The 132,905-nt window shown below is 41.2% G+C and overlaps 1 long non-coding RNA gene across 3 annotated transcripts; it reads right to left on the minus strand.

The window, feature by feature from the left end:
• Positions 1-4,807: 4,807 nt before the first annotated feature.
• On the minus strand, positions 4,808-73,922 carry LOC107204123. 3 transcript variants are annotated; one of them, XR_004497595.1, is made up of 8 exons: positions 73,817-73,922; positions 72,063-72,245; positions 71,741-71,802; positions 69,415-69,489; positions 69,241-69,322; positions 65,473-65,577; positions 63,813-64,959; positions 4,808-7,320 (listed from the first exon to the last, which is right to left on the minus strand). It is a non-coding gene; the product is annotated as an uncharacterized LOC107204123 (long non-coding RNA). The 3 variants fall into 3 exon arrangements; XR_004497594.1 differs by lacking the exon at positions 4,808-7,320 and having other exon boundaries at positions 61,714-64,959; XR_001521482.2 differs by lacking the exons at positions 4,808-7,320; positions 69,241-69,322; positions 69,415-69,489 and having other exon boundaries at positions 61,714-64,959.
• Positions 73,923-132,905: the final 58,983 nt, after the last annotated feature.

Raw genomic sequence — 132,905 nt, forward strand, 5'->3', positions numbered from 1 at the left:
GTCCCAAGCAATTAAAATAGAGGTTCAAGGAAAAAATTATTATCATATTAATCTTGGACCTGAAGAAAGATGACTGAGGGGGATATTTGCTTTGAACCCCTGAAGTATCTGCATTGTCACATGCTCAGAAGGTCTTTCTTGTAGGGACAGCTGTTTTCAAATTCACTCTTCTGACACAAGCATGCACAGGCAGGATGCATCCATTTTCTGAGGCAGGCAATGTAGCAATCTGTCAGCTGAGAAACATCTGAAGAAGGGTGGTTTTCCTCAAAAGGAAAATGGCTAAAGAAAGCATGTGGCTTTCAGAGGAGAAATACTTTGTTATTATTATTATTAAAGAATCCTGTCCCCAAAACATTTTTAGTCTGACATTTAGCATTTGAACTGTACCCTGTGGTCCAGCATTGTAGCTATTAAAATCACTTGTTTGCACCTACCAGCCAGCAATTCTGTGGCCAAGGTGCTGTGTTCGTATCTTCCTTTTCCACCCAAGCTGTCCTTAGCTGTCTGGTCTTGGCTTCCATAAACCACTCATTGCATTCACCAGGACTGAAAACAAGATTTGGTAGGAGCCATCACAAATTAACAGATCCTGTTTGCCCAGATGGATACCATGACCACAGGAGCTAAAGAGAGTCATGTCTTCCATGCTCACATTGCTTTTGGGTACAGTTTGTCCTGAAGAATGCCATGCTGGCAAAGATCTGCAAACTAGGATGAAACTCTCCCCTATGTAGGCAGCCAGAATGGGGTACGTGCTTTACCACAGTCTTCTTTGAGCTTTATTTTGACAATGCAGTAATGTACAGCCATTCTGTTGGTCCTCTGAAAAGGAGTAAATTCCAGTCTCAGAACTTAACTGGTGTCATATTGTTATGAATCACCACTTAAATATTTTCAGTGCTCCTTGGAAGAAATAGAAAACTCAAGCAAAAGCAGAAAAGCTAAATAGGAATTTAGTCTTTACATTGGGTGCCATAAAAATTACTCTAGTTAGAGCCCTGTAAGTCTTGATATAGAATATTCTGACTAGAATTGCCTCTTTGTTTCTTTCAGGCTACATTTTCTTTAATTTGCAATCAGACTGAATTGGGCTGATTTGTGTTTCTGTGCTGCAGCCCAGCAATCTAACAAAATAACATATCATGCTAGCAAATATAAAGAGAGCTTGTGGACTGCAAGCTCCACTTTGATGTGTGTGCAGGCATCTCTAGGTATGCCTGGTCCAGTAGAAATTGGAAAAGATCCTCCTACCACAAGGATGGGTTGTGCTGCTATTGTGCCCAGGCACTTTCTGTGCAAACCTGTTGACCTTGGTGGAGTTATTCCATCCACATGGCAAGAATCCCTAAAACAGGACTTGGAATACGGGAAGTCAGTGGGAACTGTGCCACATCCATTGGCTTCAGGAGGAGCAGGGATATTATTGGCTTAAAATTGCAGTCAGCTTTCAATTTTTATTTCTGGCTTAGGAGGGAAGGACTTAAGGAGGAAAATGGATAGAGAGAAACATTGATTTTAAAAGCTTAAGAGCAACATCATTATGCTTTCTCAGAGTGACAGGAGCACAACACATCTCCAGAAGAATGTAGGCTGAAGTCGAATTGCAAGATTTGTATATTTTTCCTTAGGAAAAATGCTGTGGTGAAAAATGTTAATGATTTTTAAATAATGCTCAATTTTGCAGAGAACAATTTTCCAAGCAGTCTTTGCCTCCAAAGCAATTGCTGACCATTTAATGACATAGTAAGTATGAAATACTGGAAGAAAGTGCATGTGGTAAGGACCATATAATCACAAAGTCAATTCACCAGTATTTTTGCCTTAAAAACCAGCACACGTGTTAAATGATATTTTTGGGTCTACTGTGTATAATTACCAAGCACTGTACACTTTGGGAATACATAATTATACGTATACTCCTTGCACCAGGAGTATACAATTACTCCCTGAGCATCCTTTGGATGATATGACTGTCCTGCCTGAAGGGCCAAATATTGGACCCTTAGTGACCAGGACTTTGGGGACTGTCACATAAATAGCCAAGTCAACATCTTACCCTGTTATGGTTTCCTTGAGAATACTTTTGGAGAGGCCAAGACCTGAAAGAAACTACAGGGTGGTTTAGTTACTTCAGCTTTCACACAAAGATGCTTCATCTGCCTGTGTCTTCCCTTGCCATTGCATTACTGCACTGAACGATGCTGAGCCCACCATCAAAAGGAGCTAGAAAATTTAAAAATAGTTGCAGGAAGAAGAATGACACTGTGGCTGGAAAACATGCCTGACATGCAGACACTTCAGGCATCAACAGGAAGTTCAGAGGGGTGACTGGAGAAAACACTGAGTACAAAGTCAGCTAAAGGCACAACAAAAAGGGTGCAGGCAGATTGCATTGACCTATCTGCCTGAGGCTTAACTTCTCTACTCTCCACCTGGGCAGACAACCAGGAAGGAGGGTGGTAAAACCACCAGTCATGCAGCTGCTGGAGTCCTAGAGGGAAGAGACAGAGGGCCAGCTCCTGGGAAGAGCAACTGAATTAATCTCTCAGGGATGCTGCTTAGTGCTGTGAATGTGATAACCAGTGTCAGTATTTCACATATATATAGTGTATATATATATATATATATATATATAGTATAAAGAGAGAAAACCAGAGCTATAGCCAGACATGATATCACATCAGATTTCCAGAGAACCCTTGGAATGATTAACTGGAATAAAGTATTTTGCCAGAAAATTGCCAGTTCTATAAAACAATTTTCTATTGACTGCAAATCTCTAAATACCTGTTAAATCCCCTTGGTGAGGAAGAAGAATCCCTTTTATCTGTAAAGAGACGGAACTAGCTGATTTTCATCTGATATCTTTCAGTCTTGGGAATGTTCACCAAACTTTTTTTTCAGCCAAGTTCCCAAAGCACTGAGTGCAAGCATTCTCTTTTTATTTTGGGTTCCCACTTTGAGATGTTTTTCTTCTGGTCTGTAGTTGACAAGAAATCACTTGTCATTTGAGGAAAGGAAGAATATCGCTTGAGCAGGTGAATGTAACTACAGGACTCTAAACCCAAGCCACTAACACTCTGCTATCCTTTCCTGTGACTCAGTGATCCTGGAATATCTGAGGCATGTCCTGGCGCCCTCTTATCATTGTCTCACCAAGGACTCGATGCCTGAGTTTGAGAAACCTTTATTAGTCAGAGCTGTGCTGTATTGTTGGAGGTAGATAAGGGCTCCAGGTCACTGAAATTCAATGTATGCCTGGCTTGCTTAATCTGAGGCCCATTATATGAAGGAACAATAATCCTGATTTTCTCTCTCTTCACATTTGTACTTTGTGGTCTAAGGATCTCAGAGAAAATGCTAATTAGTAAAGCTCTCAATTTAAATCTGAAACATACTGTACGATTTTGAGAGAAAAGTTAAATTTTGCTTCCGCAAGTACAGTCCCACTAGTCCTAACCAAATCCTGCATTTTCGTATTTTTAAAGTGTTCCATATAAATATCACAAACAGAAATTATTTTGCCATCAGTTTCCAATGGAAAGCAAGTGAGAGCTGTTTCAGTGTGAAGCATTTTGCCAAGCATCTAAGTAGGTGATTTAGCAAACCTCAGGCTAATGTCAAAGGTCCAGATGGCTCAAACACTTTCAAGGCTACTGCACTTTGCTCTGCCTGACGTCTGCTGTGCCTCAGCTGCAGAGATTTGTTTGGGATAATGCTTAAAAGTATTTCCTTTGATGTTAGATAGCATTAAGTGAGTAAATGAAAAGAAAAAAGAAAAAAAAAGAATAATAAAAGCCAGCCCTAAACCTAGAATCCAACGTTTCTGAAATATTCAAGATAACAGTCTGTTTTCACAGTCTGTCTACAAAAGATTGTTAATATCACATTAGCTCCTTATGCTGATTAGTAGTCCAGCACCAATATATATTTTATAATAATTTCAAAACCACAGAACCTAGGGTACAGTTTCCAGCCTTGCTGAGGCACGTTTCCTTGTGTCATTTTCCTTGTCAGAGCCTTGAGTCAAGCCTGATGTGAGCAGGAGCAAACTGAAGTCTACAGTCTTTATTTGTGAAGAAATAAAAATAGCAGTGACACAGGAAATATCTGGAGGCAGTGTGACAAATGGCCCTTGTCAATTTACAGCTACTCACTTTTGGTCCTATATCACAGCCACTGCATTTCCTTTGCCTAGATGTAAATGACCCAAGGAGATGCCTGGCAGTGGCAAGTTAAGCCCTACATGAATATTTCAGATCTTGTGGGTAGTGACAGGCAGGCAGTGTTGCCTGAGGTACATGGTGCAATCCCCCTCGGTGCACCTGAACCCTGAGGCATTAGGGAACAAACAGTGCAGGGAAAACTGGATCTGCTGCAACTACACTGTGCATCAATAGCACAGGGAGTGCTGGCAGCTGGATGGGAACCATGGATCAGGAAGAAGAGAGAGAGTTAAGAAAGACTGTGTGTGTTCAGGAGAGCTTCAGAGACACAGAGTTGTTTTGGCAGAGCAGAGGCAGCAGGAGTCTGGACAGCACAGCCAGGTCTGCAAGGTCTGGGGAGCAGGAGGGAGCATCCGCATGCAATGCAGCCCTTTGCAGCTCTTTTTGCCAACTTTCGTTGTTTTTTCTCCCTCTTCTCAAAATAGTTACTTGTTAGAACAAGCTTCTTGCCAGGATGTCGCAATTGAGATGTTTGCTCTTGATCCTGGCTGTGATTCCTGTAGCACAGCTATGCTGGGTAAATCAATGTCCCCTCCCCCCCGCCCCCCTCAACAAGTGGCAGAAAACACAATCCTGGCTGCATTGAAAATAACAAACTTTGACTCACTTCCTCTTCAGAAACTCTTCAGTATGCCCCATTATGCAATTCTCCAGTCTCCTGGTACCAAGAGAGAACTAATATGCCTTTAATCCCTGAAGAGCCAACTTCTAGGGGGGACTTTTCCCTGCATGGATCCTTCAGTTGTGGTCATGTTAAAGTGGTGAAAATCCGTGCTGATGAAGGAATGCTCTGCTACTGTTCCTCTTTTGTGTGTGTGTGTGTGCACATGGGATCCAGGTCTCCCCTTGTTTTTTATTTCACAGCAGATATGAGGCGCTTGGCATTTTAGTTGGAACACCTCAGATCCATAGCTTAGACTCCAGCAGTCCAACCTTTCAGCTTTTCAGGGGTATTGCAGTCTCTAGGAATTATCCCAACACTGTCATCAAACCAGCACCTGACATTAAAAAAAATGTAGGTTCTACCTCAGTGAGTAACATGCATTTCTTTAGTGACTATTGGGAGGTGAGCAGGGAAAAAGAAATGGAAAATTGCTTGTATATGAAATATGCATGAAGAATATTTTCATGAGCCTGGACTACAATCTTGCTGGATTTCACATCTTTCATTAAGCCCTTCAGACTTCTGAGCTGCAGCAATGAATCCTTTTTAATTTATTTTTTTTATTAATGACATCAAAGCACTATGGCAATTATTTAGGCAAAACTGTGCTGCACGCACACATAAAAACACATGCCCTTTTGGTGATTGGTAGTTGGAAGAAAATATTCAATAGATCAAGGATAAATGTGCAAAAGCAAAAATATCTTTTTAGTCATTGATGTGAATGAAGCTTTACTAAATAAATTACATGTGTGAAAAGAATTTCCACAAATTCAGGTGGTGGCTCAGCAGCTCAGTCTTTAACAGAACTGTTCCTCTGCTGAAAACTCAGGCACATGCATATGACCAGTACTGTATCTAGGGAAAACCAGGGGAATCACTTTTTAGCAGAATCACCCCCATTTTACCTGCAATTTCCCACTGAGTACAGCAAAGTGCAGGACCTATCCCAAACATGAGGAAATAGAGCAACACATCAATTATGTATCATGAGGATGAACACTCAATGCTCACCTCTGAATTCAGTGCACTGTATTGTGACATCTTCTGGTGTATCATTGCGGAGTTTTAGCAAAGTAGAAATACTTTTAGTAGGGACGGAGGACAGTCCTTTTGTAAAAAAACCCAATTTTTATTGCCACCCAGAAAGATGCCACAAATCCACCTACTCACAGGGATCTACCAGAAAGTCCTAATAAAATTCCTAACTGCTTTTGAAATCTGGACTTCTTTGTTTTATTAGTGCCCCCACCACAGACAAAGCCCTATCGCCCCAAGCTCTGTTCATACACACCTATAATCCTCCAGGATTTATAATTTAAATAAACATATCAGAGATGTTAATCTAGATCATCTAAGAGTCTCTTTGAGGGTTTTATTTCAGATTCCAGTCAAAGAGATAAAGAGCTGGGGTCTGAAGTCTTTTCTTCTGTAGTCCTGTATTTCTTCTAAAACTGGGATAGGGTTAGGAAGAACACTTCCTATGAAAGCTGACTATGGGCATCTGTATCTCCTCTCAGATCATGTCAGCTCTGCTGCATGATGAATTCTTATTTGGGGGTCACACACAGTCGGGACTGATGAGGCAGCTGGCAGTGAGATGAGCAGCCTCTCCCTTGTGACTTGTCCAGGGTGCTGGTGGTTTGGAAGCAGCCAATCAAGCTGAGTACTCATGTGGAGATGTGTACATGCACGCAGAAAATTAGCAAAACGCCTGCCTTGCTGAAGAGGCCAGCTTGCTCAGTCTGCAGAAGCCTGCTCCTAAATCTGGAGGCAGCTGTGGCCTGGCTGACGCTGTGACAGGCTGCCCACATCTGTGTGTGCTCAGCCTGCAGGGAAGGGCCAAAAAGGCAGGTGAACATGCAACGTGGCCCACCTGCCTAGGCTTGCCTGGAATGACACACCCAGCTTCTGCACAAAAACGCTGCCTTCAATCTCTCAGAAAGGTAAAACAACCACAGTTGGAGGTTGCCTTTGGAGAACTTGCTTTCTGTGCCTGCTCCCATGGAGAAAACATCAGGTCCCTCAAGATTTAGGAGGCTCCCCATGAATGGGAACACAACACAAGGTAGAGTGACTGAGCTACAGTGCTGCCCATCCTCTGCCTCACTCTTTCATAGACCCAGGTGATCCATACAAGTTCCCACCGTGATGCTCTCCAAGGTACAGCCAACATCCATACCTGGGACTGCCACCCTTCAGGGGTGCTGAGGATCTGCACCTTTTCTGGTGCAATCTCTCACTTGCTAGAGAAATGTGGCTTTCAAGGGTCAGTTTGGTGGCACAGTCACTGCCCAGTTGGAAGGATGCTGTGAAGGATGGACAGCTGAGGCTGCTCTGACCCAACATAGCTCAGTGTCTTCAGCGGTGATGTGGAAGGCTGGTAGTAGTCATGTTGAAGGTTGGTAGTGATGGAGTTTGGTAGATCTGAGGAAGACAAAAATATGAAAAATCTGCAGTGCATCAGGCTGAGGAATGGAATTTAAAATTATGTCATCACCTTAGGAAAACTGACTGGAGAAAGTAGGATGAAATTCAGTAGAGACACGTGCAGGATGTTGTACTTAGGCTTGACAATACAATTCCTTAAATCTTTCATCTTGAAAGAGTGAAAATGAGTCCTGTTCTGCTAAGTTCTGGAAGAACTTCAGCTGGATTTTCATGCTCAGTTTCATGATCAGTTGGAAGACCAGATCTCTGTACAGAGTTTTTTTATGACTCAGTATAAAACAGAGACTTTGTAAACCAAAAGACAGTAGCTGTTTAGAGATCTGTCATCATTTCCCTCTGGCACAAATATTTCTGCTATTTTGGTTGACAGCATAAGCTTCTGGTCTGAGAGCAACAGTATTAAACTTTGAATTTCTCCTGGAAGGTGGTGATTAGAAGGTGTGTTGGAGACACCCTTTGAGTGGGAGAAACCATGATGATGTGGTTGTGCTGGGCAATATGTGCAGCATATGCCTTTCTTTCCTCTGGTACTGCTCCAAGTCAATAGTGTTATTACTCCAATAACATCAAGGGACTTAGGCTTGTATGAAACTGGAAATAATGCAGTGCTTAATTAGATGATTTTGATAAGAAGAACCTAGAGTAACGTGTAGCTAGAAAAGATTAATTGCAGCTTCATTTCCCGAGGTAATTCCATGTAGGATTGCCTCGCTTCATTTTCTGAGGTAATTCCATGTAGGATTGCCTCTGGTCACAACACAGTTTCACTCTAGTGGTGCTGCACATTGTTAAAAGTCAGCAGTCATTTGTTTTGTGCTGAGCAGACTACATTATGAAGGAGATAATCCAGTTTGCTGTCATTTTGGCAGCTTGCTAATGACACAGGGCAGCGTAATATTGCATGGGTTCAAAATTCAGCTGCTAAGCTTCAAGATTTATGCTTAGCACATACTGTCATTCTTCAGAAATAGTTTTTCCTTTATCCCAAAACTTTGCTTTAAATTTATTGTCACTTTCCGGCTAATGTCTAAAGGGCAACCAAATGACATTTTTCTTCATGCCTGTTAAATGATCTATAATCAAGTGAGGGCAGGGGGAAAACTGTGGCAATTAACAAGGCCAGAGCCTTTGCAGAAGCAGACAGAAAGGAAAAGAGAACAGATTTGAGCTGACTCATTCAGAAGAGGTTTTAACAGAACATTCACTGCTCTAAATCTATGTCCTTCATCTAGAAGGAAAGAAAGTCTAGTAGTATGGATATTAGCCTAGAACCTGTGTAAGGCTAAGAACTGCTTGGGCCAAGTTCTTCCCTTCCGTCCTTCCCCTACTCCACCCCTTTCTACTATTTCCATACAATAAGAAGTCAGGCCTGTGTCCCAGCCAGGGGCCAGGCACCAGGCACCCTTAGCAGGCAGCACCATTGCCTCAAGTTTAAGGCCAGAGAACAGGGGCAGATGAAGCTTTACAAAGGTGAACTTCCATAGTATCCTATGGATATCCTGGCCCTCTGCTCTTTGGCACTTAGGGGGTGTTGCCCAGCTCTGCCCTTTGAACACAGCCTGGTGTCCTTCCTAGGGCACAGGGAACCACAGGGAGTTTGTGCTGGGGCATCTGCAGCTCTTGCTGGCATGGTGTCTGTGGACACAGTAAAGCTTGTCTCCTGGTTCTGGTTTTCATGAGCTTGTATCTTCTGAATTTTACTTTGATTTTCAGGAAGGAAAAGGGAAAATCTGTTGAAAATGGATAGCTCACTGGCATTTCTGCCATACATCATCAAGATTGCTCTGCACTGTATTGAATTCTCCTAGGCCAATTTTGCCTTAGGTTTTGTTTTTCAGTTATTTCATGCTTAGAAATAGTTTCAGGTTTACAGACTACAACGAACCCTTATGGGAATCCTGCAGTTTGTTTGGTGGCCTGTTGGGTTTGGTTTGGTTGCTTAGCTGGACTTGGTTCATTGTTCATTTGGAGGTCCCCAAGGAGTAGAGGGCAATGGGTTCTTCTGCTTCCTTCTATTCATAAAGGGTGGGAACTCAGGCACCCTCTGACAGTGCAGGCTTTATAAGGGCAGGTAGGCAGAAAGATCAGCCTGTGGAGAGCATTCAAACTGGATACAAAAAGCCTGACCTTCATGTCCTGAAGCCAAGGGAGTCTGAAGAGTGAATCAAAGAAGACAGGAGGAACTGACAGTAGGGGATTGATAGGCAAAGACTATGATCTCAGCAACTGCATTTTGAAGGGAGGCCTTCAGGGAAAAAAAAAAAAAAAAAAAAAGGAAAAAAAAGGGGGAAAAAAAAAGAAGAAAGAAAGAAAGAAAATGAGATCAAGCATTAAAGTTTTACCAAAAAAGTTTGACCTTTACTGATGTTAACTGCTATGAATAATATCAGTTTGTACCAGCAGAGGAATTGAGCCTGAATTTATTTTTCTTATAGACTTCCCTACTAGGTTAATTCACTTGTGAATGAGATAAAAGTAGGAGGAAGCTGAATGCTGATATTTCTAACAGCAAAGTTCACCTCTCAGGCCAGACTTTCATACAAAATAACTGCGATCTCATACTTTTGTGCCTTATGAAAAAATTGAAATAAAATCAAACCTGCTCTGTGCTGCACTGAATGGCATTTATAGCAGTGGGAGACATACCAGGACATTCATTCTGTCACCCTTCTCCCCTCTCCCCACTCAGTAAAACACAGCCAGTGGAAAAGGTGTCACATTGGCTGAGAGCTGGGCTGCCTTCCTGGACATGAGTGGGTTGCCATACTGACTCCACAGCCAGCAGTGATGAGGAGAAGCTGAAGTGTTCAAGGCCAGGTTAGATGGGGCTCTAAGCGACTTGATATGGTGTCCCTGCCCATGGCAGGGGGTTGGAACTAGATGATCTTTAAGGTCCTTTCCAACCTAAACCATTCTATGATTTTCTGCAGTGATTCTATGATTACAAGGAAAATACTTGAGTGACACCATTAAATGGAGCTCAGCAGAGTCAGGTTCTCAGCTCAGGACAGGTAGTCAACAAGTTAAATCCTGTCCTTTCAAATGTTGCAGTCAAAATGAAGAAAGACATCAATAGGTGGTCTTAGAATGAAGAGAGGAAAAGAGAAGAAAAAGGAAGCCTATTTTTAATGGTTGGAAGGTTCTTTAGATACAAAGGGTCACCCTGGATAGGACAATACAGAGTAGGCAGAAACAGCAGCATTTCTGAATGGCTGAGGAATAAGGAAGGAAGGAAAGCTGAGCTGAATATGACTCATTCCAAGACCTGAATGAGAAAGAGGATGGGATATTCAGCAGTTTCCCATGAGGAAGTACCTCTAAAAAGAAATCCTACCTTTCAAAGGAAAAAATATAAGAGAAAAAAAAAAACCCAGAAGTATTTATTGAGATTTAGAATAATTTATAAATGTCTTTTGCATTTTTCTCATCCTTAGAAAATTCCTTAAGAAATTAGTGGACCATTATTGTAGGTGGGAGCTTTCATCACCATCTTGAGCAAGCAAAAATGTTCATGTTAATCTCATGCCTTTGGATCACGTAAAGGACTGTGTGTGTCATCACAATGGCTGCATTTGCACAGTGCCTTAAGACACTGCTGCTGATGCCTGTGGAAAGTACAAAGCAGTACCTGGAAGGCACTGTGCCCCATTGTCCCATATGTCTTTTTTTCCACTCTTTATCAGCTGGTGATAGAGATAAATATTTGTTTTTCTCCTGACAATTTTGGTTCCAGATTTATATAGGGTGTGAGTGAGAAGTATTTCCATCAACACTCTTAGATTTACAACGTTTTGAATTCCTATGCTGAGAGAGCATAAGCATTCTGAACTCAGTCCTATTTTAGAGAACTATTTTGGTTTTTTGTTTGGTTTACTGTTGTTCTTGGTTTTCTTTGGGGTTTTATTTAATTTTTCTCTCTGGAGAAAGTAAATTAACAGTATGACATCATGGTTTGACATACCCATATCTTTTTGAAAAGATATATGCAGAATAAGGAAAGATCATCTTAATGGTTCATCCATTAAGACAAAAAAAATCACCTTTGTTTCATGCAATATGGGATGTATGGACATCCTTTCTTTTTTGCTATCTTCTTAGTCTCCTCTGCCATCTCCATATGGAAATTAAAAATATATATATTCTGTAGGAAATAAGACTCAAAGAATTTACTGTTCTTCTTCACATTCCCCTTTCCCCTGCCTCTGTACACCAGCATGCTCTTAATTCTCTACTGCTGATCAAGAGAAAAATGAGTGCATTTCAGGTGAGTATGCAGGATACAATCCCCCACAGTGTGTGGGGAAAACCCTGCAAGAGAGAAGACAGTGAGTCTCTGAGGTTTCCCGTGCTGTGGTTTTCCTGGGTGGTCTTTCTGATGAGAGGTGATAGGTATATTGGGGAATTTTGAAGATGCAATGGTGGCTCACTCTTGGAGCTCCTCTTCCTCACTAGGATGTGGTAAAATTAGTCCTAATCAAGCCAAGCTCCGTGTTTCAAGAGCAGCTCTTGTTTCTGGTGCCTGTTTTCGCTGAACAACATAGCTATACATTCCACCTTGCAGCACTGCTCTGTATCACATTTACAGGGCCACTTTATCATGCTCATCCTGTTGTTCCTAGATAAGTAATTCCACTCTCCACTGAGTGTTAAGCCCTTGCAAATATTTATGCACACCTCTCCTCATACCATCACTCAGTCAGTGCCTTCAAACTTTCCTCTCAATCCCTTCACATTTCTGGTAATTGGTGCTTTTTTTTTCCTGTGCTCAGTACTTTTCAGTCGACAAGCCAAGGTATATGTTTCTCTTTAAACTTCTTATAAACCTACCCCATAGGCTACCCCTTTTTTCAGGGAGCAGGGAACCGCTGTTGTGACTGTGATGGTGATGTCCCTGCTCCTCTGTGACCAGAAGAGGTGCAGGCATTCCCAAATTGCGCATCTTGGGGTTTTGAGTCCTGTGGTGCTCAACTGCTATTGGTAAACCCACAGTCTCCTTCAATGCTCCTGTGTGTGAAATTATTTCCTCCCTGCATCTCCACCATACATTAAGTTGTAATGAGAGAAAGTAAGTTGCTCACTGTTCTGGTTCATATGTATTTGGAGCCTTAATTAGAACACCACAAAAATCAAAGAAGACAAATGAATCTAACTCTAAGACATTATTTATTCACATAAATGTATTTTCAAATTAAGACAGAACTCTTGATAGCAGAGCCACTTCAAGCAACCCACACCGGTAATATTATTTACTAAGGTGCCATGCACACACCAGCACCTGCATCCATCAAAACTAAGGGTGCTCTAAATCATCCAGTGCCAAAATGAATGCAAACAACCGGGAAAAATATAAAGAACAAAGAAAATAACATGCCAGTCCTGGGGCTTTTCTCTCTAATCTGTGGAAGAGCCTTAGGGTAGACACATCAGATATTTTCTTTGTTCTTCCTTCTGTACACTGTTTGCATTACAATTTGGCATAATTATTTAAGAAGCCCTGAGTTGTGTTGGATGTGGGTGGTGGATTCACGGCCTGGAGACTGTGGTGTTGTTGTTGTATATTACTGTCTAACTCCCAGGAGGCTGAGCTTACTGTACTCCATCTGCAATTAATTTATCACTTTGCATGTGTGTTTTTATATGGTGTACATATTATGTCTAATACAGCTATTAAGCAATCCAATTCTATTTTTCCCTCTTATTGTTGTAGACAGTAAATGTCTGCCCAGCCTTCTCCATTTCTGATCACCTAAAAGACGACAGAGTGGGGTTTGTGCCAGGTGGTTGAGCAAACAGTAATGCAAATTTTCTTCTCATGGTTACTGTTCTCAAGCTACAATGGCATAACTACAAACAGATAGCAAGACATTGCAGGAACACAGCAAGATCTGCAGTTTGTAGGTTTACGTGGGTATTCAGGCAGTTCATACAAGTTTTCCATTGCTAAGGATTTGTTTCAAAAAGCTATCATCTAGAATCTGTGATATTTACTCTTAATGAACATGATAGGAGAGACATTGAACACATTGAGTCAATAAAATTGGGCTGGAATAACTAAAAGAAAGATATGATCCATATTAGCTGCAGGCTGTACCATTGGCACATCATCCAAGAAAGCTGAAATAGTTGCATTCTTCTAAGATTCAAGTATGCTTTGAGGTGAAAATACCATTTAGCAAGCACATATATCAACAATTCGTTTTGTGGCCCTCTTTCTTAGTACCACAGACTGTAGGCCAAATTCAAGACTGATGTCTGCTCCCTGGCTTCAGTGAGATTTTATCTGAGCTAGCATTTGGTGTCTTCCACTTCAATAAGAAAGAAGTTACTGCAGTGAAATGCATGGCAAATATTAAGGGCAGTGCTGGAATATATATAGGTAGAGAAATTGTTACTGGGGAAACTTTACACTCTAAGTGTAACTGGACACTAAACAGGAAGAGAAACTAATCATTGAAAGCATTGGTAATTCTCTCCTTAACTGCCAGGACAATCAATTTGGTAAACGGATCCTTTGGCAGCACGGCATGCAAGCCCCATCACTTTACAGAACAGATATTGACTGGATTTAGTCTCACCTGTTAGGAAATGTTCTGAGCTGCACAGCAAATAGAGCAAAACGTAGTTTTTACAGCATTGTCTGCTTAATAAGGAAACTCTGGGAAAAGCACAGTTTTTGTTTTTTCTATCTTATTCCTAAACTCTTGCACTGGTTTGGTTCATCATCATACTCTACTGAATAGGTGCGTGGAGGACAGCGGAGCTGATTCCTCACTGCTAAACTCCTCAAAACTACAAAACACAGGGTCTGGACACAGAAACTGAGAGTCAAACCAGCCACTCACTTGGGGCCCCCTTTTCCCTTGCAGATGCAGGGACAGGTAATAACCTTGGCCTGGAGCAGGCTGTGTGGAGTGAAAGATCACATAATGCCCAGCTACAGGGAAACCTGCAGCTGGTTTCTGCTATTTGGGGCAGGGAGGGAATGAGTAGACAGCAGATTCCAGGCAAGTTGTGTCATGGCACTAAAAAGACATGAGCGAAAGCTCTGCTGCTTTAGTTTTATCTTCATCCTCCCTGAAAAGCAGGTAGTTCTGAATCATAGTTATTCCAGAAACTAGACAGAAGACCTACTGATAGAGAATCATGTCTTTTATATGAGTTCTTTGATGTAGGAAAGCAAGAAGCCTTCAAGACATAAGCTGTGAATATTTTCTGTGGTAGTGCTATGGTAATAACATGGTTTTTAAATTCAGAGGTGTAGAGTCAAGCCCTCAATGATGCAATAAAAAAAATCATGTGGCAGCACAAAACCTCTAAGGGTAATTGCTTGGCCATTTCTGCAGTGTAAGCAGAGTATACAATTCAGACATGAATGAAATTGTACTAAAGTGTGAAAATCAAATCCTCTTATTTATGAATAACTAGATAAGCCAAACCCTCACTGAAAATTTCTGTGTAATTTGATCATTATGTCCATGGCTGTAATTGAGGCACAAAAGGGTATCAGAGAGGATAAATAGAGTTGTTACATGTCACGGGTCTGATTTTCATTACATTTGTAAGGTGTAGTGGTGTAAGTTTCTGCTTACCTTCTAATTTATGAGGATGTGGGTCAAAGCCATTTGCTACAGCTCAGAGTAAAGCCAGGAGATACATTCTTTACCTATTATGACTAATGTGACATCTGTAAAGAGTTAAATGAAGAGCATCTCTCCTCCATGTGTTTTTAAAGCACCCTTTTCTACTGTGATGTGAAATAAATTCCAAGTTAAAGGGTCATTAAAACACTAAAACTAACAAAGCAAGGACAACCTCACACATGTGTCTGAAACCTAAGGAGCTTCCAGAAGAGCTCTAATGTCTGAGCCAGAGTATGTGGAAGAAGTCAAAGAGAAATGGAAATTGTGTGCCTGACTCTTTACTCGATTGGACTAGTAGGAAAGATGAAATATCTGATTTGATGATTAATGAGTAGACAACGACAATGTGTTCTTTTAAATAAAAATGTTGCTGACCAATTGATGAGCAAAGCTATGATACAACCCTAAAAACTCAGTAAGGAAGAAGATTCATTGTGTGAGAAAGGTATTGCATCATAAGATTATGAAATCTGCTCACCTAGGTTGAGCTTCAGGTTCTGCCACTAGCCTAGCCTGTCATGTCAAATTATCAAGTATAAGAGGGTTCAAATAAGTGATCATTATTTTGCATCTTACTGTCAAAGCCCTAAGCCTGACTTTTTGCCTGTCCTTGAAACTCCAGTTGAACATGAATATTTTTCAGCTGGGCAGAACATTTGAAAATCAGGACCGAAGTAGTTTGATCCTGAAAATTTAGAAGGCACTTACTACTCACTTATGCACATCACAGACCTACTTCAAGGCTTAACCAGAGATGTGTTTTAGATTGTGGGTTGGAAAATAATTCACACAATGAATGGCAGGTTTATTATTCTCCTGGTGCCCAGTCTTTTTTTTCACACATAAAGAATTTTAGTTTAAATTGTGGATTATTAGCCATTTTTGATGTTTTAAGGAGTGGTTAAATTGATCCAAGCAATCATAGGATTATACCAACACATGATGTCCTAGGAACATTTGAAGAAATACAATGAGATTTGAACAAGAACTTGGCCCTGATGCAAAACAAATAGCAAGATAAAAAATCACCTCAAAACTTGAGATACCGGCTGTGACTTGTGTTAAGTAGGGCATTTACTGCCTTGTGACCCAGGTGAAATGTAACCCCCTGGTGCATATGTCCTGAAAAGAAGAGTTTTATGAAGGCTTGGCTTCTGGCATCAATTTACAGCTGATGCTTGCCCAGTGCTCATGAAATAGTAAGGAACGCAACTTTCCTGTGCATTTTGTTCACAGGATCCTCTGTATGTTGATGTTTAGAAGCATGCCTACCTGAGATGTTCATATTAATCAGAAGGAAAAGGATATTCAGAAAGTTAAACATCAGATCCAAGAGCAACCTTGTTATGCCCATTACTGCATGGAGAAACATGAATCACCATGAATGAAGCCACTTGTCCCTGTGTTAACACTGTTCACACCCCAGGGACGCCTGTTTTGCTTAACTCTGACTGCTCAGATGAGGTTTGGGTGAGTTGGGTCACAGTTAGGGGAGGATGAGATTGCTCTGTTCTTGAGCATCTCTCCCACTGCTGAAGCCAGAGTTGTGCTTCCCTTTTGGATCATTGGATCACCATTTGGATCACTGTCCGCACTTGCTTATTCTGTATTTTCCTTTCTGATAAAAATTAACTGTCAAAAATATCTAGTCTATAGATGATAACAGAAGTTTCTCTTGTATTGCAAATGAAGATTTGTATCCATGTCTGCTGGTTTCAGAGGGGGCAAGCTGATTTTCTTCACAGTGGCTGTTGTGGGGCTATATTTTTGAGCAAGTGGCTGTGTGGCACCTGGCTGCTGTCTGGAGTTAAACCACAACACCATGCAACTCCTCTTGGGTGATTGACTTATTTTAAAGAGGCATTACTTTGAAATTCTGTGCTGCCAAAAATGCTCAGCACTTTTGTCATCCATAGCAGCAATGATGCTAAAGTTAGAATAAAATAAATAGTTAGCATAAAATAGCATGTGTAGTAGTATTTGAGAAATCTGACATCAAATTCTAAAGGATTTTTTTCCTTTTTCTTACTTCTCCAGATTTTCCTCTGACATTTCCAGTTCTCTCCTGTTCCTTATTCCTCTGAGATTTTTCCTCAGGGAAAAATGTCACGGTGAAAAATTTCCTCAGGGAACCATGTCACGGTGGTTTCATTGTTAGCTCTGCTTATGATTCTGGATTTATTCAGAAGTTTCTGATTTTAAAGCTTGCAAATTTTTTTCTTCTGGCTTGCAACATCCACTATATGATATCACAGGAATAAAACCTGTAATGGGGGACATCTTCTGCCTTGTCTCCAGTATTTACTACATCAGCTGGAGTTGGGCACAGGCTCAAATCTTTTCTTCAGTACAGCTCCCAGGAGATGTCAGGACCCACATAGTCAATATGTATCAGTTATTGAGATAGGCTGTGAAAATTTGGTATTCCAAAACTGCAGAGCCAGGTGAGGTTAATTTTTGAAAAGTCCTTATTAGCAACCTTTATGTTTTTACAACTTCAACATGGAAGCCCACAGAAAAAGTTCAGTCCTGCAGAGGATCTTAAATCTTTTCATGCTGACAGTGATGAACATGAACAGATTATCCCTAGCCCTAATGCTGAGTGATTTCACCAACCTAGTGGGAAAGATCCTTCTCTTAATTACACAGGAACAAGTAGGGAATTGCTGTAGTGACGTGAATGGAGTTATTTTGGATAGACACCAATACAGGAGAGAACACAATCTGGCGCCTTGAATGCTGCCAACAAAAGCTCAGTTGTGTTATCCCGTGATTTGACTGTGGCAGGCAGTCTCACTGAACTGATGTCTGACCTAGCTCCCACGGAAGTCAATGTGAGCCTTTGCACTGATTAAAATGCTTTTCAGGAGACCCTCTCAGCAGCTGGATCAGATTTCGGATCAAGGGCTCCCTTATTGACTTTGATTGAAGCTCAGATCCTCGATGGCGCTGACCTAAATGTCATCTTATCTCAAGACTGGCCCAGCTTTGGCTGGGGGTGTTGGATCAGGCAACCTTCTGAAGGCTTTTCAGGTATGAAATATTCTCTGTGACTTGGTAGTGAATAGGGCTGTGGAAGACACAGCAGTGCTCTTGTCCATCAGCCCAACCTGTGCTTTCAGTGGAAGAAAGACTCCCACACAAGAGTCCTTGGGAATGTCAGGCATTATTTAACCACTGTATTAGCATACCTCTGCTTATTACCTTACAATGCTCTCATCGTGTTACAACATAGATGAGGACAAGTCACAAACCCCGGAGATTTATCTTCTCTAAAGGAATGTTTCCAAGACTTCAGCCCAGTAAACACTGGAGTTTAGCTGGGATTTAGAAAGAATGTATTTTCCTATTTGATTTGCAAGGTTTTTGTTTCCTGCCTCAGATTTCCAGAATTTTGGGTGATAGGGTTTCGTTAAAATAATTCAAACTCCCAAGAAAAATCAGGCACATTTAATTTTTCATGCAGAAAATATCTCAGATGACACCGTTTTAGAGCTATGTGCCAGTGAGACCAGACTGCTAAAAAAAATAGTTTCCACAGGATCCATCCAATCACTGAGGTTTGTGGCCAGCAAAATTTGCTTTAAATATTCACTTTTAGGGCACCTGGGCTTTGCAGTTTGTTTCCCTATTCCATCCTAATATGAGTTTTTGCACATTGAAAAGAGCTATTTTTTTTCCCTCTGGAACTTTGGATCAAGGATGGGGATATGGTAGAAAGATTAAATAACTGTGTGAAAATGAGTATCTATTAAAAATCAGAAGGGAAACAAAAACAGAGCCTCTCTAGACCTGACCTTTCAGCCAGATTCCTCTGTACATCTTGGATTATGGAAAGACTGATGATCTGTCTGTCTGACCACTGAAACATATTCTTCTTCCTTACTGCTTTTGACCTGAAGAACAGCTTATGAATTGTTGACAATGTTCCCTCCACTAGAGAGATCACACACTCATAAAAGGCAGGCTTGTCCCTGTACCCAGTCCCTCTCCTTTCTCACAAGATTCAATGTCTCTGTCCTAATTTGGATAGGTTTTCTGTAAAATCATGTTGCACTTTGGAGAATACAGTTCTCTAACATTGAAGAGATCACTTTAGGGTAATTAATCTTCTCCCTTTCCTCTTGAATCTCCAATCCCACAAACTACACATCTAGAAAGAAAAAAAATGGTCCAGGCCACTCCTGATTACCTATAGAGTTGACTAAATTAAAAAATAACGGACTTATAGCTGTTGTTATATAAGTGGAGTATGAGATATTCATAATTAATGGTGAACAAGTCCAAAATTTACCATAATTGTCACCTTCTTACTAAAGATGACATGTGGCCAAAACCACAAACATTTTGGAAGCCAGTTTGGTACCACACTAAGACAAACATATAGCATGCAGGTCCCATGAGATTTCATACAATTATGCTTTTAAACTGGCAGTGTTCTGCACCTTAGTTGCAGTCAGAAGATCCAGGGTCTGAGATTACTATAATTTTGTAGAGTAAAATCTTGGGCAAAATTTTATTTAATCTGATAGGGCCCACTACTGAAATCCTTACATGGTGAAATGACTCATTGACGTCACTGGAGTTTTGCCCAAATAAGAACCTCAGACTAAGGCTGGGAGGGATTATCTATGTTCTTCTCTACTTACTTATTAAGTAAATCCCATGTAGACTCTAATGAATGTAAAATGGCCTAAATGGAAATATGGGTCTTATATAAAGTTAAAAAGGATTTACTGGATTTATTGCAGATATCTTAACTTAGGTTACCTTTTACTTTTTTTCCCTCAGAAAAGGACTCTAGAGAAGAACAGGAACAAGAGCAGCTGTAATTGGCATGTTACAGAAAAACTCTCAAGAACTGTGATTTTTAAAACTCTCAAAAACTGTGATTTTTCAACATTTTTTATTGATATGAAGACCAGACTTCCAAGGGAAGTACAGACCTCCTAAGGTACTGTCAAGTTGAAAGATTTTTCTTCATTGTTTTTCACGTGCCTTTTGAAAGTAGCCTACCCACTGACCCTGGATTTAAAATCAGTGCTGTAAGAGGCTGACTTTTTCCAAAGAGGCATCAGCTGCAGCTACTTGGGTTGGTCCCCATAAGCAAAGACAAACATTTGAGGGGGAAGCATTTGGATCCAGTGCAATCACAAGCCAACTCTGGGGCCTTGTGTACAACCTTCTTGCTCTATAATTCTCCAGTAGGAATTGTCCTGCTGGACAATAATCAGGATTCAACCCTGACACTTGTCCTTCCTTCCCAATTGATCTCAAACTAAAGAACATGGACAGCAGGAGAACACATTTCTGGGGAAGAGAACTCTCCTGCAATTTGCTAGCAGCCAAAGGAGAGTAAGATTTCTGATTTCCCAGGCATGATGGTTTTTTTTCATAGACAGTTTCCAGCCATCCTGAAGGAGATGATGAAAGTCAAAAGAATACTTTGTAGTCTGCACCATGGCATATGCCCATGCTAGATTATATCTGGGATGCTTGACTTCATGAGAGAGTCTGGCCCCACTTATCCTGGAAAATGGTCTTTTAGTTCCCTAGGTCACGTTCCTAAGATTCTTCTGGCCTGATAGATGCTTCAGTATTCATCCTGACAGGTGTCAGCACCACTGACATTGGCTATCCCCTGACAGCTGTATGTCATTCTACCTTGACAAGACTTTTCTTCATCTTCAAACAAACAAACAAACAGCACCAAAAAGTCATGGAACTACCAGAAGCACTCAATGGCAACTGTAGCAGCATTAAATTCACTGCCTCTGTTTTCCAGTGCCACAGGACTTCCCATTCCACAGCAAATCAATGCTGAGGGGCTGCTCAATGTTCTCTGGTGCCCTCACAGCTCAGGACACCCTCTGATCCTTCTGACAGGCTGTTTCTGCTGCATCCTTGGTGAGTGAAGGTGCTGAGAACCTTCTCCTGTTGATGGTATCAAGGGGAACATCTGGAGATTGGAGAGAGGTAGAAGGGAAATGGATAACACTCGAACCTTCCCTTTCCAAAATTAACATTTTGATTAATTACATTGACATTCAACTAAAAAAGGGGATTAACAGGTATTAGAGCAGGCCAATAAAGAACTACACTTTTTTGGTGAATACTTTTTTGTATCTCTCATCTTTATGATGTCCCATCTTGTTTGGGAAAACCTTTTCCTCAGCCTCTCAAACAAACCCATAAATGGGAGATTAAGCTGAAGTATTATCCCATTCAAAGGCAAAGTAGTTTTTCATATTCTTCCCTAGTAGTACAGCTCTGTTTTTGAAGGCAGAGAACTTAGCTAACCTTGCTATGTCCCAGCAATTACAGAGATTTTGTTTGTTGTGTCATGAAAATGAACAACACATTTTCGATGTTAAACATTTATCCAAAGGTTCAGCATGACTGCTTAAAACTTAAGTAAATCAATCACTGTAGGTTAACCTTTGCTCATGACACTATTCTTTCTTTCTGAAAGCACTGTAGCTATCAGATCTCACAAGTTACATGGTTTTTCAACATGCCACTGTCAGGAGAAATACTTACTGGAGAAATCTGACACAGCAAATGCTTTTCCACCCAATGCTCTGTGGAGTTCAGTAAGTGTATGGGTTGCTGTGCTGTATTTTAAGGACATTAAAGATACAGTTTCAGCTACAACTCATCTGGAAAAATACCATAAATGTGAAACAATTGAGAGTTTAGAAGACATTAATGTTCCCTGGCACATGCATATCAGTGCAGTTCAATTAAACAGTTACAAGCACACTTTCTGTTTAAATTGGTCCTGTGGAACAAATCCTAACATGTCATACCAAGGTGTTTGCATTACAAAGGCTAATTGTGATGGAGTTTAGCCAAAGGAGATGAGAATGGGAAGACACAAGAAAACATTTTCAAGGAATTAAGGCTGTAGCAAACAGTGGCTGCTCTCTGCCCTGACAGAGCAAATATTTTTGTACTTGCAAAGCTTGGTAAAATGGGTGAGCAGAAAAGTTACCCAGCTTAACTCCAGGCCAAAATGGAAATCTGAGAAGAGCAAGGTGTCCTGCTTACTGCGAGGCAGCATTTTTTGTTTAATTCCCTCTGCTAGTCAGTACAGATGGCTTTTTCACTCTGCCTGTACACCTGACACAGGTGACAGCACTACACAAATTCAAGGCAGGAAAAACACCCAGATTGAGAACAGAAGTGGAGTTCTTTCAGTGATGGAAGGCTATTTTTAGGGTAGGGTAGATGATACAGCAGAGGTGGACAAGGTAGGATCCTTTTCACCACATATGGCTGAGACAGCTAATGCTTGTTCCAGAGGGACTCAAAGTATCTTCTCACTTCCATGGAAATTCCATTTTTTTCCTTCTGTAAAATGTTAGAGCACTTTTAGTTTGGATGAGAACCAACTGTGACAAGAGCTGGTACTGTAGAAAACATACCTTATGTGTCCTGCCTACCTTTTGGAGGTAGTTTTCTTTTGACTAAATGTCTCAGTTTTTCTTTGTTCTACAGAGATTTTCAGTGACAGACAGACAAAATCTCAGCAGTGTTTAAGCCATGTACAACCATGGGATCTGCTTTCTGTATCTCTGCTGAACTGGACTGTAAGCATACTCTGTGGGTTTACAGTGACTTCCTTCCTCAATCACTGAGGATCCCTGAAGCCCCAGTGAAATCTTGCTGCTCTCCCCATATGGCAGTTGTTGTCTTTCCTTACTCTGCCAGATGCAAGAGTCTCTTTCAGGGGTGCTATTCTTTAACACAGCAGGTGGGCCTTGCTTCTGCATGCAGCAGGTATCTGGAGATCCTTTCTCTTGTGTGTGTCAGGGCTGCTGCAATGGTTTACTTCCTCCTTCAGGTTTGCCCTTGCAGGTTTCTAGGGATGATTCAGCCATTTCATTGCAATGTGTAACTAGGCCTGACCAGGCTTAAATGTATGGCCTGAAGATGGAGAGATACCTAAGGAGTTTATAGGCTCACTACTGTGTCTTACTCTGTGTTACCAATTGCATGAGGCCATTCTCTGCAACCTCTGTGTAGAGATCCCATTTCCAGGGCAAGCCACATGTATTAAAGTTATATGGACTCATAAAGGGACTGGCCACTTTGTCACAGCCACTCTAAAACACTCATCAGGCATAAAAAGTGCCATAATCTACTTCCACATTATTTACAAACCCTGCAATTGGTGGGTTTCCATGCCAATGCAGAGCACAGTCCATGTCTCCTTACAGCTTTATCCGGAACTTTATTTCCTTCGTGTCTGGAGGCCCTTCGATTTAGGCAAAACTCAACTTTTTTTACTAACTGAAAACACAGTAAAACCTTTCAAATTCTAAGAAATTCCAGCCTGGTCCTGGAGAACATGCAAGAGGATACATGAAGCATGTACAACCTGAAACTCAGGTGATGTTAGGGATGTAAATGGGAGCCAGAAAACCCTGTGAGATTAGTTTCCTCAAGTTTAATGAACTAAAAAGGCACCCTTTACAGGAAGGTTCAGAGTGAGCACCTAACTTAGCTGCTTTGCATCTCTCCATGATGAAAGCTGTCTCTCTGCTAACTGGAAGAGAAAGCTGGGGTGATTAGACTCACTGAGACAAAGACACCTATTGTGAGTCTCATTTCTCCCTGACCTACAGGCTCCCACAAACTCAAAATCTGCAGTGTGGTGGTGGTCTGCCAGGACTGGTAGGCATCTGCTTATTGCTCAGGAGAGGCTCCCAAGATGGGAACAGGGCAATATGTTTTGCTTTCTACCTGCTGTGTCTCACTGCCATGCAACCCCTCCACCCTCTGTGGGGGTGTCCAGTGCAATGTCCAGAGGACCAAACCTGACTGATCTCATACAAATTGCATCTTGGATGGTAGGAAGTTTGGATGACAGACAAGCTATAAATAAATCTGCTGAAAAAACATGTAGGTGGGTAAGATACTAGTTTCCTTGCAGTTACTACTGGGAAGCCCTGGTTCTGGATGTTGGCATCCCCACAACCCAGCAACAATTTCTGCCCACTCAAGGCCATGATGGAAAATCACCAAGTTCTGCCGCTGGACTCTCTCTTTTCTCTATCTCTAAGTAATATTCACCAAACCCATGCTGATGCTAAACCACTATGGCTGTGGTAATCTTCTGGTTAAAGAGCTAAGTGATTTCCTCCATTTTTTGAGGTAAACCACTAACCCACGTCAATTGTGTACAGTGTTACTGGTTTGTGCCTCACCCTAGAAAAGCTTTATCCAGCAATCAGAGAGGTGTTAATATACATTGTGCCTTCCACTAGTAATGGCAAAATGGGCTGTGGTGGGTGACATGCCTGTCACCTCTCCCTGCTTGCTCTGTGGGCACACAGCTGCCTGCAGCCTGGGACACAGACACAACCCCTTCAGTGAGTGCCCTGCATGGACAAATCCAGCAATTCCTTTGAAAATTGCCACTGCAGGAAAGGGATTGGCTTTGAAGGTACTACTTTACTTCAGTCAGAAAAGGATGTTTTAGACTTATCCCTTCGAAAGGAAAACTGCAAAAAAATGGTTGTTTTTTCCAGCCATGCAGCAAAGTCCTATTTGAAGTAATTTAGCCCTGAGGCAGAACATATAAAAGATACACCCCAGTTAAAACCAGCTGCAGCTTGCTGGGAAAACAAACCACTCCAGCAGCTCTGGATCCCTGCTGCAGAGTGACTCACTAACAATGTTCATCCTTCATTATGATGCAGGTTTGGTTCATTCATTGCCTAACTATTATGTCACTAATTAGAGACCCTTAACTGACTAGGACAGGAGATGTTCACAACAGCTTGGTGGGGTGAGAGGAGTGACAAACAGGTCAGAGACTAGATGTGACCTAGCTTTAGAAAGGCGGGAGAGTTGGGAGAATCAGGAACAAAAACGTCTTGTCTGGGGGTCTCTTCCCCAGCTGCCATGAAAAGAAACATGTTTTTCTTTCTAGGCTGTGGGCTGCAGAGGCAATGCTTTGCCATAGTTGGCTTATTCTGTTCTTATTGCTAATATGGGCAGGGAAACAGAAGTAGGCAAACAACTGCACCCTTTTAGAGACAATTAATTCTCATAAAGAAAGCAACAATCGGAACTAATATCAATACCCTCTATGGGAAGAGTGACAATGGTCTATGTTGGATATGTTGAGCACAGCAAAAGAACAAGTTACCTGGAGGAAAATCTGCTCTTTGACAAGATAACACTTTATTAGTCTATTGTAAATATGTGTGGCCTCTGCCCTCAGCAGACATGAGATCTCCTAGCATTCTTCTAGGCAAAGAAAGCTAAGTGTCCTGTACATTGTATGTTCTCTGCTTCTTGCTCACTTCAAAATGAGTGTGGACCTAACAACCCTAAAAAAATGGCTAAAAAAGCCCACCGTGGATGTCCATAGCATCTAAATTTATGAAAGCTGCTAGGTGGAATAGTCTAAGCTACTCACATGGAAACACCCATGAAAAGAAGGCAGTTCAGCTTGAAAGCAGACTGTCTGAAAGTGTGAATTTGAGGAAGCTGAAAAAGCAGGCATCAGAATGTCAGTCCTTCATGTTTGCAATTAGCAACCAAACATATGGGGGAGGGGGAGGACTCTCTGCCTGCTCAGAGTGAAGCAACTGTTACACAAGAGGCACAGCAGTGCTGAGAACCCCAAGTCCAAGGCACACAAACCTCCCTGTGAAGTAGATGTACAACCACGTGCCCTGCCTGCATGCCCCATTGCATGGAGCTGTGGCACTTACAAGTGGGTGATTGAACACAGCAAGCTGGAAGTGGGGCTTGTCATGGTCAGCATTTGATGAGAATTGTCTCAGATGCCAATGTGTCTCTTCTGTCTTTTTCAGCAGAGGCATTTCATATTGATACTCCTCTCCAAAGCACTTCAAAATTTAAATAATTTTATTTTATCTATCCTAATAATTTTATATGCAGTAACTAGTTGATGTTTAACCTGCTAGTTTTGCTTTTACCTTTTTTTAGTGTACCACTTTGCTTCAGATGTTTTGCCGTGGAACCAGCACTCCTTTCACTAAGCCCTTGGCTCTCAGCATTCACTGGAAACATTTTCCAGCTGTGAGATGAAAGGTAAAAGACTTAAAATTATATAGTGGACAGTAGACCTCTAAAACAGTTTATTCACAGCGAATCTGACATACTCCCTGCTAAATACCACAGGTTATAATAAAACTCCTGAGTGTAACAACCTGACAACTTTGGAAAATATAAAAATGGGACACCTGGGAATCTGAAATTATTTGGCTGTGACATTTGGCAATGGGCAATGTCCACTTTTGTTCAGAGGGTCCAAGAACATTCCAACTCAATGATCCCAGCTACATGCTGCCTAGAACCCAGCAAAGGAAGCACTGGGCAGCAGCTATTGCCCAATCCTCTGGGTAACCTTTCTGACATGATTATTTACTAAGCAATGTGGCAGCTATGTAGAATCATCCTGCTTAGGGGTCCATGCCCTTTCATCCATGTATAGTCTTTCCAAAAGTGCTTCTCTCTTGGAATTGTAAACTCATTAGACTTTCATCAAGGAAACACTCCCTCTTCCCCTCTTCTGCCCCCCTCCTTGCTCCACTTGGTAGTTTTCTCTCTCTCTGGTTCCTCTTGCTTCAGCTGCTCAGATCAAGAATGGTAATGTTTTCATTACAGCTAAATACACCCCACCTACTCATTGCCACAACATGCCTTTAAACTAGCTGGAGCAAAGACCCATTCCAACAGGTAAAATATTACTGTAGGCTCAAATGAGCCTTGGAACAGTGCAATGCCCTACATAGGACAGGGTAGATATTGTCTGCAGCTGAATTAATTAGACTTCAATATAAAAGGTTGGAGGTGGGTCCCTTGGAAACCACAAGCCTGGGTTCCACGGCTTATTGTGACTGAACACTTCTCTGCTAACACCATCTCCCAGTAGTCCAGGGTGCTTCAGATCTCAAGGTGTTTAAAATCAAAGCTAAGATTTTCCTGAAGTTCAAGGTATCTAAATTCAATGACCAAATAGAGAAAAAACTCAGCAGTGCTATTTTTGTTGCTTGGTCCCAAGCCCAGCATGTGATTCAGAGATATATTTGTGTAAATTTGCTTTTGGTGTGAAAATCTCAGCTCCAGTCAGCAGCAATCCTTCTCTCTGGGAGGGATGTTAGTCCTCTCTGCTGCTCAAGTCTGGTTCAGGGCATCTTCAATCTTAGCAGGGTGTAAAATATCAGCTAGAAGAGCTATGGAAAGAACAAGTGGAGGTGTGATACCTGTCCCATTCAACAGAGCCTCTCAGAAATAAGCCTTTGACAGCATAATCTGACCATTCAGGTCTATAATCTAAATGGACAACATGGATTGCTGTTACAAAAGAGAAAACTGAAACCATGTTTTCCCAGACTGGGGAGATTGTTGGAGATCCCATTTCCAGAGTGACAGTAGACAGCTCCCCACCTTCCCCCTGCAGCACCTCTCACTTACAGATTCCCAGCTGAGGTTTGGGCAAGAGGGGGTTGCTCAGCTTTGTGAGGCTTCCCAAAGTTTGAAAGAGCAGTGACCTAGAGGTCAGCCGCAAACCCATGGGCACAGAAGAGAATGTGGGGGCAGGAAGGCCTCAACCTCATGCTGCCTTTGGCAGAACATCACGACTGGAGCAGCTAGCTGCAGGGCACAAACCTGTGTGAAGCTCAGGAGATTCCCTGTGACTCCAGCCCAGCCCACATGCCCTCCTGAAAAGGGCCAGCCACGACAGGTGGCAAACAGTAGTTTCTAAGGACTCTTTGTGGCTGCTAACTGATTATTCTATTGTAAAAATGCCCCCTTTGGTTCAGAGCAGAGAACTGAGCCAAAGCAGAGAGACAACTCTCAACTCTGGGAAGGAAGGATGGGGAGGTAACCTAAATCTTCACATTCATCAGTAGAGCTGCTCACAGGTGCTCTTCTCTGCAGTGCTGCTGGTGAGGAGCACCCTTATTCTGTGGGCTGCCAGGCAGGCAGCCCTGGGGCCCAAGCTCCTCTGGGCTCACCTGCACCTTCTGTCTGTCTCTCAGCTCATTGTTCATGCTATATATATATATATATATATATATTTTCTGAGGTTCATGGTGAGACTCAGGTCAAGCAAGAGCAGATGGAATTTATTGCAAGGAAGTTTGTGACTGTCTGTCTGATTAAAAATTGAGAGACCTGTGAGTTACTGATGTGAAAATGTTTCTCCAGGAATGCTTGTGTTGGTCCTGTTAATCACACGTGCACAGTGATATGTTCAACATGTCTGGCTCTCCACTGTTTTTTCAAATAGAGAAAAGTGAGTATTTTGACACTGGACTATCACATTTTGCACATTTGCATAATAAAACGACAAAAAAAGTTTTGTATTCCCTCACACTTAGTGTAGGGAAAAGGAAAGAAACCACAACTGTGCCTCAGTTTCTCTTCAGAGTGGAATAAGAAACAGGCACAAAGAGAGACATCTAAAGACATCTAAACCAAGTCTAGATTTCTTGATTCTTATCCAAGTACCTTTCCATGGGACCTTATTATCTTCACTGACTATATTGCTTCTTTTTTAAATAACTTTCATGCTTAAAAAATATGTGAATTGGATCTTGGTTACTTAACCTGAAAAAAATAAACAAAACCAAAACCATAAAGGAGGTTAAATAAGACAGTGAAATGGCAGTTATGAAGTCAAAAGTAAATGCATGGTTGAAACCATCATATTAGGATTCAAAATGTAAGTGATTTGTTCAGAAAGAAAAAGGAAAGTTGAGTAGCACATTCTAAATTATCAGAGGTTGAAAACAAGAAGCATGAATTCCTTTACATAATTTACTCCTGAGACTGCAAAGATTGACATGATTAGATCAGTACAAATGAGCTCCAACAGAAGTGGATTGCTTCTTCATGCAGTTTGTTATTAAGCCATTCTGAGGAATTTAGTGGTAAATTGCATCAGTCATTGAATCAAATGTTACATCTGAGCTTAAGGAAATGCATAATTTCATTGGAACTATAATAACTTTTGCTGCAGAGATAACTAATAGGGCCAGTCAAATCTGATAATACAGGACACAGGAGGATATAAACAGATAATTCTTAGCACTGGGAAGGTGTAGCAACCCTTTATTCCCTATCTGACAGGGCAGACAGAACAGATTTTCTTAATTCATTATAAGTTGCACTAATCTTAACCTAAATTCCATCAATATTGATAGAGGAAATGTGGGTGAATTTTTGAGTAAGAGACATAAATGCTCTTTGCATTTCCCCAGTCAGGGGGAAATGCTTGACCAATGCTCTACTGGTGGTGCACAGGTAGGACATGCTTAGAGAGCTTCTTGCTTTCATACCTATGTGCAAGAGATGTTTTTCTTTGATGTTATGTGCCCCTGATCCAGGTATATTTAGGCCAATGAAGCAATATTACTATTATGAACTAATATTGATATTACTGAGCTTGAGGTCTGAGTCCAAGGTAAATAAAAATAAAAAATATATTTGTTTCTTCTGCTGTACTAAGGCATTAGTGAGGACCAACTCACAAGCAAACAACAGGAACAAATCAAACCAGCTGTAAAAGGATTTTGTTACTCTAATAAAATCAATATGCATATGAAGAATTTTGCAAACAGCTTTGCATAGCGCTTAGTATATGGTAAGCCCCACACAGATCATTGTTATCTGGGTTATAGGATGGTGTTAGGTCCTTCACAGGGAAAACAAGATCTCAAAAGAGTGACAGACAGCCTGAAGCTTTAAATATCAGCTCTGGAGAGCAGCTATTTCAGCAGGCAACAGATGCCTTTCTCCTGTGAAATTCCCCTGCACAGGAGATGCTTGGGTTCATGTATGTTTAACTGTTCCATCCTTCAGCATTTCCTTTCCCCAGAGTGAGGGAAAGTTGAGGAGGGCTCCACTTCCAGCAAGGATGCAAATGCTGTTTTGAATTACAAAGAGAAAAGTGAAGGACTCTCCCTGGGCAGTTTGACATGCGTTATAAATGCCTTTATTGTAGGTATAGTCTTGTGTCTTCCTCCAGTGAATAAGTAAATGAGAAAGTTCAAAATGCTTTAGCAATACAAAGAGCCCAGTTTAACTCCCAAACTTTGTGCAATCTTTCCTTCCACCCCCACTAAAAAAATCCCACAAAACAACAGCAGGCAACAGGCTCCCAAATGCTTCTGTTGTAGTTACACTTCAGTGCAGGAGAGCTCTGGCCACCAATGGCTTACTTTTTTTAGCAAGCAAGAAGAAAGCATGGAGGACTTAGGACAAACCACAACAAACATGAACTGAAAGCTGCTGGGGAAGCAGAAGGAATTAAACAGAGAAAGGTTTCTCTGTGCCAGCATTTCCAAACCATTTCTTCCTGATTTAGTCCCATTGCTGCACATAGATATAATGTTGGCTGTAGGGCTTGACTGATCCCAAACAGCCTTTTTTCCTTACTCTTTCACCAAGCCTGATTTAGAAAGGTTAGAAAAACACCTTTGGCATAGTCTACTGCAAGAAGGAAGATATTGTCATGGTTATTGTCCTTGCATTATTGACGTATGGGGGGACATACAGAGGAAGATTGTGCCTCATAGTGTAATGTACAATGGCTAAGAAATAATAATGAGTGCAAAAAAAAAAGATGGAGAAAAAATTACAGGACCAAACAATCATTCAGAACTGGTAGTTAACGGTCAAGTAATATAGAATCAAAGGGAATTTGAACTGCCCTGCCCAACAACCGGGAATATAAGCCTGACCAGTAATACAAAAATAGCATCTCCTTATAAAATGAAAAATCTATGCTAAGCCACAGAGATTCAAAGCATCATTTGGTTTTTCTGTTAAAGTATCATTCTACTCTGCCAGACACATTCCTGTTCCTGTCTTTTCAAAAAGGGAGAGGGAGAAAACTGCTCAAACATAATGAAAGAGACTGATTAAAAAATTACAGAACCTATAGCAATTACAAATACAGATGTGGAAAGGGTTTCATAGAAGGGAGATTTGTGGAACTTTGGCTCTGGGATGCTCTTGATAGAAATCTACTCTTCTTCCTCTTCATACCTCAGCACCAGCCTTATATATCAGACAAATAGAAACATGATGACTATAAAACACACTGGATTGTCTGAAGAGACCTTGGTATAATGAAATTTTGCATTAAAAATATGTTTTCACAGATGTAAAATTTTCTGTGTTACTTATTTTTATAAAATCTATAACAGATGCTTAAAAATACACAGGAAGTCAACAAAAATATTTTGCTTATATGACTTATATGATCAGCATTTGGAAAGGCAACAGAAAACTTGGGCCCATCACTGAGACACTGGCAGTGGCTTAATGTCTGTCTTTTCTCCACCCATTTTCACCCCTGTGCACTCTCTCCCCATTATTCATTACCCCATATTACCCCATAACTTCTAAATCCATTGGAACAGGATTGCTGAAGCTGTGTTTGGTTACAGCCCTCAGACTCTCTAAGCATGTCTAGTGTTCTGTGAAGGTCTCTGTTGAAAGCTTTTTAGAAGTATGACTAGATTAAATCTACCACCTTAAGCATCTAAGCTTTGAGTTTGATGCAACTGTGGCAATAAGAAAAGCACAAGTAAAAGTAATGATCAGTCAGTGGTCTGCCTAAAGGAATATATTTATTCCTCATGCAAAACTGTAATGTAAGTATTTCTTTTTTTTCATGATAAGATCAGTTGATAATTCAAACACACCAAAATTAGACCTCACCGAGAGGGTTACTCTGACTCCTTACTTGGTGTGACTTGTGAATACATTATTTTCTGAGTCCTAAAGCTGCTGTAGTCCTTCTAACAACAATTTCCCTTGAGGCTTTTTTCAAGTGCATTTGTGTATGGAACAGAAAAGGAGGGAGCAAAAGGAAAACTTAATTATACACCAAGAGAAGGGAGAGAGGAAGAAGATAATAATCCATTAGTACAGTTTATGCAATTTCCAGATGTTTGTTAATGAAAAAAACATAGAAGGGATGAAATTAGGAGAAAAACTTAAATAAAAATACTAGCAAACCAAATTCACATTTGTCTAAAGTTTGGTGCAGCTCAGAAACCCTTTGTGTGAAACTGGACTGATTTATGATTTCACATCAAAAACACTCCAGCCAGGGGATTTTGCATGGTTAGGCTGTGAGACTAGATGATTCTCACTACTTCCAGGGTTTATTCAATTCCCAGAACACAAAAGAAAAGCCAGAGGGTGCAGGCCTGCATGGGCTGACATAAAAGAGAAAACAGCAAATCTCTGAAAAGAATAAGGGCCAAGTTTTACATAGCTCCAGTTGTGAACTAGGAATTTCCACATATTCTTTCCACACAAGTGATTCCTTTGAAATTGCACCGTCTTCCCCTTCCATCCCAGAGAGCCTGAAGTTACATGTGTCCCCACTCTTCTCTAATTACAAAACTTGGCCGTCTGTCCTCATCGGCAATGCTCCATTTAAGTTCCCAGGTTTGGGATGGAGGAAGAACTCGGAGCTCTGGCCCATGCCCCAAGTCATGTAAGGCAGAAGTGATCCTGCAGCTGCACAGCTCCCTCCATGCTCAGCATGGCTCTCCTGGCTTGTGCTAGGCTATTTTTAAATCACAGTATGCCATTTCCTCATGCTTTTCATTCTTCTATCTCTCTATTGCTTAGAAATGTTATTCTCGTTTGTTTAAATGTCTGGAATCCCAAGCAGTCACGATTTCCTTTCTCATCTCTGTTGACTGCAGACTGCTGTTTCTCCATCGTGCTTACCCTTTTCAGCACACGGAATTTACACTTCCCATAAGAAATATGCAGTACCCTCTGACACTGGCTCATCTGCTTCTCAGTTCACTGCAACTGTGTCCAAGCAATGCCAAACTGTCCTGAGAATCCCACAGATGCTCTTTCCCAATGTTACTTGACATGCATTTCCCCTGTTGTAATTGTTCATTACAGCTTCAAATCCACACAGAGAGGACTAAGTTGGAGGTAATACATCCTTGCATTTATCATTTCAGGATGTTACAGGAATCTCTTTGCTCAATAGTCCATTTGGATATCAAATTGACTGACAGTGAAAAGAAGAAACCCACAAGTATCGCTCTGCAACTAAAAGCCCTTAAATAATTCTGAAATACGGTATCTTCTGTGCAGCTACAATTATTTCTCCTAGAGATCTGTACTTGTGTAGCTCATCTTGCAGTGATCTCTGGGAAATAATACAACTAGCACTCTACCTAGAGGTTTGCAGACTGACAGACAGAAGCTACCTCTCAGTGGGATGTAAATGGCCAGCAAAAAGAAGGTTGTACCCTCTAGATTTTGCAAGGACCAGAGGCCTGAAACTCTTGCTCCTGCTGCCACTGCCACTGCTGGTTTCCATCCCATGAGGAAGCTGTCTCCTAGGTGATTACTCCTACTCAGAAATCACCATTATTTGCAATTCTCTCTCAAAGACTGAAATGGTTCTCGTCTGAATTTGGTCATAACAGTATCTGTGTTTTCAGCAGGAGATCTTCCACTTCAGCTTCTGGAATATGGTCAATTCTCCTTTTATTTCTAGCAGCTGTTGGGCAGCCTGCACTGGCCAGTCCTCAGCTGGTGCAGGGCAGCATAACTCTTTCCCAGTAAATGGGGTTGAACTGCACTGTGCCATGGAGGATGTCAGACCATAGGACAGTGCTTGCTCTGTAAAGTAGTTGGTACCCATCTACCTAAGGCTCGTTGATGTTTTTCTGCAATTATTTCCTGGCTGTTATACAATGGTACATACCACACCTGAGCTGTTCTGTGCCTCTGACTGACTGAAAATACATCCTGTTGTGATTTGAGTTGGTGTCATCTGCTGGTATTTTAGATTAACAGATGTGCTCTCAGGAAGACAAATCTGAGGCCAGGATTTTTCTTTCTTTTTTTCTAAACCCCACCCCCACCTCCAAAACAACAATAACAACAAAACCCTTGAAGAAAAAATCAGAACCAATTACAGGCTATGGCTCTGGGTGATCAATTTACCCATTCCTACCCCTTGGAAGATTTCTCATTACACAAGGCCTGTACCACTGGAAGACCACATGCTGCAGAGAATCCTGGCATGGTAATCACAAATCACTTCCCATTCCTGGGTGAATCAGGAATGGTTCATATTAAGTAGTGGTCCAAAGCTACAAAAGTTATAACATATTTAAATTAGTTAGAGATCTGATGAAAAGGCTGAGAAATGAAAGAACACTGTGTGCTTCCCTTTTGATATCGAACTGCTGAGTGTCTCCTGGGTTGGTCCTATTAGTAAAATTTTCCAAGTCAATTAGACTTCAGATGCCATCTTAATCTCTGTTTGCTATGAGGCTTCTCCCAGTCTGCAAAAGGAGGCAAAAAAGTAGGACATGATGGAGGAAAATTGCCAAATTCTCACCTCCTTGACAAGTACTTAGATGTGAAACAAGCTGGCACTTATCTGAAGTCAGACCAGTCTATTGCAGTTTTGGAAAAAATTGACAATTTCGATACCTCAGACTGTTTGCAGGCACACTTTCTGTTGGCTTCTGTGCAGCTGTCAAATCTGCAGGATTCCTGGCTTGAATCTGACTAAGGATGTCTTTTTCCAACTGGAAATTACTTCAGATTGTGCAATGTTGTCAAGAGATTTAGAACTTTAAAGCTAAACCTGAAATTAGCTTGTTTTACTGCATGCTTTCCTGGCTTGTGCTGTATCTGTGAAACAAGTCTGTGCAATGCAGGCTTATTTGTCTTTTTGTGGGGTTTGGGCTTGAAGAAAAAAAGAAAATAGTTTGTGGAAGCTGGCAGGTTAAGAGAGAACAAAAATCCTACCTGTCATTTCATCTTTTTCTGTGTGTCTACAAAGTCAAGCGCTTTCAGTACAGGTTCACCCTAATCCTCTAGTTGCCATTTGAGAATGGAGAGGAAAGGGTGTTTTAGTTAATATGCTGGTTAATTAATTCAATTTGATCTTTGAAATAGAAAGATGTGCTGACTTCCACATCTCAGCATTTCAAGGTGACTGCACAGTCCTATGAGAAATGTCTGAACAGATTTCAGGTTGTGACACCAGATTTTTGGCCCCAGTGCTGTGATGGTCCCTGCTGATGCTGTAATCAATGAAGCACAACACCACTGTGTGGTCCTCTGGCAATGGCTTTTGGACCTAGAGGGTCAAAATTAATGGGGAGTCATTCTGCAGCATTTCCCTTCATTTTAGATTTTAAAAAGCTATATAATTATGTAAAATCTTATTTGTTTAAGAGTAGTTATTTTCAAAGCAGTTGCCATTATCAATAAAAGAACACAAGAAGGGTAGAAATGACATTTCTTTGATAAGATGTTCTCAAAACAATCTTTATCTCTTGTAGAAGGCTGAATGATGAATAATCCCAGCAGCACACTATTGCACACTAATCTCTCTGCTTTTAGGATATTAAGAAACCTAGGCCAGCTCATCACTTTCTCATCTGAAATAATCTTTAGAATAGCTTCTATGCAGTTATTACTCTAGTTATTCCATGCAAAATTTCTGTTGTTTCTCCTTCTGATCGTGTAGAAAGCACCACTTTAAAAAGACAGTGTGTATAATAAAATACATCTGGCATTGCAAGGCCAGCTTCCTTTCTTTACCACTAACATTTTTAGGTTAAAGACTGCATGTTTGCAAAGGCCAGTGCTCTCCTCGCTTATTAATGTCTTGCTTATTAAGAATTACCAGCATCGGTACTTAAGAAAACCAAAAAATTAAGAGAAAAACTCAGATAGCTGAATGCCCCATCAAAAATTGCATTCTGTCATTCTCAGCTTCCTTCACATTTTCTAAATCAACACATACACCCTTGCAGTAATAACTCCTCCTTGAATGTGGTACCAGCACTACTATCAACCAGGTCAAGCCCAGCTGATGATTTTAAGCAGTTGTGAAATACTGTTTTGAACTGTTCTTTTTCTTTTCTCAGCTACAAGAAAGGATGTAGCTGTTTTCCAGAAGAAACTATCGGGTTTGGATACTCCAGGTCAGCAACCTCACAGATATTGTCCACATCTAGGAATCACTGAGCTCCCTGGGTAACAGGCTCCCTGCAGGGTTCCCAGCTTGGACACAAAACAAAACAAAAACTTCAGCGAGGGCACTATCTCCCAGGCAGCAAGAGCTGGCATCCTGGTGGGCTGATTGTACCTTGCAAGAACCTTTACTGAAGGAAAGTGACCTAGGATCACTTTCCTTCAGTATCCTCATTCAACCCTGCATCTCTTTTGTGAGCTCTCACAATTCATTGGACGTTTGGAGGGGCCTCTTTGTTACTCCCATTCATCTCTCTTTTTTGTCTTGTCTGACAAATGCTTCTGCCGTGCTTCACCAGCACAACACTGATTTCAGTGTTGAGTAAAGCCTGTCTCTGAAGACCAGGCTGGTTCACTGCCCTCTTCTCCTTTCCCTGCTCCCCGACTCTGCACTGCCAGCTTGCTCAGTCACTGAACTTTCACCCGTGTTTTTGCCAAGTTAATGGTTTCCCTATAGACTGAATAGATGGGCATTTCTTCCTTACTGAGTTCCTTTTCCTTCTTGCGTTTCAGAAATGCACATAACTTAAAGCTACTCTCCAATTACAGCTAAATTATTCCCTAAGGCAATTAAGGTGAAACATTACTTCAGAAGACTTTGCTAGTGTTTTGAATTAACAGCAGCATTTGATACAGTTGTCAGTATTTTTCCATTAACAGTGCTAACCTCCCCACCTTCCCTGCAAACCCATTAAATTGATCTGATTCCCACGGGAAGAGTCCAGGTGCAGTTTCTCCCAGTGAAGCTGAACTAAAACATTTGCAAGGACAGGCTAATTCTCAAATCACCCCTCTTCATTTATTGATCTTTTTCATTCGGTGCATTACAACCCAAAACCCTCTCCCTCCCCCTTTTAATCGCCTTTAATCAGTGGTAGATCATGCTTCAGCAGGGCTTTAATGGATTCTTGAGGATAGTTATGGAGTGCTTTACCCTTAGGACTTGGTGGCTTTGTAATCAGTCCACTGTCTTAAAATCCATCTGATTTTCTGGAATTCTTCTGAAGAGAACAGAAAGGAGGCTGACAGTGACAGAATTACATTGCAGCAGGGAAGTCTGCTCACACACATGGTATTTGCTACTGGTTACTCATTCCTCTCTCCATATGCCTACTAGTGACAGTGCACGATATGTAGCAAGAGAACAGCAGTGCTCATCCACAGGTTTTCAAAAAGGCCTGGTTATCTATGTGGGCACAACTTATTTCCAAGGCTTATTTCCAAGTTACACTGTTCAGTGCAGCATTCCCTTTCCACTATTTATACAGCCCTGAGCTCTCATTCCCTATTGACAGAGGATAAGGATAATCTTTGGGCAACCTGATTCTCTAAGATACAATCAAGGTCCATATGATCTATCATTGCTTGAGTAATGCTGGCACCAAGATAAGCCCTAGCTGAATGACAAGGCCATTTTTGCTCAGCTAATGTATATTTTTTGAGAATAACTTCATGCATGGTTCTTGCATGTAATTATTAGCCTGCATTTTTTTGTTGTTCTAGATTTTTCGGTAGATTTTAAAGCACATATACATTAAGATATTGCTCAGTTGTAAGTGATTTTCGATGAAATCTTTTGAGATAAATGAAGGTATGTGAAACTCTTCTCCCTTGATCTGCTTGTGGAGAAGAATATATTAAAATGTCCAAGCTGGCCATTCAAGTACAGTGGCATCTACAATGCTTGGGATACTGGGCTCTACAGGAGTCTGAGGTTGGAAACAGCTCTGTCTCACAGCACTCCCCTGATAAAATTTGGAAAAAAAGCAACACTCTCTGGGTTTTGCATTTATAGATAAAACCCTCACAAGCACTGTAAACATTCTGTATGGAGTCAGCAGGTATCCTAAATAAATAATTAGGCATAACAGGAGAGCTAGTGCAAGGACAGCTCTGGTGTGCATTGCGGTGTTACCCTGAGCCACTGGCCAGCACAGCACAGATATGCTGGTAGCTGCTGCTCCTGACATATCTCACAGTGTAGTTCCTGTTCCTGCCACCATCCTTCTTTAACAATAAGTGGTGTCACAGGCAAGCAGTGCTGTTTGAAACAGAGCTTAATAAGACCTGTTGAGAAGGTAAAGTTTTGAGCTAAGGCTACAGTTTTTGATAACTTTGTGGCCAAGTTTGTATACCAAATTCAAAAGTCCTACAAGCCCAAATATTCCAAAAATCTTGATATTTTTTCCCGAGGTTCTTTCTTCATATTATAGCAGATCTGTCCATCTTGGCACACAAGTACCAAGCTCAGTTGTGAAGCACATTGTTGCCACGTTCACAAGGAAAACAATCCAACATAGGGCTCTTCCATGTAAAGCACCTCTTGTTCTCCCCAGAAATCTATGATCTGACCTCATAGCTCAGTTCAGAAGCCATGGACAAAGACTCATAAGACTTTACACAAACAGACCAAGGCACAGAGCAAAGAACTCATAATAAACTGGGGAAATGAAAAGAGCTGATTGTCTTTCTCAGGAAAAATGGAAATGGTTATGTACATTACAGACAAAGCGACTTTGAGGAAAACAATTCTCTGCAGATGTCTTTGTGATTAATTCTGCAGGAATTAATCTCCGCATCACAAATATTTTTACAACCAATAAACATCAAGAAAAATATACAGATAGCAAAATTACTGCTGTGTATGGCTGAAGAACCTGTCACTGTCTTGGCAACCTGCAGATCCAGAATTCCAGGACAAGTATGTCCTTGTCTTGGGCTTCCTGAGTGAAGATAAGAAGTGCATAAAAGAACCAATGCCATGCTGCTGTTTAATTTGAAGCCTGTTGTGTGTCCTGCCTGCTCTCAGCCATGGAATGCTGTTCTACTGCACTGAGGGCCTGATGCTGAATTCACACCAGGTGAAAGACACAATTCTGCTGCAAATTGTTCTAAAAAACAACTTTAAGGCATTGAAATTCAAATAAATTAATTAGACTGGGTTCTACACTTACTCTTAAAGTGTATATGAGCTCTGAGAGAAGTCACACATTTAAAACTAAAATCTGATAGGTAGTATTTTCAGTCATCTTTACTTTTTCCAAATACCCAGACAATAGTTGACCCTGCTTTGTGCAGGAGCCTCCTGCTCAGAGACCTCCTGAAGCCCTCTCTGATTGAATCCTGTTGTGATCCTGTAATTAAGAATTACTTGAGAACTGTGAGTTCTTAAATCCACCGTAATTAGTTTGAATAAACCTTATGTCTATTTTAGAAGCATTTAGGTCTGTCTGTCCTACTTCAAAGTGCCCAAATGAATGCTCAGCAGTTGGCTGCACCTGTAACAGCTATTGATATAGAGGCACTGAAAGAAGTAGCAGTCCTTCTTTTGCTGCTTTTGAAGCTGCCAGAGAAGATGTTCTTAAATATTTCATCCACTCTGCAGAACTGCCATTAGCCCACCTGGTGGCAACATGAAATTCTTCTTGGCACACATTTCCCCTTTCATTTATGAACCTTTACATAATCTTTGCAAATGGCAAGGCTGAACACTTCCTATGGACTTAGAGCCATGTACAAACTGCTGCTCTTATTCCCAAGGAGAAAGAAAAGCAGAAGAAGTAAAAACAGAACAAGAAAGAAGAAACACCCTTCACAAAATTACCTGTGCTCCTGAATCTGATACCTGGCTTTTAGATTTGAGACTGGTGCAATAAAAAACATTAGGAGATGAAAGCTACTGGTTCAAGGACAGCTCCCAGCTCCTTGCCAAAGATTTTACTGTCTTGTTCAGAATCATTCTTCTACCAGCTTGAAGAAATACAGGGTTCTGAGCAACCTGATCTAGTTGAAGATGTTCCTGTTCATTGCAGGGTGGAGTTGGACTAGATGACATAAAGGTCCCTTTCAATCCTAACAATTCTATGAAATACTATTGAAACACACACCCTGGAAGGTCATCTTCCTTCTGGTTACAAAGCACTGAATTTAATAGGGCTTTTTGTTGATTCAGAGCACCCAAAGGAGCCAAGGAACCAGACCTTCAGCTCTACATGGCTGCACATGTGAACTGGGGCTCTCCTCCTGCCCAGACACCCTGTCAGACTCTCCCTGACAGGGTACCCAAATCAGCAGGGCTGCAGTTTGCGGCTGAGCATCTGGCCCACGTTGGTTTAACTTTATCAACTAGCTGGATCTGGCTAATATTAAAGACTAATAAAACTCATCTGTTTTGGAAATAAAGGTGAGCCAACAGTTAAATCTGCCATCAGTAAAATAATAAAAAAAAAAAGGTTAGAGGAAGCCTGAGAATGATTAATGCTGGGCCCAAACTAATCAGAAAACAAATACTCCTCAAAGCTACCATCAAGAAGAAGAGATCAGAGCCAACATTTTGATGCATGATGATGTAGAAATAACTCTGACTGAGAAATGTAATGCTGGAATCAATTTTATCCAATAGCACAAACAATAAAAATCACAAGTCAGTGTCTACCCTGGATGTACACATGGGAGTCCCACTGGTTTCAGTCCTAGCCACACACATACATCTGAGGGTGCATTTTGGAACCCCAGGTCTTTGATCCACAACCTCTACTTAGCTCAAATATTTTGTGCACTGAGGGTGAGGGTTGCACAGCTGTAACTGAGAACAGAATTTGGCCCATTTATTGCAAGTGCTGTGTCTGAAGTGGGTTTTCTCCTACTAAAAAGCCCAACTTTTTAGGGTTATGAAAAGTTATAAGTGGCATATCGTAAAAAACTTCCAGTCTGCAATATAAAATACACCCTGGAAAACTACTTAAATGAATAGAATCCATCTTCCACAGACAGGAAATGATCCTTTGTAGGAAAAAAAATGAGGAAAGGCTTTCACTTTCTTTGTTTCTAGACTGGACTGATGTCTCTTCTAGGTTTTTGACTTTCAAGTCCTTCAGTACCCTTCTATCCAGCATGTACTGTCTCTGAAAACATCTGACCCTTTGCTCAAACATAATTTTGCTGCATCTGTTTCTCCCCTCTTTGCTTTGGCTCGCAACACTAGGAAGACAGATAAATAACCAATGATGTCAGAAACCTACATCATAAATCATTGGGAAATTGAGGTAATTTGAATAGTCTTGCTGAGTTCTGATATGCATTAACTACATGTGCAGCTTCAGGGAAAGCTGTGTGCAATTGAAAGTCATTAACCTGAGTTGCATCCCACATCTCAGAGGGAGCTCTGCAGAGCCTGACCCGATGCTGCTGACCTTCAGGGAGTGTTCTCCAGAGTTCATGGCTGACACACTCAATGCTTAAATCCACCTGGAAAATCGAGCAGATTGTGTTTTTCTTAGGAATTCTATGCCAGTGTTTGGAAAACATAAATTATCACAAAAATTGTTAGCAAAACAAACAGAGGATTTCCAGGAGACCACAGAAATGTAGGTCTTTGTACAAGTTCTGCATTTGGTTAGGGTCACTGGGAAATTCTAATTTTTATGAGCTGAACTTTGCAAAGAAGCACCTAGGACAAGTATTGCAATTAAAAGTCAATGAAAACGAGGTGTCTAACCTCCAGTTCTGCTCTCTAAAATTTTCCTAAGGATTTAGCAATATTATTACCAATAACACTAAGGAAGACCCAATTCCCTGGCTGCTGGGGCTGTGGGTGCACTCTCTTCAGGGGTCAGCTTCTGGTCAGGGTCAGCAGGGGACTCTTCCAACCTGTGGTGGTCATGGAGGGCGCTCAGCAATGCTGAGGAGAGGCCACTTTCAGCCAAACCAGGCACTCTGACCCTGCCAGAGCTTCAACCGTGCAACTCTGTAGAAGTGTCCCAGAAGGATATGATTATCATAATCTTTAAAAGGCCTAATGACAGGCCAATAAGCACTCCCAGAGGCAAAGCACCCTACCTCTGAAAACATCTGTTCAGACCACAGCTGACTCCCATTTTTAGATCCTACATCTTGGCCATGAGTAGACTTGTAACTTCAAGAAAATCCCACCGAGGCTGTGGGAAGCTTTGCATTTGTTTCAGCACAGTGGCATTTTAAAAAGTGGCCAATTTACTGTTCTGAGCAGGTTTGAATTTATGTGCAGAGAAAGAACAGCTCCAGTGTAAAAAAATACCATCCACCAAAAAACACAAGATCAGTTACCACCAGCAGTTTGGGAGAAGGCTTTCCCCAACAAACAACTTACCTGCCCTGGACACCGGCTCTACCTTTCTTCTAGATTCAGACACACAAAGTGTAACACAAAAATCATGAGTATATACATATTTTTGATCGAAGGTAAGCACTTGCTTCAAAGCACTGGACGTCTCAGTGACAATCACATTTGACTATTAAAGCTGTAGCCAATTGTCTTGGGAAGCACTGGTAGATGTGCTGAAGAAAAAACATGACAAATCCATTAGCACATCCTGGATTTGCCCATTATAATATTTCTTTCTTCTTTAAAGACTAAGAGAAAACTCATTTCCAAAGTAGGTCTTCCACTTGCAGCCCTGTTCAACTCTTGGGCTGGAAATGTGAGAAGTTACAAATAGCATAACCTTAGATCAAATGACCAATGTTTGTAAAAATGAGGATCTGTAAACATTGTCCTTTCCATCTCAATGTCCTGCACTGGGCTGCAAGTGGAAGATCAGCTCAGGCAAGTGTACTAACCTTTTTGGGGTTAAAGTCTAGGAAGCAGAGAGACAAGAAACGTAGCAAGTAGAGCAAAGTTAAACACAACTGGGTCTTTCACTCCTTTCATCCTCATATCCATGTCCATACAGAGGAACCAAGTTCACAGTAGACTGATTTTGCACTGATGAAACTTCAAGCAAACTTCAGTGAGGGAATGACTTCTTACAAACCAAATCTTTCTATCATTTGACCCTGTATGTGCCCCCAGCCAAGCCTGCAGAAAATACAGAGAACACCACTTCCTATGCTGACGGCCTGTGCAAATATTTCTGATAAATTTATCTCACACTGCCCAGCGTAATGGATGGTTCAAGTACCTTGGTGAGGCTTCTGAAAGCACTGACTGTCATCAGTTGATACCCCAGGCCTTTGTGTGTACAAGGTTGCCCCAGAAGAGGCAAAAAGCTAAAATAGATACCACGGTATCTGATGAAAGATGGCTGTTTCTTATCAGACCCATTAAAATTCCATTCTTGAAGAGAGAGTGGGCTGAATTGTCCCCTGGAATTTGCAGTCGTCACTCAGAGGAGTGTGGGATTCAATAAAACAGTAAATAGACTGGGAAGTGCCAAATACATTTTTTATTACAGTGCTGTATGGCTGACTATTCTCTGGCTGATGCTGTATGACAACATTTCACTGATAAGAGCACTTGTGAGGGCTGACTTAGCTTGGTTGGGTGGATTTGCTTCTGCTTCCTGGAGAAGGGCTCTGGATGGAAAACAAGACTTGCCTTGTTTGAATTACCTGAGTAAACCCAGACTTGTAAACAGACTTAGGTGAGGCCTTCTGTGGAAAGTGAATATCACTCTCGTAAATCACAAAAAGCTGAGGAATATGTATTCCTGGCTCTGATGGAAGCCAACAAAAAAGAGAAAACTCACAGCTGGAACTTCAAACTTCTGCTGCTTTCATTTTGCTCTGTCCAAATTAATTGCACAAATGAGAAATGAGCCTCTCTAATTATGTGAGTAGATTGTGGCAAGACAAACAAAAGCAGAAGCTGGACATACAGCTTTTTATTTCTTTGATATTGGGAAACTTTTCTCCAGAAATACTCAAGCTAGACTTAGTCACATCAGTTGAAGGAAAAACTTGGTCCTTATTTTGATTTTGCAGACACTGACTAACATAATTTTGTTCAGCAAGACGTTAAGATACTCACATGTGGAAAGGCTCTATTCTTTGGATACTTAGATAAAGTTATTGTATTTTCACTTCATTCCTGGAAAGGTGTTAAACTTTTCAAACAAGGAGGCTTTTAGAAAAAAGATTCAAGTGGCTCTGTATAGTGGTGTATGTTAAATATATACTGCTAAAGCCTTTTAATATAGCTTTTATCCTTCCAAATCCATTACCTGTGTTGTTGCATTAGCATTCATTAGTATTCCCTGTTTTCTTCCTGCTTACTGTTTTTATGACTGGACTCAGTTCACTCTGAACTTTTTACTCATTACCAGAAGTTTTCCTTGCTATGCTGACCTTACAGAAGACAGTTTTATTTTGTGGGTTACATTTCTGCAAGGTGTGAGATATTCTACAAACACACCCTTTTGCTGCAGTGGAAATAAATGACATTGGTTTGGCAACAACAACTTGCATTGCTGCATGATGGGTGAATACTATTCAGGATATGTTGGATAGAATAGATGAGGGATCTGTTCCAGAATAGATCTTTTCCTGATCTTGCTGAGTTTTTTAACGTCCAAATTGTCAGAATATAGCCAACATACTAAGAAGCAGAATAGTGACAAGAAAACTTTCCCATCTATGTGCTACTAAAGTTAAATCAAAATCCTATGAAGTTTTGACAACATTTCTTGGAGATTTCTACTGATTTTCCTACCAATATACCTTACGAAAAAGTCAGCTATGCTCATTGCTCTTTAAATGAACCTAGAGATCTTCTATATGCAAGCTATATCAATATTTTATTTACTTCCATTGTTCAATGGGAGTTCTCCAACCTTAACATCAGGGCTGGTATTAGGCAGGTTTGAGGGAGCATCAACACTGAACCTTCATATGGTTCCTGTTTACTGGAGAGCCAGAAGACACATTACCTAATGTGTCCCAGATGTTAAGAAGGAGATGTCCACCAATGTAACAGATTTGATGCACTGCTTCTGTAAATGCACAGGGTTAAACACCAAACCTACTTTGGTGTGTGTGTGTACACAAGATCACAGGTTTTAGAATGGCAATTAAGGTCCCAAATAACACTAACTGCAATACATGTTACTCGCAGTGGAAAAGGGAAAGACTTTCCAGCATAGGCTGTATGCTTTGTAGGACACTGAAGAAAAACAGAAGACAGGTTTGGCTTAGGCTGAGGACAATATATCCCTACTGTGTAGACACTACTTGTACATGGGTGATGTCACCACTTCCAAATCTGATTTGAGTTGCTCTAAATGAATGAAGACCCTAATCACTATGAGCTGGCAGCTAATTCAAACCAGTAGAATATGCATTTAGAGAGAGGCCGGACAATTGCGTAGTACAAAGACCTTGGCATGGCATAACATAGTTTATGAACAGCTGGTAGATAATAGATTTTTTAAATAAACACTGTCTAAATGCACAATCCAGATCCCACACAGGTCTTTGAATCTCAGTGGCTGCTGTTTTATTTTCCCTGCCAGTTGCAGCTAGAGACTCAGCAGGATGGCAACAAATTGACTGCTGGTTGCAATTAGATAAGCCCAGTGAGGTGGCATCTCCATTAGTAGGTGACCTCTCTAGCTACTAAGTTTGCTTTAAACATCTCAGCAGAAAGTGTGATACCTGCCACAATCTTATCAGGATTCAGAGAGGCAGGAGGGATTTTTTCTATGAATTACTTTTAGGATCTAAGTATGCTTCATCCAAGAGATTGACATTATGGGCTGCAGGGTGATCTTTATTCATAAACCCTGTGACTAAACTTTGTTTTGACATCTCCCCTCTGAATATCGTTTATCTGAGATGAAGGAATCCATCAGTAGCACAGCTGGTCAGATGGACTCCTTACATCGATTTGGATGGATGAGAGTTAAGTATCTGAAGTTCAGCCTCTTCTGTAGGTGTCAACAGCAGCTGAGCCCCATAGCAGGACCAACTTTTGTCCTCAGACAGGACCTCACTTTCTGCTCTATAGAGAAGAGAATCCTCATATATCATACCTCAGTATGATGGTGTGCCCAGCCTGAGACCTACTGCCTTTCCCAAGAAGTAGAGACAACAGGAACCATTAGTAAGAACTGACAGGGAAAAGGAGAAAACATGCCCCATTAAATTAAACGGAAGCCCACACTATTCCAGCTGCACAAAATTCAGGCCCTCAAGTTTTTTTCCAAATAGAGTTATTAATAGCAAACACCAGCATTTTTGATGCAACTCTTTTTATGTAGAACAATATAGAGTCTGCTCTCATAAACACAGTAGGACACAAACCACTGGAGGCAACTTTTCTTCTCACAACAGCAGATCTTTCCCAGCCAGCTCTCCAGCCTCTTGGGCTTCTCCCAGGACAGGCATCCTTGGCTGTGCTACAGCTCCACATCACTGCCTGTTTCCCACATGCTCTCTCTTCCTTCCCCACCTGAACTGCCTCTCATCTACTCACACATATTTCTTTCATAAAATAATACCCAGACAAAGCCAGTCTTCCCACAATACTCAAATTCCTAAGCTGCCTTTGTTTTGGGTGGAAACATGTGCTTAGCAGTCTATAGCAGTATCTTCAGTGAAGGAAAGTTTCCTGCAAGACATAATCCAGCTCACACTACACCACAGGCTGAGATTCTGCATTCAGACCTTTTCCCTGAGCTCTCTTATTAAGCATATTGCACAAATTTATGCAATACTGGAGCTACGTATCCTTAATGACTTACTAATACTGATGAAGTCTACCAAAGTCTTCTGCCATTTTTCTTTAAATTTGGCATTCGTTACATAAACAATTGTATTTGCAGAGCTGCTATTAGGGTCCTCCACCTGTGACAAAGAAATGAAAAGCAGAAGTGCTGCATGAGAAAGAGAAAATGGAAAATTTTCCCATGAATCAGTGCTGCACACATCCTCTGCCACATGGCAAGTGATTTCCCCTTCACCACCTCCTTCCAGCTATGGCGCAGCATACAGCCATAATAAAATCCTCTGTACCTCAGGGCAGAGAATGTGAATAAACCCCCTCTTCCTTGGTACGGGTTTATGTCTATTGGACACAAGAGCAGGAGGCAATGGTCCTGTCCATATTTACTTCTGTAAGGTAAATATTAATCACAAAGTTACAGCAGATCCCACCCGTGTCTGAACACTGGCAAGAGAGCGAGGTCTTATAGCTTTGCTGCTTTGGCTCTGCAGCTGATGAAATCTGTGTTGGCAGTGGAATTGAGTCCTGTAATCCTACTGCCCTTTATAGGCCACCCACCACCCACAAATGTCCTGGGAAGGTAAACCATATATCTTTTAAAAAAGGAGAGGGAGATGAAAGAGGAAATATTAAAGCAGTCTGCAAAATTCGCAGGTAAAGTATCTTATCACACAAGTAGGAGTGTGGTGGGTCATTTGCTTGGCGCCTGTGACTGCAATGTCCCCAGGGAATCCCACTTTAATGTTATCGTTCTGCAGCAGGGCTTCTCCTCAGAGTCCCATAAAAAACGGCAGGAAGTTCCTTGCATTCCAGGGCCAGCAATGGTTAGGTCACAACGGAGCACTGATGCCCTGGCTAAAGGATATTGGGAATGGGACGTGGGCAGAGATCCAGATACTGTCTGCGCAAAACTTCATAGACTTCTATCCATTAAAGGACAACAAAAGCAGTACAGGGATACAAGCTACGCTGAGAGACTGAAGTAAAAAATATTCTTGTCCCTTGATCACTGTCAGTGCCAAAGGATGTGACTAGACAAGCTTACTTGCCCCATTTTCCATGTGGTCTACCATGAAGTCCAAAACCATGCCTATAAATGCAACTCAGCCTTAACTGATACTTCTTCACGCTGGGTCAGTTAGCGTGGTCCCACTGCTCAGCTCCTTTCAAGGAGAAGTAGCATCCACAGACAACCTGTGAGAGCAGCCTCAGGAGTCTGGGAAGAGTCATATTTTTTCTGTGAGATATTTGAAACACTATATTTCCCTGAAAAGCGGTTAGAAAATGCAGCCAAGAAGCGGAAGGAAAGGATAGGATAATTTTTTTCTTTAAGACAGCTATATCTTTCAAGCTTGGCTGAACATGAAGACTTTGGAAATGTAGGACTTTTGAAGTAACAAAGAGAGCCATTATAGACTTTTAATATCAATATTTTCTATACCTCAGCTTTGGTATAAAGTGTAAGAGAAATGACAGGACAGCTAGGAGAGGCTGACTTGGTCTCAGCACACTTCAAAGAGAACATATGAACAGCTTGGATCTACACATTCAATCTCTAATTCACTTGAGTACCAGAATTCTGCCCCACTGCTAAAATATTACTTCAGTGCTCAGGAGAAGAATCTGCATTGCATTTTGGAGCTATAAAAAGTAGTTAGGACTTGAATTTTGAGAAAGTGCCTCCTTATAGGCTCAAGCAAAAGGGCAGAAGTTATTTTATCAAGGTAAAAGCTGGGGATGTAAATCTGCTGTGAAAGGGAAAATGGAGAAAATAGAAGTTTTGTCTGAAAATGGGTCTCATTCCAACATAACCAATTCCATCCTGACCCAGCATCAGAAAGTGGTTTAATTAACCACAGCTGAAGTGGGGAGCAGAATTTTCCAGGTTTAAGGACATGCTGTCTCCATTCCATGAGGCTCAGGGAATTTGCATCAAGGTTTCAAGGGGCAATCCTTCCCTCAGATCACTTGCTCCAGCCCAGCACAGTTCATGCTACAAGACTAACAGTTAAGAACAGGTAACAAAATGTTGGTTGATGTTGCAAGTGAAATAAGTAACAGGGTTATGCTCTTAATTTTACAGGCTTTATCTGCATATAGGTCTATGCATCTTTCCAGAAATAACTATAAATACATAGATGCATCAGGCTCCATTTCATTTAGCCTTTCTCTCTCCTTTGGGTGATTTCAGGGGAGGGCCAAAGAAAAATATCCTGAAAACTTGATTTCTATTTTGAGAAATCAGGCTTTTGATTTAGAAAGGATGTGTTTTGTTCTGGGATCATCTCTCCTGGTTCTGCTGTGACAAAGCAGCATTCTCAGACTCCAGGTCTTGCTGCAGTGTGGTACTTCTTGGCAGGTGTTGTGGATATGAAAGACAGAAAACACTTGTTTTCTCTGGATTCCTTTGCCCTCTTAGCCTCTCAGACTGAGCAAATGGAGGAAAACACAACCTCTGCTGGAACAAAATGTCCTTGTAGAAACAACAGATCTTCCTAACTTTTAAGCATTTGCTAATTAGGCTATGCCAAGGAAACAAGGCCTGTTCTTTCTAATCTCCATAGAAACGCTCAGTCATGCTTCCTTCCTAACCCACTGCAAGCACGTTAGCATGTACCAGAAAGCCTTACTGGCTGGTCCAGCCTTTTTTAGCCAACACTATGTCTGAAATATGCAGGATTTTAAAAAAAAAAATTCAAAAGTATTAGTTGTCTTATTTATAGGTACAATTATCAAGAAATTCAATTGATTGTTCTACCTTTCCTGTTTATCACGTATTACAATGGGTAACCTGGGATGCTGAAAGCTCTCTGAAATTCCTGGCAATCCACAGATGTGTGCATGCATTCCCAAAATATTTGAGTAAAACTAGGACTAAAAGTTTCAAGCATGGAAATGGTCCTCATAGCAAATGTTAGTCTTTTTTTGTTAGAAAATTGGGTTATGTAATTATTTTCCAGATTGAGATTTTTTTGCCTCAGCCATTCCAGTTAGAAGCTAACTTTAAGTTTTAAATTACATTTGGGGTGTTGCTTGCAGTTTGATGTCTGGAAACCCGATGAAAGCACAAAGTAACTGTAAAGGCCACTCCACCATCTTCTTTTGGCTCAATCTGGGAGCATCTGGGAACTCCCCATCTCTTGTCCCTGCAGCTGTTTGACAGTCTGTCATTTGCTTGTGGCAGACTTCTGCAAATCTCTTTGGATGCATGTGGCAGGATAAGGAGCTTTAGGGTGTGCTCCCTCCTGAGACAGCCTGTCCTCCAGGGAGTGCCTTCCTGCAGTGCATCCAGGGGGATGCCTGCTCTCAGGACACAGCTAACCTGGCCTTGAGGAGACCTTCAGGTGTCAGGCATACTTACCATTAGGTCCTTTCCTCATAGCCCAAAGAATACCATAGTGTTCAGAGTAGTCAGTAATGCTGGCACTGTGCTTTGGATCTTCCCTGTGCCATGGACACTGGGATCCCATTTCTTTACCTACCTAACAATGACTCCTGCACATAGCTCTAGGAGTCATGGTGTGATCACCAGGAGTGAGAAAGATCTCTGCTGCCAGACAGGGCATCTCATTTGCCTTAAGCTCTAATGCAGAGGAGCTCTGCATACACTAGTGACTGCTCTGTGGCCAGTGTGTACTGGATTTTTCTTCCTTCATGCAAGTTCTTGAAAAAGAACTTGTGTGCCCTTGTTCTGAGTTCATTCATTCCTTACCTCTTTCTTCCTTTTTGGGAATGGCTTTTTAGTTGGCCCATCTTACAGTAGCAGTTTACTTAGCATCTGGGAGAAGTTCTAAAGAAATAAAAAATCTATTCCAGGAAGCAAGACTTGTGTAAGGGATATAAGTTCCATATCTGCTCCCTGACTTGCATTTCAAATCTATCTTAATAACAAAGCAACTGCAGTCTATTTGCATTTTATAAAAACAAAATGTGAAATCCTAGCCTAATGCTTTGAAATAAAATCTAACAGCTCACAAATTCCATGTGTCATGCTAATCTGAAGGCTCTGCCTACTATAAACATTTCTGAATCCACAAATGCATTTCATGTTGCCTCTGCCACACTTCAGTGGAAGAAGAGAGGGAGAGAGGAAAATTTTCTCTGCAGCACTGAAAGTAATCAGCCTTACAGTAATCAGTCTTAATTGTAACCAAATCTTAATTGTAAAGATGTTTTTGAAAGGAAAAGGATAGACTAGAACTTTATGACATCAACAACAGGATTATCGGGCCATTGGATTTTTAAATTCTATTGTCTAGTTAAATTAGCCAGTTTCCTCCATCTTTCCAATGACAGATTTAGCCAATTAACATGACCAATAAACTTTATGATGTGTAGATTACTGTTTCCAAACCGCTTAAACAATGTTTAGGAGGTAAGAGCAATTAGGCTACATCTCAGTCCTGATGGTATTTGTAATTACTTGGAGCTTCAATCCGAAAGACCGAAGGCCAGATGCTTAGTAAAGCACAGCTGGCAGTAAGATAATTAAGTTACATCACATGATGCTGGCTGCCACTTGGGTTTAATCCAGAACCTTAGCTTTACGCTAGAAGAATTACTTTAATTACCCACTTTGAAAGCAGAACACATCTCTCCCTGGCTGCAGGTAAATCATGGTATTTAAGATCTAAATCAATAAAATTCATCCAAAGCAGAGAGAAAGAGGACTGAAGCTGAGTCAGACCAGAAGTTCAAGTCATCCCCTGCTTTCTCCTGGAGAGCACTCAGTAGCAGATGTTTGGGGACATCCCTGCCAGCTGGTTTCAATGGGGCTTCAGATTAAGGACAGGCTTATTTATGTAGGGATCTAGATGCCAAGGAATTGAAGGGCCAGTGTGCAGCACATGGACAGAGCCAAACACAAACAGGGAGACTTCTACTTGTTTGTCCCTTACCATTTCCTCCGGCGAGTTAAGATTAATCTTAATTAATAAGGTTATGATTTTAGCTTAAAAGGCCATGAAGCTGTAGGACTAGGTATTTCCACATTCAGTGACCCGTGGAGGTCATTACCCAACAATTCTTGAATGCCTTAAAACCTGTGAGCAGCTCTGAGGAGACTAGAAAACTGTGCACATGGATAAGGCCCCAGACAACATGAAAAAATGGCCACTTATTTCCACAACAACAGATGTTGTAGTGAACTGTCATTTTTAATGGCTATTTAACAAACTAGGTGCTCAGCTGCCAACTTCATTATTCTTTAGGAGGCTACCAGGACTTCTTCCTTTCTCCCACAGGAGTTGTGGAGATGTACAACTCAAGCACCAAAGAGATAAGAAGCAAGGCAAGGACGGGAAAAGACAGAAATGTATGTACAGCACAACTGAATATTTATTTTTTTTTTTTTATTTTTCCCTTGATTATATTAACATATCTGCTTACAAAGTTTGGGATTAATCTTGTCCAGCTTTGTATAGCTAAGAATTATCCAATTTCCCCTTATAAGCAGTAGAGAAAAATAAGTACCCCCAGAGGGCATTATATCCCAGCTATCTCCAGTGAAATGGGGTGACTCACCCTCCACAGATGGATACATATTTCTACTGAGAGATTTTAAACAGCCTGAGATGACCATAGTTCAGTCAGTGTGACAAACCCCACCCAAAGAGGCCAAAAACTAAAAGAACAGGTCCTAAAGAACCAGTCAGTGGTTAAAGTGAGTAGGAAACTGCAAAGGAGAACAGAGCCTTGCAATAAGTGACAGCTCCCTTCCATCTATCTCACCATTCGTTTGCTTGTTCGCAGCATTAAAGTGCTGTTAAGGCACAGCCTGGATCCTTACCCTGTGTCAGCTCCCTTACCCTGAGGAAGCTTTTGAGGTGAATGGGAATTTTTCAGAATAATGGTAAAGAAAACATCAAGAACGTACATCTGGATTTCTTCCTGTGAGAAAAATAGGAATGGACAATCCTACTTATCCTTTGCTACAACAGATGAATGTCATCACCCATTAAAACCTACCTACAACAGGACAAGTAAAAAAGAATTCACATTTTTTGAGCCAAGCTTGGACTACTCTGTTCCTGGAAGCAAAAGTGGCTCCCTTTAAAAGTGCATTTTGCACCTTCATCTTAACAAAGGAAATGGGGAAAAAGGTTTTTTGGAAAACAGCATCAGCCATGGGCAATATGTGTATTTGGAATGTGCTGTAGCACGTGTCTTTGCCGAGACCTTGCTTTCTTCTTACCCTGTTTACTCAGAGCAGTTTCATGCTTTCCTCTTCGTTTTATCTCAGCTCATTCTCACTTCTCCTTTTCCCACCATATTCTTGCAGTGAGTTGTGTTGGAGGTCAGGCAATAAGACTGTGATTCTTCCAGCCATGAAACTATTTTGTCTCTGTTCACTCTACGTTCCTTTTCTTCTTCCCTCCTTCTCATGATCTCATGCTCACATGTGACTTCAGTTTCCAAATCTTTTTTGGCACCATGACATCCGCACTTACCCTTAATCATGCTCCTTATCATGTAGATTTATTTTGAACATGTAATGGTGATGCAAGCTTCTCTTCAGGTCTTTTGCAGAAAGCTCCCTTTGGACATCCATTCTTGAAAATTACTTTTTTCATGATAGTTCAAATCCATCTGTGGCCTCTAAAGAAGATGAACCTATTCCTATGCAATAAAATTGTTATTACAAAGCCCTAGTGGAACTTCACTGATTTCATAGAATCACAGCAGGGACAAATTTAGATCCCCTGGGTTTATGCTGCTTCGGAGCACAGCTTGGTATAACTTGTTTATTGGTTTGAATCCCTCTGATGTAATTTGTGAATCTGTACCTTATATATTTATCTTGATAGAGCTTGCCCTACCCCACTCTGAATGTCTAGAAAAGCTCATCTTTTCAAAGGCAAAACTCACTTGTGACAATTTCATAGGAAAACGTCTTTCTAGACCAATTCAATTTTATCATTATGATTTGAATAAGCTGACAGCAACCAAAGCTGGTTTTGGGCAATCCTCTGTGTTAGAAAGCTGTGTGAATGTAGATGACAGATAGGTTGCCTTAAGTCTTTCTAAAGTATTCATTGTCTCCCTTACTCGTACAGCTGATTTATAGTGTGACTTTCTGCAATAGCAAGGGCCTGGTGGTGAGGTCAGAAGCAACTTATTACCTGCATTCTCAGGAATTTCTGTTATGGAATACTCCTTTGTGTGACCACAAAACTATTATACTACAATGAAATCCTAATGAGAAGTAAACATGCATCCAAGAAAAATTTCTTTCTCATACCTGTAGGTCTGAGTTATTTTGCCTTCAAACATCAAGATTTATATCCAGATTTCTGCTGTTCCTATTTGAAGGCAGTGTCTAAAATGAAGCATGTGAGATGTAGAACAGCAGCTTTCAGGTTGTTATCTATTGACAAGGATTAAGAGGGATGCTTCATCTTAGAGACCCAGATATGCTTAGCAGATATGCATGGATGGGCACTGATAAGCAGGCAGTGACAAAGCTGGGATTTCTCTGTATGATGATCTCTGTATGATGGCATCACCACTGTTCAGGATGGGAGGCTCCTACCAGCCCTGCTCTGCTCAGCCTGCTCTGCTGTAAAGATCTGATGCAATCAGACTAATGCAAGACAGCCTTTGCAGCAGATCCAAGGCAGAATGCTGTTGGCTCGCATTTTGGACAAAAAGCATACAAAGCACAGAAATGTAGTGGAGTGATGCTTCTAGAACTGGCCAAGGGTGTCATTGCTCAGAGATATTGAAGGAAAGGGAATTTTGCTGTACTTTATGGATTGGTATGAATCTAACCCCAGGGTCCTGTCGGCGTTGCCTCCCATGGCTGGGAAAGGGGCCACAGAGTGCAAAATCTCTACTCTGGTGGTCCCTATGCCTAGAGCATTGCCCACAGCTAAAGACCCAAATCCCAGGGACCTTCCTCAAGCAAAACTCTGACATGCTGTAGTTGTAGTGGCCGTGAAAGCTGGCAATGACTCCTTATTGTTAAATGCTTTGGGACACCTCAAATATGAATGGAGCTATATAAAATTCAATTCTATTGTAAAGAAAACAGCTGTCATGAATTAAGGCTGCGTTCAGCTTTTGAGATGTGGACAACTGTCCAGTAGGGAATGAACAGAAAACTCATTTAACTCTGAGATGGAGATTTGTCTTCTCTTTTCCAGAAAACAAAACCCCAAGGATTTTAAATCTATAAACCATGTATAGCATATCACCCAAACAATTTCTTTTAAGGTTGGAAAAACCCCTTGCTGCTAATTATTGGTTATAGATGGTTTGAAAGAAAAATGTAGTTCTAATGCTGGGTTTAATTAAAATGCCTTTAATAACAGTCATGGATTTTGCAGCACAAGTGCTAAAAGGCCAAATCCTGCTTTTGCAGTGAACTGAGTTCAGAAGAACTAGATGAGCAAGCAATCCAAGCCAGATTTGGGCCAAGCTTTGCAAGACTGTTTTGCTTTTAATGTGACAAAAGTCTGCTTTCCCAATAAGAACATTTTTCTGGAAAGGAGCAGATTTACTGTTTGAACTTTATCATTTCCTCTTCTACAAAACAATAGGGGAGAAAAGGAACCTTTCCAATTTTTCACCCCTTTAATTAATAAGACATTCTTTGGTGTATGACAGGAAAAATATGTGATGAATGTACTTGATATGTTATGATTAATAGCGGTCTAGGGAGGTTTTAGAGACATGAGACGCCCCATAAACACAGAATTAATACCATAGTGAACATTTTTATAAAGTCCATTTTGGCACTCTCCCTGACCTAAAATGTTAGTAGCTTTATATATCATTTAATTAATGTTTTAAAAAATAAAATGCAAACAGCTCTTTTCAAACCATAACAATTCATTGCATGACTTATGTGGGTTTGAACTGGCACAGTTAGTCAAAACATTCCTAGTGCCACTTTATTTCCATAAACCATTTGTATTGTAAATTTTATTAGAAATTTCTGTGCCAGCTTTGAAGGGTTCAGGCGAAGGGCACTTTCAATATAGGGGCTGAATGTAGCCTGCTTGTCAAAATTATTTAACAATGTAATTATAAATAATTAGAGAAACAGAGGAAAGCTATGCTAGAAGTATCTCTTATAACTAGAGTCTGCAATATCTCTATTTGGGTTCAAAAACACTGGCCCTGACTAACCTCTCACACTGGTGAAAATTACAAATAATTCGTGGTGTAAATAGTACTCCACTATAAAATAATGTAGAATATAGCAGTAGAAAAATGAAGGCATCTTTTGGTCCACTGTCCATCTCTTTAATTGAAGGTGATGTAGGTGGTATCTTCTACCTGGTTGTCTCTGGAAAGATCCTTGACTCAGGGCTGTTTTGGGTAGTCTGCTGAACTGATGGTAGCTGCAGTCAACCATTGCAGAAAGGCCAGCTGGTACATGGATATAAACCCAGAAGGGTGGGATTACACATGGTCAGTGACTGGCAGCAGGACACAGTAGTAGTGTATCAGTGCAGGATGAAGTGCAAGCCCACAGGGAGTCACTTGTTTGAAACCCTGAACTGGCCACGGAACTGAGCTGAGGAGTGCTGATAACAAAGACAAAATCCTCATGTGCTACAAGCCCATTGTTTCTGAGCACCCAGGCCCAAAGACTGTGGTTATAAAAATAGGACACTCAGCAACCTTCCCCAGCCTCTGAAGGAAAGAATGGAAAGGAGGAAAATTGGGAAGTTCATACTGAAAGTAATCACATGAGTGATGGCACTGAAAGGACAGCTTCTAGCCTGCTTACTAGACCAGGGAAAATTAAGGGATAACTCAAATGTCCAGGTTGTCCCTGAAAAAAACGAAAACAGAATATGTAGCTGAGGATCTCAAGTCACCTTTCACCAAAAATCTAAGATGCTTTGTCAAGGATGAGAGAACAGGGTTATTGAAGTTCTTGTGAGGAAAAAATGTATTTTTAGACAAACCTGAGATGGAGCAACATTATATCCTGTACTTATAAGAGACCATACAGGAGTAAGCATCCACAAAGCATGTATAAAACCATTTGGAGTAGGTGTACTGTCTATTATGCTATGCCAAAATATAGGATGAAAAATCTATATTAATATTAAAGAAAAGGTCCATGTTTTCCTGAGTATGATAGGAGACAATTTTCTTTATCAACTAAGATAAAATTCACTGAACAAGAGGGCACCCTTAATTACACTTTGTTTTTATAAGTGATAAGAAATAAAAACTTGTTTCAAGTGGATCGTGGGTTGATTCAGTTAAAATACAATTTAACTGTAAACAAAGGCAGTTTTGTAATTAAGGTTTTAGATTTCAAATGGATAAAGGCTTAGAAATGAAGGTACCTAGTTAGTGGGCCATCCAAAAGAAATCAAGGACCTGAGTGCAGAGGAAACATAGAATTATTCAAAGTCAAAGGGATGAAGCCTCTCTGGACCCTGTATCATAAGCAAAGGAAAAATCTTTATAAACTTGTGGAAAGGCACTCTGGACAGAAAATAGTAAATACCCACCTTGAAGAATACACTGAGGTTTTTTAAAAAGTCTTCGCTGGATGGAAAATTGAATGATCAGAAAAATGAGCTGAGTTAAATGTCAGAAAACACACAGGTAAAGTGAGAATCAGTGAAATTCAATCTGAATTACACACTGAAAAAAAAAAAAACAAAAAAGACAACAAGCAAAAAGCTGTTTAACTATATGTATAATGGTGAAGAAAAAGTAAGGCCCCAGTGGAGTGAAGAAGGTAGAGAAATCAATCGTAATTCAAGTAAAGTTTCAAAACTCTGTCTTTTTAAAAATAAAAACAGTGAAATAAAATAGGGTGGGTAATGGAAGTGAGAGCCTCAAGCTGAAAACACACAGAGCTGAAGTTGAAGCAGAAATCACTGAACCAGACAATCTCTCTCCTGTAACTGTGAAAGAGCTGGAACAAGAAACGGAGGATTGAGGATTAATTTTTGTATTGGTTACATTGGATTGGCATCATGCGTTGTAGTTGGGCATAGCTAATGCAATCCTTGTGAAAAGATGGAAATAGCCCACTGACAACTAACCTGACTTTAATAGAACAGGAAATTAAGGCACGAATTTTGAAAGAAAATGTAAGTCAAAAGAAATGAAAATCAATATAAAATGGAACATGGCTTTAACAAAATGGAATTATGCAAGAATAAACAAGTACATTTCTTAGATTATAATAATACTTTCACAGACAAAGGAAATGCAGCATTTAATCTGAATTTCAGGTAAAGATTATATATGAAGACATAGGGAAAAAGTTACATTGTGTGCAGAAGCTGAGAATTAGTATAATAACTATAAGGTCAACTGGGAACTGCCTAAAGGGCACCTCACAACAGCTTCTGTTGACAGGGAGATTATCAGGTGGGAGGAAATCTATTGTTTGATGGATTGACCTTAGGACCTATTCACTTAATAGTTTCATTAGCAACCTTGGCACGGAAAAAAGTAGCAAATGAGAGATATTTACTGATGACATAAAACTGGAAAGCATTAAAAGAATTGGAAAGAAAGAAACAGATAACCTTGGGGACTGGTGCACTAGAAGTGAGATCATGTGTAAGAGAACTGAGAGCAACACCCTTGCACAGAGGGAGTAAAGACACAGGTCTGCCTCCATCTGTCTGGCTAGTTTGAACCTTCAGAAAAAGGGAATACTTTTTTTATTCCTGCTCACTTATTATCAAGAAAGAAGCCCTGAAACTTAAAATAATTTAATGAAGGATTTCTCAAAAGGGTGGAGAGACTACTTCCTCAGCAAATGTAACAGGACTCATGTAGGTCGAGGTGAAGCTTGAGAAGAGGTAGGATTGTTTCTCCTAAGTACAGTGTGGATACAGAGAGGAAACCAGAGAATAAGAGCTGTTTGAACTGATGGACAGTTCTGGCACAAGAGCTGTGTGCTCTTCTTCCTACACAGAAATGTAAATTTTGGGACCAGTTTCCCACTAGCTGTATTTGAATGAAAAAAACTCACTAGCTTGTTATGAATCAGTTTATGCAATGAACTCTACTTCCACTAGCTGCCTGATGTATCTGGGCTGAAGGCTCACAGCCTGCAGGAGCTCTTCTACTCTCTGGAGCTGCAGCCACACACTTCACAGCTGAGGTTCACTTGCAGTTTTTTTCTGACAAATTCAATGTAACTCATGCATTTTATGACCCATCACTATAAATGTTTGGACACCTTGAAAATGCTGGCTTTGAAAGGAAGGTGGGAGATCTGCAGAGTGCTGTTTCCACACTTTTGACAGTATTAGCCTCAACATAGGGATTTTAAGAGTTAACCAGACTCAGAAACACTGAATTTGAAAAAAGGAGCAGGGAGGGTGTGGGGTTGGAGAGAGGAATTGTCAAAAGAAGGCAAGTTAGAGTAAGACCTTACTGAGCCCTGTCCTTTCAAATTTCCTGTGCTTGACACATCATCAGGATGATGTCAAAGTGACTTAACCAAGTATGACACTTCATTCCACCGATGTGGCCAAGCAGAGGAAATTTGAAAGGATGTGGCTTATGGTACTGAAAACAATCATTTAGAGAAATGCATGACTGCTGTTTTTCAATTTAAATGAATTTTAAGCTCTTTCTCCCTTCTCCTAAAAACATATTGCACTACTTGGAGTATTTGCATTGATGCTGAGCTTGCCAAAGGTTGTTAAAATGGCTTTACTGTGATTAAAAAGGGAGCCCCTAGTTCTGATGAGGGGACTTCATCATACTTGCGGTGTTGTGTGTCTATGACACTGCATGGGCAACAGCAAAAAATACAAAGTTGAATTCTTTTGTTATTGTTGTTAATAATTTTGATACTTACTTACTTACTTTTGATTAACTTGTAACAGTAATGCCAAGCAAGCAAGCCCTGTGAGCCCAGAAGCCCCCCTTGTGAGCCTGCTCAGTCTGCAGCCTTTCTCCATAATCCTGGCCAAGGAGTTGGTGCTGGGGATGATGGGCAATCCCCAAATACTGTGTCAAGAGCCTGGGACAGAGGGGACTGGCCCCAGGATTCCCTGGATTTCTTCTGTGTGTAGGCAACTGAGTGGTGACCACACTCCTCAGCAGCAATTGGTGTGGCCACAGGCAGTGCCCACAAGGGCAGCTCACCTTTTCTCAACCTGCAGCAATCCCCACTGAACACAGTGGCTTTTTTTGGGAATACCAGAGGTTTCTTGTGGTGGACAGATGGTGCTATCTCCATCTCTCCCAGATACTCCTTGAGAATGTTGCATTAAAGCTTTTTCTCTGCTTATAGGGGCAGCATGACAATGTGACGCAACATTTTCCAGAGCACTGAATTTCCTCAGAAGCATCATTTTCAAAAGAAAGCTTTTTCAAAAATGTTTTAGCCATGAATAGGCTTCAATAACATGAGTCATAGTTACAGCAGTGTCTCAGTTCCCAAGGCACATCTGAAAACTCTAGCTGTTCTTTCATGGGTAACAGGAGAGAGAAGTATATCTGTGATTTGAGGATACTTAGCTCAAATCTGGGTGCAGTAAAATAATTTCTAGGAACAGAGGGACTGCTACATCCAAAAAAATACTGCAAACAACACCTTATATATCATCAGAAAGAACTGATTAGATTTCATTTGCTCCTGAGAAAAAGGCCAGATAGATTTTAATATGTTAAGGGTTAAGTTAAAATAAAACAAAGATGAACATTTATTTTTGAAGGTGGAGAAAAAGAAAGAAAGAAATGCCCTCAAAAATCAAATACTTATGTGTCTCAGTCACTAAAATACACAGTAACCATAGCTGTTAAAGAAGTCTGAGGACAAGCATAGCTTCAGTACCTACAGTCTTTTTAGTTAGAAACAGATAGTTTTTATTTAAAGAATGTGAATCCTTTCTTTTCTTTGGCCAGTCTTTGATAGATGCTGGTTTGCAGTTTCAGCTTGCACTGCTGATTTAAGCAAGCAAAGCTTTATCTTAAATATGGTACATGGTGTTTTCTGGCAAGTCTTAAATCCTTGAATTCATCTTATCGCTATGGTGACAAGCCTACATTTGGAATAAAGTATCACGGCTTTTCAGAATAGAGGCTATTTCAGATAAAAGCTGATGCCTCTGATATATGGCATTTCTCAGCTTCTATGGTTTGAAAAAGAGGAATGTCTGATTATTGGTTACAAACTGCTTTTCCAGGAATAACTATTTTGGAGCAGAAAAGCCCAACTGTAACTGTGAGATCTGACTCAAAGCACAGCTAATTCACATCAAAAGATAGGTCACTGCTAGAGCCAAATGAACACACACATGCTGTCTGTGTTTGAAGTAAAGGCCTTGTTGAGAGGAAGAAGAGGAAGGAAACAACACAGACCAGTCTAGTACTATGAAGGAAAAGATTATTTACATGTAATAACTTTTACAGATATAATTTGTAAATGTCTGCCTCGTGTATGTTCACTCCCATGTGACAACAGCCAAGAGCTGTTGGCCTGTTTATCTTTCTATCAAAAAGGGGGTGATGTTCAATTCCCATGAACTCTGTTAAAAAACACAGAAAGCCCAACTACTTAACAGAATAATGCTTCATTCTGAGAGCACAGCCCTGTTCTGGTGGCAAGACCATTCCATCTCTTCAGCAGCTGGTTATCAACAGGTTTGTTATGCTTCCATGCCTTCAGTGAAGCATCCCAATGACATGTTAAAATATAGATTTTTGTGTTCAGGTAACACTGAAACTGGCTGCAGGAAGTCTTTGAGCAGGTTTGAGGTAAGGTCTGGTGCTTTGTAAGCACCAGGATGACAGTGAAAGTAAGAAGGGTCCTGCTAACATGTTCAGTAGACAACATGAACTTTCTAGTGGAACGCACAGTTATGTTCTTTTTAGTGAGTGTAATGATATTATTTTGCAGTAATATTTTGCCAGGTAATTCTTTCCAAAGCCCATCAATAATTCTTTCATAAAGATTCTATAGGAGATTGTGATGATGACAAAATGTCTTTTAAAAAGAACCTGTGAGGGCAGATATTAACAGTTTTCCAAGCCTTTTCACTTCTGAACTCAGCTGCACTGCTAGTTTAGTCATAAAAACCCAGTGGAAACTATGTACAACATGTTTGGTTTCAATTGTCTGTTGATTTCACCCAGTTTATATATACCAGGTTGTCCTGGTTTAGGACAAATTTTGGGAGGAAACCTCTGAATGGGGTCCCTCTAGAAAACAAATTAAAGCTGCCCCTCCTACAACTGGTTTGGGAAAAGATTTCCTCAGAGAAAAGTGGAAAAAACTGTTTATTTAACAAGCAAAGTATTCACAAGTATAAAAAAATGAATAAAATTAAACAATGAAACCTCTTGCAGTTCTGAAGTTATGTCAAATTCAGAAAGTCCTTGTTGTGGGGTGTAGCTCAGCTCACTCAGTCTCTTACCAGTCCTTTCTGCTGGAATGCAGCCTCCCGGCCCCTGGTGGGCCACAGGTGGGAGCTCCTGGTGTTTGTCTGGGTCTTCAGTCCAGAGCAGGTTTGAACAGTTCCAAGAAACAGAAAAACCACAGTCCAGGACATTTCTCTGCCTCAGCTAGCTAAAAACTAACTAAAAAGCAAAGGAGAGCTTTGTCCTGATGTCTGCCTGTTCTGCAGACAACACAGTCTGGGAGCAAGATGAGGAGGACCAAGTGCAGTTTCTGATAACAAGCTCTGTGCTTCTTTTCTCCCCTTCCCTCTCAGAACCAATCTTAAAGGTTCAAAACTCAGTATCTAGCATAAACAGAACAGACAACTGGGGATACAGGCACCATAAAGTCACTCCAGGACAGAGAGAGAGAATTTTTTTACTACCAGTTGATGTCTTACACTAACTCCTCACAATTTGTGTCAAATTTTAACCTCTGTTGGTTTTAGCCTTGTTAAAAAGAGGAAGAAAAATGCCCCCAGATCAAGTCCCCTAGACCTCCTTGATCTTATCTGACATTTTCATAGGAGTACCTCTCTAGGCCTCATGATATTATTATTCATGAACAAGATTTATAGCATCAACTTTTTTTGCAAATATGTCAAAGTGGAAACTAGCATTTCAGGCCCCTTAAAACACTACAAGATATATGATGTTGGGAAAGCCCTGTAGGAGGAGAGGTAATAACAGCAGTCATGTAATCCCCTGGTGGAAAACTGTTTCCTTCAAGAAGCAATATCTTTTGTCTTTGCATGGAACTTGATGTAGAACGAGATGTTTTAAAGGAATTCCAAAGTGGTGCCTCAAAGGGAACTGACCAGACAGAAGCATGTGATTTTGAATTGCTGCTGAGCTGGAAGGAAAGACAAGACCAGCACATCTGTGGATGCTATAGAGACCAGGGCTTTTGGGTGTCTGCCTGCACAGTGTCCGCTGTGTACTCCTTTTTTTGTTACTTATTTCAGTCTGACACAGCCAAGATCCGTGGAAGGATGCATGTAACTACTGGGTGACACAAAACTAAATTTCCAACATAAAATGCTGCCCTCAGTCCTACTTTATTTAAAGAAACACAGAAAACCATACTTTTCCAGTGAAACAGATTTAGAAAGAAACAGGTAAAGAATTATTTTCATAGTTTGTAGAAAGTTATATGCCTGCAACCACAGTGCATTGTGGCTGTACTCACCTCAGATAACCCTCAGACCAAAAGGACATCCTGCTAAAATTAAGTTTATTTTGCTGCATGCAAAAGAAAAATCCCTCTGAATTTCTCTACTTTTACTCTTTGCCCTGTGTTTACTTCCTACTTATCTCTAATCTGATCTCATTTCTAACCTGTTATTATTCAAATTACTATTTTGAATGCTTTTTGGCCTTGTTCCTCATGCACAGCCATTGGTGTCATAAACAGAGGGATTCTCATGTTTGCACTCAAAGCCACTTCTTGGGTTGCCACTGCATTTTTAAGCCATGACCATTTTCTACAAACACTGTGACAACTATTCTTTATACAAATGCTTTATCAAAGGAGAGTTTCTAACATTGTCTTAGCATTCCACAGCTGTCATGGGACACATACATCACTCAGAAAATAGGTTTGTAGCAAGATCCACAGTGCTTCCATTTTCCTCTTTTCTTTGTTGATATTTGGGTCTCTGGGCTCATTGTTATGTACAAACCTATTTCAGTCCTCACACTTAACACTTACAAACCACCAGCCCTACAGAGAGCAAAAGAAGCTGCCATTAATAAACACAGTTACAGCAGGGAAAGAAGTCATCAAAGATATCCAATGAGTATCCCCTCATTAAAAGCCCAGTAAGGTCAGTGAAAACATTTTCTTTTGATCCATTGGGCACTGAACAAAACCAGCACCCATGGAGGAATACTCAAATTTTAAAAGGGATTTAAAAACTTACCTCTAAAACATGTTAATTCCCTGTCTCTTTTTAGACCATGAGCTTGCCATAGCTCTTCTGCTTCCTCTTCAGCCCCACTAAGCCTATCCCATTCCCTTTCAGACACTGAACTGAGCTGTGTGCCAAAGCTTTCTAAATTGTCTGCGGTTTTTCCTGTGTGCAGCAATTTCCGCAAGATACGGTTTTGCTTAGTGCCTTGCATGACTGGGGATGGAACAAATGAGGAATTCTGTGAGCTTTTTCCTATTAAGCCCTAATCCACAAAGATATATCTATAATCTTTATATTATCAACACTATCCTTTTGATAGTAACTTAAAGATGACAGGTATTCTTTATCTGCATGGCCTAGGTAATGCTTCAAATGGTCTATCCACTAAAAAAAAAAAGTGCTGGCAAAGATAATTGTTACAGGTGAATCATAGGAATAGCAAATTTGATCCAGTCACTGATGTATGTAATTACTTCAGCAAGGATTTCAGACGCCATGCAGGAAGGGGTGCTGTGGTGCGGGTTGGACAGCCGTTGTAATGAAGGTGGGAAATGAAATCAGACTAATCTGTTTTACATCAAAAAGGCATATTAGTCACTAGGAAACATCAAGATAATCCCTATACTGTATGTTATGTCAGCCTTGACACTAGCTGCACAACAAGGGATACTTCAGCCTTTTCAACTCAAATTGTTCCAATGTGCAGAGGGGACAGACATCCTGCCTGGAGGGAATTCAGGGCAAAGCTGGAGGGATAAACTTTCTGCCCTTCTCTCTCTTCTTATCTCACTCAAAAAAGGCCTCAGAAAGTTGACCAGTCTACATTTACTTGAGGTAGATAAGAGATGTAGAGCTCAGTAAAGAGAGAGCAATCTGGTGGGATCCCATGAGACGGCTATCCAGTGTTCCATGTGGGAGAGGCATGCACTCAGGATGAAGAGCAAGATTTGGTTGTGTTCATTCAAAGAAATTTGAGTTGAAAGAGACTTTTTAGATCACATAATGCAGAAAAAGGGATTATGGCATGTTTTTTTGTGTTCCCTCGTGCCACTGCCTTTCTTGGGTGAGCCAGTGGCAGTGTATTACTCAGCAGGGTGTGGAGCCAGCAGCATAACTCAGCATGCAAACTTGCTTCTCACAAATCAATGTTTTCTCCCTGGGGTAGAAAGACACATATACAGAAAAGAAGTAAAGAGCTCTGCACTGAAGAAACCACAATCACCAGTTACAAGAGATGCTCCTATAGTTATACTCCTATATTTATAGTCCTATAGTGGGATTTATAGAAAGTGCAGCACTGTGATGCTAACTTTTCTTGCCTGTGAAGAACAAAGACCTGAAAAGCAAGCCCACTGTTTGTGTTTGGCCAGCTCAAACCAAATCACAGGGAAGTACCCATCTTTGCTAGTGATTCCTGACTTTGGCTCTTTGACTTCACAAAACAATGCTGCTTTTGACTTTCAAAACATAGGCAAAAATGCTGCTTGCTTTTTAAGCTTGATCCTGGCAGATATTCAATATCTGTTCCCGTAGGAAAGAGGTACAGCTCCAGCATCTGCCTGGGGACACTGTTGTACACACTGCCCACCTCCCTGGGTGAACCATCATGCAACCATTTTATGTGAGGGTCTGCCATCTCCTCTTCTCAGACCTGTCTAATTTTACTTACCTATTTCAACAGTGGCTGAGCACAGGAGGAGACTCCTTATCTCCCCATGGTGTTATAGCTCCAAGAGGAGAAGAGGGATTTCCAATGCCCCACCCAAGTCAATTCCTGAAAAAACACCAAAGCTACATTAGAGAGGAGGAGAGGTTGCCTCTAATCCACTAAACACTGAATTTCTCTACAAAAAGTGGAACTTTTATGTCCCACACCAGCATGTTTCCACAAAGGACATTGTGATTGCTCCAGCTCAAATGCAGATTAGAGCCTCTGTCCAGGAGATGAGAGGTACAAGGCCAAATACCATCTGGAGGGACTTGGATGTGCCTTGCTAAGGCCTGATATCTCCAAGCTGTTGATGAACAAGGACAGAAATCTGCTCATCTAAAAAAAGCAGGTAAGTGTTAGGGTAAGGAAAGAATTGTAAATTCTGTTTTACAACAGCCATAAACTGCACTTTTTAGGGTGTTGTAAAGATAAATTAATTGTTTTCTTCTTTCTTCATGGCAAGACTAACTACTTTTGTAAACATTCATGAGCATAATAAGCCACTGTACAAACATATTTGGAAATTGTACTTCCCTCTTCTTTCTAACTTTCCAGATTAAAATTGGAATTTATTACAGCTTATGTTATAGCAGGCTTCTGAGAGGCTGATAATGTTGATGCCTTGTGACCATGACAGCCATCAACTGTCTTCTCAAAGCTTATTGGTAAAATATTAACAATATCACACACTGTGCGTGTCAAAAAGAAATTCAATTTGACAAGTCTACTTAAAAATAAATAAAGCTTCCACTTTTACACATTGCCCACATGGACTACAAACTCCTTCAGATTTTTGTGCAAGTACATATGAATTATTCAAGAAGATGAGCAGAGTGTGATGTTCTCTGGTCCTTCTCTCAGGAAGCTTTAAATATGAAAATTCCCTTGCTTTCTCAGAGTCACTTGCTATTTGTTCTCTTTTTTTTTTTTTTTTTTGTGAACCACAGTTCCTGCAAAGGGAAAATCATTGCAATGTGTAGGCAGTCTCCAAAATGAACAAGTAATATTAAATGTCTTTGTAGCCTGAAATATCACTATTGGGCAAAGGAGCCTTTTTCCATATGCCACTGCAAATAGCAATTAGTTCAAGTAGAAAAGATTACACCAGGTGCAGGTTTTGAAGTGAGTTTTGATGGGAGGAGGGAAAGGTCTCTCTTTTGTCAATTGTCTGTGTTAATTCATCAGGCATCTGAGGAATTTAGGGATATTCAACCTTTTGTGCTTAGCCAACACAATATGACCTCAGTGGCATCCATGGCCTGGATGGAGGTACAGGGCTTATTGATGGTTGTCAGTCCGCTGAAGTGAAAGAGCACATAAGGAAGAAGAAGCACATGATATATTTGTCTTCAAACAGCACAGCTATTTTGCAGGGGCTTTGTTGGAGCACTCATTGAAAAAAAAGGCAGAATGAGCCCCTCTAGTGTGGGAACACACAGGCAAGCTCAGCTCGAGGGCCTGAGACAGGCAGCTGGCAGATGAGGTGGCTGCAGCCGTTCCCTCCAGCCTAGAGGTGACCTTCAGAAATGACAAAGAGAGGGGGCTAATACAACAATGTGTGTCCCTGAGATAAAAGATACACTCAAAACTTCAAAAACCTCCTTAAAAGATTGGATTAACTTCTTCTAATCCTCTGAATCATGGGTAGATATGAGTTCAAAGGACTAATGTAATTTTATTATTACATTTAATCAAATGTTTAAGTTAAGAAATAGGAACTGAGCTAAGGGCAACCTTCCCTTATCAGCTCCCAAAGTCTGAAAGCAGGAATGAATTAATTAAGTAAATGTAACAAGCTTAGGGGTATAACACACAGCAGCAGCTGAGTCAGCTTGACCATCAGCCAGTTATTGGGGTGAGATGTGCAGCTCAAGTACTACCAGATGATTCAATTCACATATCTTGGCAGAAGCAGATAAGCCTAAAGGGATGCCCAGAGGGAAATAGTGTCATAAACTGGCAAAGCAGAGAGTAATTCACCACCTTAAACAAAATGTTGTCATCAAGGAAGCTGTGCATTTAATTCATGCAGCAGAGTAGGCCGCCCTAGCAGACAAAAAGCACATTTTGCATCTCGGCTTTTTATTTAAGGAGAAATTAGTTTTGCTGGGTCCTGGCATATTTTATGCAACGGGCTTACATCAGGTCATGTACTCCAACCCTTCATTTTCAGGAGATGAACCCAAACATCAGTGTCAAATAGGATCACATTGGTCATGATGAGAGAGTTACAAGTATAGAGTGTGTGTTCTTGTCCTTTTCCTTAGCTTCCCACAGGCAAAAACATCTTTACAAGTGCAAAAATAGAGTGAATTTTTTCAAAGATTGAACATTAGTTTGTATTGTGAATCAGGAAACCGTAATACATAATCAGCTACGCTATCATAAAGTATGTCCAAATGACATATGACTAAAGACTTCCCTTCTATAAATTAGCTGTGGATGAGATGTGACTAATTGCAGTAGGTTTCATTTAAGCACAATCAATTAAATCAGTGGTGTTTAACAAAGGAAATTCTGTTCTAACAGGGCAGGTTTCAGCACAAGCATTTTTCCTTAGACGACAGATAGTGCTTTTCAGAAGAGGACACTTAAATGATATATAAATTATCCTTAAAAGCAGAGTACATTACTGAATATTTTCAATTGAGTGGGAACCTGAAGAAAGCTTGAAGAAAGGAAAAGTGTAATATAATTTGAATGAATCATTCCAGAGGCTGGGGATTTCTTCTGTTTGCTAGAAGAAAAAGCTAGAAAATTAAGGACACAGAACATCTAGAGGAGATAAGGAGCCTTGTTCTGAGCCTTGATCTCTTGCCTTTCAACTATCTAAATTTGAGAAAAGCACAGGAAAGTCATGAACAACAACAACCTCAAACCAAGGCAACCACCAGCTTAATATCCATGAATAGAAGGCACTGGCATTATGTTGGCTGGATGAAGTTGTGCTACTCAGGTCCAGCACAAGACCAAGAGCTAGGAAGCAGGAATTTAGGATACACACAAAATGGAATTTTCCTCTGCTTCAAGCCCACGCCTTAAACACAAAGCCCAAATAACTTCTAGGTTTCTGGCTTTTGCATTCTTTTTATCTGCATACATTTGTATGAGTGCACAGCCCATGAGTGTTAATGCTCCCTCTGATTTCATCCTTTCACATATATAGTTCCTGCAGAAAACCAGGCTGTTGGCTGCACGGCTCTCAGACATTGCCATGGCAATGGACCGTGATGTCAGAGACACGGGATTAGGAGTTCCCTGCATCGCTGAGCTAAGGGAGAACCCTGGCTGGGAAGGAGAAAACTCCCATCTCAACAGCTTCAACAATAGAAACAGCAATTTCAAAAGCAGCTAGTGAAGAACACTCAGTAGTAAACTATGCAGAAATCACCAGAAATTCAGTGTCAAAAATTTCTTGATTGAAGAGAATCCCAAAACAATTGGCATGGCAGTACATAAATAAAATCAATGGAGCAAAGCCAGAGTTGTGTCAGCAGTAAGTGTGACACTAGAATCAAGATAATTTTGCCATTTTAGCAAGGAAAGCAAAATACAATGGCGAAAAATACAGCATCTTTCACTCAATTATACAATGAGTATTTTCAGCTCTACTGGTAAAAAAACAAGAGCAATTTTAGACAGATTATTCCCTTAGACTAAAAGTTGACAGTAGAAAAGACAATGTAGGAACTGCATGTGTGAATGCCCTTTAAAATAATCAGATACCTCAGCTAATATGTGTGGGAACACTGCAGAACTGCAAGCAGCAACAGGGGACTTGACATCCGAAGGCCACTCCCAGTGATTACTGCAGAAAAGGAACAGATGTCAAGAGCTGAGCCAGCTCCCAGCCTTTGGGGGCTGAGGCAGGACCCTCCCCAGCCCTGCAGCACAGCTTACCACAGTGCTGGCAGTGAGCCCTGCTGCTCTCAGCCAGCCCACAGACCTCCTTCTTGAGGTGGGTGTGCTGATGGCCTGGGGAAATCAGAAAATGAAATAAAAATGGGGAAACAGCTACAGACAAGGAAAGAGTGCAGAGGCCCAGAGCAAAAGTTGAAACTGGGTCATGCTTTATATGAGGGTGGTTTGCAACAAAATGAGCTGGTCCCTTCTTTAACCTTGAAAAGAGGGAACTGGGAGCAAAATGCCCTGCTTCTCCTCTCCTAGCTGGGTGGCCTTGCTCTGTCTTGGACCTGCTATTACGATGGCTCACCTGCCTGTGTGCCTACCTGCAAGATCAGGGTACCTGTGAATCAGGAGAGCTCCATTTGCTTCCTAGACAGGAAGCCTTGATGACTCATCTGTTGGACAGGGACGATGTGATAAGATGAAGGACCTCAAGCAATGTATTTCAATGGAAAATTAAAAAACTGAAGGATACACCTACACACACCCATCATGATTTCAAAGGTAACTTTAAAAAAACAGCACAAGAATCAGTGCATTTTCAGTGCTGTGCTGTGATTTAAGACATGTCTGCACCCAGCAGGGAGTATTGAGGTAAAGAGCCCTGAGACACCTATTTCCAGAGCTGAATGCTATATAATTACTAACTGGCCTTGCTTCAAAAGAGGGTGCAGCCTCACACAAAGCCATCTATATTGCAGCTGGGACAGGAGCCAGTACCCTCATGTGTCTCTATGTTGCTGTATGGAGACAGATCAGAGTTTCAGAGGGTGACCAGGGCTCTGTGCCCAGCTTTGTGGGGTGGACCTGCATGATGAAAGACTTCTGAAACTGCTGTTAAAAATCTGTGCTTTTGGAGTGAAAACTCTATATCACTTAACTAAATTCCAACTAGACCAGCCCATATTATTTTTGGTACACATGTTGTAATGACTTCTAAGTGATTTGAACTGCTGCTGAAATTTTTGTGCCTGTTTTGCAACCCATAAAGCCTGGGCTGTAAAACAGAAGCTATGATTCTAGCGGGCAATGTTTTCCTCGGCATTTCTGCTGCTCCTTTCAGTGCCAGTGAACTGTGAAGAAGCCACAGTCCAGATTAACAGTGAGTCCTCTGCATTGTTTTCTGCATTGTCTCTTGTGGTATTTTAAGCACCTGATGTATAGATGATAAATACCCATGTTGCTGGCATGCACCTATGAGTGGCTGCTGATTATTCGAATTTCACTGCTGCTACTTTTTATTTCCCTCAGAGAGGGAAGGGCAGCCATAGAAAATAATTTTGACATTAGCCCACACTCTTCAATAGCCTGGCTCCTGCTCCAGATTTGCTGGGTTTTTACTTCTGCCATTCCCAGTACAGCACTTTGCAGAAATGCAGTTAATGCAAAGAGCTGGCTGCACACCTAAATGAAAGCAACAGAGTGGGGTGTCAACGCAAAGTGTGTGATGAGAATTAACCCCCCATATCAGTGGGGTGAGAAGGGGACTCTTTGGAAGGAACTTCTGGATTTGCTTTCAAGAATGTTGTTCCCTGAAATAGTAGGATGCCTCTAATGTCTTCTGCCTGTAGTAAATGCTGCCACATGGCACAAGTTATGTCAAAACTGTTCTTGAAGTTGTGGTTGCAGAAAAGGCATCTACTCATAATCACATACCTTTTCAAGTGGTTTTGGCCTAGTCACTAATGTTTTTACAGGAGTTCCTTGAATAACTTAGTCTTCCTTTGTAATAAATATGTCCTCACAAGTTACTGGAGAAAGGTTGTGCACCTGCAACCGGCCACAGAGAAGTGCACACGACCATCACATTGTGTCTTTGCTGCTGAAATGAGTGAATTGCAGAGATCCTAGCATGGTAAAATGTCTAAAAAAAAAATAAAAAAAAATCAGCTAGCCAAAAAAGTAAAAAGTGAGAGAGAAGGAATTTTAATGGCATTGAAATACACATCAGTCAGAAGAAAACCATTTTATCAGCAAGGATTTCATTAGTGACAGCTGCCTTCTCTAACACTTTGCCATACTGAGAGCAAAATGAGACAGCAAGCAAAAGCAGTTTTAACTTAAAACTTTTGCATGTTGTGTTTTACATGATATTTTCCTCGTGCCTAGTTCACTAAGTACAATTATTCTGCTTTGGAAGTCATATGAAAAATGATGGGGAAGCTACAAACACTCCAATATCAAGTGCAGACTCATCTCCACATGTTCACACTCGTGCTCTCTTGTGCTTTTTCCTTTTAATTATGTTATTTTTCTAGTAAGTAACAGATTACCTGACATGGATGTCAATTAGTCATTGTTTTCCCACTGCAAATCTTACCATCTGTTCAAGAGTTCTTAAGATTCAATGGGAGTTTTTAACAACTATTCACTGGGCCAGACCTGCAAATGTTAAAAAAAAATTGTATGATTGTACCAGAGTTTAAATTAATGTGGAGCTTTATAGAAGAGAGTCTCATCCAGCTGGAGCTATGAATTAGATCCAACTAAATAATATGATTGAGGATAGAGACCTGAATTCTCATTAAGACTGAATGCAATAGTTCAGTATTTTTAATTCTTTAATTCTTACTTATGTAGCCATTTTTCTCTTTCTGCCTTTATAGGCAACAACAAAAATCTATTTCTTGCAGAGTGCTTACCATTTTTAAAATACCATGTATTGCACAAAGGTGAGTAATCACAACACCCTCATGTAGGAAAGCTGATGGCACGTCCAGCTGCTTGTTTTGCTCCTCATCACACCCATCCAGGGAAAAGCAATAGGTGTTTTGAGTCCCAGAATTCCTGTAATGCTCCTAAGATGTAGTCAAGTTCAAGAAACCCTAGAGTTTAATCAAAGTGCAATTGCAATTAATGTCAAGGAAACTAAAGCAGAGAGATACAAAGTCTGATCCTTAAAAGTACTGATAAACACTAAACTTCATTAATTTCATTAATAGATGAAGTGTACTCAGTCTCTTTAAAGATGCCAACTGTTGTGCAACTTGCTCAGCACTGTTAAAAAAAAAAGTCTTGTTCTTTGCTGTTGATCTGTCTGATTCTTACAATATTCTACCGTAAGAACAACCACAGAAAAAGCAATGAAACAGAAGTTGCTGGTGGCTTTCTTGGCTTTGGCAATTTAACATAATAAAAGTTAGAAATAAAAGTTCAGCTTCACTAAATTACTTTAATAGATGATATAAATTATTTTGGAATTCTTCCTTTTGGGTAAGATTCTGGAAATGTATCACAAACAGCAGAAATTACTAATGCTTATAATCCTGCCACTGTTCCGGTTGACTAAAAATAGAGGTGTGTGACAGCCTAGGAATGAAAACATTCAGTCATCAGTTTGTAACTTCTAGTCATGGTTTCATCCCTTAAATCTATTTTCAGTGCAAGGAATGATGAACTGTCCTGCAAGGGTAAAAGCTCATTCCCCTGACTGCCCAGGAAGGAGAACAGGGCTGGCAGCCCTGGAGTGCATGGTACGAGAAGGATGCACAGCTGCTACTGCAGGGGTGTGGGACACCACCAGAGGACCAGGAGCACAGAGGGTGCAGTGGGAGCTGTGAGGAGAAGAGAGAAAGAGTCCTTTTGGGCAGCCCCACCACACCTGTATGGCAGGGAAGCTGCCAAGGGCTCTGGGGCAGTCACAGCTGGCAGAAGCACAAATTGCTTGAGACTTCTTGTCCCCTTCCAGGGCAGCTGGGGTCAGGGGACTGCACTGGCACATGGGACATACTCCATCTGGAAAACACCACCTCCGTTCACTTTCTCTTCTCTTCTGCTACCTGCTATACAATCAACAAAACAACTGCAGCATTTTTATCTGCTAGAAATGGGTCAAAGATTTGCTTCCCCCAATTTCAGGATCATGTTCCTTTGGAGTTTGTTCCTCATTTCTTTTCCCAGTTGCAACAACTTACTTTCATGGGAACATGTTTTCATCCTGTCATACTTCACAGATCTCACAGTCTGAGGAGGTTCAAGCTCTCTTGAAAACAGTTAAAAGTTAACCACCGCCTCAACTTTATTCCTTTATACATTTTTTAAAGACAATAAAGGTCTCTTTTTCTTTTCCTCTCCTAAATCAATGACAACTATTATAAAACCTGGGGTTAAAAATTCCAGCATGTAATCTTCTGCAATAGTCAAGGAAGGGTGGAGATATAAATATCATTAAGTCCAAATTCATCACTGAATCTGGAGCACGTCCACAAATTTAAAAGCTGATGGGACACTCAGAGTAGAGATAAACACAGATGGACAACAACATTGCCAGAGAAAAGGATTAGACAGGACCCACAAGTGACATGAGAGAACGATCAGATCAAGGCAGTGCATTTTATTCCCATGAACGTCCTTACTTCCCACCTCTTCCAGTAAGACGAGGCAAGAGATTTCTTACCCCCCACTAAGAATTCCTGCAGCAGAGAATCTTTTAAGGGTGCAGCCAGTAAGTCTTGCCTGGCTTTGTGCTTCTAGCATGTCCCTCTTTAGAAAACTGACCATTCTGTGACCTACTGGTGCTCCTCCCAGTTGCTGTCACTCAGCTATGGGCAATACCAGAACTTCCCCTCTGAACTATGTCCTAATTCCTGTGACTACTCTGGTCTGCTATGTGTCCTCTGCTAAAAAATATTGGCTCATTGGACCACATGTGCATGAACTTGCTTTTTGCAATGAATTATTTCACTGCATGCACACAGATTGCATTCAAAAATTCAGTTTTTCCTCTAGTGAAAAGGTTTCTGGTGGTGGGTCTACCTGGCCAGCATAATTTGGGAATTAAAAAAAAAAAAAAAAGGAAGGAGCGGTATGATATTGTTCCCTCTTTTTTTTTTCTTATCCCTGAGGGCTTTAAAGCCTCTGGGTGCTGCAAAATGTAAAAGGAAATATTTAAATTCTGAGACACCTCATTCCCTAACCAATTCTCTTGCTTGCTCTCAATATCTGCCTCGTCAGGAAACTACTACCAGCATAGCTACTGCAAGTGTTCTCTGCCCTGTGAGCAGGGAGTGAAGCCTCGCAGAGTCAGTGCCTAACACACCAGTGACACGCTGGATGATGTTCTGCAGAGCTGAAAATGTTATGAGCTGAATTGGTTTAAGCAACTCTTGCTGCCATTTCTGTCTGGAGCAGGCACTTGCAATAAATGCAGTAACCTGAACAGCACATGCGTGAGTCACAGGAAAAGCTTCAGCAAAAGTTTCTTGACATTGCGACACACTTTCCTATATTTAGACACAAGGAAATAATGCTTCAAAAGTTAGAAGAACTCATTCAAGCTTGAAAATGAAACTTCCAGGATGATTTTTAAAATTCTGCCTGACTTATCTGGGAAAAGCAGCCAGCAGTCCTCTTCCAGGAAGGTCAGCCACTAGCAAGTGGTGAGGTTAACACAGCAGTCTGCTCACATACTTCGTATACTCACACCTGAGAGATATTTGTTACTCTGAGCCAGCCAGAGTCCCCTACTTCACCTACTATTTTCCTTTAGAGTTTCTAACTTTTTGTGGGCTTTTTGGTTGGTTTTGTTTGCTTGTTTGTTTGTTTGTTTGTTCTTTTAATGTGATGTATTTGCAGATGCAATCAAATGTTGCAGCTGCTGGTTCCCATTTATTTCTGGGCATGGTTGGTCCACACTTGTCTGTTTGTCAAGAAGGTTGTGTCCTGAAAGCCTGATTCCCATTTAAACTGGGTCCTGATTCCCTTTTATGCTCCTATAAAGCAGCAATGGAAAAAGGCCTTAGCAGAAAGGAGATCCGATCCCTAAATCAAATGAAAACACCTGTTTGTCAGGTAGCTAATCCAATGGTTATAGCCATTTATAAAAACTTGTTATTTTTATGCAGTCATCCAGGAATGTCATTGATAGCTCTTCACCATGGTGCCAAAAGACACTTTTGGAAGGGATTTAATGCCCAGATCATTGCAAATATGATCTTTATTTTTGCCTGTTCCACAGCCAGCAGCTATGAACAAAACACACTTTGAAGCCTGCAGCATTATTAATCTGAGACTTATTACAGTAAGAGAGAGAGGAAATAAATCCCTTTTTCTAGCACTCAGTATAATAGCCCAAGAATTACAAGCTAAACATTACTCTGAAGCTATCAGGCTTCATTTCTCATAACAGATAGCAAGCAGCAGATTGCACTTTATCTTTTTAGGCTGACCTGACTGCAAACCAGGAATGCACAGAATGCCAAGGTCTTCCTTTCCTTCTGTGAAGACCCTTCCAGCAGAAACAGGGTATCATGATGCAATATTTAGCACTTTGTTCTTGTAGTGCTTAAGACAAAAATATGTTCAGAGCAAGCTGGTCCCTTGGAAAAAAAAATAATCCAAAGCCATTTCCCTTTGCAGACCTGTGGTGCATACGCCCATGTTGATTCTGGAGGAGAATGCAGGGCTTGGTTAGGGAGAAGCACTACAAAAAATATAGATCATCAACGTGTCTCTGGAGCTGAGCTTTGATCAGCTTCCTTTACTGTCCAGCAAAACAGCTGGTAACCACTAAAACATTTGGAGTGATGTCATGAGGTACAAAAAGGATCAACCTTGAGTGTAAGATGGTCAAATGCCTTTACAATGAAGACACTCCTCTCCCTGTCAAAGGCATATTGGGTTAATGACAAGGCCACACTTTATGGGTGCCTGAAGACTCTGCAAGGGGTTAAAATCAGCAGGGATAAAAGGGTATTTTAATTTCTAACTACTTTTATTTATTATCATGATCACAGCTGTGTGATGATAAATTGACAGACTTTTTATTGTTTCTCTTTCCCATATATTTCTCTCCCGATTGAAAAGCTGCCTAAATAAAATACCTCTTGTATATTTTCTCTTATTTTAATCAGTCTGATACTTCAGTTCCTAGAGAAGGAAAACAAGTAGCAAGCTGGATTTAACACTGAAATACTGGGGGTGGAATCCATCAATAAAACATAGCAGTCTGTTGTAGCCAGGAAAAGGTGCAAATTGCTTTTGTACCCCATTGGTCTGGAAGTTGTGATGACTTTTACTCTCCTTCCAATTTTACCTAACCAGGAAGACAGGCTTGACTTCAGTTGCATTAAGTGTTTCTGAAGCAGATGAGAAATTAATTCATGTGGCATCTGAATACTGTATTCCTTCATTACTGGTATTTCTCAGCAGGACTCAGGATAAAGCTCCTATCATTTGCCAAGGCTGTCATCATGCCCATCAAAATATGCTAACATCCACATGGCTGCTTGTCTCCTGCCATGTGCTGGAGTATTTTCTGCTGTTTCAACAGGAGGGAGGCTACAGGGACAGGGTTGCAGTATGTAAGCTCTGGGCTGGACAACTTGCTCATCATCCCACACTTCTACCTTTCTTCAATGCTTCTTAGGGACTAAGATCCTTTTCTACAAGCAAAGCACGTGTATTTTCTTAATTAATGCATTTAAAAGAACATTATGCAGAATTTAGTTACCCATTTCATAATGCTGAGTTTCATTGTGCTGCAGGAAGAGCTCAATAGGATAGAGCAGAAACAGAGGGTAGAAAAATGGCCCTGCAGTCTTTACTCTGTTTATCAGTAATGTTTAGTTATTACAAGAATGCTTGGGGTTATATTTTTTCTCTGCTGGACTGATAGATTGTGTTTTAGTCTTTTGTAAGATGTTGTTTAGATCCCATTTGGAAGGCTGTGGAGAAAATGCTCTTTTCATAACAACAATCCAATTCTTCTGTAAATATCTGCTGTCTTATTTATCCTTTTAGAATTAAATTCAAATTTTGTAAAATTAAACTTGCTACCAGAGGAAGCAATAGTTGCAAAAACTGTTTAAATAGGTACCATTTGTGAATATAAACAGTTCTGGATTTTTTTTTATCTGAAGGCTTAAGCAGTTTCATAATTTCTGGTGCTGTTTTTGAGTGTTTTTACACAGAAATAGACCAAGGCATGTTGAAACTACACATAAGGAGTGGAGAAGGAGGGGGAGGATGGCTGTTTTAAAAAGGCTGGAGATCAGAATGGGAAGCTGTGAACACAAATTAATTACATGTATGGGAGTAGCAAAAGGGGGAGGGAGATACTCTTTCCACATTTGGAAGTTATAACAAATATCAGGCTGTCCTGTGATCTCACAGTCTGGAATTGTAAATGCAAGGAGGAAAAAAAGATCAGTAGGATCTTTTGGATCAGGATAGGAGCCTTCAGTGAAGATGACAAGGTAGATGTCTACTGAGTGCAAGTGGTGGTTCATCAGGTACTATGTCATAGATGCCTGCAGACTATGCTGCTACTTAATGTCTACGTACAGGGGTCCTTGAAGAGAAATCACTTAAATAACTCACAATGGGCAAAAAAAAGGCAAAGAAATAAGCAGAATCAGGAGGAGGACTGCAAAATGAGAGACAATGTTTGCTAAGTGATGGATTAGACCCTACCTTAATGCAAAGCATTCCAGTTCTCATTGAATTAAGCATGCTCCCCTGAACTGAGTCCCTCCCTGCCTGCTGCAGCCAAAACATCACCTCTCTCGTTCACATCTCCCCCTGTCTCTGGGTGACTCTGCATCAGCAACACAAAACATGGCAAAGAGAGGTAAAATTACCTGTATTTCCAAATCCATACAGGAGCTGCAGCTGAGGGCAACACCCGTGGGCACAGCCTGATCCCTGTCTCCTCTCTGCCCATGGTGCTCTTGCCAGTACAGATGGTTGGTCACCCTCACACCAAGCAGTGGGATGCCACAGCCCTTCTGCAATGCACCCTGAACCCAAGGGTGATTTGGTCTTACAGATTTTGGAGCTCACAGTTGCAAGTGGGAAAATGTCTAAATTATCCCTTCAAACTGCAAGAAAACCAAACCAAAACAGACAACCCTAATGAGGTTCCAAGAAGTTTGTGAAACTTCCCTCCAGCACTATTTTGGTATTTTTATGCTCTCAGCAAGTGTCCTGGTAACCCTGTGCAAATACACACAGGTTAGCACCCCGATTTTGCACAACTTGTCTGAGACGGGCTGGCAAGAGGCATCCACCCTACCCACAGCATTGAAAAATTGTCTGCACTGGTATAACTGTGTCACAAGACTGGTCCCTAGGGAATTTCCAGCATTTGCTCCCTTGTATGAAAAACATTTCTTTGTCTTGGCTTAGTTGTCCTGCCCAGTATCATCTCCCCCTCCACCAAGTCCTTAGAAGCTGACTGCTGTTTGAAGAATGACTTCAGTCTCACGAGATCAGAAGCTGTGGGTAGTCACACACAGTTATGCAAAGCCTCTGAGGTAAAAGATGACACAGTGGGCAAGGAAATGGGAAATCAGACCCTTGTGGCTTTCCAGAGGGCTTTTTTTGGATTTGCTACTTCGTTATGTAGTTTCTCCCAGAAGTCACCAAGGGACGTAAAAATGATCATACTACTCCTCAGTAATAAGCCCTGTTTTCACACAATATTGATTCACTCCACATTTCATTTTTTTTTTGTGGCAAATAGGATAGCAACTACCAATAAAAATTGTGAGTTTACTGTTTCACCATTTAAGAAGCAGTGCTTGAGCTGGCCATTTACTGCTTAGTTCTATTGTCCCCAAGCTGTAGCTGATAACAAGTTCACAGGCAGGAGCTCTGGATATTAATTTTTCCCCAGATTCCGTCACTAGCATGATTTTTTTATAATTTAGTTATTTAAACAGGGATGTTTCATCTCTCCCTGTTACACAGCCACAAATCTGCTTCCTCCATGCTGCCAACTTATAGCAAACTTCTGGTTCTGTCTGCAGCTCCTTTGAGCTCTGAGAACCAAACACTGTGGTTTAAAAAGATTAAAACCAGAGATGAAACCTGATTGTTGTTCCATGCATCTGCTTTAAATTGGTTGTTCTGTTTATTTTAGAGACTTCCACTGGTGAAATGAAAAAGCAAGCAGCCATTCTGCAGAATTAGTCTTGCTACACTGAGCTTTATGCTTGCCTTTTATTTACCCTTCTCTTTTAGAGCATCAATGAAATGTTGCCTGCACTGTAAAATCAACATGACTAACAATTAGCATATGCCATTAAATTAAGTGCTACCTCTAAACTACATTCTCTAGGTTATAATCAGTTGTGTTTTAGCTACAGATGACTGGTCCAGGGTCCTCCTCATTTAAGAGCAACTCATCACCTTATAATATACCCTTGTCAGAAGGTGCATGCACACAAATGCCATTCCAGTACTAGCAGTCCTTTCTGGTCTTCCTAGGGCTCTCCCTGTGTGCCCAGCACTAGTAGAAATACTCTCCCACCCTCTGCAAGGAAACAATAGCATGATTCAGCTCTTCCAGGATTTAGAAAGAGAGAGTGAACCCCAGGGGTGTCATGTAAATGAAAGAGGGGCACACCTCACTGCCTGGCCCAAGGTGGCACTCAAGGTGGATTAACTGCAAGGGAGAAATTCAAGTGTGGGCAACACAGTTAACATTGACAGGGACCCAGGGACAGATCTTTCATTTATGTCAGCCTCATTTCCTTACTCATGGAACCTTTCCTCAAATCAGGGAAGTAAGATAATCTCTGCTGAGAACCAAAGCAAAGCCTTAGGGTCATTTAATTTCACTTGAATGGTCTTCAAGTCTTGACCAGACCTCAGCAGGTTGATGTATCCCTGACACCTGTGAGTTGGGGAGCTGAAATATTATCTTAGCAACACAGCCCTTGTGGACCACACGAGCAACCCATAACTGCTCCTAGAGAGTCTTTAGAAGACAGTAAAGCTCTATTGAGCAAGTCAATGAAATTGCCAGGGTGTGTCCCTGTGTCACTGCAAACTCTGTTCTAGGGCTTGTGCCCATGCTTTGAAGGGCCAGGGAGCTGATGGGCTCTGGGGAAGCTGGCAGGAGCAGAGCAGATGTCCTGCAGATGCTCTCCTGATGCATTTGTGTACTGGGTTGTTTGATTGTCAGCACAGAGTTCACACAGCATGGCTCCTCTACATGAATCTGAAAGGGGATTTTAGTGGGGGTGGGGTTCAGTCCCTTCTGCCAAGTAACAGGCAACAGGATGAGAGAAAATGGCCTCAAGTCACACCAGGAGGGATTTAGTGTGGGTATAGGGAAAGATTTCTTCACCAAAAGGGTTGTCATACACTGGAGCAGGCTGTCCAGGAAATTGGTGAATGCCTCAGCCCTGGAGTGTCCAAGGCCTGGTTGAATGGGGTTTGAGCTACCTGATCTAATGGAAGGTATCCCTGTCCACAGCAGGGGGCTTGGAACTAGGTCATCTTTACGGTCCCTTCCAGCCCAGCCTGTTCTCTGTTTCTGTTGTATGATTTGCATTGTAAGGAATGTGATAAGTTTCACAAAGCAAAATCCTATCTTTTCTTTTTAAAGTGAGTAGACAATCCAAGCTTGTGGCAAACTGCAGTAGTCTGCTCGAGTCTGTGAAATGTATGGGGATTTGACATCCAATTACATCCCAGGGCATTCTAGGGACAGAGATAATGCTCCTGGTGCCAGGCCAGGTTAAATGCATCTGCACAATAGGCCCTGCAGATGCTCAGCTGGACAGATGCAGAAACTTGATGTTATCCTATTTTCAGATGCCAAACAGAGCTTATTCTGTTCTTACAAAGCAAGGACATAAGAGCCATGATGAGGAAGTGGTTTACCACAACAATGGCATCCATGGCTTGTAATGCCCTTCCAATTACAAGGAGCAATGATTGTTCATCACAAACATTACCAAGAGAAAGCTGAAAGAAGAGAAAAAGCAGCCTGCCATGAGCAGAAATAAAAAGGCTGTAAGTGAAGCTGCACACTCTCATAAGTTGATGCACATCTGGCACAGCTCTGCTGTAATCAGCAGCCTGTACTCGCACCCATCCACACAACAGCTGAATCCAACCCCAAAAGTCTTTCCCTGTAATTGTGGCAAATACCACTTCACCAAAACCTCCCTTTTGTTTTCCCCAGAACACCAGGCTTCCTCCTTTTCCAAACAAACCTCTGCTTAAAAATCATAACAATAAAGTTTATGCCCTCTCCGCGCTGATCTGACACACAGTCGATTTGCCCAGGAACTTCCTGGCAGGGTGGAGGGACCTAAGGGTGGATTAAGCATAAAGAAGGCCCAAACCCACAGTGTTTTCAAGCTTCTTCAGCCAAATGGTATGTACCACTGGGGAAAAAGAAAACAAACACAAACTCCTGAGGTTTCAGTGAGCCTTTTAGGGTCTTGTGAAAGTGATTTTCTACATATGACCATGGGGTGACCAATAAAACTTGCTTTGAATGATTATTCAGTCAGCTTTGGTAGGTGAAACGGATAGTCCTAATTTCTCATTTGGGTGCTTCTGGCTGAGACATGCAGAGTATGCTGGGTTAGGGAATATACCACCTTCAAAACACAAATAGAAAAACCTCAGAGAGCTTCCATCTGCCTCAGTCATGTGTGACCATAGCTGTATTACAAAATTGCAATAATAATAATACCTTCTACTGCATCCTGCCACAAAGCTCTGAGACTGCTGACAAACACATGTGGGCAATGATGGAGCTGCATCCAAAATGGAGCAGTCTGCCTGTCACCCAGAAACTGCAGCTGCCTCATAGCAACCTTAATAAATAAATAAATAGACATCTCCCATTCCAAGGAAAAAAATCCCGTAATCATCACCAGCAACAATGAAAACCAGTCACTTTATATGTGTAAAATTTTTATTTTACATAAAGCTACACTGGTGAAACCACTTCTTTTCATATTCTTAGGTTTTTCTGATGAGGAAACTCAAAAAAATACATGAGAGACATCTTTCTTTAGTGCACTACTTGGGGACAACCAAAGCAAAGGAACTGTTGTATTTGCCCAGGACCCCAAATCTTCCCAGCACTACCACATGGAAAAAAGGCAGAGGTGTGGGCACTCTGTCTCTGCTAGGCACCCCTTGGTACAAGAGAGCAGCTGTAGTGCTGCACTAATCTCTGCAGGGCCTCAGGAAAACAAATCTCACTATTTAAACTCTCACCAGCCGTAAGTGGTGTGTTGAGCAAGATGCAAATCACTAATGTATCAGTAGGGCACTGGCTGCTACTGAGATACATTCCTGATAAATGAATGGCCCTTCTTGAAAATATGGTCAAACCTTTCTAAAAAAATCAGTTTTCCTTAGCTGGTTGATAAGAAAGTTGGTGGTTTCAGTCCAAGACAAAGACGCGAATCAGAAGCCATGAATCAAATGACTATCCACAGGAGATAAATTTGGTATGATCTTCCCTAGCTCAGCCATGCCAAAGAACTTCTTAGCTTAATAACACTGGTCGACACTGGCATCAGCCCAGTGGTTCCCAGCACTTCCTTATTAATGTGAATGCTTTTGACTCAGCACTTCCATAGGTCCATAAATATCAAGGCTGACTTAATTTAAGCTGCAAAGAGCATTTATAAACATTAAAACTCAACGGCAAAGCTAACCTGCTGCTTGAGCTAAGCTTTGATTTATACACTGATGGTTTCTACTAACCAGGCTACACCGTGCCTTCAGCACAAAACTGAAATTTTCATTTGCTTCTTCCTCTGTAATAAAACAATGCCTGGAACCGAATAAACAACATCCAAGTTTGAGTTGTTTGGTTTGTGTTGATTTCCAGCCATCCTGCAGTGGATGCAGCATAACTCACTCATTGTACTGAAGGTGCATGGAGACATTTAGAATAAAGGCAGTTTTCACAAAGCAACTCGTCTATGTTGCTGTTAAAATAACTGTCTCCAAGCAAAGCCTGGTTTCAGTCCTGAATGTTTAGGGATGAGAGATAGGACCAGACAAGATGGATTTCACAGTTAACCTTGCTCCTGTCACCAAGGATCATGTACACCACCTACTGTGCCCACAGCATTATATCAGCATTTATTCAAAAGCAATACCAGATTTATGGCATTGTAGCAATAACTGTGAAGGAAAAGAGTCCCTCAAGATTAACGGTCTAGTTCATCCATGTGACCTCCCTACTCCATGATCCTGAGCTACAGTGAGTTCACTGTAACCATCTTTATCTAGTGCAAACTGAAAACTCCATCTACTTCTTCCAGTGAGTGAAAATGGCCCTGCAGTTAAGAAATATGATATTATAGCTCTTCTTTTTTATCATAGCTTCTTCACTGAAGACTCAAAATTGTCCATTTAACTCATCTTGCCAAGTGTGACTAAACAATTTTATTTCTATATCCTTATCAGCCATGTAAAATAAAAAAAGTATTTGTGAGAAAAATATCTTTTTACATATTTGAAATAAATGTTCAAAAGGTATGTGTGGTACTGAAAATTTATTTTAAAATAATTGTACAAGTCAGTTTAGTAGAACAAGGATAAGCAAGAAGAATGCATTTGGGAACAGAGTAGAGACTCTGGGGAAAGAATAAAGTGGCAAAAAAAAAATAAATCAAAATTAAAGAACTGATGCAGCTCCTATTGCAGATATTTGCTGGTGGGCACCTCTGTATGATAAATTTTCCAGCACAGCACTTTCAGTCTCTGCCATAGGCAAGGCAGAGCAGTGATGTCAGCACTTGGAATACCTTTGAACACCTTTGGTATTATTCTTCAAAACGGAGAGGGACAGGAATAGGCTTGCAGCCTTAATGCAGTGTGAAACATGAAAGGTGTAACCTATAATGAAAAGTCCCAAAAGTCAGTGAAACCACTGCAAAGGATGGTTTGTGTTGCTTTTAGAGAGCCTCAAATATCCTGTTTCAAGATTCTGGCAATAAGCTCTCTTTCTTCACTGTGCTAATCCAACTTCACTACATTAAGAGCTGCAATTGTGATGTGAAAATTGCTGCACTGTGGGTGCTCACTCAGCATCCCTCAGTGGCTCACTGGTGCCTCACCTTTGGGCTGAGCTGACCTGCATCACTGCATCAAAGAACATGCACCACGGGCCTGGCCTGCCAACACCCGTCAATGGGAAGGCTATGGTACCCTCAAGCTGTTTCTCTTCCATATCTTGTGTCTCTTCCTGCAGCATTGTACCCCACAATCTACAGAGAGATTCCTAAAACTAGCACTTCAAAATAGAAAGTGCAGCTTTACCCATGTCTGAACCAGGTGGTTGGTGCATAATGAAGATACAGAAGGGCTGGATTTGATTTGTGTTTCACTGAACAACCGTCTGCGATGTATTCTGATCTATCCTTGAGCAAGAGACCTGGCACAAGGCTGGGAACATGGAGGTGTGGGAAGTGGACTGGGCTGAAATAATAGGAGCCATGTTTCCACAGGATGACTAAAGGGGATGAATGAAAGAATATACCTCAACCTAAGTATGAGCATAGTCCAAAAAGTCTTTATCTATTAGGGAGAAGAGCCTGCTGACAAATGGGAAAGGAATGCACAATCAGGTTTTGTCAGGTTTGACTTCATCAGTCTTCCCGCTGCAAGTTCTGCCTCTCAGATTTGGTACTTGGGGCTGGCCAAGAAACAAGAATTTTTGTTTCAGAATTCAGAAGGAGAAATAAGAAAGAGGATTTTTATTTTAAGATTTAAAATCTGGTTTCATTACATATCAGAACAAAACCACTGTATTTCCAAAACTTTCATATGTAATGCCCAGAAAGGAAAGAGAATGGAGGCCAAGCAGCAAATAGGCCAGTGCCTTGGTGATTCCCCTCCAGAGGGGAAAACCTGGCTCCCAGCACTGCCAGACAGGAGAGGAACAGCAGCTTGGACTCCCCCACCAGAAGGCCAGTGATGGCCAGGTTTTCTCACTGCCCCCTACACTCCTCTAGTTCTCTCTCTCTCTCTCTCTTACTTCTGCCCCCATCTCCTTGGAACCTGTCCACTCCATGTAAATAATTACATATGAACAGAGCTACAGAGAATGAGAGTATGTGGTCCAAGTGGTTAGGAAGCTCCCAGGAGATAAAAGGGAGCTACAGATTCAAGTTCTTGCTCTGTCTGATTTGAAGCTGACTTCAATTAAGTATTCATTGGAAGAAAGAGAAATGGCCAGTGCAGTTTGGCCGCCAGGGACCAACTCAAAATCAGAGCAAGGTCTTGAATCTGGGGAAGCACTTCCCAGGGAAAGCTCCTAACCACTGGCAGATCAATCAGCTTGCGCACGTGATGCAGGTGTGGGAGGGAGGCTGAAGCACTCAGCCAGTTCTGGGGGAACTGCCTCTTCTGGGGCCTTTGCTCTGGAAGGAAACACATCAGAAGGCATGTATCCAGCCAGTGTGCTAGAATCATCATGTGAAGGGATGTACAAGCACGTCTGTTCCCCTCACCCCATCATGGAGGCCCCCACACAGGCAGTCTCCCACCAGAATTGGAGAAAGCTGAGAAGTTGACATCAGGCATCTCCAGAGCAGGACTCGTTTTCTCCTTTGCTGCAATTCCCCTACCAAACTAGGAAGGTTTTCTGCCAATGTTACAGTCAAAATAGATACATTCTCTCAACAAGGTCCAGAGAAGCATGATTTTCAGGTGGAAAAATTGGTTTTGGATTGTGCGGGATGGATCCAATACCAGTAAAGAATAGAAAAATTATCAATCATTATGTGGGAAATGAAGAAATACTTGACAAATGTTTCTGGTTTAGATTCAGAAGGAAGCAGGGTGACATATTCAGAGTCTCACTTGATAGTTACTGTTCCACTGGCAATTAGTGATGATGTTAAACAGAGTCATTAATAATAGCATTTCTAAACCTGCAGGACTTGATTACAGTCTTGGTGAAGATTGCCAGCTTGGCTGACAGGAGTAGATGCAATAAGGAAAAATATTTAGGTCATATAAGGTGTTTAACTCGCTCCCACATAAAAATCCATTCTTGTTAAATGGCTTAAAAGCTATCTAATGAATGTATTTCTGGAAGTATTTTAAGCAGAATCACTCTCATTCAGCGAGATGTTCCATCTGGAGTCTAGAGGAGGTTCTATTCTTTGTGTCAGCAACTCCTGCCACATACCAATAGTGTAGACAAAAACAAAACAACTGTGGTAGAGGTTTGAGACAACACCAAATGGATATAGGATAATAAAAGTGATGGGGGAGCAACTTTGTTATAAGGATTAATTCCTTGTCATTTCTATTATTTGCATTTTCAGAACCAAATGTGAGTCATATGTCTTGCAACAAAAGCTTTATGTCACACTTAAAGCTATAAACAGTGATTCAGATACAATTAACCTTGCAAAAATGTCATGGTCACATTAGATAATCTGCTGAACATGACCCTCCAGAGCAATTCTGATCCTTAGATAAATAAGCAGGGGAGTTTGAAAGAGTCAGTGAACAGCTCTAGTGAGAATATTGCTGAAATACCACATGCAGTTCTGGCATCCAAACTTTACAAAACGCATTCAAAATTTGGAAAGGATTCAGAAAAGAGCTACAAGAATGATCTGTGGTCTGGAAATCAGACTGAGACTAAAGAAGTTTAATCTGATTTATCCCAGTGAAGTTTAAAAAGTAATATGATCACAGCTCACAGGCACCCAGATGGTAGAGCAACTATTACAACTATGAGAAAGAAATTTTTAACTGTAGGTGTCATATCTAGTGTAAAAGGCATAATAAAATCCATTAGGTAGAAGCCAAAGCTGGACAAAATTCAAGTTTAGTGCATATATTTTCTCTCTACTGTGAAGGGTGTAAGGATTGAACACAATGAACTGGATTGTCTATCTCACAGCCTTTACAGAAAGGCAAAAAGCTCTCCATTATTATGAACAGGAAAATTCATGAGGTGCTGCAATAAAATTTGTAGATATGTCATAGGGGAGGTCAGACTAGAAGACAACCATAACCTATCCTGGGTTAAAAAATCTCTGAATGTGTGGCTATAATTGCCTCATTTTTCCTTTCTAATGGAAGATGCTCACTGGCTTTACTATATAATTTCCTACGTGTCAGCATCTGTCAGTGTTGGACAGCTTGGGTATATAATTATGTAAGAAGAACCTTGTTAAATATCCACAGCTAAAAATAACTTTTAAGGGGCTTCAGTTCTATTATTGTAAGTTAAATAAGAGTCCTGTTGCACACTGCAGAAAGACATTGCTTATCTTCTTGTAATGACATGGAAATTTCAGTTGTCCAGAATATTCACTTGATTGGAATATGGTTTTGACTTTCTGCTCTTTGACTACTAATTAAAAGGTTCTGTGTTTTTCTTTAAGCCAAAAGGAGACTACAAGAACTAGACAGGAAAAGGCTGATTTTTATAAAGACCAATATCCCTTCTGAACATTTCATATGGCAAACAGTCACATCAATAAGTGAAATGAGATTCAATGAAACTCATAGATACTGTTATTCATTGTTCATTTCATCAGTCTTGTAGCTACCATCAAGTGCTACCCTCACTGCTAACACTGCAAGGTAGGAGGAGGTTCTTTCCGTAGGAGATGGCTACAGAAAGGCTGACCAGGAAGAACTGACTTAAATTGGGTGTTGGTACAAAACAACTTTCACCAAAAAAAATCAACAAAAGAAAACTTACCTGGGCTCAGGTTTATCTAGAAATTCTGTTCTGAGTGCTCAATTCACTAACACTTCAGCAAATTTTGAATGATTAATGGCTTTCCTTGGCTTCCAATATAGAGCAGATGTGTCCTTGCAGTTGTGGTCAAATCTTCCAGTGAGTTTCAGGAGACATTGATGCTAGAAAAATATCTAATTCTGTAGGGGGGAAAGGAGACTTTCCACTGATACTTTGTGCAAGAACTTTCCCCCACAACTCCCCTCCCCATGGGTTAAAGCAGAAGCAAAGGTGTCAGTGGTCTAATCCACATCTTACAGTAACTTCATGCTTTGATCTCAGTGGTCACAGTGCTCTAACCTTCCTAGCCCCTGTATCTAGACTAGGGAAAATCCCAGTATCTCTCACTGTATGATAGCCACTACTAAATATTGACTATTCACAGTTCCACTTGTATGCAGAATTCTGCCTTTCTTCCATATGATATAGGTGGTATATCCTGTTTCTCATGACACTGAAACTCAGGGGTGAGTCTTCAGCTTGCATTTCAGCTGATTTCCAAGATTAAGCATATAGATCTTCACGTAGTGTCACACATATAAAAACCTTAAAGTATGTTTTGCCAAGTTTAAGAACAGCACTTTCACATTTTGTTCAGAATTTGTGCCTGGCACTTTCTACTAAGACAAGGTTATATTTGTCCTGTATAGGGTTTGTATATTTGCTCTGTATAGGGTTAAAGTGGACCCAACTGACCAAACTCTCTCTAGTCTAGCAGACTAGACCTCCCTAATATCCAGCAGCACAGTCTAAAGCAAGAAGAGACTGCTATACCATTGTTCCTAACTGGAATTGCTACTGTGTAAAGGCTAATGATATTCATTGTATTGCAGTGGCAATCACCCAGGAATCAGTATTTCAGCATACTTGGCATTGTACAGTCTCACACATGCATTAAGAGTTAAACTGCATGATCCTCTTCTGCTCCTTCCACCTCTCCATAATGATCCAACATAGTACTGTGAAGGGAAAATATCAGGCTATACTGTGAAATTTTGAAATACAAAATCATTCTCATGAGATGGAATGAAGTGAAAGTCGAAGATTGTGAAGGATAAATTCAATAAGCCATAGCAATATTACCTGACCAGTAATTTTATTGCCATCCCTTATCTTCGTCTTCTGTTTCAGCATGCCCCACTTACCCGCTTGTTTTAAATAAATTAATTTAAAATATATATTAATAAATAAATAAATAAATAAATACAGGCTATGTCTTCTTTGCAGAGCTAACCAGGGCAAAATACTGTCTGGGCACGATCAACCTGGATGCTGGAGAGCCCAAATAATAAAACTAGCAGATGCTTAGACAGCAGAATCTGCATGGATGTATTGCAAAGGGGACAATTCTCCCTGTCCTGCCCCCCAGTGCTGCACTGACTTTGAGGGCACCAAGACCACATGGAACCCCACCATCACCAGGGATGGGTATCAGCAGCTGGGGAAATGTTCCTGACACCTGGGACAGGCCTGCCAGCCAAGCCTGTCTGGAGACCCAGTGCCACATGCAGCACAGCGCCGTGGCTCTGCTCCAGCCCGGGGCCGCCACGCAGCTGGCAGAGCCCCAGCAGCTGGGGAGCCCACACCGCAGACAGAGGTGGGAAATGGGGTCTGGGAGCATCAGCCTTGTCCTGACAGCCTTTGACTAGACAGGTCTGGTTACAGCAGCTGAAGACCTGATCTGTGACACACAAATCCAGCATGAACAATACAAAAATAGAAAGCATCCTGTACTAGGGAAACATCTGTTGAGGCGGTGAAAACCCCATGGAGTGCATCATTCTGGGTGAATCAGCACAGCTGAGACTGCTGTTCAGCTGCCCAAATGGCTGATTTAATTTTTTCCCAGCTTAGCTTTGTGCCATCACTGAGATTTATTATCTGTGGCACTGCACAGTTCCAGGAGGTGCGGTTATCAGGAAGCACTTGGCTCCCCAGCTCTGTAACTGGGCTTTGCACAGCATAAATTACAAGGTGTGCACCGCCTAGCAGATAAGCAGACCCTCTATTTTGCTTTGTGTTCTGAATTGACATTCCTTACTGCATCTCTATGTTGGTACTAAGAGCAGTACAGGATCAAAATTCTTCACTAAATTGACATGGATCTGTCAAAAATCAGTGATGCAATGTGGATCCTCACTAAGCATCTGGCCCATCTTCAGAACCCTCTGGATGAAAACTGTTTGGTTTCAGGAAGCTGATGGTCTGATATCCTCTGTAATTAGGCTGACACTCTTAGTTTGGATTATCTTGGCCCTTCTGCAGTCACTGTAAAAGGGAAGAACAAGTCTTGTTCTTTGGATGTCTCCTCTGATGAAACAGAACCGTGGCCAGTTGGCACAAGATGAGTATTAATAGCTTTATGAAGCTTATGAAAATGAGTCCAGGAGAAAGAAAAGACCCTGTCCCTGCAGACTTGAGATGAGTTCTGAAGGAATCTATTGCATCTGCTGCTGTCCTGAGGCTATGCCATCCCAGGGCTGCTCAGGCAGAGTATATAACCACAATTCTGTTTTTTTCTTTGTCTAGGCAAGGCAGTGGTTCCCAAATTGATTTGCTTTCTGATAGAAGGCCAGCAATTGTGCTAGGTCCATGTACCACTCACTTGCTGATAGTGCTCTTTGTTATGCATATCAAAAATTATCAGCAAATTAAAGCAGAAATGTGGTAATATAAAATAATCCAGAGGGGAAAAATCCCTGGTTTTTGATACAACTCAGAGCACCTGAACATTTCAGTGTATCATCTTTGACTGAAAATGTCCATTTTCAGTTCATTTCTGAGCAAAACAAATATTAAAAATACTTTCATATATAGTAGACACTTCAGAGGTACTGAAATACTGCAGAAACTCCAATTCTTTGTCAAAGCTGAAAGTTACTAAGCAAAATTTTGATAGGTTCCACCTGGATAAACCTTGAAAAAAGAAATCTGCCATTGCTTTCTTACTCATACCTCAGCAGTAGCCATTTTATGACCACGGAGACAGAACTCAGATATAAGCCAGGATTCAAAGAAGGCATGAATCTATTCGAGCATATAAATCCCAACACCTTGAAAGACAGACATGAATAAACATTTTTCTCTTTACAGTCTATCCTATAGTCATAACCCCAGCTCTTGCTAGAGCAGACTACTATAAAAGATGACCCTCATCTTCAGAAAATACTGCTTTCCAATTCTTTAATTAATTAATTCCAACTAATACCAGTTTATTGGTGCCCTGAGACTTAGAAAACTTGGAAATATGCTCCTCTTGAAGAGACTGGTCTTTGATTGAATGACACTGAATCTCCAGAAAACAGAAACAGTGCATTTTTTTAACAGCCAAGGGATGACAAAGAAATCAGCTGACCCTAATCTTGACATCCTTTTTCAAGCAGAAGTCACTTCTTGGCAATTTTATCTGACTTAGTGTTAAACAAATGTTAAGTTAAAATTGAATAAAACGATCAGGTTGTCAGCTCATAACAATGAGTTGCTAAGTCTTGGCATACAATAAAATCCAAATTAATGGAAAATGATAAAAAGCCCACGGGACAATCATCTATCAAACTGACGAACTGCATTGCAAAGTATAGTTTACCTTATCTGTGCTGCTTAACATGGTTTGAGTAATGCAACTACTCAGTCTGAGGGACAGATCTGCAGACCCTCACATCACCTCCCTCCTAGCACTTTGCTCTGCTTTTTCTGACAGCAACATGTAGAAGATTAATACTTGCTTGCATCACTACCTTAAGATCAGCACTTGAAGTCCAGAAATGGGACAAAGTTTACCACAGCGTTCATTTTCATCTCCTGTAAGGATCTTAGCTTCCCAAAGTTTTGCATTGCTGCTCAGCACAGCAAGGCAGGATGTAAGAAGTAACTCTGACAACAGTATAAATGTGTTACTGATATGCCACTCAGTTGTTAATTTATTATGCCTTATTTCTGAAATAAAAACTGACTGGTTACAAATCACAAAATCCGTAGAAGATACTTGAATCACAGTGGGGAGAAAGGAATTATTCTCAGAACTGCAACTTTTATACGTAACTTTATTAAATTTAGTATTTGAATACTTTTCCCCTTGGTAAAGGCCTTTTATCCATTAATGCTGGAAAACAGCCTTTCATGGGATTCATTCCAAATCAAATTTAGGAGAGAAGCAGGGATAGTGTGTTCACAGACACATATGTGCAATTAAACGAATACATGCTCTCATAGCAGAAAGCCAACTCAATTACCTCCCAAGTATAAAGCTTACAAAGAAGAAGACGTGAACTTTATTCCAGAAAGTTTACCCAGCAAACATAAGAGGAGGAATGTGGAAGAAATTTATGTGAAAGCAAATACTTCATACCTTATAAAATCCCCACTGGCTGATTGCAAAAAACTCTTGGAAATGCCAATTAGTCAGGTGTCTCTTTGTCCTTTTTAATTTTCCTAGCCTTATTAAATCAATATCTCAGACAACTTAATGGCTCCCCAAAGTCTAGGTCAAACAGAGAGGCAAGAAGAGGTGGAATGAAAGGCTGTGCTTAATTTTATGCCATGATCTAACTGTGGTTGAGGAGAGAAGGAATAATTTAGCCTGATTAAATAACTAAATATACAGTGCTTTGAAAGGAAAATTGGCCTTCACTCACAGAACTATGGAGATAATCCCTGACCATAAACCATTACCACTGCTGGTTGCAAAGTTGTGACAAATTCTTTTCAGAGGCCTTTCGTTTTTTTCTGCCCTGCACAAAGTGACTTTTATCTCCTCTCTGACAACACCCTGTGAAGGAGAACCTCAAGACGGTGTCTTAGCCCCAACTGCACCCAAAGAACCTCCCACCTTCATGGGCTAGAAAGACTCTGCTGCCCTCGAGTTTGCCTCAGCCCTTTACGGCAGGTGGAGGAGAGCAGTCACCATAGACTTTTGTCAGGACACTTGGGAATTTGGAATGTCACAGTGTGCAATAGCATACATGAGAAGGAAAATTGCATTAGTAGAGGAAAAACACTCTAAGAAGAGTAAAAATGAGGACCAATCTTATCCAAAGTGAAGTTTGCAAGGACAGAGCCTGAGTTGCAAAAGCTGATACAATTCTACCAACCTTGAGAGAGGTACTCACCATTTGCATCAGCTGGAGACTTGGCTAAGGAGCTGTATTCCAAGCTACTACTTTTTGAAACAATGGTGTTGAGTCAAGGTAAGAACTTGAACTATCTGTTGAATGTTCTGTTTTCATCCCTCTTGATTTGATGGGACTTTAGAACAACAGGTCGCTTAAGTTAAACATTTCAGCTTGATATCCAAAGAGGGGATGAGATAATTACAGCCTAATCCTACTAAATCCTCTCTTTCCATCCCCTCAAGACTTCTCACATTCTTGATAAGAAAGCAGGCCTTCCCCAACTCAAAGATCAGACTCATAGAAAAGACTATTTCATTAAAAGAGCAAATATGTAAAATTAACCCCATGCATTTCTGGGAACCCAGATTAGATTTAAATGCTTCTCAGTAACATCTGTATGATATGAAAATGTTTAGAGGTCCAAGGGAGAACAAGAAGTGGGAGTATGCTAAATAATGAACTTTTATCTTAACACTTGCTATTGACTAAAAACAGAGAGGGAAAGGAGAAGCCACACTGGAGTAAAAGGGCAGAGAACAAGACAGAGGGGGCAAAAAATACACAAAACTTTACCCTTGATTTTGGACATTAGTCAACAGCTGAGCCAGGGGTCAGGGTAAGGCAGGAGAATTATGACTGCCCATGTATTTGTCTGGATAACATGAGGAGTGACACCACCAGACACAAGAGAGAGTGTTATTCTCATAATGCTCCTCTAGTACAAATAAGTAGAGTCATCTTCAGATTGGAAATGAATAAAATAAGATGCAAAGTGATCCTAGCAGAGTTTTGAAAGGCTAATGAAATTATTTAGAGTTCAATCCACAAAAAACTGCATCAGGTTTTCAAAGAAGCCCAGGTGTAGAGCATTTGCTATGTTGATGTCTTCACCTACTGGTAATAAAAATTGTAAGAAGTATTAATAAAGAATATTTTAATTTCAAATTTATCAGAAACAGTTCTTCCTTCTCCCTAGCTTCTTCACTTTCACAATGAAAAGTGGATGTTGAGAGGAGGAATGATTTTGTTAGAATGAGTACAATGGTTTGTTCAACAATGGTCTGGACAACTAACTTCCTAAATTATTGAAGTGAAAAATTAGCACAGGAAATCAAACTGAAAAACCCAAATACTTCACTTAGAAAATGGCAACATAATGCAGTTGTTTGAATGACTAGAAATTTCTTTCATGGAAATATACAGTTATCCAAGCTGAGTACTCTGTAATGCAAATCCTAGTTTTTCATTAAGAACATTAAAAAATGGGAAATTTCTTCCATGTTTGAATCAGCAATCACACTTTGTTCAAAAGGGAGTACCAAAATAATTCTTTCTGCCATTTTCATCTCCATGTCTCAAGTCTGACTTGCTTGTTCTCTGAAAAGCAGTGTAGCAAATGAACTTGATCAACAGTTTTCAACGTTCATGGATGAAAGTGGCCGGTTCATGTTTAATATAATTCTCTGACCTCTAGCACTAGATTTAGTCTTTTCACCTCTTGATACTTCACATGCTGATGACATCGGCTAAGCAAGATTTTAATGAGAAACCATTAAAAGTGTTTGTGTTCCACATTTGGCCAAATCAATTAACATTTAAGATCTCATGAGAGAAAAACTGTTACTTCTTTTCTAATATCTTTGCCTATCACAACTTTAATGCATGTGGCATGATGAAAATGATAGTAATTTCAGTGCTTAGGGAGTTTCAGCTGCCAAAATAAAAACCCACACCTGCACAATCCTGAGAAAGAGAGGCTGCACACCTTGGGGGGATTAATGTCCATGGCAGAGTTTCCTGGATCAGGGCCATTGTTTATTTTATACCCATGGACTGAAAATTCCTGGATTCTTCTGCTTTGCCTTCTATAAGTTGCAGGAGTGGATGAGTCATTTTACCTCATACCTAACATGTCATTTCCCATCATCTATTGAGTACGCAACCACAAGAAGATGAAGCAAAAACACAGCTATCTCTTATCTCACAACTGTGTTTGTTTTGAGCTAATCAGTCATAATGACATCTGTTTGGCCCTAATCCTGATTTTGTTAATAAGCTATTTGTGTAAATCTGTTCTGTGCAAGACCATGCCTTACTGCGCCCCGAAGACTGATGAATGCATTTTGGAAGCCAGTAATACTTAAGGGTAAGTCCACATTGGAACTCCACTAATCTTCCAATAAATGTTGTCTGTGAATGAGCTCATGAACCTCCAGAAGACCAGCTTTATCTCTGGGGTCGAAGTCATACAGTGGGCAAGTTTCCAAATAGAGAAACAAAGCAACGTCCTTACTCCCCATGATCTTCCCCCAATCTCTGCTGTTGCTTAAAAAATGAATGATATGTGCTCTTGGAAATACTGTGGTTATTTTATTATTCTGTGTCTTGTCTCATGGTAATTCTCCTAGATCCTTGCTAAAACAATGGTTCATATTTCTGAAGGCCAGAGCAAGCCAGACCGATCATCTGGTCTGGCCTCTTGCACAACATGCACCACAGCATTTCACTCTCTGATCTCCAAATCAAGCCTTGTACCTTGTGGGAATTCCAGGCTATCTTTTTTTTGACTCCAAGCACTGAAGAATTTACCACATCCTTGGTTATCCACTCCAGACATATGTGGCCTTCATGGTTAGGGCCTTTGCAATTTGAATTTTTCTGATATTCCACCTTTCAAGTCTTCTGAACTGCTGTGGTCACGGCACAATGACGTCCCTTTTATCATCCTTCATGCCATGCAAAACTTCAGGCTGAGGCCCAGAAGTCCTCTCCATCTCCTACTCAGATTAACACACTGCCTAGAGATGCTCACGTCCTTAGCTGTCAGAAGTGGATTTAACACCAAATTCTCTCTGATAACTCCTCTCTGAAATCTCTTCAGGTTCTCAGCCTTTGGTCTGAGGGCAGAAACCAGTGCAGCAGGCAGTAGAACTGGGCAGGCTGGGACACTTTTGCTCCTGAGGAGCTCTTCCTGGACACAGCCCAGCCGTGTCTCACAGTGCTGGCCCCACTGCCACATCAGGCCACTTTGATCACTCACCTGCCTGGTTGTACCTTGTCACCATTTCCCAAGACACACTTGACATCCTCACCCAGTCTGCAGTGTTTATTCCTCATCTGCCTAATTTTTCATTCCTCCTCTTAAAAAGCATGGTTTTTTTACCACTGGGCTTCCTGGATTCCACTCTGACTTTGGCTATGTATTTCCCAAGGAAATGACACTTCACCTGGGAGCTTAGTATATTCTTTGTTACAAAATAAAGCTTATAGTAATGAATTCTTATTTTTATGTCCTTATTTCTGTTAATTCCTTATGTCCCTTGAGAGAGTCTAGCTGGAAAATGGAGTGCAAAGACAGGCTTCTCAGAAAGTCCATATTTACTGCTCCACAGGCTCACATAGTCACTGGGATGTGAGCTTCACAGGCATGTTTCACAGGGGAGGCACAGGCATGGCTGCACCAAAGCTATAGCCCATCAGCAGTGATTGTATTCACATCCAGACATTTAATTTTCTTTCATCCTGCAGTGTCATATATAACCTGTATTCGTAGCAGGCTCCTGTGAATGCACAAATAAACATTATCTGTGAAAACTGGGAGTAAAAAAGTCTGGTTTTCTGCCATCCTGCCTGCCTGTGGACCCACAGTAATCCCACAAAATGTCACAGGGATTCAGCTAGTCCTGCACCCTCTCCTCCAGATGAGGAGCACTGGCAGAGTCTTGCTCCACATCAGATGTCTGCTTTTCAGATAATCCCAGGACCTCAGCAATGCTCAGGTCTTTATCCTTCAGCTACTTTGGCTGAAATAACTCAACCACTTCAAAAGTTTCTGAGGGGATGAGGAATGACACACAGGCAGGCAGACACTCATGCAGATGGACAGTCACAGGCTAAAAAGGGAAGGACATAAATAATTTGTCTTGTGGGAGTTTGCTCTCAGTCACCTTTAGACTTTAGCTAAAGTCTTGCCAGCCTTTCCTGCTCTACTTTACAGTCTCTCTTGTGAAGTTGTTGGCCGCTCACCCTTGACACCCACTGAAACAAGCACTACCAACATTTTTATTCTTCTGGTACTCAGAAAAGAAAGATTTCTTTTCCTGGTAAATTCATATAACAGGAAACGCCAAGAAAAGCTACAAAAAAATGACTGCTTAGTGTATCCAGGCTCCATCTCTTGCTCTCAGCAAGTCCCAGTACTTAATTTTCTCTAAAAACCAATGAAATTTGTGGGAGTCATCTGAAGCAGCTCACACCCTGTGAGTCCCAGAAAGCAGCTCACAAACCCAGAAAGCAGCCCAAGAGCTTTATTTGGGACCATGCTACATTGAGCACAGAGTTGCTTTACATTAAGCTGCAGAGTATGCAGTGTTGCTGCATCTGAAAATCAGTGCAGGAATCCCCAGCGTGCCACTGAGGGGACTCCACTGAGTGGGAAGGGCACAGCTATGTCAGCCTGGGAAGAGCTTCACCTTGACTTGCCTGCTCCCAGATGGCTGCCTGGACAATGGGTTTTCCAGAGTGCTGATGTGGCCAAACGTCTCACAGTCACACCAGTCTGGGCCAGGATCAGCCCATCTCTCTTTCTCCCTGAGGCAGAAGTGCTCTGGCAACACCAGGGTAGCAAGACCCTTTAGCAGGAGGCAGAGAAACAACCCTCATCAGGTGCCAGGTTTGCTTTACAGGGATTGTTAGTGCAGTTAAAACATCACCAGCAAAAAACAGGCTGCAGGCCCAGGGTATCATACAAGGCCTCCTCTATCAGCCCAGTGTGAATTTGCTGCTCTCGTGGGAAAACTCAAAGGGCCCAGGGCAGCAGACAGTCTGTTAGCAAGCTACAGAAATAGTGAGTGGCTGATGTCTAGACTCAGGAAAGGAAATTCCTGTCCGTGTTTAGAAGAGCCACACACATACACACACAAATAAAAAACAGGAAGGCATGTGCTGCTGAAGTCTTTGATAGCAGCCCAAGGGAAACGTTGCAATTTGGTAGAAGCAGCAAACCAGGCATCTGCTTAGATATGACCTGTCAGGCTACTGAGGATAGTGCCCTGGCGGATGAGTCTTAGAGAAACCTGATCCAGAACAGTAGTACAGAACTGCCTCCACAGCAATTGCAGGGGGCAAGGCCTGGGGAGAGACCCGACACATTAAACAGCTCAAGATCCACGGGAGAAGCAGAAGGTTGCAGGTTGCCACAGTGGGTGAAAGAGATACATATTTGAAGCTGTTACAGCTTCTATCATTTGGCCTGGGAGCCCCTATGTGTTCAGAACCATTAATCTCTCTCTGAGAAGGGAACTGGGTGATATGTGTGCATACCCATAAGACTCTAGAAAATTCCTGGCCCAGACATATTTATCACATTATAATGACCTGTAGAAGTGCCAGGTTTTGGTGAGTATTATGTAATGTGGTTCCAACCACAGACTTTATTTTTCTTCCATGATGAGGACCACAATCTCTCATAGAAAAAAAAATAAAAATTAGATGGGTCAGGGGTCTGCAAATTATACTGACCTGGTTCTCTAATTATTAGCAATACAAAGTGGAGTTTTCTTTGCCTTTTTCTTTTCCCCCTAAGATATTCGCAACTAGACTGGAGGGCACCCTGTTCTATTTAGCAAAGACCAGAACAGATTCACAGAGACTTGCCAGGCCTCAGACATTATGTGATCTGAATGCAATTTCTCCACCCAGTCAACAAACACCCTATGTTTATTAATTTCATAAGAGGCTAGTGGGGATGCAGGGAAGGAGGAAGGAAAGGAGGGAGGAGAGAGAGGAGGAAATGCTCTTTGATGAAGCAGAATGCCAGAGTTCAGGGGCTTGTTACTAGTACAGTATGCTGAAACTAGAGCTGGGAAATCTCTTCATTTCTCAGCAAAACTTACCTTAGGATTGGAAAACAAGATTTCTGTTCCACTGAGCTGGCACACAGCATACAACACAGGCAGGAGGTGAAGAAGAATTTACCAATGAAAGGTCAAGGGAATGTAAACAAAAGTGCTTTCCTTTTACAAAATAAGAGAGTTGGGACAATAACTCTGCCCTGCACATCACTAGGTTATTCTGCTGGCACACTCAAGCCACAGCAAATCCTTCTGGTTGCCTGGACCAGTGTGGCAGGTCCCTCCCACAGACCAGCTCCTTGCAGGAGAGGGAAGCTGTGAGCAAGCTCACAGCCCAGTGTCCATTGGGACCCTGGATGAACAAAGTATGGCCAGCACTCTCAGAATGCCACCTCAGCAGTGCCCACAGCTCTTGGGCAAACTGGGGAGTGTCTGAGTGGATCCTAGAGAAAAATAAAGGGCAGGAGATAGAGACTGCAACCCTCATAGCAATTCATAATCCCTACATCCTTTTTCTTCACTGGCCTCAAATAAAAGAGTGTCTGTGAGCAGACCAAAGGCTATGTAGCTTGGATCAGTAAGGTCTGTGCATCCAAGCATCCTTGCTGTAAGGATTTCTCTTGCACCTGGTGGCACCCTCTTCCAAGACCCACAGCTGAGCCTCACTGCAAACTTTTGACAGGGGCTGTGAATCAATGTTTGCTCCTTAAATCTCCTCTCTCGGCCAAAGGATTGCTTATCACAGCTCTCCTTCCTTACCTTGCATCCTGGTAACTGCCTTCTTGGTACCCATTTGAAAATTCCCTAAGGAGCCAGCAGTGTCCCCACCTAAACAGAAGAGACTGTGAAGAAGGCATGCGTGCACTTCACCTACCTATATACATGTTAATATTGCAAGTTGTACTTAGTTCAGTATATCCCACCATTTGCCTCCCACACAAAAGAGGCTTTTTGCTTTTGTTCAAGACAAGAATTTGGTTTAGAGTATGAGTTACTGAGTGAAAACATCATAGCCTACACTATGCAGGAGAGGCTAATGGATCTACCTAACTCTCTCTTTTCACCTTATATTTGCTAGATCCTGCACTGGTTACATCTATGTGGAATAAAGGAAAGAGATTTCAGGTAGCTCAGCTAGCAAAAGGACCTCAGTACCTTTTGTCCTGGTAAAAACACCATCACATTATATGTGCATGACACAAAAGATAATCAATTGTCTGTAAATGATGGTTGATACAGGACAGCGTTCCCCTCCAAGATTTCTCTCAGTGAGATTCCAATTGGGAAGTTAATGCCATGGTTGCACTCTTCATTGATGAAGAGTTACACAAAAGGGATTGCAAATACCATGAACCATAAACCACCTCCTTGGAACATATTCCTAGGAGCAGATGGCTTACTCTGCTTGCCAAAACTTTTGTCCAGCATGGAAAGCATTCAGTGGGTGCTAAAAATTAGTACATGACTTTTTTTTCCCCTGCACCCAAGGAGTTTGTGCTGAATTTCCACACTGAACAGCTTTCTTCTCAGTTGTAAGACAGATGAGGTCACCAGAATTACAGCAAATACTGTGTCCAGGAAAACTGAATTTTGTGTTGGCCCATCATGCTTGTTACTTGTCAATTCTGCTCATGTAGGTGACAGTGACTATTGAACAATTTCAAGACTGTGCCGTCACAGACTAATTGGAAGCTTATAGAAATCTGCCAGAAGCCTTTGCCTTGGGCCCCTATCACACCCTATTTATATGCACACTCTGGGAGATTGAAAATCAGCTAGTAAAGAGAAAGCAAGAATGCACCTGGATAAAGAAGCACATCATCTGTTTATTTTCTTCCTTCTGACTTGCATCATATTCATTTCTTAATGGGAAAAAAATTTTTGCAGTCCCTGAAATTCCACACTCTGCTTCTTAACTTTTCTTAACTATATGGGGCAGCCAGGTGGTGAACCAATAACATTTTTCACCTCGGTTGACACAATTCAACACTATGATTTTCAACCACCAAGAAAAGTTGGCTGGTTGAGTAAGGGCAGTTTGACAACTGAGATATTTATGTACAGCCAAAATGAGATAGTGCCCTGTATTTTAAACAGTTCAAGTCAGAGGAGAAAAATGTAAAATTGGTTCCTAGATAATAATGCCTAATCTTTGTTTTTATGGCACATTGCTGTGCAATTAAGGTTGGCTCATGAAAGCTGTGCGTGAGCACACTCAAATTGCTGAATAACCTCGTAGATGGCAGGAAGGAAAATAAATACTCTACTGTTTATACTTTCTGAAGTAAAGTCTTCGAGATAAACAGTGTGTCAGGCTGACAGGTGTGACTTCTTTAGCCTTTGCCTGATGAATTTTTCATTCACAGCTGAGACTGATAGCCTGAAACTATTGATGGAAAAACCCCACTGTTCAGATTTTGATGGGAATATGAAAGTCTGGGTTTCAGAAGGGTCTGACTTCTGTACAAAGAATTACAGAGACTCTGTGCAGGCATGGGGGGAGGACAGTGCTGCAGCTATGCAGGACTGGTATCTCACTCAAGGTATGCAGTATAAGAGTATGGAATTTTCTAGTAAGATGATCAGATGTTTCTTCACCGTAGTACCTGGAAAGCAGAGGCTTCTTCTTAATTCTTCATAAAAATCCCAAAGAGTCATACTACCACACTGCTCTTGATTTTGGCAAGTTCTTCACTTGCCAGTGTCCAGTTCTCAGTGGAACTGCTGATTGTAAGCAAATGACAGGAGTGTTAATAGCATCTCCATCTGGATGGTTGTGCTAAATTTGTCCAGGATTTTAGCTTGGGTCAGCCTGGGTCCAAGGAGAATGGAAACATAGATGGACAGACATGTAATTGTCTTGAACTCAATTAGGAGAAAGAGACGAGCAGGGACCATCAGTACAAGCAATTTCACATCGTTGAAGAAAGACTGCAATCTCCAGGCTAACCAAATGTGAAAAAAGGCTTGCTGAGCCCATGCCAGTACATGGAAATTCCAAGAACAACAAGCTAATCCAATAAGATCCAATAAGACATTGAGATTGAGAAGTAGAGAGACAAATTGTGTTCATACTCCATGAAAATACTGAGCAATTGTAAGTCCTATAAACTCCCCAAGATTATTTTTCCTGTCCAAGAAAATCACTTCTGTCTCATATGGCTTGAATTTAAACCAACTAGCTCAAATCCTCGCCCTTAACTCAATCACTGAGAAAATAAAGAGAAAGCAGGATCGAAGTTCAAAGTCAAGCAGAGAGGCAGCACATGGACCTGGGCACAGGGGCAGTGTGCCAGGCAGCCCCAGACACTGCCCCACCACTCCCACATGGGGCTGGGGCCAGATGGGGTTTGTTACCTTGAAAAGCAGCAGGAACCAAAGGGGCACCCCCTCCCCTGCCTGGGGTTTCCGAAGGGCTGTCACACTTCAGAGGACTTGTCAGTGGCCAGTGGCCTCATGCAGACACACGACAGCTCCAAGACACAATTTCTGTATTGACAAGCATCTGCAAGTGTTTGGGAAGAGGAGGAAGGATATGGGTAACCCTTCACTGCTTCTCTTACACAAAATATTCTACTGCATATTAGCAGTCTTTCCAGCTGCTTCAGGCATAGATCATTTCAAGTTTTTCAGAGTAATTATCTGCACAGTCTCTTTTCTCCCCTCTCAAACAGCTGATTTATAAGGTGATGGCAAGACTCTACTCCATCAGGTCACCTAGAAGTGAAGGAGAGATGAAAACTGACTCTAAAGTTGTTAGCATTTTTTTGGTGCTAAGTTACAAATATTGCTGAGGAAAGACAAAAAGATTGGAAAGCTCTGAGCATGCCTTAAATATAAAACAATGGGGATCAGGGCTAGGCTATGACTAAATTGCACGGGAGTCTAGACCACACACACACACAGAGACACAAAAATGTGTGTTTCAGTTCAGAGCTCAAGAACAAGCGTGGGTTTTTTTCATCCCCACAGGTGATAACTGGGAGGATCAATTCTCCCCCATAAGTTCATTTTCACTTATAAGAGTGACTTTGTAAAAAAATTTCCTTCTCTGAGTATTCAGTACCTAGCATGCTTACTCCAGCAACCATATGTGCATTAATTTTTGCTGTTGTTAGCACTGAACAGCCAATGGAGTCATGACAGTCAATTCCAAAATGCGAAGAAAAGGGGTTTACCAACAAGAAAAAACTGTGACCAGTAGACTCCTTGCTGTCAGTGGCAGTGCTCTGCCAACACGACTGGCAGTGACAGCAGTGAGCATAGGGAATGAAACAGAAATCCTCTACCCTTCTCAATTTACCACATTTAATCCAGGCTTGGCAATGCCCTGTAAACACAGAACTCCACATTGCTATTTTTTTTCCAAAAGACCTGCTGTTCTGTCCACAACACAGCACAACTGACATATAGCACCTCTAGAAGGGTATACATTTTCTCTTTTTCTTTTCTTAAAGACTGAGCTTTCTTTTCTTCCCGCTACATGAACTTCTCCTAAAGATTAAACTGCACAATATCTCCTTTGATGTGTTTGCTCATGATCTTAAAAAAAAAGTCAAATAAAAATAACCAGAAGGAAAGAGATGGTGTGTCTCTACAAGGGTATTTAATTTATGTTATAAATTAACATGAGTAGCATAGTCAAATGAAAAGGCTGAAGTTCAGTTTAGAGGCCCATGCCAAAAGGAAATGGAATCACAGTGATAGTTTGAGAAAACATCAGGTATAAAGAGATGCAGAGGCAGGAGAAGCAGAACAACATCCTTGTTTTGCTTTGCAGAGCCAGGGAGCACCCAGCTGAGCAGGGTGGGGGGCGATGAGCTCCCAGCTGGGCACGAGGCACAGCGTGGCTGGCGGCCCTGCAGTTTCCTGCAGCCGGGAGGGTGTTCCTAGAATGTCTGAAAGGAAAACTTGGCAAGTAATATGGGAGCTGGATGCAAAGGGAGAAAGACTAGGGATTAAAAATGATCAATTTCCAGAAATAAAAACGAAAACCAGCCACCAATTTCTCCCTTGCATAACAGAAGACGTGGGAATACCAATATATATCAAGAGTATGATAAACTAACTCACTCACTCACTCACTCACTCACTCACTCACTCCCCCATTCATGTTAGCTTGCACTGGCTTCTTCACTATTTATCAGAAGGAAAAGGCAGGAGTTTTGTTTACAGAGTGATATAAATAACGAAGCCTGAACCAAGGAGCATGATGCCCCAGCTCTGCACCAATGACAAAAGCAGCTGGCTGTCAGCTGGCTGGCACAGTCCCTTATCTGCTGGCAGCACAGCAATCCAACACTGTGCTACCCAAGGCTGCAGCCACCCACTGCTGGTGCAGGCACAGAACATGACCTTTTCCTCCATAAATAACAGTACTCCATCCAAGTGTCATTATTAAATTCTTTCATGTGTGATGCAAGCCATTCCCAGGAATAAATAGTCTGGTGCATGATTATGTAGGGTGGTTTTATTGGGAGACAGTTAAAGAAAACACTGCCCACACCAGATTAGTCGTGGACAAATCAGAGAAAACTATGAAATAGCATACACATTTTTTAAGTGTTGCATTAAACACACTTCAAAATCGCAGCATCTGACTATTTGTATTCTTTTATCTGTTGCTGTGTAATCCCTAGCCTTAGGTTCCAGCAACTGAAAACACTTGAGACTCAGAAAAAATGGTGTCAGCCTCCCCAAAATCCCACCAAGTGCCCAGTTGGAGCTGACAGGGTGAGCATGTCCAGTCAATGTTGACTCTAATCACATTAGGTACAGCCAAGGACTGCTGCCTCATAACACACAAAAGCAGGAGTTTGCCAAAGAGCTGGTTTGCAGTCCAAACCAATACTCAGACAAAAACAATCTCAAAATAGAAACAATGTCCTAATTATATCTCCCCTGAATATTAATAGAATATTACAGTCATTAAAAATAGAACTTTCAAAAAATGAAGGTCTTTCTGAGGGCTTCAGTCACTGGCCTCTCCCTCCCACACATTCGTAGCACTCACTGCCTTTACTCATCTGTTGTCATCCTCAAGCTGTGAGGGGTCACACATTGACCCTGCCAGACCAGAAGAGGTACAGGGAGGTCTCCACCCACACACAGGAGGAATGTCAGATTAGATCTCTTATTTGAGGGGGTGGAAGGAGTCTGAGCTTCCTCAGAAAAAGGCACAAATCACATTGGTATGGCCACCTACCTTTTTCTTCTGAATTCCTGTGCTTTAGGGAAAATTAGACAGTATTGAGCAACTCTGCCTGCTCACCATGTAATGCATGGTCATTATGTCACTCTCTCTTTTGTCCATACTGGGTTTAGCTATCTGGGCAGGGAGGGGAATTCTTTGTTTAAATCAAAAATGTTTCAGGGTCCCCTACATGCTATTCTAATAATAAAAACAATTATAAAAATATTTCTGGTTTACCTTCACGTGATGACACCAAGGTAATTCACTTCTCCTTGCTGCCTGTACTAGCACAAAAGGCAAAGAAAACTACTATGAAAGAGCTTCCCCAAGATAGTGAGAGGATTTGAGTCCTCTCACTTCCTTTGGCACCTTCACTGCACCCACAAGACTCTTATGGGAGTGAAGGAAAGAGAGTAACGCTGAATAACAGATACTGCCACCATCACAGTGTATTACTGGAAGGTGTTTGGACACTGCCACCTATAAAGTGTACACGGCAGAGAACAGCAAATGGGGGAATCCTCCCCATGTTCCTCCTTATAGAAGAATTATCCAAATGGTATTTGAAGTAGTGTCAGTATTTTTATTGAGAAGGAAGCCTGATGAAAGAAGGAGTAATGCTATACCTGGAGGCACAGTGGGGGTAAGAGCATACGGAATTCAGAGGCTTCAGACAGACATCCAAAAGTCTACTGCATGGTCTCTCTGGCTCATTGCTTCATAAACTCTAATGGCCCAGGGGATATTTAACAGCGCTCCTGCCTTCTCCCTGATATGGCTTGAGAGCAGTACAATATTTTGATCTCTAAGCTGTGCCAGCACAAACATCTGCTGCAGAAAAATTAAGAAAAGACCAGCTGTGTGAAGGATAAACAACACAAACTTTATCATGTCTGTTTTTTCCTCCACTAATATTTTGTTTATTCGCAGAACTACTTTATTTTATTGGAAATTCTGGTGTTCAGTTGTTTTCAGTCTATACAAAGAGTCTTTTCCCAATGGCATGATGCCGATCTGCATCAGCTTTGGACTGAGCCCTACATGTAGGAGACATACTGTATTTCCTGCTTTCCAGCCCTTGATCTCTGAGTTATTATCCATCCTAGGTTTGCCAGAGGTGTCTGCTTGCTGCATAACAGCTTCAAAGGTAGTCTGGGCAATTGCTTGGTAGAGGATGCTCAACACATATGTTCCTGGCCCTTGTGCTCACTTTGTGTGTGCCTTTCACCCTCTCAGCTGATCATCACTGTGACCATAAATCTTGCCTGGGACATGCTGTGAAAGTCCACAGAGGGATCTGGGCTTGTTCATGCAGCAGCACAGTGCTGAGAGGGCAGTGGCTGGAAAACAAGAAGCACTTCTCCCCTCAGGTGGCCTACTCTTCCTTGTCAATCACACACTGTGGGGAGAAGTAGCTGAAAACCAGCTGTCCGGCCAAAAAGGACAGAGGAGCTTCTTGTGGGCAATGTGACTGCTTTATTTATTTATTTATTTTACTTATTTACCACACTCTAGTCACAAGCTCGATTTTCCTTAATCTTACAAATCGCCTGCCAAGGACACGGAGCATCTGGCTTTCTTCAGCAAATAAATTGTTTGCCATGTGTCTGCTGTCCAAAAAGACATGCTGCCCCCAAGTTACAATCCTGAGAAGGATTCTGTCAACATGTTTTATCAACTAATAATAATAAAAAAACTCCTGTGTTTTTCTTGCAGCTATTTATAAAATGTCTCCAGAAGCCAGACAGTGAATCAGCCTCCTTATCCAACTTTTGTTTCTACCAATGCAAATGCTCTTGGGTTTGTTATTGGAGGGCTGTTCAAAAACAGCTGGGCTGCTGGCATTCAAGCTATTCCTTTATTTAAAGGGTTTTGTTCTGAGTACAAAGGCCGAGATTCAGAGATCATTCATGGACTTAAAAGTCAAGCATATTCTTGATTACTTCATTGCATTGAGGCCTAAAGCATTTGCATTGAAGCAAAACTACACACAAGCAGCTTTCCAAACAAGCACACACAAGCATCCATGACAGGCTGGATGCTGGCAGGCCTGGTGCTGTGGTAGCTGAAAAGGGGCTGTAAATTCCCTTCACCCCGGTAAGCTGGAGTGAGTCAAAGTAGTTAAATAAGTTGGGACAAAGACTGTGTATGCACAGGTTTCACTTGGAAGGCGGCTGTGGCAGAATGTGGAGGGAATCCCATCCTCAGAGATTTTCCACAGGGGCTGGCTGCACAGCTTGCACTCAGGCAGAGAGCACGGGGAGGGAATTTTAGCCCAGTGTGGTTTTCAGCCGTGCATGCTGCTGCTGGTGCTAAAAGGCCGGGAGTAAACCAGCACAGTCACCTCTGTCCTTCCATTCTCTGTCCCCTCACCCAGCAGGGCTGCATTCACCCAGGCTGGTAACTGCTCAGTCCCTCACGAGTGAAGGTCCCCATTGCATTCATCAGGACCATTGCAGGGAACTCCTCACAGATTTGCTGCAAGCTAACTGGGTGTACTAGAGTGTAAAAGAACTGTTGCTAAGTCTCATTAAATGCTGTACAAGGATCTGACTCAACCCACACTGAAATCAAGGCAAAGACTCCCACAGATTTAAGTAGGCACTGCCAAAGTCTCAGACCTGTAAAATCTTCAGGGCAGGGACCACAGCTTTGTTACAATGCACAGTGTGCACTTAATGTGCTCTCTAAATAATGAGAATTTGGAGGGAATTTGATGTGGGCTTGGGAAGAAGTTTCCAAAACTTTCCAAAGAGCCTTGGAATCCCAGCATACTAATGTATCCTACCAGAGCTGTGTTAATCTTAAAAAATATCTTTGTACAAAGACTGTAAAATCCTAGTTGGTTACGTGGGTTGCAATTGTTCTGCAGAAGCTATTCATATCAGACCAATAGCTCAACTTGGGGGAAAAAAAAAAAAAAGCAAAACAAAAAGCCTATGCCTATCTATCTGTTATTAATTCCTTTGCATGTAATTAATGGTTTGCTGCTAACCTCCACTGCACAAAATCTTTGAAATCTTTTCTGCTCCCTTTTGCATGCTTTTTCCCCAACATGAGATGCAACTCACAAAGTTATCTTCGAGTTCAGACATCAATAAGCTATCCATCACTTCCAGGGCTTTGCAGAGGAAAGCAAATAAATGCAGGAATGAAGGACAATGGAATCTCTAAAACACAGCCCGTTTCCTTTGACTAACCAACAGATAGAAATGAACCGGCTCTTGTGGTTCACACTCGAGCAGGATTGTAAAAACTTTTGACAGTTAAATGAGGTGGGGTGGGGATTTTTTACATGAAGCTACTGATTTAGGACTGTTTCTCCCCGGTGAGTGAGGTGTTAGCTCTGCCAGCTTTGAGCGAGACATAGACTGGCCCCTTCAGTCCTACCTGGGAAATGCACAGAGAAGTCGCAGGTCTGTCTGACTGCTTTTTGTTAGTGGCAGACTTCTCCTTTCCATCTCGGCAAGACCCTCAAATTGCAATTTATTGGCTAAATCACCCTCAAGAACAAAACCTAGCATTCACCCTGAAATCTTACGTGGCACTTAAGGAAACAAATGGGCAAAACCCCGGCCTGCCACATATCCATTCCTTGATCTCAAGACAGGGGGAGGGAGAGGTTTTACTGGAACTGCTTATCCCAGGATCTCTGCTGGGACACCATATCTCATAAGTGCTTCCTCTGAGATACACTATCAGTTTGCCAAACAGGCTCTTTGAGTGCTCTCATCAGTTGTTGGTACAGATAACTGAAAATGACAAGTGAAGCAAAGCACAGCAGATTATCAGTGGAGTGGGAGATGCTGGTCTCACTGACAGTCAGAAGAAGTCTGTGGTAACTCAGCTGGTCTCTGTCAAATTGCCCTCCACAAACATCACCAGCTTCTGGCACCGGGAAGAGGGAGGGTGCTGGTTTTTGTCGCTTTGCAGGCCTACCTGTGCACTGGTAGTTGTGAGCAAAAGTAGTCACAAGCCTTTTCCTCTCTCAGCAGGCCTCTGAGAACCTTGCAGGAGTAGAGCACAGCTGCTGTGTGTTAGCTGCTCTGCTGGAGGAGGCACACAGCCGTTCTCAGAGGGATGACAGCAGTGCAAATCCTACTAGAGCATCAACAATTGAGAAGACAGAATAATCTTTACTGAGGTCTCATATACAATACAAGGAAAATTTTGCTCAATTGCCTAATTGTTTTTCACTGGAGCAGTTGCAGTCATAAACTCATCTGAAGCTGAAATAAGGAGGTGTGGGCCCACCCCTTCCACCCTCCCCAATTAAAATTCTGCACTTGTCAATTCACCAGAGGGTACCAAAAATTGTTGCTTTCACTTCTTATTTCTCCATTCAGTTATTCTGAAACCAAAGGCCTTTTGTTCAATTGGAAGGTTTTTAAAAAGCTACTGAAAAGCCATCATCTGACCTCCACTGTAAAACTTAAGGAATTCCACAGGTCACCTCTGCAGCCATCCCACCTCTAGAGCAGCTTCCCAGGCAGCAGAGCTGCACCAGCTGAGGATGAAGCCCTGTCTGAAGGGGTGTTAGAAGTGTTCCACACACTAATTGCAAGGCTTACTTACATTACCATACATTCCATAAATTCAGAGTTTAAAGATACCTTAAGAAACACCAGAAAATGGAAGAAAATTGGACAGCTCAGTCATGAAAGATCCACCTGAATCTCTTACAAAGATGAAGCACAGTCAGCCTCCAGTATCATACGAGATGTTTTGCTGGAATTAATTTTAAATACTTCCTGCCCTCATTCTTCCTTATGGACATTATTCTTGATCCAGTCTAATTCTCCCTTGATCCATTAGTGTTTTCCAATATTTTTACCAAGTTTTCACTAGTAAGCCAATGACTTTGACCATCAAAGTCTCTGAGACTCAAAAGAGATTTTTGTATGAGAAGAGATATCATCACACAGATGATTTCCCCTATCTCCATTCTTGCTCAAGACATCACATTACATCCTCACTCTCTCAGCAATTCCTTGCCCTGAACCATAACAGATCTACTGATAGATCTGTCCTGATCACTGTACCAGAACAAGTTTCAGCTGCATCACCTCACTTTAAATTGTAACATCCTCCTAACCCTAATGAGAATTCTCATAAATCTCTGCTCCACTGACTAACCTTCTGCCTCTCTGTCACCCCTTCAGACTGCTGTCTGCTCCTATCAGTGTCTCAGTTAGAGCTATCCTTTCATGTTTTAATCCCTGCAACATCCCTATTAAGGTCTTCCCTGAGTAGCAGACTGTAGCAAGGACAACAGAACCTTCCACCCTCCTCTCCAAGCGGGGCTGCATAATTGTTCAGTGCGACAGAAGACTGTTCTCTGCAAGGAATTCCATGATTAGAGGTTAGTTTGAAGGAGGCCTGTGTGAAGTCAGCTGCAAATACCCCCCTTGTGATATTCAAATACAGTAGGAATCAAAATTTCATCCCCATAAAATTAAGGACATACAAATAAGAACAGAACATGTTCTTTCTTCTGTCACACTGAGACCTTGAGTGTATGAGGCACTGGAGGTATTTATGTGGATATGGTGCTTAGGTTTAGTGGTGAACTTGGCCATCTTAAATTTTTCACTGGGTTCAATGATCCTAAAGGTCTTTTCCAACTTCAGTGATTCTAGGAGTCTGTGTCTGCAGTCATCAAACAAGAAGGTGGAAGGAGCTTGCAGCATAACCACCTCTCTGTGCCTCCAACCACATCCTCCCCTTTACCTAAAAACTGTTATCAGAAGGATGAAGGGCATCAGCTTTATTCCCACAAGAGGTACAGTGGCCATTTGTGTTAAGCAGGAGACAGAGCCCAGAAAAGTTCAAGCAAGAGGGAGGTAGATTGAGAAGGGTTGTGCTGAGGTGAAATGACTTGTTTGACTTGCCTCATAGCAAGTTTGTGCCAGGATGCAGAGCAGAATCTCCTCTCTTTAACCCCAGCCCTCATCTTCATTTTCCATCTATTGCTACTCACTGATATCTGGGGTATTTTCACAATGTGTATAGTTAGACTGAGCTGGTTGTCCAGAGGAAAAAAAAAAACTTGCACTAGCAGATCTGAGCTTGGCTTTTATCCACATGCAGAGAAGGTTCTTTTCTGTTCATCATTCAGCTGATGGTGAGCATGTTTCCTTAAAGAAAATAAATACAAATATTAACTGTCAGACAGGGAAAGATTTTCCCAGTTTGGAGAGCTATAAATAATCCTTCCCGAAATGTAAAAGCACTGTGATGCTGAAGTGTTTGGACATGCTAAACAAAAGGTTAAGTACATGACTTTGGAAGGAAGAACCTGTCTTTGCAAAGGTATAATGATGGGCCTGGGGGGACAATGGTAAGAGCTGACTCACAAGTACAATACAGCACTCAGTGATTCATGAGCTTCCCAAAAGACTTCAAATATCCAGCGTTTGTCATGAGGCCCAGTGAGACACAGAAATCACTTAATGGACTATAATGAGCATATATTCAACACAGCAAGTATTGTAGCTACCATCTGCATTTCTTAGTGGCACGTTAGTGAGTGGGGTGTCTCCTGGTCACCAGAGTTTGTCTGCATCTCTCTGGTTTTGTTCCATTTAATATCTGTGTTTAAGACAGTGAACTAAAAAGATAATTTGCAGCCAGTCTTCCAGAAGCAAGAACAGTTACTGCACCTTGAAATTCCCTGCAGCTTCAATCACATAATCTGTAGTGTGTTCACAAATTTGACAGAATAATTGCAACTTTTTTTGCCATACGTTGCTGTTACATTTTTCTTCTTAAAGGTTGCAACATAAATACCCGCCCTAAACAAAGCTGTCCAAGCTTGTCAGCAACTGTTGTTGCCAGTCCTGGCTCAGAAAGAGCACTACAAGGACACACAGCCTCGCAGAGCTGCGGTGGGAAATCCCCGATTGAAAAAGGAGCCCGTGTTTCCATGCGGGACTGTTTATGTCCTGATGCAAGAGACTTGATACAATCAGCCTGCAGATGGAAGTGCACTTCTTTATTCTGTTTATTAATATTTTTTTGTGTACGTATCATGTAAATGGATCTAGCTTTAAAGCATTTGTATTTTGGGAGATGGCTTGAGTTTCTGGCCATGGCCCCGGATTTGTAATCAAGAATTTTTTAACAATACATGAATACCAAAGAAAAAATGAACCAGCATCCCTATGATCTTGTAGGTACGCACTGCATCAGAATGGCTCTCCAAGATCTCCACTCAGGCTGCAGATTGGTAATAACTGACTCATTTGCAAGAGCACAGCTCTGCAAACACAGCATTCCTCTAATGGATATTTGGTGTGCATTTAACAGAGCTTTTAAAACACTATCTGAGAAAACAGGCATACCAATGAATTCCATGAGAGGGATGGTCCAGATAACCTCTCAGGCCTATTACATTTGGAGGTGGAATCACTGTGACCTTTAAGTGAGTCATCAGCAGGGGAGTAGCCAGGCTCCTTGTGCTGTCCCTTGCTGTGAAGCAGCAGGGAGCTGCAGGGATTCTTTTCCTTTGGTGGATAAGTTTACAACAGAGAACAAGGCCCACAGATGCTGACTTTCCTGCTTCTCGTCCACCTAAGCTTGATGTCTCCTTTACTCTGCTCTTTCTCCATTACACCTCCTATCCCCAACTTGCCTCCACCCCCTTCTTTGCCATATCCCAGTCCCCAACATCAGTCACACCCTCCCTTCTCTCTCTTTACTATCTTTACTTTCTCTGTCTGATTTGCCTTCTCCTCCTACTCCTAATTCCTCTCCAAGGGTAAGTTCTTTATCTTTTCTACAACTGTGTGAATTACTTTCCTCTCTGATTTAGGCTCCACGAGGCTTTGACAGGGGTGACACATATCTGTCGTATCGCACCTGTGTAGCCAGCAGCAGCTGAGAAGGAGGGCCACTGATCCTAAACTGCACTTGTCCCCAGCTCCTCAAACCACAGGAGAGACTTCTGCATATTCACCCCTGCACCACACCTCTTACCTTCCCTCTTCAAGCATAAAAATCAAACTCTGTATGCAACTGACAGCAGTGACTGCAGGAGAATTACTACTTGGCTTCTCTTATCATAAGATTCATCTGAGTACAATCCCGTCAAGGTTTCAGTGTTTTTCAGATGTTTTGCCATGCAGGCACAGCAGTGTAACCCAGCCACCAGCGTTATTAAGCAGTCTCCTTTCTCTGACCCAGAGAACAGGCAGCAGACCGGTTCAAACACTGTTGCAGATGCAAAGATAGGGCCCTGCAAGCTCTCGTCTTCATTTTTTAAGTCTAATGTAAACAGCCCATGGCACCTGGAGGCTGGTGGGATGACCCAGGAGTCAAGAGGAGGAATTTAGGTCAGTTTACAGCTTTTATTTTCTATTTGTTTTCAAGCCACTGCTTTCAACTTAAATGACCACTGTTTTGGGTTGAACAATAACATGTAAAAGATACAATCCAATATTTGATTATGCCTGGAGAGCTGAATGTAAGCAAGTTGTTAAGCCTCTTGCCTCCGATCATTACTTCTGTCTGACTGAAGGATCCCAAACTTGACAATTCATATAATTAGAAGCGGTGAGGGAAGAGGAGCACCAGTTATTGCAAACACTTAACTGTAAATCTTCCTTAAACTTCACAAAGAGACAGCACAAGGGTGCAAACCCAACTTTAAAAAGTCCCCTGCAGATTCTGCCACATGTGTGCAGGTTAAAGAAAATTGTGAAGGAGATGGCACAGGAAACTACAAGTTTGAGGAAATGACAGCATGCCTTTTGCAGATAGCACTCTTGCCTCCATATCATCACTAATTTAACATCCTGGTGGAAGCTGCCTGGACCGTGTGTTAATGAGGTCTGTCCCTGTCAGATGACATGAAAAAATGACCATGGCCTGACCCCTGGAGGTCACCAATAATCCCGCAGCTCTTCTCAAAATAATACCATGTTAAACCTCGTGTCATGGACAAATTGGCTTTATCTACCAAAATTTAAAATATCAAACAGCAGCCAGCATTTTAACAAGTTTGCCCCTCCCAGACCTTGATGGTCAGGGCCACTGTTAACAAGTAATCAATTAGCCTGCTTAAAAGCACTGATAACAACATTTTTGTGTCAGGGTGAGGGCTGATGGCCAGTACCTAATCTCCCCCTTCCTCATGCAATAATTTCTGAAAACTAAACAGCTCGAAGGCTGCATGACAACGGCGTTAAAACCTCTTGCTGGGTTTCTTTTCAAGCTGCCCTCAGAGAAATTACATTTAATTTTAAGACAAGTAAGGCTGAGGAGTGGGGTCAGACCCCCTTGGTGCTCTTGGCCTTGTGCAGGAACCAAGCCCTTCCTGCCTGTGACACATGTTCCCCTCAGGACTCTGCTGATGACCAACCTTGGTGAGATTTGTGTTCAGAAAACACAAATGGAAATTACCCTTTGATGCAAAACACTGAATGAATGGCTAATACTGCTGTCAGCTGGGTGTGGTTTGCAGATCCCAGCCTTGCTGTGATTACATTATTTATTCTTCCCATTGCTGATCTTCCCACTTCTATCAGACCTTTCCTTTGCTATCAGACCCAGGGCTTCAATCAACAGAGCTTGTGGGATCACCTTTCTTTACATCATCTTCATCTTGGCCCTTATTTCAGTCTTCTTAAGGCAGAGAACTGAAGCCAAATTTAGCCCTGGGACAGGTATCCACTCCCTGCCCAGAGCTGGGTCTGGAGCTACTGGGACTGAGTCCAGAGACCCACATGAGTGTTGGAATCCCCACTGCAAGGCTGAGACCTTGGTTTTGCCTTGTACCGTAAAATGCTTCGCACTAGTCCTGTCCTTACAACACAGCAAAAATTACTTAATCACTCAGAAACATCTGGGACCAATTATTTAAGCTTTTATAGAAGAAAAACTGTCTATTCTCTTTAAGATTTTTTTTGTCTGAACATGCAGGTTACCATGCAGAAAAACAAAGCACCAGCAGATCTGTAGAGGAGATATCTGATATGATTCTTTACCTTTGTGAAGATCTCATGAAAATGAAAAGGGCAAAGTAGCTGGCACAGATGGGGCTGCCTGAAGGGCATTGTGGTGTCCAGGGAGAGACTGAGCAGCCAGCAGTGGAGCCACAGGCGCCTGCTTTTGCTCTTTGCTTGGAGAGGAATAATCACAATACCAGACCTGCGCCTGACAGTGCAAGGGCCACCTCTCCAGGGTGCTCCAACCCTCTTACAGTGGTCTGTGCAACATGGGAACAGAAAAGTTATTTCTCTCTTCCCCATCCCCTTCTGCCTCTAGATACAGGAAACATGGCCACCCATGGATGCTGATGCCTCCTTTCTGTGCATCCCTGCACCTGGAGCAGCTGATGCAGGCAGCAACTGTGCTTCGTGCACATGATCCACGGCTGCTGGCTTGTGTAGCCCACCATCTGTCCTAAAAACAAACAAGGCCCTTGAAGTTTCTCACAAACCCCACTTGTAACAGGAGTTCTTCACTGAAATCAACAAAACAGAATGCTGAGTCTCAGTTTTACTTTCCACTTTATGCCTCCTTTACGCCCTGGAGAAGGGCTGTATGAAGCTCAATATATTAAGTCTCACCCTCAGGATGTCAGCCTCAGAAACATAGTATTTTCAAATAAAATACAGTTAACCAGGCCAGTTCAGGCAGATACTTACCTAGGGAAAGGCCTGAATCCATGATGTTATTGCCAGCTAGAGTACTGAATGGTGCCTTAATGCACCAAAAAGTCATTTTTATGAGCATTTCTTTGCAGTACAGCTGCATCTGGTCTCCACATTTCCATTAATTTCTGCCATTTCTGAGTAATTTAAAATAACTCCTGTTACCTCACTTTCTCCCCTCCTGCCCATTGCATTTTTTTTAGTCACTGATGTCACCACAACTCTTTTCTTTAGTCACAGCAGAAACAGTCTCTCACTCCCACTTTGGCTTCTCAGTTTCCAGTCTCGTCACCTCATTCTTTCTCCATTCCTGAAAATTTATGCTAGCTTGGGCTAAGCAAGTTTCTTTTGCTCCTATTTCTTACCACCTCTGGTTTTGCAGGTCTGGACAGTACACTGTCCAGCCCTCCTTGTCCTTCTTGGTGTGCCTCTGAAGAGGTGCTGTTGTCTTTCTCAAATTATTTATTCTTCAATTTTTATACAAGAAGATATAATGATTCTTTCTCAAAGATTACCTATTTTGGACTTTAGAAACGCTATTGTGTTATTGTATGCAATATCAGCTCCTGAAATGTTGGCAAGATTATTTAGGAAATGTTCAGGAATACATCTAACAGCCATTTCCTACCCCATGTAAATGCTGCCTGTACCCTTACCTTGAAAGAAAATAGGTGTGAAGTTACAGATGTGTAAAAGACATGCCCACTCAGGCCTGGAGCCACACAGCACAAACTTCTGTCCTTTGTCAGCTGAAGCTGTTCCAGTGGTGTTCACAGTCCCACTGACCAGCCACCAAAGAAAGGGCTGATGCTGGAGGCCATTACCTTTCCAGCCAGCTCTGACCTGGGGGTGGGATTCATACCAGCCAGCTTCTCACCTGCCTGTGCCCAGTGAGAAGTCAGAGACTCCTCCTCCATGTGATGAGTCCAGCTCCAGACTGAAGGCCACGGTGTGCTATAGAGCTAATTAATAAGAGCTTCAGTTCTCTGAGGCCTCAGCAAGACAGCTTGAAAGTGGACATTAGATCCATCAGGTTGGAATTAGGTCACTGTGAAAGCAGGACTTTCCCATGGACAGCACATATAGCTGCCAAACACAACATGAGCTCTGCCTCGATGATCTCATTGTTGAATAATTCAGTGAATCCTTTCAGTTAACATCAAAAGCCTTGAGGAATCTTCAAGGAGGGCACTGTCTCACCACAACCCTGCAATAGAGTTATCACAGGTGTGAGGGCTTGAGGAGCATGGGGAAGACAAAACTGACAATTCTTTCATGTGGGAACATTAGAAATTAATCTGCAGGTCCAAGGTCACCCAGTCATCTCTTTGGAGACCTTCCTCAGAATTGCTCTCCACACTGCATCAGAAAGCGCTACAGACAGTTGAGTCGGCCTGTGCAGTCCCTCTGATAAATCACACAAGAAGTTAGAAAACAAATGTTGGCTTTTCCTTTCTAAATTATTTTTCTCCATTTTGTTTAAATCTTAGAAGTTATTTGATTGTTTCTTTTAGTTTCCTTTTTGGCAGCCCTTGATAGTCATACAAACAGCTGCACAGAAATTGCAAAATAAAACCTCCCCCTTCTCTTTTATTTTCTGGTAAGTTATGTTGGGAAAATAAATATGAATGGCACAGATGTTCCATTTTTCTCTCTTCATAAAACAGTTTATGACATCTTGCAAACGCTGGAAAAATATTTCTTTTAAGAAAGAGATTTCTCTTTCTCAAGCACACTGTGTTTCAGAGAAGTTTTAAGGACAGTTACAGAGTGAAGCCTGTTTTTTGGATGTCTTTTCCTTGTTTATTAATAACATCAGAGAAATAAACTGAATGTCTTCAAATTAATTTTACTGGTTCTTATTTGGATTAGAAAAACTATTAAAGTTTTCAGTGTCATTTATCAGCTGCTCCAAATTTGTACATTTCTGTAGGCCTCCAACTAACAGCCTCAAGGAAGAGAACTTCAAAGTTAATGATACATCAGCTGCAGTGGAAGGTGTTTAGCATGGAAAGTAAAACATCACCCCCAAACTTACAGAAAAAATAAAGAAGGTGACTTTTTCTCTTTAATTATGTAAAAGAAATATAACTACTGTGGCTGAAGAAAGCACTACAATCAAATGTATAACCACACTGTACCGAAGTGCCTGAGAGCAAAGAAAACAGTAAGGGAACTAGATAAAATGCCATTCATCATGCATTTCCTCTGCTGTCAACTTGCTCTGTCACTCTCTTCATAAGTAATTGGACCTTTCTCTCAATCACAGCCACGTGGGCTGGAAAGAACCTTGAGAGGTCAGCTAGCCCACCCCTCTGCCCCAAGGCAGCATCAGCTACGCTTGCTGTCACTCCTGACAGAGGCTTGTCTAACAGCTCAAAAATCCTCCAGACAGGATTCCACAACACCCCTGGGCAACCTATTCCCCTGTCATGGTCTCTTGGCCTTTGGAGAGTTTTGTCTGGTGTCTAATCTGAGTCATGCCTGTCGCGATTAAAATTCTTGGCTGCAAGGACACAGAGGAGAGATGATTCCTGCTCTCTTTCCATCGCCCACCAAAAAGTGCTCTTCTATACAAACTGTGTCCCCAACTCACAAGTTTCCTTAGAAATTCTCTTTCCCCAGAATATTTCCCATCTTCTGCAATCAGAAGCAGAATTTTGGCACAGTGAAAGTCAATGTCCCAATGTCCACTGCTCTCCCTATAGGGTTATAAATTTAACAAAGAAAATGAGAAAGCGAATGGACGGTCATTTTATCACAGGGCATTTCCTGATTAACAGGAATTTCAGAGTGGCCCCTCCCCTTTTAAATCCTCCTTTGCCCCACAGCTGTGGTGCAGACAATATGCTCATTTTGCTTTTCAGACACCCAGTAAACAAGAACTTACCCTCAGGTCTCAGAAAGACTGTAAGGATGAAACAACACCTTGTTTGAATGGTGCTGATAATTACCATTCCCATAGCCTAACTCCATGCTGTGGTTATGTTGTAATCGGGCTTACAGCTTTCCATAAAAAAAAAACAAAAAAAACATTTTGTGGAGGAAAAGCTCTCTCCAGCTAAGTTATTGAGAAACATTCCACACTGGTCATTTTTTCTCTCTTTGCAATATGTTCATAGGTTTTATAAAGTAAACAGACAGCCCCCCACTTTTACCAAAGAAAACTGTGGGATTTTGATAGCAAGAACATGAAGTAGCCTGTGCTGCTCATAGGAAGCATCCACAGTGTGAGCTCATGCCTGTACACTTCCATCTCAGTAAGTGAGCGTTGTTTGTTGTTTAGATCCAATCTGAATCAATTTCGATGCCATCCTGGTACTCACAGGTTATTAATTAGCTATTTATCACCTGGTAATTATAAATCAGAGTAATTGTCATCTGTAGTGCAGAATCCAGCAGACTGGAAATTAAAATAGAGTTCGCTGTTACTACACCAATAGCTGAAAAAAAAGAGACAAATCCTTAAAGTTGATTTTTAGCTGAATGGTAACGATTTTATGATGAATTGGGCAATTCAGTGTTAAAACATTACTTGGGCGTAGCCCAAGATGACCATAATTCTGGTTTCCATGTGAAAAACTGAGAAAGAAAACAAAGGCACAAAGAACAATCATGGGGACAAAAAGCCTCCAAACAAACAAACAAAACTTATCAAAAAAACCGCCACTCCCAACTCCTAAAACCAGCTTTTACTTTTAACCAAGCTCAAACTGTAAAACTAGTAGATCCTGATACTCTACACAGAAGTTCCTTATTTTTCAGTTCAAACTCTGTAAAAATATATTAGGAGGTTGAAAAGAAAGGTTCACTAGAGCAAGACTTCCATGAGATTTAAATGTTACCATCTGCAGTATGAATTGGGGTCACCCACTATCATGATTCACTAGCAAACAAGGAAAGAAGAAAAGGAAAATGTAATCAAGCAACCATAGCACAGACCATGAATCAGGTCTCATTATTTGGCTCTGCCAAAGGCTTCCTGTGGGAGCACTTCTCTACCCCCAGCTTCTTCCATCTGCAAAATTGGAGCAATACCTTATGCTATGAGGTCTATATCAGACATTTGTGAAGCAGTAAAACTCCCCAGTGCAGCAGTGCAAATGGCCATTTACTAATTGTCAATCCTGTTCTAAAACAGAAATAATTCAACTTCTGCTGACATTTGTTCCACCTCCAAATAGATCTTGCTTAATCACAAGCTGAATATCCAGAATAATTCTTTCCTTTTGAAAAATAAGCTTCTCTGTTACCCCTGGTATATAGTACTGCAATTTGTGAGGAACCAAAGGCCTCTGATAGAGCCCCATAAAATGAGCACAATAGGAGCAACTAATTGATTTGCACCCATCTTGCATCTGCAAGATGATTCTGTTTCTCAGCCTGTCTGTAGCACTCACAAAGTCACTTATGACCCTTGCAGAACCACTGCTGCTCAAAATATTTGCATCAGAAGACAAGAGCAGATGAAATTAAACATGTGAGTTGTTTAGTTCAAGTCTAGTGCTCAAACTAAAACCTCGATCAAAACAGATGAAAACAAAAGATAAGGTTTTCATCAACTCTGAGCAAATAAGCCACCAATGCAATCAGAGCATGAAGTAATTACAAACCTCTGTGAAAAAAACACCAACTTTTAGATGCACTGAAAAGAATTTTTAAACCATTTATTTACTTTGACATAAAAATTATAACTCAATTGGCATTTAGACAGAGCAATAAAGGAGGACTTAGGCAAGTAACATGTATCCCTAATACCACAGACAAGTCACTGCCTATCAGGAAGGTGGCTGACCTTCAACAGCCCCACAGATACTGGGCTAAGACTTTCCCAGGAGTTCATATATGCACTTGGGTGTCACAACATTGACAAGACTGAGTTCCACTCCATCTGCTGCACACCTAAAGATCCTGTTGTGTTCTTCTGTTTATTGAAAGGATAAGCTTGAGGAGTTTTGGAACTCCTAACACAAGCAAGACGTCTGAATTCCTCACAAAATGCAATAACAAATTATTTTTTTAACAACCAGTGCAGTTTTCCATTCCACCTTACATGTAAAATTCAATAAAAGTTACAGTGTTCCCGAATAGAGGGTTACTTCATCAGCATGTCCTGTGAACATTATGATGATGTATGTTCCTGCCATCCTTCTTTCCCAAATTACCTACACTAGACACCATCTGTGAAATTATGGGTATCCAATTAAGGAACAGGAGAGAAGGGTCAAAGTAAAGAGGAGAGACAAAGATGCAAATCACATGTTTCCATGAACAGAAGAACAGTATTTACCACAAATTCCAACTCCCAATACAAATTTTCAATAGGGGATTGGTTCTGCTCTTGAGGCTTAAAGTGTGGTCTAATGTGGAAATAACTGAGCTTCATATCAAACAACATTTTTATTGAAAATTCCACTTATGTTTTCACTTTCCTAAGTGATATTACACAGGAAATGCCGGTAGCTGCATGGATCTTTGAAAGAGAGGGTAGATGAAATAGGTGAGAGTGTACATTTCAACAGACCAGACTTAAAATAACATATATTATGACTTCTATGAAAAGCGTGATGTGTACTTATTTTGCACTGATTTTTTCTTTTTTTTTTTTTTTTCCCTTTCATTCTTGGGGCATACAGCTTTGTCCTATTCTCTCTTTTTTTCCCATCCCTCACTTGATGTTGCCAGGCTGGGTCCCACACTACTCATTACAAGGAGTGAACAAAATGTCCTTTTACCTTTCGGGGTGAATGAAAAAACATTTGCAAAATTATTTCTCACTTGTGTGAGGTTTAGTTTCAAATTCATTGGCTCCCATGTCCCCAGAATCATTGAGTAATTTGAAATTAAAAACTTCAAGTTCTTTTTCATGAGTTAGAACAATAGCTTTTATATCTGTTGGCACATATAACTGACAGGGTACTGGCAACAGGCAATTTGCAGCATGAGTTGCCAATGCCTGTGTGCATATTTCTAAGAATAACTCAGTGTCCAAGAATTTGGCCTGTTGTATCACAAGCCAGGACTAGCTGACAGCTGTTTTAAATTACAGTGGACTGAATGATATTAGCTTTATTGTAGTTGGACTGATGCTTTGCTTTCTCTTAATCGTCCTAATGTTCTGATTTGTTCTTTAGCCAGCGGTTGCACAGCATTTATTTATAACACTCAAGGTTTAAGTCACAAATGACAGATTGGTTGGATTGTCTTGAGCACATGGAACATGATCAAAGTAAAGGACTACACAGTCAGGGAAATTTAAGCTTCTTTGCAAGGGACAGCCTATAGATCCAAGGCTAGGATTTTCCTTGCAAAGCAGAAAAGACTGGCTCTCAAACAGACCTGTTCTAATTTTCCTAGAAGGAAGGTATATATTCCAAGTTTTGCATGCTATTGTGAGCTACATATGCATATCCCACTTCAATTTCTTCTTGGGGAATAACACAAAAGGTTAGACATCAGCCTGCTAACTGCTGTGCACTTCTATTAATTACAGAGTTTGGAACTAATTTATTTTATCAAGCACTAATGTCTACTCAGGGCCAAATCTTGTTCACATTATAGACCATAGTTAATTTTCTAAAGACTTTTCTGGGAACGGAGTATAGCTATTAAATTTTCTTGCATGTGAACCTTTAACAGTTCATTAGAAGTTTCCTACTCCTTCAGGAGAAAATAAATGGATACAGATTTTGTTTTGCTCAGTTGTCAAAATAATGAAATAAATCATTTACAAGGAACACCAAAAAGCTGAATATTCTGATTCAAGGTGCAGGATAGAAATCTTCTACTCTAATTGGCACTGGGAAGTCTGAAAAGTTCCTATGTCCAGTTTTAGGCACTACACTTGAAGATGCAGCTAAATTTTGGAGTCCCCATGAAGGCAACAAAAGTCATTAATCTAAATGTAATTCATAAAAAGAAATGAGAACTGTGGGAAATATGGCAGAATAGAATACTATGTGTTAACAGCCTTCAACTGTGTGAAAGACTATGGTACAACAGGAAGGATAAGCCCATTCTCCATTTCCAACAATACTAAACCAAGATGCAGCAGGCTTAAACTGCAGCAACAAAAGCAGATCTGACTCTTGGTGCGGGTTCTCCCGTGGAGACGTAGCAAAGCACTGAACTGCCTGCCAGAAAAAGTGGGGAGTGTTTTTCTGCACAGGTTTTTGAGAAAAGCTTGGTCATGCCACAGGTGGAGAGATGAGTAAAGAGACCTCCCAAGGGCACTCACAGCTCTAAGATCATATGATCTGTAGGGTTTTTTATTACTTCTTTAATTTATTTGAATTTAATAGCCTGGATAATAGCCCTCACTATTTGTCATTACTATTTCTACTTGAATATTCTTGGAGATAGTGCTGCATGCTATTGAAAGTATGCTGTCCATATGCTTTCTTGGTTCTGCTGAAGCAATGCCATAGCAGTGGTAAGACCTCACTGACACACAGAAAAAAAAAATATAATAAGTAGAACAAACAAAACACCACACTTACAGACAGATCCCAAAGAACTCCATTAACAGGAAGTTGTGTCAGACCCTTGTACATCAATGGTTTGAAGGCTATAACCTTTGTTTTATTTTACTTTGTGTTTCAGGCTACGAAACAAAAAAATAAAGGAAGCACAGGACAGAAACCAATGTCTGAAAATGGCAATATTTATCTCTTTATTTTAAGGATATTGCATTGGTCAAGCATTGGTACAGCTTGCATTTAGCACTAAGGTCTACCTGTCTTGTTCTATATAGAGAAGCCCATGTAACATTGTGCCCTACGAAGACTCTAATTAATTATATATTCTCATCTAAATTTGGTAAAGTCAACACTCAGCTAGTTATGGAACAACTAATCTTTTCTCCTAATCAGCAAAATTGTGAAAGAAGAAGAGAACTGCTTTTTGAAAAAGAATGCATCTCTTTAAGACTTTCTGGATCCTTTGTGGTCTCTGTGATAAATGTGCATGAGAGAAAGAAAATTTCCATGTTCGTATGGTAAAGTTTCCTGAACATTGGCAGTTCTGCGGTCTCTTGCATTACAAACCTAACACTGCACAGAACATAACATGTTTTCTAAAGAGCCAAGACATAGTCAGTAGAGCCTGCTAATTTTGTAAAAACAGCAATAAATAATGAAAATAAGTGAAGTTGTCATATGCTCCAGTGATAAATGGTAGTGATAGCACCAGTGCTACAGCTGTGGCCTCCTTCAAAACCATTCTATCCACAGGTAAACCAGAACAGAGCACTCTTTCCACCAGAGTTCCTTCTTTCATGCACACACACACACACACACACTCTTTTTTTTAAATTTACTTTTGTAAAAAAATTCTCACTATCTGCTTTATTCTTTTGGTTGAACTCCCACATCCACACAGTTAAGTCATTAATGTATTTTGTTATTTATCCTTTGTTCCACTGTCTCATGGGGATTCCCTCTAATTCAGTATGTAGGGATTGCAAGGGGTTAATACAATAGAGAGGAAAACATCCAAATCTCTCATGATTCCAGAAGTGGATAATTTCTCTTTATCTTTCCAGCTATTCCTCACAGAGTTGTTCATTAAAACAACCACACTAAACAATTCTTTCTTCTAAAGGTAGGTAAGCTTTTGGAAAGGGATTTATTTTTAATCAGTGCTAACAATCTCTTATGATCTATGGAATATACTCAGTATAAAAGGATAAATCTTCAGACTAAAGTATAAAAATCTGCTAACCATTACATGGATTTTGAGGGTGTACCTCCAGCTTGCTACTTAGAACACTTGCCCCTTTGCCTGTTTTGAACTGGCTGAGGAATTTCCAGACCTGATGTATCACTAGAAAGAAACTACTGGATTGTGCACTAATGGTACTGTTTGAAATTTAAACGTACTGGGCTTTCTCGACATGAAAAAGGAAGTATTTCCAAGGAATGCTTGGAATGTATTCAGCCAGAAAATATATTTAATTATATTGAAACTGAATCCTAACCTTATTATAGATGACTACCCTTGCTGATAGCTAAGGACAAAGAAGGATTTAAGGAAAGAATTGCAAAAATATGTTCTAGTGGCATAAGCACTAAACAGGGTTAAGGGACAAAGGTGCTAAACTTACCATACTTAAGCCACATTAATCTTTCCATTAGTACATTAAAAAAAAATCACAACTTTCCATCTCAAGTCATTATGTTGATGGGGTATCTTTGATCTGAAAAAACAGCAATGATCCCAATGGGAAGCAAGAAGTGTTTTTGATTTTTATCTGTAAAGTCTAAAATTCCTTAGGTGAAATTCAGTATGAAATGCATCCATGCAATGATGAAGGTGAGTGAATATGTCAACATCTGTGCTTTATTAAAGCTGGACTATTTTTACTAGGCACTGAACCAGAGAGACCAAATACCCTGATAAAACCAGAAACTCCAGGAAGGGTTCTTTGAAGGTATTTCTTGCTGTCATGTAGCTGAAAAATACATCTTAATGTTATTTTCCTACATGTTTCATATAATCAGTTTGGCCCACTGCACATGGCGATCCAAAACTGTCATCTTCTAAAAATGTACAGGGAATGAGACAGATTTCTCCTGCTCACCATGAGTATCAAGTGCATCATGAAAATGTGTTTTCTGATTCTCTGAATAATGGCACTTCTAATAAAGTACAGCTAAGTGTGGCTAGGTCCGGAAACCTAAAATAAATAATCAGAAGCATATCTCATTAGGATTGATTACTAAGATCTTAGGCTTCCAGAGATGCAATTTTTCTGATGAATGAATACTGTAAAGTGAATATTTTTAAGTTCAAAATTCAAAAGAACTATACTGATCCTGTCACTTGAGCTCCTGTTTAGCACAATGTTCTGCCTAGTTAACCAGTGCTGGAGTTAAGCCAGCCCTGCAGAAAGGCAATCAGTGTTGCTCTGGAGACACCAGCAATGGTGATTGCACAAAGAGAAAATCCAGCATAGAGGAGGGAAACAGAAAGTAGAGGGTCTGAAGGCTGCTAGTTTAAACTTTGTGTTACTGATGGAATCATTCCTCAATCTAGGTAAACTTCAAATTAGGTCATACTCACAACACAGATGCTCCATTCCAAGAAAGAATGACTCTAAATGCATCTCTGTGCACAGATAGTAACCAGAGCTTTTCTTCATGGCTGGGAAAACATGAATAAATGTTAATTTGTACATTTTTATCTCAGTTCAATTATTATGTTCATATATGGAAAGATTCAACTTCCGTTAAATTAGTAAGAAGCCAAAAGGTGGGGTGCCATACAAAATACAAAACATGATAAAACATTATAAAACACGATAAAAGCTGCTGGAGACATCAGCATCTCTCTATGCAAAGAAAATCCATTGAAAAAAAAATGTAATCTGTCAGTTTGATGTTAATTCAATTACTATTCACGGTATATTTCTGTGTATTTCCACAGAATTTCTCATGGCTCTTTGAAACTTGCTTATTAGCTATGCCTAGAGAACTATGGCAGACTTGCAAATTCTGTGAGAAAGAAAATAATTTAAAACAAAGGCATTAGAAACCCAAAAGTAAATTACAAGCTAATTACAGAAGAACTTTAACACTACATAATTGGATATGGATATTACAGTCTGTCAAGATGTAAAGAGAAAAAAGATTAATTCAGTCTTTCACAGTTCAAAGAACTTTTGTCCTATTTCTAACAAATTTCTCTGATTATAATACAAAAATATAAAACCAAAACCACAAATTGTATCAATGTCAGTATAATACTGTCTCTGGAAGTTCAAAGGAAATTCATGACACATCAAGCCAGCTTAAGGTCACTGCATTTGATTTTAAGAACCAAAACTTTCTTTAACCAGCACAGAGAAATTGTGATCATCCGTGGGTTCCTGATATCTCTTTCCCCTTGGATTCTCTATTTGAAATAAACAGGAATGTGGAAGGTAAAACAAGAAATCAATCCATCAGTCTTTAATGCCAAGCCTCAACCTCACAAGATTCTCTTTGTGTGCTTAGGCTAATTGCTGCTTGGATATATATTCATCCCACAGAGGTCCCATGCAGATTCCAATCCTCCACATCAGTTCAACAAAGATCTGCTCCTCTCTCTGCTTTCAGCAGGTTTTCACTGAAGCCACTGGGTCCCTGCAATTGGAAATTCCTCTGGGCTGTGGAGTTCAAAGCTAGACACAGATAATACCAAAGTTCAGGATGACATATACAACCAAGGAATTGCCATCCTAGAAAACCCTCATCTCTAGTTTGCTATCAGTATAATCACAGCAGAGATTGAACTTTTTTCTCCCCCCAGTATTCAAATTTTGCAGAATGTCATGTGTCCTAATATTCCCTTTTCTTCCTCCCTGAGCTCTGGGGATTCATCCCCTTATCAAAGAATCTGTTCCAAAGCTCACTCAGGGCAACAGAATTCTTGAAGACAGATTCAAGAAGCAAAAGCAGTTACAGTGCATGTTGCTGCTGTATTATCTCTTTTCAGTGTGTTTTCCAGTGTGAGATAATGTTTGCTTTCCTTGCTGCCAACACATTACTATCTTCTATCTCTTCTAACATACCCACTAAGACCTTGTACATTCCAGTGATATTTTAAGCCAGAAGCTCTTAAAGCACAGGTCGTGACACATTGCCCAAGGGTCATAAACCTATTCCCCTTCCCTGCCTCTGTTCCCCCTCTCAAACAGATTTGCTTAGTCACTTGCCAGCAGTCCTGGAATCGCAGCAGCACTCTATAAATCACTGTGCCCATTCCTGTGTGTTTACTCAGAAGCCCCGTGGGAATCAGCCTGCAGGATTGTGGGACACATCTAAGAAGGTCACATAGAACACAAGCAACTGCGGAGTCACCTCGGGGAGCAAGGATGAGGATACCTCATCACAGTGATTAGCAAGATAGATGACACCAAAGAGCTCATGATCCAGTTCAGATTTTAAGTGTCCAAGGATCTCTGAAGGGCACAGATGGAGGGAGACATATCAAAACTCACTGGTAATAAGGTTCACAAAAGCATTTTCTGTGTGGATCTGCCCCTTAGTGGCACAAGGACATAAACCTCCTTGCAAGTTCCTAAGAACTGTGTTCCCTGGTTATTTCTGTATGTTGTGGACAAAGGAGAACAAAAAGAGGTCTCTGGAAAACTCTGTTTTTCCTTTTGATCCTCAGATTGTCAAATGACCAAATGATGAAGCCCCTTGTATCTTCCATAATTGTGCAGGTAGCAAAAAATTCCCCATGCATCAGAGCTGTATGTGTCCAGTTCCTCTGGTGTGTTTGGCTGATGACTCCTTGTACACAGGCAAGTCCTTGAGATGGATCATGGCACTGGACTCTTAAAAATGCTCTTGCATTGTACCACACAGGTCTGTGACATGTAGATGCCAATCAGCAGTAACTTGGATGTCACATGAGTGGGAAATAAAAAGCCTGACTTCTGCTAAAATGAAATAATATGGATGGAGGAAACAAAGCATGTTGTGCTTGAAATGAAGTCCCATCTGTGTGCCTGACACTGAAAATAGCTACTTTCAGTGGGAAAGCCCCTTTCACATTTCCTTTGGGCACTAGCCACTTGAATGCAACTTCCTTAGCCTTTTGGTACAGACTTATAGCAGAAAAAAGCCAGTTACAGATGATCCCTTTTAGGGTGGTGTGAAAGACAACATGGTTTAAGACAGAGGGATATTACTGCAGTCTTCTGGTTGTGTCACCTGATAGCAATACAGACTTATTTTTGGGTATGGGTTATGCCTGACGTGCTTGCATGGAAACAACTCAGAAGTTAAAGCCTTTCAACACAACAAGGTCCACAGAGAGAGGCAATACCCTAATGTCTCTTCCTACTAACTTTACCTTATTTATATACTTGGATAATCTTGGATCAAACATTGTTACAGCAGCATAATATTTAAATATTTCAAAATATAGCTGAAACACTGCTGTCCTGGTTCCAATTCTCCTGAAAATGCCTCTTTCTGGAGGTAGCTTTATCTAGTTCATGTTTCAAGATGCATTAAAGCTACTGAAGAAAGTTATGCAAAGCTAGATCCTGCTTTATGAAGTGTGGATCCAGAGCACAACTCCTCTTTTGTGACAAAATTTTCAGAAACACTTAGGATTTAATTCCAAGAAAATCGTGTAAACATTGCTCTAAGGCAATCACTTCTTGGACCCTTATTTAGCTGGTTTTGTAATTAAATCATAGGATCAACAGCAGGGGTGGATTCACGTGTTCTGGTTGTAAAATGAGTGGTTTGAAAAATAATTTCTATGAAGAAAAACATAGTAAACCTGGAACTTTTAATGCCATTAGCTGGGAAGAACTGGAGCTGGACATGTGCTAAAAGGAGGTTTAATGTCACATTGTTTTGACTGCCAAGTCGAGGCAAGGCTACTGATTGCTGGCAAAAGCTCAGCAAGCCAGGAATTATCTTTATGCCTTTTGGCTTGTCAGAAGAGTTACATTTAAATTGTTTCTAGAGCAGAGAAATGTGTAAATATGGTGTCCATCTTCAGGAAATCATACTGAAGAAGGACAGACGATCTCAGTGTACAAAAGCACTTAAAAATTAGGAAAGAGAATTAATATATTTTTCATTGATGATCCTGTATCTGATTGTAAATATTGCAGTCCTATAAATATTAGATTGAATTTATATTGCTTTTAAATAGTTTGGACAATTAGTTGAGCCTTACAAAAGCATGAGGAAGAGAAGAGGACCTTGGAGAGTGAGAGAGGCAAAAAACATCTCAGCATGCCTTCTTTCCTCCTCAACATTCTGATTTTGCCTCAAACATGGCACAATGAGTCCCAGGCTATTCTTGTCCCCTTGGAATGACCTGAGTGCTGCCAGGGGGACAGAGTGACAGCCCTGATACCATGGCAAGAGAAGCTCCCTGTTTCTGGGAAAGGAAGAGAGGATAGCTCTTGAATTTGAACACATGGGAGTTTTTACTGCATACTAGTGCATGTCCACGGAATGTCCATGGAATCAATTTCCCTCATTTCTGCTGCAACTTCTGCCCTTTGAGCTGCTCCCAATTTCCCAGTCCTCACTGGCAAGATAAAGAAGAGTGTTCTCTAAAGACCTGCTATATCAGCTTTCTGAGGCCCCTCATTATTAAGGTTGTATAAACAGCTGAAAAATAGAAATTCATCTCTTTATAGCCACTCGCAGCCACTCAGATTTTGACAGAAATGGGAAATCACAGCTAGAAAATCCAAATCCTGCCTTTGATGTCTCAACTTGAAACTACAGATTAATTTGACAGATGTCTGAGCCTCATTAATATTGCTATTGTCTCTCTCTGAATAATGAGCCCAATGATCACCATGCTCCTTTGGGACAGGCAGGCTTTAATAGTACCCCCATTACTATAAAAATATGAACACCACAGTAACTGTAGGATTTTTCACATGGTCATGAAAAATGCATTTGAAAGGGAATTTTGCAATCTTTCCAATTTTGTTAAAATACTGTAGAAATAAATGGGAAATACTTAAAAGCTGTTGCAAAAGGATTGACATAATTTGGAATGTTTTCAGCAAATTTTATAGTCTCTGTTCATGGCAAAGCTCATTCACCTTGCCAAGGACCCAGTGGCACTGCGCCTACACCAGTGTGGCTGTAGCAGGAGGAATTCCTGGGGGAATGGGGCCACAGCCAGTGTTCTTCCATGTTCTGGTGGTTATCTGGTTCCTACAATGGCTTTCCAAAATCAGAATCTGAAGCATGTCTTGATCCAGTAGCTCTTTAATCTCCTTTGCACTACTGACACCATTTCTGCTTTAAAATCCCACAAATGGTGGAGCTCAAAAAATAATTACAAAATGGAGGTCTATCTGTAAGACCAGTTCAGGAGAATTAATGCAAGATCTGTTCAGGGAGTCCGTTTTGGTTTGGGAATAAGGCCAGTTCAATTAGCCTACTTGAAGTTCCCAGAAGATCTCAGGAGGACAAATAAAAGATGGCTGATGTAAGATTTTCTGGGTTTTCTGGATGTCAAGATCCCGAGACACAGCTCCTGCTTTCCTGGAACTCCCTTCTCCACTTTTGGGTAAGGTGACAAGAATCATTTCAGAAACTGAATGAGCAAGTCAGAGAAAAAAAAAAAAATAATCATCTCTCAGACCCAGTTAAAGAGCTTTGTCTAATTTTTCATTCCAATCTACCTTCTACCACCCAAGTTACTGATTCCCTTTCCCTTTCTCAGATTTGCCAGAATTCTCCCTCTGATGAAATTTTCCCCATTTCTGTGCTGAAGAGGATTCCATTAATATCTTCAGTCCTTCTGCTGGCAGTCTGTTCCAAAATGCACGATCCTGATTTCCTCAGCAGGGGTAGAATATCTTCTCTTATTAAAAATGCCGAAGCACAAGCTTAGCCAGAGGTGTGTTTTATTTGACGTGAAGAGATGCAGTAAAAATGCTTCCCTGGGACAGCTTGTGTTTCAGCCGTCCTGCAAGGATTTGGCAAAAGTTTCCAATGTTCTGCTGGGCTGTCGGCTTGAGATTTTGTTAACCCCTTTCAAAAATGGCAGTTTCCACTCTTTCCAAGTGCAGATGGATGGAAATTTCCAAGTCTTTTGTCTGGAGCTATGGCAGAGGCAAAGAGAAAGCCTGAGTTTTCTTTGATTAATCACAGGGGAATGGAGTGGAGAAGGATGATTAAAAGCTTCATTTCTAAAATTGGCTCCAGCAGCATTTTTCAAACATGCAGTGGATTTTGCCTCCTAAGGCAGTGACCACCAAAGTGTTCCTTCCCATCATCAGCCTGTATCGCTGCAGAGTCTCACTGTGAAGGGGCAGGAGAGAGCTGGATCCCAATCTGTGCAAGGTCAAGGGAACAAGACAGGAGCAGGGAAGGTGCAAAAGTTTGGTGGAGCGTTGTGGGACTCTCCACAAGCAGCTCTGGGCTTATTAAGCCAATGAATGTCATGTGCATGGATGGAGAGAGGAGTAAGCAGATGTCCCACATGCTGCATGTGATAAATGAGATCTCTGCACCATGGTATTGCTATCCCAAAGAAGACATGTTAGTGACAAGCCAGAGAAGTCTGTCCCAAAGCCAAGGTTTTCTGCTGAGAGCCCCAGGCCATGTTTACTTCAGCCTCTTGCTATTTATCATTGACCACTTGTGAGTCTTTCCACTGACTTGAATGGAAACCGGGATGAACTGCTAGGCTTTCTCTTGTTGCTAATTCAGATGTCTCTCAGATGTAGTTCAGTTGGTGCTGAACTTTCTTCTGAGCAATTTTCCAAGCTAGGAAATTCTGCAGGTGTTGGTCAAAGCGGAGAGGTCTTGCTATGATTGCCTATGGCTTGTACAACACAATCTCTGTTTTGCCAAACAGAAACCCCACCAGAACAGGTGTTTAAGTTCCTATCCAAAGGCATCATCCCCATAACCCTAGACCATGGCACCTGACCCCTGACCCCAGGCCCTGAGTTTTGATACTGACAGGTGACCCATGACCCCTGGTCCCAACACTTGAGGTCAGGACCACTGATGCTGACCCCTGGCCCCTGACACTGATAAGTGACTGCTGACCCCAATCCCTGACCATTAAACCCCAGTCTGAAAGCTGATCCCACACTGTTGCCATTCTTACCAGCCAGTTTTGCACCTGCCCTCACCTTTGGCATTTACCTATGACTGCCACAGACCCGTAATCCTCGACCCCTGACCTCTAACTCCTGACCAGTGAGCAGTGACCCCTCACCCAAACACCTGACCTTGACCTGACACATGATTTTCACCTCCACACAGGGTCTCTGTCCCCACAGCAGCTGAACCCCGACTTAAAACTGGCCCTAACCAGAAATCCTGAGATCTCACCCTGACTCTGCCAGCTCACGGAAGAGAACACACTCTTGCTATTGCTTGGGAAGACAGAAGTGGTACTTAAGTGAGAACACCATGGACAGGTGGTTCTTCACACCGCTGCACCTGCCTGAACGGTTTGCACATGGTTTGCTTGAATTAATTTGTTACTGAACCCACATTTGTGCCTTGAGGACACCAGCCATTTAAAGATTATATTCAAACCAACTATTTGTCATAACCCATCTGACCTAGGATTCTGCTTTTTAGGCCAGAGATTTGATCCTGTTTGTGCTGGGAGCCAAGAGGAGACAAAGCCTGTGAGGACGAGTGAACAAAGCCCCCAAGGCAGACAAGGAGGGCTGCAGCGTTTGTCTCC

This window comes from Parus major, chromosome 1A (genome assembly GCF_001522545.3).
Source record: "Parus major isolate Abel chromosome 1A, Parus_major1.1, whole genome shotgun sequence".
In the NCBI taxonomy this organism is placed as follows: domain Eukaryota; kingdom Metazoa; phylum Chordata; class Aves; order Passeriformes; family Paridae; genus Parus; species Parus major.